General features: G+C 41.9%; 4 protein-coding genes and 2 long non-coding RNA genes across 12 annotated transcripts; 4 read left to right on the top strand and 2 right to left on the bottom strand.

The window, feature by feature from the left end:
* Positions 1-2,155: 2,155 nt before the first annotated feature.
* On the bottom strand, positions 2,156-3,582 carry LOC135523986 (histone H1.0-B-like). Its single transcript, XM_064951058.1, has one exon. The coding sequence runs from the start codon at positions 3,336-3,338 to the stop codon at positions 2,742-2,744; it is 597 nt and encodes a 198-aa protein (XP_064807130.1). The 5' UTR covers positions 3,339-3,582; the 3' UTR covers positions 2,156-2,741.
* A 9,472-nt stretch (positions 3,583-13,054) lies between these two features.
* On the top strand, positions 13,055-77,261 carry LOC135523985 (rhomboid-related protein 1-like). The gene is made up of 8 exons (XM_064951057.1): positions 13,055-13,512; positions 24,563-24,721; positions 37,524-37,748; positions 39,374-39,522; positions 39,838-39,950; positions 65,222-65,322; positions 70,185-70,245; positions 71,347-77,261. Exons 1-8 carry the CDS (start codon positions 13,474-13,476, stop codon positions 71,616-71,618), a joined length of 1,119 nt encoding a protein of 372 aa, XP_064807129.1. The 5' UTR covers positions 13,055-13,473; the 3' UTR covers positions 71,619-77,261.
* Positions 54,436-55,982, top strand: LOC135525203 (uncharacterized). The gene is made up of 3 exons (XR_010453089.1): positions 54,436-54,725; positions 55,084-55,112; positions 55,370-55,982. It is a non-coding gene; the product is annotated as an uncharacterized LOC135525203 (long non-coding RNA).
* Positions 77,262-83,200: 5,939 nt separating the features above from the next.
* LOC135523984 (GATOR2 complex protein WDR24-like) lies at positions 83,201-90,228 on the top strand. 6 transcript variants are annotated; one of them, XM_064951052.1, is made up of 12 exons: positions 83,201-83,277; positions 84,057-84,112; positions 84,621-84,696; positions 85,039-85,522; positions 85,763-85,940; positions 86,134-86,806; positions 87,353-87,462; positions 87,568-87,689; positions 88,342-88,464; positions 88,649-88,989; positions 89,257-89,441; positions 89,594-90,228. In XM_064951052.1, exons 4-12 carry the CDS (start codon positions 85,042-85,044, stop codon positions 89,760-89,762), a joined length of 2,382 nt encoding a protein of 793 aa, XP_064807124.1. In that variant the 5' UTR covers positions 83,201-83,277; positions 84,057-84,112; positions 84,621-84,696; positions 85,039-85,041; the 3' UTR covers positions 89,763-90,228. The 6 variants fall into 6 exon arrangements, with proteins under 6 accessions (XP_064807124.1, XP_064807127.1, XP_064807128.1 ...); XM_064951055.1 differs by having other exon boundaries at positions 84,057-84,158; XM_064951056.1 differs by having other exon boundaries at positions 83,215-83,277; positions 83,990-84,112; positions 88,360-88,464.
* Positions 90,229-106,269: 16,041 nt separating this feature from the next.
* LOC135523983 (uncharacterized) lies at positions 106,270-111,723 on the bottom strand. Its single transcript, XR_010452893.1, has 3 exons — positions 111,546-111,723; positions 107,528-107,636; positions 106,270-106,585 (listed from the first exon to the last, which is right to left on the bottom strand). It is a non-coding gene; the product is annotated as an uncharacterized LOC135523983 (long non-coding RNA).
* Positions 110,881-117,450, top strand: LOC135523982 (histone H3.3A). 2 transcript variants are annotated; one of them, XM_064951049.1, is made up of 4 exons: positions 110,881-111,038; positions 111,872-112,018; positions 112,101-112,254; positions 116,352-117,450. In XM_064951049.1, the coding sequence occupies exons 2-4, from the start codon at positions 111,891-111,893 to the stop codon at positions 116,478-116,480; spliced, it is 411 nt and encodes a 136-aa protein (XP_064807121.1). In that variant the 5' UTR covers positions 110,881-111,038; positions 111,872-111,890; the 3' UTR covers positions 116,481-117,450. The 2 variants fall into 2 exon arrangements, with proteins under 2 accessions (XP_064807121.1, XP_064807120.1); XM_064951048.1 differs by having other exon boundaries at positions 110,882-111,038; positions 111,854-112,018.
* The last annotated feature ends 14,828 nt before the right edge of the window (positions 117,451-132,278 follow it).

Here is a 132,278-nt window from a genome sequence, read left to right as displayed (position 1 = left end):
TTGCTCTGCCTTATGGTGTCAAATTCCAGGCTAAGGCGGTACACTCCCTGTGCTCAATGCAATGATTCCCCCAAGAGCTGCTACAAATATATGGGTGCTTTATCAAATGAGGATATGCAAAATACAAGGAAGGTACCACATTTCAAACCCAAGACATTTCCAAATCAAATCAAATTTTATTTGTCACATACACATGGTTAGCAGATGTTAATGTGAGTGTAGCGAAATGCTTGTGCTTCCAGTTCCGACAATGCAGTAATAACCAACAAGTAATCTAACTAACAATTCCAAAACTAATTTCTTATACACAGTGTAAGGGGATAAAGAATATGTACATAAAGATATGAATGAGTGATGGTGCAGAGCAGCATAGGCAAGATACAGTAGATGGTATCGGGTACAGTATATACATATGAGATGAGTATGTAAACAAAGTGGCATAGTTAAAGTTCTGAGAGGCCCTCTACTTATTATTACATTTTTTGTGCTCTTTTGCACTTGAGCATTCAGCGTCACCTGAATTTAATTAGGGCACTTTGCAGGTATACTATATCGGCATTTCACTATATTGTGACCAAAAAATATTTAACAAAGTGACAAACACAAACCTTTTAAAACATATTTTATAGTTCGAATGGACTTCTGTCTTGACTCCAGTGCATGTTTGACATTTTGGACTGCTGAATGCAAAATAGCTGTTTCTAAAGGTGACAAATGGAACTCATAGGCTCGGTCAACTCTTACCTGTCACCAACCAAAACTGCTTCCCTTTTTTACAAGCAGTAAGTGGAATAACTGAAATATTGATGTTCAAAGTTAAGAAGTAATAGAAATCTTTTGGTGAATTTTCACCGGAGACTTACCCGTGTTTTACCAAAATGGTTCAGACTTTCTGTTTACACCTCCACAGCCCAGCTCCAGTGTCTCACTAGGCCCATGACCTCAGTGGACCTGATCTGACTTGGGGCTAAGGCCAGGTCACTGGTAGTTTTCAGATGTTATTTACAAAAAAATGGCCATATATGAACATGGGTTAACATCTTCTCACAAAGCAACTGTCTTGATGATGCAGTGGATGTTGATTCTGCTTGCCCCAGGTCTTTAGTGTCACATTCCTGATGGAAACGCCATTTCCTGAAAAATTACACTAAAGCTGACATTAACATAATCTCTGTCGACTCAACTAACTAGTGTGGGGTGAGTCTCAGTTGGAAATGCCCATTGGACTACTTTGAAGAAAAGAACATTTGTATATTCCTGTCCTTTTAAGGTTTCTAACTGCTGCCCTGTAAACCGCTTCAACAACATGGTGGGAAAGAAAATACAGAGTGCAACCAGGAGATGGAGGTATCGAGTTTGACTTCAGGAAGGAACATTTGTTTTCTTTAGGGTTGGCTTCCGCTCCTTTTCCAATTCCCATCTGCACTGTATAGTAGGACAGGAAAAAAAGCTGAAAACAAATGCTCAACAAAGAATGTTGCTTCACCTATTACTCAGAGCTATGTCCAGTCATCAGTATAGAGAAAAATGACTGAGCTCCTCAGTTCCTGGCCTTTAGATAGGGTACTTGGGCTTGTTTCAGGATTTAGAAAATGTACATTCTTCAAAGATTGAGAACATAAAGAATTAGAAATTCTAATTTATTAACAACACTACTTAATACTTCATTCTTAATACTGTCATATTTGTTGGTAATTGATCGGTATATGTCTAAAACCTTAATAGCCTAATCAGTTTGTGTAAGTAGTGTTGGTTGATGTCTTAAATGTGATGCCCTATATGTTGTCAATTCAATAAGACAAAAAGCCTTGAAGTGGGCATATTCTAGGACCATCTTATTTAATCATATGGGCTATGGTATATTTAGGGCTAATCTAGACAATAGTTTCAGTCAGGTCACATAAACGGCATATAATCCATTGTTGATATTACCAGTTTGGATATGGGCACATAAAAAAGTCAAAACCGAGAGCATCCTTGCAAATGTCAAAGAAGCTCTCGTTTTGAAAAATTGTATATGCGTGGAAATTAGTTACTCGTTCTTTCTTTCCTCAATAGCCTTCAATTACTTTATCTGTACATTTCATTCAAATTAGGGTTGAGAACTGCATTTGTAGACGTAAAATGCGTAAAATGTGACTAATAAATTGACATATTTAGAAGATGAGAAAAGTTTATTGTATTACAGTATAAACAGTTTCAAAAGTGATGCAATACATAGTCTGCAGTTCATTACAAATAGACTGAATTAATGGAACATGGCATGGTTGGTTTACAAAAAAGTAGCATAGAGTCCACATTTGGAGCCATACCATCACTTGAAAATCTTGCTGAAATCCATGCCTACACAGTTCTATACGTTGTGTAGCTCAACAATGCTCGCTATTGAAACAAGTGTATTTTCAGAATGACCTCGTGCACAGAGAACAAGAACTATTCACTTGTTCCAATAGCCTAATCAATAATAATTCCTGATTAGTGTCACATACATTTTCTAACAGGTCCATATGCCTCAGGTTTCCAAGGTTCAGAGAGGAATAATAAATAGTAGCCTAACAATTAATGCTGTTACAAAAAAAATGCTTTAATTCCAGACCCACTTTTTACAGCATCATATAGTGCAATGGAGTGGAAAACAATCTGTAAAAACGGATCAATTCGCATGAGACCATACAAAAATAATATGACATATACAGAAACATTTCCTCAAAGTATTTACAAGTCTCTCTGTAATGTCCATTTTACTTTTTCTTTGTGGCTTTCTTGGCTGCTGCCTTGGCTTTGGGTTTTGCAGCTTTGGCCTTCTTGGGCTTGGCTGCCCTGGCTGGCTTTGCCACCTTGGCTTTCTTTACTACTTTCTTGGGCTTTGGTGCCGCTTTCTTCGGGGACTTTTTCACTTTCTTCACTGACACTTTCGCTTTCTTGGCTTTTGCTGGTGATTTGGCCACCTTCTTGGGCTTTGCTACCTTCTTGGGCTTGGCGACTTTCACAGGCGACTTCTTTGGTTTCACAACGGTTTTAGCTTTAGGTGCCTTTTTGGTGTCCTCTGCTTTAGCCAGTTTGAAGGAGCCTGAGGCGCCGATGCCTTTAGTGTGGCGCAGGACCCCGCCACTCACCATCCTCTTCAGAGACAGCTTAATCTGGGAATCGGCATTGTCTCCCACCTTGTAGTGGCTCTTGATGTACTTCTGGACAGATTGTCTGGACGCACCTCCACGGCTTTTGTCTGCCTGGACGGCCGCCATAATCATATCCGAGTATTTCGGGTGTGAAGCAGCTTTCTTGGGTGCCTTCGTCTTTTTAGCTTTTGGGGCTGGAGCTGCCACCGTCTCTGCCATTGTTGACTCTTAAATTGTTTGAATAAGCAGATTCAGTTCGAGTATTCCCGGCAAACGTCTGTCACAGAGCGTCACACGTTTCTAAATTAATATTTCCAAACGTATAATATTCCAGAAAAGGTCCTGGTTTGTGAGAACGCAAAGCTTATAATTAAAAAAGTTGTGAGTACTATATGTTTGACACACACGATGGAGCGTCACAGCTGATTGTCTCTTAATGTATATTATTCTACAAGCGCTCCTCTGACTTTATGAAGCCTACGCGCGGACGTGATTGAGAACACCAACGGCCAGCAGCTGATCCAGCAGGCTCCATGGAACTCGCGCAGTCCCGTTTGTGTTTCTTCATCCTCGAACTCTTGCAAAATGTAAAAAGTCTGGCATTGCATATGTGTACAAAACCGCATGGTTTGAAAGTAGACAATTTGGGCTTCACTGTCATATAAATGTTTTTATATAATTCGCTGACCGACAAACTTTTATTTCCCGAAAACCTACCCGAAGCAGAGCGCGTTGTGATCAATTTTGCAGAATTCCTATTAAATTGACCCAAACAGACAGAACCGAATATAAAAATGACAAATGCATAATGAAGACGAATCAATACTTTAACGAATGCACATGGGTTGACCGATGCAAAAGCTAGTTTTTGCTTTTAATACACCGAAATAATTTTCGAACTAACACAGCCCGGCCATTGACTTTGAGTGACGTGGTTGAGATTATTTAGTGTTAAACCTCCTATAAATTAAATGACAGACTATCTGATGTATGGATAAAGCATCTGTTGTTAATATAGATTTATCTGGGATTTGGTGGAATGGTTACGTTTAATTTATTTGATGTTTTAAGGCGGAATTAGAAATAAACAAACGGGCACTATTGCTCCACGCGACTGTGCTCCTTTGTCAGGAAAGTTGCCAACACCTCCAAAGATCTGCTTCTCTGATAATAATTCACGAAATCTGTCAATTTTCATAAAAGAATCATGATTGTCTGATATTTGACAGGGTATTCGCTCAAGTGTGAGTGCGACAAGTATCTATATTAAACCACCCTATCATTTAACATAGGGCGCATTGATGACATTCTTTTGTTCGTTGGCTGGTAGGCAATAGGAGAGCCGACTGAACGACATGACTAATTTACGTGTGGATCAGCACATATTTCCCATGGCTATACACGTATAATGCGCAGTGATATAGGCTACATTTGTTAAAACAGGAAACATCCCAATTGGTTGTTTTTATTTTAGATTTTCATCTGATATATTTCCCCTGTAGCCTAAACGCCATCTTGGATCCCTTAGTCAATCTCCTACTACTTTGTTTGTTCATTTTCTGCTATAAGGGCTTTATGACTGTTTACAATCAATTAATTTTGACCTGTCATTTTCATTATTCTGAATTTCACATCATAGACACTTTGCAGTTAGTCCATAACGTCGCATAACACTGTCAAAAAGGTTTAGGCTAGCAGGTGATGTTTCCAGTATGAACAATTACTCAAATCGTAGAAAATCTAGTTGTGCCAAAATGCTGCTTGTGTAGGCTATGTTTTATGTCATTTGAAAATGTTTTGAAAATATTTTGGAATACCCTGCACAGAGGGGCCTAGGCCATACAGTTTTGCTGTATGCGCTGCCTCCTTCTCACCCCCTTCTGACCCGCTCGTTCTTTCCTTCTCCCTCTCCCTGATGAGTAGCCTATGTATGTGAGAGTATGAGTAAGTGAGTGCTCATGAGGGGACGCGCTAAATGAACGAATGAATGCGCGCGCACTGTCGTTCGGTAATTTGTTGAACATTCCTGTTCACTGTCTTGTTGACGAGTGCCAGCAATTTGAGAGCAGAAGTGGTCGACCTCTTTCATGGCCTTCTTAATCGATATGTGTTTATTTATTTGCATTATGGTCACAGAACACTTAAACGTGTCGGGAGAAAGGCAGTTCTTCAGTCGGTGTTATTGCCTATGTGGTTTCGTCCCTTCACCGACAGAGGGACGTCTTCAACAATGGGCGGCCCGTTGTTGGGTCAACAGAATCGATCGCATTATTTCTGTTGATTATCTTAACACTGTAACGGCGGTACTGAATCAGCAGTCAATGCGCCAACCGTAGGATTTTAGAATCAATTAATTGCCCCATGGCAACTGTAAATATGCCTTTACATGAATCTGTGTAGCTTAACAACAGGAAGTCCATTTGTAACACCTCGCAATCATTGCATAATAGTGCCATACTTTACAATCACAACTGACACAGAAACGGGTCTTTGCTCCCGTTTCTGTGTCAGTTGTGATTGTAAGATAGTTAATTTACAAATATTAATTAATATAGGTGATGATTGTTAGAATTATCGAATTATTAATAATAAGTACATTGTTAGCTATTATGAATTATTATTAGCAATGCTTATTATTGCAGGTGTATGCTTTACTTCCAGACATCAACGACTTTTGCAGACAGTGCAGCCTACTGACAAAACACAATTGACTCGTTATTCAGCACTTCCTGACATGCCCATATACTCTATATACATTGAACAGAAATATAAATGCAACATGCAACAATTTCAAATATTTTACTGTGTTACAGTTCATATAAAGAAATCAGTCAATTTAAATAAATTCATTAGGCCCTAATATATGGATTTAACATGACTGGGAAAACAGATATGCATCAGTTGGTCACATATACCTCAAAAAAGGTAGGGGTGTGGATCAGAAAACCAGTCAGTATCTGGTGTGGATCAGAAAACCTGTCAGTATCTGGTGTGACCACCATTTGCCTCATGCAGCATGACACAGCTCCTTCTCATAGATTTGTGGCCTGTGGAATATTGTCCCACTCCTCTTCAATGGCTGTGCAAAGTTGCTGGATATTGGCAGGAAGTGGAACACGCTGTTGTACACTGCAATCCAGAGCATCCCACACATGCTCAATGTGTGACATGTCTGGTGAGTATGCAGGCCTTGAAAAAACTGGGAATTTTTCAGCTTCCAGGAATTGTGTACAGGTCCTTGTGACATGGGGCTGTTCATTATCATGCTGAAACATGAGGCAAATTCTCTAAAACAACATCGAAGCCAGCTTATGTTAGAGAAATGAACATTCAATTCTCTGGCCACAGCTCTGGTGGACATTCCTGCAGTCAGCATGCCAATTGCACGCGCCCTCAAAACTTGAGACATCTATGGCATTGTGTTGTGTGACAGGAATAGCATTTCAAGAAACTGATTAAACAGCATGATCTTTACACAGGTGCATCTTGTGCTGGGGACAATAAAAGGCCACTCTTAAATGTGCAGTTTTGTCAGGTGGATGGATTATCTTGGCAAATGAGAAATGCTCACTAACAGGGATGTAACACATTTGTGCACACAATTTTAGAGAAATAAGCTTTTTGTACATTTCTGGGATATTTTCTTCAGCTCATGAAACAGGGGACCAACACTTTACATGTTAGCGACATAATGCAGTGCCTGCATGTTCTTAAAATAAAGTTCACACTACTTTAAGAAGTAGGTAAGTGAGGTCTAAATTTGCACATAAAGGCCTACTTCAATATATTTGTAGAGGAGAACCACACATGTCCGAAATACTTTGTCTTAGTTAAGTCTAAATTCATCCCTTTGCCAACTAGTAATTTTAGCTTTTTAAAACCTCTCTGGTCCTGGCATGCAGCATTATAGGAAAAGTTGTTCTCTATGTTGCTCAAAGCTTGTGCGTTTATTCTGGATTGTTGCTATGGAACCATTGTCTTGGGGTCTAAAGCAAATACAGCAAAGGATCTATGTAGAGTACTTCTTTCTCTCTATGAAAAGCTTGCCATCTGAAACCCTCTTAACTGCAGATACTGTGTAGGATTCCTGCAGATTAAATGAGTACAGATGAAAGTGTAGATTCAATTAACCATTTTCTGAATGTTGCTGAAGGTGCAAGGATGTATGAGGGTCTGGTTTGGGTTCAGGGGCTGTATGATGGTTGAGAGTTGATGTTATGGTGTCCTCTTTGTTACATTATTGAGTGTGTTTCAAACCGTATGTATTAGAAGAGGTGTCTATCTTGTTGATCCAGGCAGAGACAGCAACCAATGCTGTTGTGACCCACCCCCATACACTGTGAAACTATTTTGTTGTAATGTTTTGTCCTTAAACAGTTGTAGTGTGTTCACTCACACACATGCCGTTAGTGTGTGTTCCCTTTGACAGTTGAGACAACACATGGTTGTGTGTCTGTATGAGCAGGTGACGGAGAACAAGTGCTCTGCTGACTGCAGCACAACACTCAAACACACACGCAATGCCACACATTGAGGAGAGTGTCCGTCTGAGCCAACAGAAGCACAGTGGTTTGTGGCCCACGCCAAGTCTCTCTTTGAAACGCCCTACCCTCCTTCTCCATAACTTCGCCGTCTCCCTCTGAGCTCAGTGTTTAGATCAGCTAATTATTGCCACTGTGACAGCTGTGACCCCCTCCTCTCCTGACAGCCCCCTCATTGGACATAATCTGAGATGCACCTGTGTGCCTTCAGTCAAGCCAACAGACTTTGTCTGATCAAGGCTATTATAGGCTATGCCTTTGATACATATTAAGGGTATAACTTACTCTTTATTGCATTTGAGTTGATATCGGTCACCAGAAGTATGTTTGTTTAGTTTCAGTTTAATGCTTAAATTGACTGTATTAGGACTGCTTTCAATTTTATCACATTCTGTAGCCATTCTATCATGGTCCTCTGATGGTATCACGATTTGACGAAAGGCCTTTAATCCTTTCATCACTCTACAGGCTTCTTTTTTCTGTCTAGGGCAGCTTACATATTAGCATACATCTTAGCGATAAATCATGGGCATTAAAAACATTTTCTCCAGCTCTCAGTAAATGAATGCAGTATAGTTGTGTGGCTGAATGGTCTATTGTTTCTTTTAGACCAGCAGCAGCTGTCCAATACTTTTTTAAAGCTGATCATGTAGATGAAGCCTACCTCTTTTCTGCTCTGATTCGGTGTCAAGGTTAGATACTTGGGCCATATTTCACTAGAGCGATTATAAAACCATTATAATTATTTTATAAACCTGTAGTTATTTACAGAGCCTAGCAATGTCATGATGTGTGAGCATTTCTTAAGGTTCATACATGAAGCTTGTTTGATGACTGACAGACTCACAACAGGTTTGAAATGGTCATTTATTTGTTTTCTTTCAAATACTTGAGGTGCACTTGATTCCTATACTGTAGCTTCCTGATGTAACGGAACCAATGGGAAAAGTCCAACTCCACCCATGCACCTCAGGTATTTGAAGGAAAACAAATACTGTTTGGTTCTGGACTTTTCTCTACAGTTGGTCCTTGACTTGAACCCTTTTCACCAACAGATGGCAGCATCCCCCTAATAGGGGCACTAGAACAGTAATTTATCCTTAGCCTACATATTGCTTACAGTACAGTCTAGGGTTCCCTTGCCACCTATATTATTTTCACCTGGGCAGTCCGATTTTCAATCTTGTGCCAGAAGGAAGATGTGAGATAAACCAGTGTCTGGTTTTAGATAGGTGGCTCTATTTTCAGCTGGGGGTAAACTAGCCCAATTTTTAAAAACGCGTCCGTTGGCAATTTCAACCTTTTAAAGCCAGCACTCTGCTGTTTTCCAACATGTGCACCAGGATTTGTAATGTAGGCTACCTGTTTTATATGAGCTGGCTTGTGCCGAGCTTTGCACATTCTTGGCAATCTCTCAACCAGCTTCATGAGGTAGTGACCTGGAATGCATTTAAATTCACAGAATGATGCACTCTTTCTGGGCCTTATCAATACTGAATTAAATCTCACTTCTTGACAAGGTTTGGCATGTCCATGGCTCAGGCATAATGCAATTTACAGTAGCCCTAGTCCCTATATCAGTGTGAATGCTATGTTTAACAGTATATTTCCATATTAAAGCCATGCAATTGCTTTCAACTAGTGGACTGAAACATGTTCAACATATTTAGCAAAGATGGGATAGGCCTACATTTTGAAGCAACCACATATTTTGCGATGGGCCATGTTCCTATTGGCCAGTGATAAGTCAATCCTCAACACGCCTACAAATTATTTATTCAGCCTTTTTGTGACAACGGCAGCTACTGCACCCATAATTCTCGCTGTCAAAATATCTAAAATAACATAAATAAAATATCTGTGAAAATATCTCAAAGATTTCTGACACAACCTGGACTATAGCGCTACCACCAACGCTAAGAGGGTTTGTTAAAATAGAACCCAGAAACTAAAATGCATGTGTTATAAAAATACAATTTCAAAAAGATAATAGGTTTCTGCCAGTTGAAAAGGCAGCATCAGTTCTGCAGTCAGTACAAATCAGACACACAGACTGATTCAGTGGTTTTGGTCAAGGTCAACCTGTATAACACCCATTGAGGATAATATTCAACATTCCAAAGCAGTTCTGTGGTTGGACTCCATGGCTGGTTGCCAAGATAATTTGGGTTGGTTGTTGGACTGGAAGTCGCAATTGCGCGTCCAGACTCTAGAGGGCTCTCCACTCCTCTCTCTGAGTTAATTATTCCACTTCCTCGGCTATTCCAGTGCCACCCATATCATTGGAAACTGCTTAAAAGGAGTGAGGCTTGATTCAACTCAATAAACAAACGTCTTTGGCCTGACGCCAAAATGTTGAAATGTGACATGATATTCTTAACAGTTCAGCACGTCATTTGGGACTTGAACATTACAGAGATGTTACAGAGCAACACATATTCCATGTCTAAATCTGGGTGGTGGCAAAACCTCCCAACCATAGGCAATTCTTCATCCTGTAAAGAATTACTTCAATGCATTTTGTGCTGCAAGAATGTGAGCTCAATCTCTCATCTGTTTGTGCTCTTCCTCCCTCTCTCTCACTTTCTTTCCCTTGTTTTCACTTTCTAATCTTCCTCCCCATTCTCATCTCGCTCTCTCCCTTGGTCCTTCTCTCTTTCCCTTGGTTTCACTCTCTACTGCATCCTATCTCTCTCCTAATATCTCTCTCTCCCTCCATATTCATCCCTGGACATTGCATAAAATAGAGCACTTTGGACTAAAACTATGTCACATAGTGACCCGATTCATTTGGCTGTCATTTTCATCATATGGGTGATTCCCCACACTGCCCACTTACCATTGCCGGTAAGAGGGTCAAGCATTATCTACTGTACAGTACCAGTCAAAAGTTCGGACACACCTATTCGTTCAAAGTTTTTTTTATTACTATTTTCTACATTGTAGAATAATAGTGAAGACATCAACACTATGAAATAACATATATGGAATCATGTTGTAACCAAAAAAGTGTTAAACAAATCTAAATATATTTTCTATTTGAGATTCTTCAAAGTAGCCACCCTTTGCCTTCATGACAACTTTGCAAACTCTTGGCATTCTCTCAACCAGATTCACGTGGAATGCTTTTCCAATAGTCTTGAAGGAGTTCCCACATATGCTGAGCACTTATTTGCTGCTTTCCTTCACTTTGCGGTCCAACTCATCCCAAACCATCTCAACTGGGTTGAGGGTCAGGTGATTGTGGAGACCAGGTCATCTGGTGCAGCACTCCATCACTCTCCTTCTTGGTCAAATAGCCCTTAGAAGGCTGGAGGTGTGTTGGGTCATTGTCCTGTTGAAAAACAAATGATAGTCCCACTAAGCGCTAATCAGATGGGATGGCGTAGAGCTGTAGAATGCTGTGGTAGCCATGCTGGTTAAGTGTGCCTTAAATTAAAAATAAATCACTGACAGTGTCACCAGCAAAGCACCATCACACCACCTCCTCCATACTTCACGTTGGGAACCACACATGCAGAGATCATCCGTTCACCTACTCTGCGTCTCACAAAGACACACGGTTGTAAACAAAAATCTCAAATTTGGACTCATCAGACCACAGGACAGATTTCCACCGGTCTAATGTCCATTGCTCATGTTTCTTGGCCCAAGCAAGTCTCTTCTTATTATTGGTGTCCTTTAGTAGTGGTTTGTTTGCAGCAATTCGACCATGAAGGCCTGATTCACACAATCTCCTCTGAACAGTTGATGTTGAGATGTGTCTGTTACTTGCAATCTGAGGTGCAGTTAACTCTAATGAACTTATCCTCATTCAGCAGAGGTAACTCTGGGTCTTCCTTTCCTGTGGCGGTCCTCATGAGAGCCAGTTTCATCATGTGGCTTGATGGTTTCTGCGACTGCACTTGAAGGCACACCTGTTAATTGAAATGCATTCCAGGTGACTACCTCATGAAGCTAGTTCAGGGAATACCAAGAGTGTGCAAAGCTGTCATCAAGGCAAAAGGGTGGCAACTTTGAATAATATAAAATATATATTTGTTTAACACTTTTTTGCTTACTACCTGATTCCATATGTGTTATTTCATAGGTTTGGTGTGTTCACTATTATTCTACAATGTAGAAATGAGTTAAAAATAAAGAAGAACTTGAATGAGTAAGTGTGTCCAAACTTTAGACTGGTACTGTATTCACCAAGACCTGGAGAGTCACAGTGTGTAGTGCAATTATGAGACAGACAGACAGACAGACAGACAGACAGACAGACAGACAGACAGACAGACAGACAGACAGACAGACAGACAGACAGACAGACAGACAGACAGACAGACAGACAGACAGACAGACAGACAGACAGACAGACAGAGAGCCTCTGTCTTGTCACTGGGCAAGAGGCAGAGCATCATAGGACCTGGGAGTTGGCACTGGATCTGAGAGGGGACAGTGGACTGTAGACGGAGAGGGGATCCTGACCTGTTGTCACACACTGATGGCCTCATACACTGTCAGGTCATAGCTGAGCTACAGCAACATTACTACAGCCTTCAATTGGAGCGAATACACCAGCTCACTTTATGAAGCAGGATTTACTGTATCCCCAGCTATCCTCATTGTCCTTAAGAGAAGTGGTTATGATGTATACATGCATATGGAATGATAATGTGTTCCCTTCTAAGGAAATATTTCTGGTAATGGCACTGCTCCTACCAGGGCTGCCCACACAAGGGGTTACGAGTCGCCATTCATCAATCTGATGTTCTGACCTTTATGTTCAGGTCCCCATACACCAGTCTCTTCGTAATTTACATTAATTATGCATGGGATTAACATAAAGGCTTTGTACTGGTTTTACTTAAAATGATCAATTGTACACCAAGGATTTTTGCCCAAATGTTATTGCAGTTGTATTCATTTATGCGATACCATGGAGGTGGAATTGGTATTTCGTCATGGTTCTGTAAGTGTGCTTTAGTGTAATATTTGTGTGGTTCCATGTGTGTATGTGAGTGTGATGTATATTCACGTTTCTGTTACAATGTGTGATAGGCCTGCATGTACTGTACATGTGTGCGTATATTCAGTCTGTTCACAAGGAGCTTAGCTGTTTTTCTCTCTCTCTCTCTCTCTCTCTCTCTCTCTCTCTCTCTCTCTCTCTCTCTCTCTGTCCGTGTGTATGTGTTTTAGATGTGCCTACGTGCATCCCTATCTGAGCCTGTAGTAGGCACACAGCCGCAGTGGAGCTCATCCTCTCTTCCTCTTCAAGACGCTCTCCTTGCAATGTGGAAATGAGCTGCAGCCAGTGGCCCCTCCTGTTCCGGTTCCCATTGGCCGAGAGGAGCCACCTCCCTCCCCTGCATCATTGGTATGCAGGCAGTGCAGTGTCAGTGAGGAGAGAGGGAGCAGTCAGTGCTGCAAGGCAGAGGTTAGCAAGGAGGAGAGTGCGTGAATGAGAGCTGCTGAATCTGCTGTTTGCTTGTTTTGCTGGGCTGCCTCCTTTCCACACAGCACTGGCACCACAGAATACACTGCCACCACTACAGACGCTGCTGATTACCACGCTAGTTAGCCACAGCGCTAACAGGAGAGCAAGGGGCCACCAGGAATCAAGTTATCCGGGTTTCTCCATCCTTTGAGCAGGGGACGTAGCCGTGTCGTGTAGTGGAGGGGGCAGACGCTACGATTTAGTCACCCGCTCCTACCTCCCCCAACCCCACTCCCCGTCCCCTTCTCCCCAAACACCACCAGCAGCCCGCTTGCTCCTCCCTATCTATGCCCTTGTCCTCGGCGGCTCCTCTCAACTCCCTGGCCAGTATATGGATAGAAGCTCCCTGTTTCAGCTCATACAAGAGCAGGTAAGCGAGCAAAGCAGCGGCGGGAGGTTTCTATGGTTACCGTCTCCTGCCAGCAGCCAGCCGCACTCTTTCTATCTAGGGATGAAAGACAAGAGGCAGGTGTAGAACTGCTGCTAGGGGAAGGGGGAAGGGGCATGTGGTATTGTTACTTAAAAAAAAGGTTTACTTTATTTTATTTCGTAATTATTCACTTTATTTATTGAACTGCATTGTTGTGATTAAGGGCTTGTAAGCATTTCACGGTAAGGTCTACCTACACCTGTTGTATTCTGCGCATGTGACAAATAAAATGTGATGTCGGCATCAAATACAATTTTGTCACATGCGCCGAATACAAACCTTACCGTGAAATGCTTACTTACAAGCCCTTAACCAACAATGCAGTTTTAATAAAATAGTCTTAATAAAATATTTACTAAATAAAATATATATTTAAGTAACACAAAATAGCAATATATATAGGGGGTACCGAGTCGATGTGCATCGGTACAGGTTAGTTGAGGTCATTTGTACTTGTAGGTAGGGGTAGCAGCAGTATAAAACAAAGGGGGGGGGGGGGGGCGTCAATGCAAGTAGTTCCTGTGGCCATTTGATTAATTGTACAGCAGTCTTATGGCTTGGGGGGTAGAAGCTGTTAAGGAGCCTTTTGGTCCGAGACTTGATGCTCCGGTAACGCTTGCTGTGCGGTAGCAGAGAGAACAGTTTATGACTTGGGTGACTGAAGTATTGACAATTTTTTGGGCCCTTCCTCTGACACCACCTAGTATGTAGGTCCTGGGGGTCAGGAAGCTTTTTAAAATACTTTTACCCATTTTTCTCCCCAATTTCGTGGTATCCAATTGGTAGTTACAGGCTTGTCTCATAGCTGCAACTCCTGTACGGACTTGAGAGAGACGTAGGTCGAGTGCCTTGTGTCCTCCGAAACACGACCCAACCAAGCGGCACTGCTTCTTGACACAATGCCCATTTAACCCAGAAGCCATCCACACCAATGTGTCAGAGGAAACACTGTACACCTGGCAACTGTGCCAGCCTGCATACGCCCAACCTGCCACAGGAGTCGCTAGAGCGCGATGGGACAAGGACATCCCTGCCGGCCAAACCCTTCCCTAACCCGGACGACGCTGGGCAAATTGTGCGCCACCCCATGGATCTCCCGGTCACGGCCGGCTGCGATAAAGCCTGGACTCTAACCAGTATCTCTAGTGGCACAGCTAGCAACTGCGATCCAGTGCCTTAGACCACTCTGCCACTCGGGAGGCCCTGTCATCAGCAGACTTAGTGATGGTGTTGGTGCCTTGCTTGGCCACACAGTTGTGGGTGAACAGGGAGTACAGGGGAGGACTAAGCACGCACCCCGGAGGTGCCCCCGTGTTCAACATCAGCGTGTCAGATGTGTTGTTGCCTACCCTTACCACCTGGGGAAGCCCGTCTGGAAGTCCAGGATCCAGTTGCATAGGGAGGTGTTTAGTCCCAGGGCACTTAGCTTAGTGATGAGCTTTGTGGGCACTATGGTATTGAACGCTGAGTTGTAGTTAATGAACAGGATTCTCACGCAGAGTACCAGTCAAAAGTTTGAACACACTTACTCATTCAAGGGTTTTTCTTTATTTTGACTCTTTTCTACATTGTAGAATAATAGTGAAGACATCAAACTATGAAATAACACATGGAATAATGGAATAACCAAAAAAGTGTTCAACAAATCAAAATGTGTTTTATATTTGAGATTCTTCAAAGTAGCCACCATTTGCCTTGATGACAGCTTTGCACATTCTCTGCATTCTCTCAACCTGGAAGCAGTGGTCACGGGGTAATTTATCTGGAGATGGTTGGTCCTGACCTGATGATTTTACTGTAGTCAGTAGGGCAATCATCTGGGCACTAGCTATTACCTGTGTTGCTGTGTGCCATAGGTCTGTCTAGGTGTCTGGTCTTTTTCCTATTCCTTGAGTATCTCGGAAATATTGACAGATTTTCCTCTTGGTTACATAACAACCCAGGGGCAATGTTGTGCTTTGCAGTATCAGTGGTGTAAAGTACTTATTAAGTAGTTTTTTGGGGTATCTGTAATTTATTTTACTATTTATATTTGTGACTACTTTTACATAACTACATTCCTAAAGAAAATAATGTACTTTTTACTCCATACATTTCCCTGACACCCAAAAGTTTCATTTTGAATACTTAGCAAGACAAGAAAATGGTCCAATTCACACTTATCAAGAGGAACATCCTTGGTCATCCCCACTGTCTCTGATCTGGCGGACTCACTAAACACACATGTTTCGTTTGTAAAGATGTCTGACTGTTGGAGTGTGCCGCTGGCTATCCATAAATGTAAAATAAACAAGAAAATGGTGCTGTCTGGTTTGCTTTATATAAGGAATTTGATTATTATATATTTTTTTTTACATTTGATACTTAATGATTTGATACTACGCAGAAATCACTCTGCCATTTCCTGGTTACTAAAATTTGAATAGTTCGCCTAATTTCAGTTTGTCACAAAACAAGCACTCATCGTGTAGAAAATCATTGTACCATCTAAACCGCTGTGAAGTATACTTCCCATTAGCAAAAATATTGTATATTCAGCTGTTAGAAGCTAGTGTTAATGACGCAAAAACAACATTTCAGGACGGGAAGCGTTAGAAATAGGAGACATAAAACAGATCTATCGTTTCTTAGACTTGCCTTCAACGGGAATTAAAGATCTATAACTCACATATATGAATTTGGTCAGGTCACTGAAAAAGTTATATATTTTTTAATTTAATGAAAAACATTTTTTTTACCTTTATTTAACCAGGCAAGTCAGTTAAGAACAAATTCTTATTTTCAATGACGGCCTAGGAATAGTGGGTTAATAACTGCCTGTTCAGGGGCAGAACGACAGACTTTTACCTTGTAGCGTCAAGTATATTTTAGCAATTATATTTAATTTTGATACTTAAGTATATTTAAAACCAAATACTTTTACCTTTAGACCTTACGCAAGTAGTATTTGACTTTCACTTTTACTTGAGTAATTTTCTATGAAGGTATCTTCACTTTTACTGAAGTATGACAAGTGGGTACTTTTTTCTTTTTTCCACCATTGTCCAGCACTGAGACAGCTACAGCCTCAAGCACTCTTTTCAGCTCTCTCAGGAAGCATTTATTCAACTTTGAACATTTTTCAATTTTTTTCAGTTTTAGTATTTAAAGCGTTTTGCTATCAAAATCAAAGACTACTTTAATGGTTATTTTTTAATCAATGTCTAATGTGCATCGTGTCAGTCCCCCCCCCCCCCTCATCCCTCCACCAGCTGGGGATTTGACTGATTGACAGATTGGGCACCGAGAGGGACGCATCGATTATCTGCTGCAGGGTCTAAAGGTCACGAGTGGCCCATCAGTAACACATTTATCAACAGACTTAGAGGTGTGTGTGTTTGTGGGTGCCTGAAGTTCTCACAAGGATAGTAAAACAAGGAGAATATGGAAGTTGGTACATTTTGCCGATAACCACAAGGAAAATGTATTTTTTAGGCTTAGGGGGTTAGGTTTAGGGTTTGGGATACAATTAGGGTTAGAATTAAGGTTAGGCCGGGCCTCCCGAGTGGAGCAGCGGTCTCAGGCACTGGATCGTAGTGCTAGATGCGTTACCACACACCCGGGCTGCGCCACAACGGGCTGTGGCCGGGAGTCTCATAGAACAGTTTACAATTGGCCCAGCGTCGTCCGGGTTAGGGGAAAGTTTGGTCAGGGGGCTTTATTTGGTTCATCGCTCTCTTGCGACTTCTTGTGGCGGGCCGGGCGCCTGCAGGCTGACCCCGTCGTCAGTTGAACGGAATTAAGGTTAGGAGTTAGGGTTAGGTATAGTTTTAAAGTTAGGGGTTAGGTTTAGGGAAAATATGATTTTGGATGGGAATCAATTCTTTGGTCGCCACAAGGATAGCAATACAAGCTGTGGTGTGTGTGCGTGCGTGTTTTACCCCACCTTTTTTCAATATTTGTGTGTGTTTATGTATGAGAAGAAGGTGAAATGCAACCAAGGAATATTGTGTGAATATCAATGTGGTAAAAGGATGTGCTGTGGTCATGGTGGTGGTTTTCAAAGTATTCGAGCAGCAGCATGCATATTGAATCATTTATGAGTAATTCATTGAAGGTGCACAGGTAGAGGGAATTCTTTAGCTTTAAAGTGTCTGGTTTCAATGGAGAAAAACTCTCTTTATGTTAGCCCAGGAAAGCAACAAAGGGTGTGCATGTCAACATCTATTTATCCATAATGTGTGGCAGACCTCAACTTGAAAGTAGAGTAGACCAATATTTTCTCCCCTAAGAGATACTTGTTCTTGTCTCCTCAAAATGTCTCTGTAGGCTATATTTTCATAGGCTCAGATGTGTAGACATTCATGTAGGCCTAGATCAGCAGGTTGACTTCATGTTGGTCTAGTCTCCCTTCACTCATATAGGGTTATGAGTGGAGTTGTGCTACATGTAGCTAGTTGCATGTACCTCTCACATTGGGCTGCTACATCAGACTGCAGCATGAGAGAGAGAGTAGCTACAGGAGTGAGTTTTATTAGTCTTTGTCTGCAGGAGGTAGCAGTGCTGAGCTCAGGCTATTTCTGTCCCATGCAGGCACATACACTCACTGACTCACACTCAGACACATACTTGACAAACACAGACGCACTCACACTTCTGTTTGTCTAATGGTTATTCATATAGCCATGTCACTTAATAAGGAAATTGGCAGCCTGAGTTTGAGCTCCACCATCACTGAGCCTTGTAATCATTAGTTGATTAATATCTCCTTTGCAATTCCCCTCTTATCCCCTCTTTATCAGAGCTATTTTCACCTGCTACATAAATGATCTGAGGACAGTGTTATACAGTTTATATATGCCAACCATAGCAAGGATGAGGTTCTTATTTTCTCTTTCATCGAGGTCTGATGCCATCAGCATGGTGCTTTTCATGCATAGCATTTGAGGAATGTCTCCTGCTGCTGTTTGTGTGACTGCGTGTCAAAGGGAGAAAATGTGGTCATGGATTCGACATGAATCAAGGAGTTTTGCTCTGTCTGTGTGGAGCGAGAGTAGAGACTAGAGAGAGAGAGAGAGCTGCTGTCATGGCCTGACTGCCACCATCTTGCAGTCAGTGCCACAGTAGCCTAGAATGCTGCTGATGTATGATAATTAGAGGGCCCAGTTGTCAAAGAACAGCAGTGGGTCCTGGGGGCACTGGAGCTGATTCACTGCTTAGCTCAGACGCTATCGCTGTGTTAATACACTGCCACGCAAATATTACTGCAACACTGATACAACTCTCATACAACAGCAATACTCAGATGCTACAGGTTTATTACTACCCTGCTATACTTGTACTCTGGTATGGAAATTAAGGATTTTGGGCACTGGCATAGCAGGCTAGTAGACCGCAATTTTGACTAGCCCAGTCTGAAAAGTACTAGCCTTGGGCTATCTTATTTTCCAACCCTGCTTAAACTGCAACACTACCACACCACTCTGATACTACTACAGTACTTAAAATATTACTACACTTCTGCTACATTGCTACATTACTACACTCATGCTACTACAGTACTACACTCTTACTAAGTAGGCACACACAGACCCATCCATTTTAGTCTGGATGTGCAATGTGGACAAACACAGCTTCCTTGTTTTTATTTGGGGCCAAGGTCTGTTCCCAGGTCAGGGTTTCCTCCCCCTCCCACTGTAATGCTGGACTCGGTTAAGTGACAACTGCTCTGGGGTTAGCCTCAGTGGCTGGTTGTCTGCTGACGGTAATAGAGGTCTTGAGGGTTAACGACGTGATCTTTCCCCTGCAGTCAGCACAGCCGCCTCCTCCTCCTCCACACTATTTCATCCCCTTATCTTCATCCATCCCCTTCTTCTTGCGCCCACCATATTTTCTTCACCCTATCTTGTTTTTCTCTGTTTTTGTTAACCCTTTCACCCTCTTCATCCGCAGGTCCTGCTGTCACCCCCCCTGACACCTTAGCCCTCACCTCTTTCATCATCCCTTTTTCACCAGCCCATCCTTCTATCCATTCCTCTAATTATCTCTCCATCCATCTATATCCTTCTTTCCCTACTCCAGTGCTCTCTATCCCCCTCCTCTCTCAATTCCCCCTCATACAGGGAAATGTGAAAGCTGTGACACACAGGAAACCCGTAACCATGGCGACGATGTGGCTTGTCAACGCATCATCCTCCCGGTGTTGTATTATTTCAATAACAGTTCTCTCTCTCTCCTCTCTCTCTCTCTCTATCTTTGTCTGTCTCTGTCTCTCTTTCTCTCTCTCTCTCTCTCAAACAGTCATGGACCCCACAAACCTTACTAAGAAAAAAAGGTGACGCTAATAACCTTCGTCTCTGTTTTCCTCACTGAATGTATTGATTGTTAATCGTCATAACTACCAACAAGGACCAATCTTTCACCACCTCTTCACCTTCATTCACAGCTCCCGGTACTTGTGTAACACCCTTCCAGTAGAAGGTTAGGCAAATACTGTCTCTATTTACAGTATAGACTACAGTTCAATTTGCAGTGTAAAACCCCACATGGTAACCGTGGCGATGTGACAATGACATATGGGGCCAGACAGTGATCAGACTTCCTGGCTCCTCTGTGTGCCCGGGTGATGCAGAGCACCGGAGTGTGTCACAGCCTTCTCATAGATTTGGACTGTTGGAGTGTGTTAGAGACGTCTGACTGACTGAATGCTACACAGTGGTTGAGCAGTCTCTGACGTTCTCTCTTTTCCTCTATTTCTCTCGCTCAATTCAATTTTCTTTCTCTCTCTCCTGCTCTCTATATACAGTGGCAAGAATAAGTATGTGAACCCTTTGGAATGACCTGGATTTCTGCATAAATTGGTCATCAAATTTCATCTAATCTTCACAACAATAGACAAACATAGTGTGCTTAAACTAATAACACACACAAATTATTGTATTTTTCTTGTCTATATTGAATACATAATTTAAACATTCACAGTGTAGGTTGGAAAAGGTATATGAACCCCTATGCTAATGACTTCTCCAAAAGCTAATTGGAGTCAGGAGTCAACCCGGAGTCGAATCAATGATACGAGATTGTAGATTTTGGTTAGAGCTGCCATGCCCCATAAAAAACAGTCACAAAATTTGAGTTTGCTATTCACAAGAATCATTGCAGGATGTGAACCATGCCTCAAACAAAAGAGATCTCAGAAGACCTAAGATTAAGAATTGTTGACTTGCATAAAGCTGGAAAGGGTTACAAAAGTATCACTAAAAGCATTGATGTTCATTAGTCCACGGTAAGACATGGTCTATAAATGGAAAAAGTTCAGCACTGTTGCTACTCTCCCTAGGAGTGGCCGTCCTGCAAATATGACAGCAAGAGCACAGCTTGGAATGTTCAATGAGGTTAAGAGGAATCCTAGAGTGTCAGCTAAAGACTTACAGAAATCTCTGGAACATGCTAACATCTCCATTGACGAGTCTACGATATGTAAAACACTAAAACAAGAATGGTGTTCATGGGAGGACACCACGGGAGAAGCCACTGCTGTCAAAAAAAACATTGCTGCGCGTCTGAAGTGCACCTTGATGTTCCACGGCACTACTGGCAAAATACTCTGGAAACAGATGAAACTACAGTTGAGTTGTTTGGAAGGAACACACAATACTATGTGTGGAGAGAAAAAAGGCTCAGCACACCAACAAGCACACCAAGTATGGTGGAGGGAGCATCATAGTTTGGGGCGGCTTTGCTTCCTCAGGCCCTGGACAGCTTGCTATCATCGACGGAAAAAGGAATTCCCAAGTTTTTCAAGCCATTTTGCAGAAGAGTGTTAGGCTATCTGTCCGCCAATTGAAGCTCAACAGATGTTGGGTGACGCAACAGGACAACAACCCAAATCATAGAAGTAAATCAACAACAGAATGGCTTCAACACAAAGAAATATGCCTTTTGGAGTGGCTCAGTCAGTCCTGACCTCAACCCGATTGAGATGCTGTGGCATGACCTCGAGAGCAGTTCACACCAAACATTCCAAGAATATTGCTGAACTGAAACAGTTTTGTAAAAGAGGAATAGTTCAAAATTCCTTCTGACCGTGCAGGTCTGATCCACAACTACAGAAAATGTTTGGTTGAGGCTCCCGTCCTGAGAGTAAGAATAGTAGAATACACAAGGTGCAATTTCAAAATTTGTTTGTGCATCAGCAGTTTTTCTCTTATGTCAGTCACTGACAGTCACTCAATTAGCCATGTCCGCTAACCATTTTTAGATTGGTAGTTAGCTTGCTAGACTATCTAAACTTGTAGTGATTATGGCCGAATACTGACTGGGCACGCAGGGCACGTGCCCAGGGTCGCTGACCTCCAGGGAGCCCCATTTGATTTTGTTAGTCATTCTCACTCGGATATCATATTAACATGGCATAAGTCATTACAAAATGTGTAGAATTGCAGGAAAATAGCTTTTAAAACGGCCAACACTTCTCTCCGCCCAGAGCAAAATGTGTAGAATTGCAGAACATTTTCATGCAACATTTGCATGAAAATTAATTTTCAATCAAAAATATGTCTCCCCATCGTCAAGAGTGGGGGCCACTAAAATGTTTTGCCGCGAGGTGGAGGGCCTCCCAGCCAAATCTCGCTTTGGGCCTCCAAAAGGCTAAAGCCGGCCCTGCAAAAATGCTACCATCTGACTCGAAGCATGATCAAAGCTAACACACTAGTATTTGACTGCTAATACCCCACCCCTGACTAATAAATAAGTAACAAGAGACCTTGGGAGGGTGAGCAGTAGAAATGGAATTAAAGAGCTTTTTGTATTCAATTAAACAGCCATAAACGTTCCTGAAATCAGTCCCGGGGAGGAGGAAAAAAACTCCACAAAGAGAGAGGGATCGACACACACACAAACACACTGTATCAGACACTCCCAGGGATTTTCTGATGAATCTTCCTTGTCCCTGAGTGGAGATGGTGAGCTGTAAACCTTGAGACAGCTATAGTAGAGACTGGCACTAGCAGGCTCAGTGTTTTATAGAACCACTCTACCCGCCTGAGGCAGCCAAGGAATGGCCTCTGCCTACTGAGTCATGGAGCCATCTATATTCAGAACGAGAGGATCTCCTCCTCCTATATTTACACAGACCAACATGATACACACTGTGGGTGACTCCAGAGTGATGCAACAGCTGAAAGACCACTTTTTGGCCCTAGAGCAACAAGGAGCTGTTGGTTTCATCTCTTTTATCATTATATGAAACATAGTAAAAACACAGAAATGTAGTAAAAACACAGACACAGCTCGACAGCCTAAAGAGAAACTAGAACAGGATATTAATGCGCCATTGAAACAAATTAAATCTAATATAAAATAAATAAATAAATAAAGAGGCAGTCGACGATGGATAGATACAGTACAAACACAAAAACACACTAGAATGCGGGCTCACAGACACTGTACACCACACACACATACACACCCTGTACTTTATGGGCCATTTTTAACCAGGCACTATTTCAGACTGCTCAACTCTGGCATTTTTATGACACTCCTGCTTAAATCAATTACGGGGAGGCCGAGGCATGCAAGCATCAGCGGTAATAACCCATGGGGGCCTCACAGTGAGAGTGGTGATTCATGAAAACCACAATGATTTGTCCACAAATGCAAATGCGGTAGAACCCAACTCACTAACTCCAAAATGAAAGAAAAAGAGAATACAATGTCTGTATAATGACATATGGTGTCAGCAGTGGGATTTCAGTCATACAGTCTGTTCAGATCACGGTGTACCATTAGAATGACCTGTTGGCCCATCAGTCCTGCCAATGCCTGTTGTTACCAGTCTGTTATTTTCTTTAGGCCTGCCCATTTAATTAGTAGAAAAAATACAGCTGGCTTGTGTTCTGTTTTTAAGGCTGGTCTGATTCTTCCAATGATGTTCCCACTGACAATATGGTTTAATTAATGCTGCTCTTATTGACATTTTCATCTCTCTTGGCTCTAGTGCTCGCCATTGTCCTGGCATGTCTGTTGTGTCTCTGCTGTCGACTGCTGTCTATGGAATAGTTCAGCCCCACTCAATAGGTGACCTCCTGGACGAAATTGTATATATTTTTAAGATCCTGTCTTGCTTTTAAATTACTGTTGAGAATTGTAATAGTTAAATGCAGAAGGTGCAATTTTGAAATTTGGTGGTACATTAGCAGTTTTTATCATAAATTAGCTTTAAAACTGCAAAATTCTCTCTGCCAACAAGAGAGATGTGAACAGTTTGAACATTTTTTGTCATGGACTGTGTGTGTGTGTGTGTGTGTGTGTGTGTGTGTGTGTGTGTGTGTGTGTGTGTGTGTGTGTGTGTGTGTGTGTGTGTGTGTGTGTGTGTGTGTGTGTGTGTGTGTGTGTGTGTGTGTGTGTGCGTGCGTGTGTGTATGCGTGCGCGCGCGTGCGTGCGTAAAAATAGATGTGATGCAGGTTGCTGAGGGGCTGATCATTACTGAGGGGGTTGCATGGGTGTCAAGGTGGGGGTTTGTTACTACGCTGATAAATGACTATATATCCATCCGGATATGGTACTGGTACCCTGTGTATATAGCCAAGTTATTGATATTGTGTAGTTATTCCATTATCTTTGCATTATCTTTCTATTGTTTAAACATTTTCTCTCACTGTTGGGAGAGACGGTTTACATAGCATATGACAAATAATATTTGACCTGATTCGACCTTTGCCACCTAGGAAATGTGTGTGACCAGGTGATTACTGATGCACTCAGGAAGATTCATTCATTATGATTATGTATAACGGGAGGTAAAGAAAGAGGATCACTCTAATACTCAGGGATGAGGTAAATTCCCGTTTAAATTCGCAAGAATTTAAAAAAATCTTCCATGAAAAGAAATTATGTGAATTTGAATGGAATTGAGCCCATTCTTGCTAATAGGCACTACTACTATCATCATCAACAGCAGCACTGTTCTGGTCAGCCTGTACTGAGTGTTTGTTGTGTTGTGTTTGCCAGCTGGACCCAGACAACACCGGTTTCATCGCAGTGGAGAACTTCACCAGTCTGGTGGAGCACCATGAGCTGCAGCTGGACCCCTCCAAACTGGACATGCTGTTCGCCCTGGTGCAGAGCAACGAGGAGGGACAGGTGTGCTACCAGGAGCTCATTGAGCTGGTAAGTGGCTGAAAGGGTACTCACACAGAAGCACGCGCACACACACAGAGGCACATTCATGCAGAAGAAGGCATAGTACACACACACACTCTACAGAATTATTTGAGAAAGGTTAGAATTGCACATTCAAAATATTGAATGATAATACACACAAACACACAAGTGCGCCTCACACACACACACACACACACACACACACACACACACACACACACACACACACACACACACACACACACACACACACACACGCACACAGACATTCAAACTCATAATTCATAGCATGAGAATATCATGCACCGGTAGCGTAATGTACTGTATTATCTGGTGGTGGAGCAGAGGAGAAAACCTTGCCTCGATGTCTTCTGCTGAGTAGTGTTCTGAGTCTTGTGATGCTGCTAGGTCCGAGACATCATTCTCATTCATTCCTCTCTATTGTAACCTGTCTGTGTTTAGACCTGGTGTTCCTGTTATGAATGAATGCAAAGCCTTTTGAAGGGGCTGAGGTGATTCTCAGCCCTGTGTGGCCACAGACCAGAGCATGTCTCCGCTCCTCCTCACAGCATGTGGTGTAAAGCAGGTTAATTCGACTTCCTTTTTCACTTTGCTAAGCCGGTTCCTTCTTTTCCTCTGTGTGGCTCATGGTTTGTAATGAAAGCTTTCGTTGCAAATTCTCAGGTCTCGCTGCTAGTGTGCGATCAGCGATGCAGATGCTCTCGCTGACATTTGAACCCAGTATTTCCGTGTTAATATTTCAGTCGTACATGTAGTTTCTTCAGCCATTCAAATTTGTAAAAAATCAATTTAGCTCTACAAATTATCACAATACAAAACTGGTGTTAAATTAATAGATAAAACAACAAAATATGTTACATTTTCTCAAATTTGCCCCAGTCTCCCCTACTAGTGGAGCAAGAAAATTCTGACAAGTGCGACAAGGTTTGAGGATATTTTTCAACAAAAGTAAAGGACAGTAACGTTATGAGTAAAGTAGGGAGCACACATTGTAAATGTAGCATGAAAGAAGTGTGTATTTGGCCTGGCGAAGCGGTTTTATGTGTTGACTGAACTGGAGTTGATAATTATGAGTTTTACTGCTCCGCTGGTCTCGTGAAGAAATTATGGTCTTGGAATTATCGTTGCCCGAGACGGAGTCAAAATGTATCCGAGTCCGATACAAGACCAAGACACTCAATATGTGGTCTCGAGACCGGACTCAAGACCAGTCTGTCTCGAGTATTATACCACTGTGACAGTGGTATAAAAAAGTATGAAAATGTATGCACTCACTACTGTAAGTTGTTCTGGTTAAGAGTGTCTGCTAAATGACTAAAATGTAAATGTTAAATGGTATTTTTAGTTGAAAAGTGCACCACTGCCATTATATTATCTCATCAATCAAATTGATTTCAATCAATCAAATGTATTCATAAAGCCCTTTTTCCATCAGCCGATGTTACAAAGTGCTATACAGAAACCCAGCCTAAAACTCCAAACAGCAAGCAATGCACATGTAGAAGCACGGTGGCTAGGAAAAACTCCCTAGAAAGGCCGGAACCTAGGAAGAAACCTAGAGAGGAACCAGGCTCTGAGGGGTGGCCAGTCCTCTTCTGGCTGTGCCGGGTAGAGAGGAACCAGGCTATGAGGGTTGGCCAGTCCTCTTCTGGCTGTGCCGGCTGGAGTTTATAACAGAACATGGCCACAATGTTCAAACATTCATAGATGACCAGCAGGGTCACGTGATAATAATAATCAAAGTGGTTGTAGAGGGTGCAACAGGGCTGCACCTCAGGAGTAAATGTCAGTTGGCTTTTCATAGCCGAACATTCAGAGAAGATGCGGTAGAGAGAGAGTCCAAAACAGCAGGTCCGGGTCAACGTAGCACATCCATTGAACATCTAGCCTGAGTTAAGACTTGACCAGAAAGATAGAACACCCCTGCCTAGGGAGATTGAGCAGTGTGTATTGTGTATGTGTGACTGTGTTTCTTTCGTTCTGTGTGTGTTTTCACATGTTTATTCAATGTACACTCTACATATAGTGCATTCGGAAAGTATTCAGACCCCTTGACTTTTTCTACATTTTGTTCTATTACAGCCTTATTCTAAAATGGATTTAAAAATCCTCATCAATCTACACACAATACACCATAATTACAAAGAAAAAACAGGTGTTTGGAAATGTTAGCAAATATATTAGAAACATTTTACAGAAATAAAGTATTTACATAGGTATTCAGACCGTTTGCAATGAGACTCGAAATTGAGCTCAGGTGCATTCTGTTTCCATTGATCATCCATGAAATGTTTCGACAACTTGATTGGAGGCACACACCTGTCTATATAAGTCCCACAGTTGACATTGCATGTCAGAGCAAAAACCAAGCTATGAGGTCGAAGTAATTGTCCATAGAGCTCCGAGACAGAATTGTGTCGAGGCACAGATCTGGGGAATGGTACCAAAAAATGTCTGCAGCATTGAAGTTCCTCAAGAACACAGTGGCCTCCATCATTCTTAAATGGAAGACGTTTGGAACCACCAATACTTTTGTGAATAAGGTATTTCTGTATATTTTATTTATAATGTCGTGACGTAACTTTCATTAACGTGATGACTGTTATTTATCAAATCAACTATGTTTAATTGCCATCTGATTTCAATTAATCATGTAACAATTAACTCATTAGGAATTTTGGGCACCACGGGAAAAGTTGTTTAACAAGTTACCATCTCCCGAATTAACTCTAGAAGATATGTAGATATCTCTTACATCAATAACAGTCACCTGTTAATCATTACCTCAGTCTCATTCTGAAAGTCGCAGACCTCTTGAATCCACAAGAACCCCAGCCTCTCTGATTATTCAGTACTACACAAATTGATTTAATCATTTATTTACTAACTAACTAAATAATAACACAGAATACACATTCACAATTACTTTAGACAAAAGTCCCTAGTGGACTGACAAGATATGACAGCTTGTTACACACATGGAAAGGGAGGGGTAGATAAAGAGAGGGAGAGACAATGAGAGTCAATTTTAATTTTTTAATTTTACTAGGCAAGTCAGTTAAGTAAAAAATTCTTATTTTCAATGACGGCCAAGGAACAGTGGGTTAACTGCCTGTTCAGGGGCAGAACGACAGATTTATACCTTGTCAACTCAGGTATTTGAACTTACAACCTTTTGATTACTAGTCCAACGCTCTAACCACTAGGCTACCCTGCCACCCCAGGTATACATTTGGAATCTACCCTTAAAGTAATAATAATACTTTGCTCACGAACCATCGTCCATTTGGGGTAAGGAAAGTAATGTATTGACGTGTAGATGTCTTTGTCCTTCGTCTCTCTGAAACCAATCGATCCTTCTATGGAAGTGGCTTGATGAGTGTAAGGCTCTGGTTGTCCACCAGAGGTCACAATGTCCTTCTTAGTTGTTCTGGCTTATAGTGGATGTTTCTTTAGATGCTCAAATGATTGTCTGAGATGGGATCTTCTCCTTCCTTTCTCAGGTAGATAGTCAAGTTCTAGACCACTTTACATGCACAGCTGCAGACTGTCAAATGTTCTGCTCTAGTCTTTATCTTCACTTGTGTTGAGAGTTTCAGAGTTTCTAACCATTTCAACATGTGGCCAACGCTCCACGCTTTTCTGGTCTGATAGATGAGCTTATCTTCTCACCTCGTGTTGAGTCTTAGAGTTTCAACCATTTGTAACATTCAGCTCACACTGTCCATCTGCTGGTCTGATATGTTAATTCTTAGTGAATCCTTTTAACCTTTAGAGTCGAGCAATCCCGTATCCAGGAGCTTAATCATAGCCTCAAGCTCATTAGCATAACGCAACGTTAACTATTCATGAAAATCGCAAATGAAATGAAATAAATATATTGGCTCACAAGCTTAGCCTTTTGTTAACAACACTGTCATCTCAGATTTTCAAAATATGCTTTTCAACCATAGCTACACAAGCATTTGTGTAAGAGTATTGATAGCTAGCATAGCATCAAGCATAGCATTCAGCAGGCAACATTTTCACAAAAACAAGAAAAGCATTCAAATAAAATCATTTACCTTTGAAGAACTTTGGATGTTTTCAATGAGGAGACTCTCAGTTAGATAGCAAATGTTCAGTTTTTCCAAAAAGATTATTTGTGTAGGAGAAATCGCTCCGTTTTGTTCATCACGTTTGGGTAAGAAAAAACCCTGAAAACTTTTTTCCAAATGATACTTTTTTCCATAATATCGACAGAAACATGGCAAACGTTGTTTAGAATCAATCCTCAATGTGTTTTTCACATATCTATTCGATGATAAATCATTCGTGGCAGTTGCCTTTCTCCTCTGAACCAAATGGAAAGTGCACGCAGCTGGAGATTGCGCAATAATTTCGATGGAGGACACCAAGCGGACACCTGGTAAATGTAGTCTCTTATGGTCAATCTTCCAATGATATGCCTACAAATACGTCACAATGCTGCAGACACCTTGGGGAAACGACAGAAAGTGTAGGCCCATTCCTGGCGCATTCACAGCCATATAAGGAGACATTGGAACACAGCGCATTCAAAATCTGGGGCATTTCCTGTATGAAATTTCATCTTGGTTTCGCCTGTAGCATTAGTTCTGTGGCACTCACAGACAATATCTTTGCAGTTTTGGAAATGGCAGAGTGTTTTCTTTCCAAAGCTGTCAATTATATGCATAGCCGAGCATCTTTTCGTGACAAAATATCTTGTTTAAAACGGGAACGTTTTTTTATCCAAAAATTAAAAGAGCGCCCCCTATATCGAAGAAGTTAAGCACTCTGGTTGGAAACGCAGTTCCATCACACTGACACGCTCTTCTGACCTCATTAGGGGTGTCGCTTAGTTAATGTGCAATGGACATGAAAAACCATTATCTTATTAGAAAACCAAAATCACATTAATATGTTAACAAAAATAGTTTAATCATTCTCCATATCATATAAACATCATATTGGATAGAAACTTGAAAGCTTGAATGTGTTTCCTTCCTAAGTTACAGTATTTTCATTATACTGTTTTTAATGACATCACAAAATGAAAAGCAATATGACAGGATTATTCTTTAGATCCCCACGGACCATTCTTAACATTCTTATCTTATACATATTGTTCCAAAGTTCAGTCTTTGGGCTGCAAAATGTCTCTGTAAAAAATACATTCCTTTCCCAATACTAAGGGGCAAAGGGAGAAATTCCCCTCCTGCCTAATTTACGACCAAGTGTCAAAACCGGCCCACCCTCCCTTCCCCTCTTCTGTGGGTAAGAGAGTCTGGTTGTTGTCAGCTATTTACCAAGCTGATCTGAGGCCTTTGATCCTCGACCATGAGAGTCATGACAATAATACATTTGCTAAAATGTTTTTAAAAAACTGTTTTAGCTCTATCATTATAGGATATTGTGTATAGCTTGATGATGGAATAAGGCTTTTAGAATAAGGCTGTAATGTAACAAAATTGGGGAAAAGTTGAGGGGTCTGAATAGTTTCTGAATGCACTGAGGCTCTTTTCGCCTGAGGGGCTGTGACTTTCATTCTGTTAGTCTGCTGAACAGGGATGTTAAACTTTCCTTTGCTTTATTGGTCTTCAGGCTCAATAAATGTATATAAATGTCTTGGAAGCGAACTGTTAGCCCACAGGTTCAGTAGTGTATGGCTGTGTGTATAAACATGTTTCAGGGGTTAGCATAGCTGATCAGTGGAAGGTGAATTGAGGCCACATGCAGCTGGTGTGCATGTGGCTTACTTACAAGCCCTTAACCAACAGTGCAGTTCAAGAAGAGTTAAGAAAATATTTACTAAATAAACTAGTTAAAAATAAATAAAAAGTAACACAATAACAACAATAACGAGGCTCTATGCAGGGGGTACCAGTACCGAGTCAGTGTGCGGGGGTACAGATTAGTTGAGGTAATTTGTACATGTAGGTAGGGGTGAAGTGACTATGCATAGATAATAAACAGCGAGGGGGGGTCAATGTAAATCATCCAGTGGCCATTTGATTAATTGTTCAACAGTCTTATGGCTTGGGGGTAGGAGCCTTTTGTTCCTAGCCTTGGCGCTCCAGTACTGCTTGCAGTGCAGTAGCAGAGAAAACAGTCTACGACTTGGGTGACTGGAGTGCACCTCTACTTGCACCTCCAAGCTTAGAGGTGGCTGGTTTTGTTTGGTGGCCATGAGGTCTGTAGTTTTTGAGTCATTGTTTGGGCATGCCTTTGGTATTTTTTCCTTTTTGTACAAATTTTTAATTTCGTCACCCACTGAGAAAATACTCATCCGCTTAGACTGGCTGAACAAGAAGTCATGAGAGAGAGCTGGCTGTCATGTATTGTGTTAAGTTAAATCAATCTGTCATTCCTCTCCTTCAGGTGGCAGTTTAAATTATGTTCCGAGAACATTCATCAGCTCCCAATCTGTAGGTAGGATCATTGTCAGGTGACTGTGATCATGAAAAACTCCTTGCCTTAGTCATTTTTCCTCCTTAATGGGAGAGATACAGCAATATGGATCCCATCTCTGCCACAATCTGACAATATGCTTCGTGTTGTAGTCATGACACAGAAATATATACAACGTTAGGAAAACTTTACTGAGCATGCTTCAGTTACCTACAGTAAGAATATTTCCGTTTCCTGTGTAACAGAAATATTGCTCCAGGGATTATCTGGGTTTCTGCTCCACTTGATGATGGATGAAGTTGACACCATAAGCCCAGAGAACCGTTTGCCACCTGTGATCTGACTGAAGCTCTCTTGGGGAATATTTGAGTGTCCCCAGCAAGGCCATTTTGGGATATTTAGTGACTCCAGTGTGGTCATTATATTGTTTAGAGGTGTCAATGGGGTCATCTGACCGTGTTTAGTGCCCACAGTCCATCTGTCTTCTGAGTGGAAGAGCAGGGTCTGACTTAAGGGAAAGACAAAAAAAGATGATAGATGCACCCCATCATCCCTGACACACACACACATACTGGCTGTTCGTCGTACACGCTCCACACATACAAACACACCCTCGCAACACACCACAAACCCAGGCAGGCACCATTTTTTTTTTGCTTGGATTGCTGGCTCCAAAGTGGTGCACTTTGCTTAAGTGTCCATAACCGAAGGTTTTTCCAGTTTAGGTCCTGAAGATAAAACCATGAAGGAGGGTTATGGCTATGGGCTTATGGGGAGATAAAGGTGGGCTCTCATTTTAAAAGGATTTTGCGAGAATAAGGGTGGGTGCAAACAGTGCCGAGATCCACAGTGATTTCATTTTTTCTTATCACTGTGTGTTTGCATTTATTTAATAGCTTAATAATGGATTATAAATTACCAGTAAATATGTAGTAAATGGCATGCTGATCCTGTTTAACAGTACTAAGTGATGGTGAGTCATTTACTATATGATAATTCAGGGGCATTCAGATTCCAACCTGGTTCTTCACAGTATGTGGTAGGGCTTGAAAACTATTACAGACTAGAAAGGGAACCCCAGCCGCGAGCTGCCCAGTGATGCGAGCCTACCAGACGAGCTAAATGCTTTTTATGCTCGCTTTAAGGCAAGCAACACTGAAGCATGCATGACAGCACCAGCTGAGCAAGACCTTCAATCATTCACACATTCACAAAACAGCAGGGCCAGATGGATTACCAGGATGTGTACTCAAAGCATGCGCGGACCAACTGGCAAGTGTCTTCACTGACATTTTCAACCTCTCCCTGATCAAGTCTGTAATACCTATATGTTTCAAACAGACCACCATAGTCCCTATGCCCAAGAAAGCGAAGGTAACCTTCCTAAATGAATTCCGCCCCGTAGCACTCACATCTGTAGCCATGAAGTGCTTTGAAAGGCTGGTCATGGCTCACATCAACACCATCATGCCAGAAACCCTAGACCCCCTCCAATTCGCATACTGCCCCAACAGATCCACAGATGACGCAATCTCAATCGCACCCGCACTTCACACTGCCCTTTCCCACCTGGTCAAAAGGAACACCTATGTGAGAATGCTGTTAATTGACTACAGCTCAGCGTTCAACACCATAGTGCTCATAAAGCTCATCACTATGCTAAGGACCCGGGGACTAAATACCTCCCTCTGCAACTGGATCCTGGACTTCCAGACTTGCTGGCCCCAGGTGGTAAGGGTAGGCAACAACACATCTGCCACGCTGATCCTCAACCCTGGGGCCACTCAGGGTTCCTGCTTAGTCCCCTCCTAACAATTGTTTTGACCCCCAAGCATTTGTCTTTACACTGCTGCTACTCGCTGTTTATTATCGATGTGCATAGTCACTTTACATATTACCTTGACTAACCTGTACCCCCGCACATTGACTCTGTACCAGTACCCCCTGTATGTAGCCTCATTATTGTTATGTTATTTTCTTGTATTACTTTTTGATTCTATTTTTTTTTTACTTTAGTTTATTTAGTAAATATTTTCTTAACTCTATTTCTTGAACTGCATTGTTAGTTAAGGGATTGTAATTGATCATTTCACGGTACGGTTTAGACCTGTTGTATTTGGTGCATGTGACAAATAAAATGTGATTTGATTTGGTAAATCATTTAGTAACATTAATTGAATGATTTATTAATTGAGCTAGCAATTGTTTAGCAGCAGGACTCTCTGACTCTATGCCTGGAGGGCTCTGTGTGTAAGAGAGCGAGGGCTGATGCTCTCCCAATCAGCTATTAAATAAATAAATGAGATTAGCTAAATTTATCAAACTTTGTTTGGAAACTATCATGACCAATTTTGGAAATGTAGTGGAATGGCTCGTCTGAATCATTTAGAATGACTTGATACCAAACTCGATACAAAACTCAATACCTCCTAATATACATCTATATAAGGAAAACTATGGAACTGTCACGCCCTGACCATAGAGAGCCTTTTATTCTTTATGTTGGTTAGGTCAGGGTGTGACTAGGGTGGGTTATCTAGGTTGTTTTATGTCTATGTTGGCCTGGTATGGTTCCCAATCAGAGGCAGCTGTTTATCGTTGTCTTTGATTGGGGATCATATTTCGGCAGCCATTTCCCCACTGGGTGTTTGTGGAATCTTGTTTTTGAGTTAGTGCATGTAGCACCTCTTATGTTATGGTTCATTGTTTGTTTCCTTTTGTTTTTTGTAATTTTCACAAAAATAAAGATGTGGAACTCAGAGCACGCTGCGCCTTGGTCCGTCTCTACACAATACCGTGTCAGGAACAAATATCATCTTTGTTATTATATATTCAAACTATATTCGATAAGTACAGTCGTGGCCAAAGGTGTTGAGAATGGCACAAATATTAATTTCCACAAAGTTTGCTGCTTCATTGTCTTTAGATATTTTTGTCAGATATTACTATGGAATACTGAAGTATAATTACAAGCATTTTATAAGTGTCAAAGGCTTTTATTGACAATTACATGAAGTTGATGCAAAGAGTCAATATTTGCAGTGTTGAGCATTCATTTTCAAGACCTCTACAATCCGCCCTGGCATGCTGTCAATTAACTTCTGGGCCACATCCTGACTGATGGCAGCCCATTCTTGCATAATCAATGCTTGGAATTTGTCAGAATTTGTGGGTTTTTGATGGGATTAATGTCTGGGGAGTTTCCTGGCCATGGACACAAAATATCGATGTTTGGTTCCCCGAGCCACTTAGTTATCATTTTACCTTATGGCAAGGTGCTCCATCATGCTGGAAAAGGTTTTGTTCGTCACCAAACTGTTCCTGGATGGTTGGAAGAAGTTGCTCTCGGAGGATGTGTTGGTACTATTCTTTATTCATGGCTGTGTTCTTAGGCAAAATTGTGAGTGAGCCCACTCCCTTGGCTGAGAAGCAACCCCACACATGAATGGTCTCAGGATGCTTTTCTGTTGACATGACACAGGACTGATGGTAACGCTCACCTTGTCTTCTCCGGACAAGCTTTTTTCTGGATGCCCCAAACAATCGGAAAGGGGATTCATCAAAACATTACTTTACCCCAGTCCTCAGCAGTCCAATCCCTGTACCTTTTGTGGAATATCAGTCTGTCCCTGATGTTTTTCCTGGAGAGAAGTGGCTTCTTTGCTGCCCTTCTTGACACCAGGCCCTCTTCCAAAAGTCTTCGCCTCACTGTGCGTGCAGATGCACTCACACCTGCCTGCTGCTAGTTCTGAGCAAGCTCTGTACTGGTGGTGCCCAGATCCCTCAGCTGAATCAAGTTTAGGAGACGGTCCTGGCACTTGCTGGACATTCTTGGGCACCCTGAAGCCTTCTTCACAACAATTGAACCGCTCTCCTTGAAGTTCTTGATGATCCGATAACTGGTTGATTTAGGTGCAATCTTACTGGCAGCAATATCCTTGCCTGTGAAGCCCTTTTTGTGCAAAGCAATGATGACAGCACGTGTTTCCTTGCAGGTAACCATGGTTGACAAAGGAAGAACAATGACTCCAAGCACCACCCTCCTTTTGAAGCTTCCAGTCTGTTATTCGAAGTCAATCATAATGACAGAGTGATCTCCAGCCTTGTCCTTGTCAACGCACTCACCTTTGTTAATGATAGAATCACTGACATGATGTCAGCTGGCCCTTTTGTGCCAGGGCTGAAATGCAGTGGAAATGTTTTTGGGGGATTCGGTCATTTGCATGGCAAAGAGTGACTTGGCAATTAATTGCAATTCATCTGATCTCTCTTCATGATGTTCTGGAGTATATGCAAATTGCCATCATTCGAACTGAGGCAGCAGACGTTGTGAAAATTACTATTTGTGTCATTCTCAACCTTTGGCCACGACTGTACACTATTGAGAAAACACCAGAACTAATTAAGTCATCATGAAGAACAGAGGCTGGAGCTGAGCTGAGACCAGTATGTACTGTAAGCCCACACTGTTCACAAGGAGGGGAGTGTGAGCATCCTGCTGTTCGAAATACACACAAACGGACACACACACACCGGATGTCAATTAGTCCATTCTGGTCTCCCTTAAAGGGAATTCTATCTTCAGCTCCATCCTTAGCCTTTAATGTCAATTATTGTCCCTGGCAGACATCATCTTGCTTCTTGTCAGGGGAATTTTAGCTGCGGACCTTGTTGATGCCAGAGTCTGAGGTTCTCCTGAGTACGGAGTAGTGATGCAATGGGATGTGATACTAGCACACCCTGCTAGAATGCTCCTGCTGTGTTTGTCAGGGCTCACCAGTCAAGTCGTCAGCTCTCGTATTAACATGCCTTATTGTCTGCCTCCCTGTCTCAAACTTCAAAGGCCACTTAATGCTCACTTTAGAAGTGGCAGTCCCACATGTCAGAGGAGAAGGCAAGGCAGAATGACAAGTGTGTCTAATTGGAAACGTCTCCCGGGAACGTTCAGGAGCACAAATCTCAGAGAGGGAGAAGAAACAAATCGCTAAGAGGAAAAGCAGTAGGTGTTTTCGGATAAAAAAAATGTTGGTTTAAACACTGGAAACGCAGGCATCGTTTAGAGAAGAAGGCTCACAGAGAAGAACATTTTTTATTTGTGTATACATCCCCCAACCTCCTTTTCTCCTATTCAGTCTCTTGAAGACATTGGTAAAGACAGGTGGAAACCATTCACCTCCGCAGTTGTGCTTCCCCGGAGCTAGTAGATCCACGAGGGCATATCATTTTCCTTTCCTTCCTTCCGAATGTGCGTTCCTCTCCCTCCTAAAGCATGTACACTATAATTGCATTTCCTGGGCCTGATCTACATGCTAAAATATGCGGTAGTGCAGCCACGGGAGGGCCGGCGGCCCCTCTCGTCTTCACGCTGCTTATCGGTGTGCCACAGGCCCACACTCGTTCATTGTTCAACCCTGGCATCATAATTACCTAATATGTGTCTCACGGCATCCCACTCGACTATACTTCACCACAATCCACTACCGCTCTACAGACTAACTATATATTTCTGTTATTCCTAAAAAATAAAATAAAAAGGTTAATAGCCTCAGACGACTAGGACTCATTTGTATGTGATTTCTTTGTTTCTATATTTATTTGTCTCCTTGTTTTGTTTCTTTCATTAGCACCATGTAGATATTACACCCGATATTACTTTCATTATTATGCTCCCCACAGTGTCCGGATGTAATGAGCCTGCACACAACAGCACCTAATGAAATATGGTTGGTTTGCTTGAGCGGCCTCCTTGGTGGGGTCTGTGGGCACTCTGACGACTGTTGCAGTATAAATAGATACAGTATGAATATGGCTTGACATATTGTCTATGTATCATCTTGGATTTAAGCATCATTCTCTCTATGGCATAGGCATGCACAGATCCATATACGCTGAGATGTGATGTTCTTATCTCCTTCCCTTGTAGGACCTTTCAGATGTATTGTCATCATATGAGAAAGTTCATTTTCTTCCAGATTCATTGTACAATCTGTCCCTTATCCTTGTCAGTTGTGGTTGCACCAGGGAGTTTCATCAAGACGTCCTACTAAAGCAGCAGACATCAGGGATTCCATGTATCAAGTCATGCTAGCCCTGCCTGTGCCGTTCCTGCTCACTAAGCAAACCTGGAGTCTCAATGATAACAGAAGGCTGTCACCGGTCTCCCCACCGCATTCCCCCCCCCCGCCCTCTGTTTTAAGTTGAGTGCAGTTGAAAAGTCAACTTCTAAAAGCTGTTGCAGGCATTTAGCATGCCAGTTCATCTATAAAGTGCTATATTTCTTCACTCTGTCAGTCAAAGGAATACTAACTTTGTTCTCGTTCTCTCTCTTTCTCCTTTCTTTTTCTATATGTCATCCATCTCCCGCCCTTCTCTTCAGATGAGCAGCAAGCGTTCCAGCAGTTTCCGACGGGCCATCGCCAATGGCCGCCGTACGCTGCAGCGAGAGATCCTATTGGATGAGACGGGCCTTGGTGTGTACAAGCGCTTTGTGCGCTACGTGGCCTATGAGATCCTGCCCTGCGAGACAGACCGGCGCTGGTACTTCCACCAGAACCGCCTTTGTCCCCCGCCCATATTCATGGCCATCATTACCATTGTCCAGGTGAGAAGGAAGAGAGAAAGAAGACCCTTCAGAACGATGTTTATGGCATAAAAAGTCTTTAGCTTTGTCATATGTGACCAACTATTTGGTAAACAATGGTTAAGGAGGTGCAATCGATGCCTGTCCTCGAAGGCGACACTGTATTGGCTTTCATGATTGAATTTCATGATTGAATGTAGAACTGGGAAACCAAGCCAGTGGACTAGTCTCTGGCCAAGTCATTGACATTATTGGAACAATTTAGTGAGAGGAAAGAAAATAACCACCAGACAGCTTTAGCCCCAGAGGCCTTGGCTTGAACAGGCAATGCTATAAAACCTGCTGCTCCTCAGCGAAGCAACAGCACTTTCTGTTCTAACTCACTGCCATTCTGAAGAAAGCGAATGAAGTGCTCTTACACTGAACTAAAATATAAATGCAACATGCAACAATTTCAAATATTTTTACTGAGTTACAGTTCATATTAGGAAATCAGTCAATTGAAATATACTTAACAAAAATATAAATGCAACATGTAAAGTCTTGGGCTCATGTTTCATGAACTGAAATAAAACATTTTCCAAAAGCAGAAAAAGCTTATTTCTCTCATTTTGTGCGCAAATTAGTTTACATCCCTGTTAGTGTGTATTTCTCATTTGCCAAGATAATCCATCCACTTGACAGGTGTGGCGTATCAAGAAACTGATAAAACAACATGATCATTACACAGGTGCACCTTGTGCTGGGGGGCAATAAAAGGCCACTCTAAAATGTGCAGTTTTGTCACAACACAATACCCCAGATGTCCCCAGTTTTGAGGGAGCGTGCAATTTGCATGCTGACTGCAGGAATATCCACCAGAGCTGTTGCCAGAGAATTTTATGATAATTTCTCTACCATAAGCCGCCTCCAACGTCATTGGACGTACTAACAAATTCTCTAAAACGACGTTGGAGGCGGTTTATGCCACACCTGTCAGGTGGATGATTAGGGCTCCCTAGTGGCGCAGGCTGTATCACATCCGGCGGTGATTGGGAGTCCCATAGGGTGGCGTACAACTGGTCCAGCATCGTAATTTGTTCCTAACTAACTTGCCTAGTTAAATAAAGGTTAAATTCAACAACAACAAAAATCTAAAATCTTGGCAAGGGAGAAATTCTCACTGACAGGGATCTAAACAAATTTGTGCACAAAATTTGAGAGAAATAAGCTTTTTTGCATATGGAACATTTCTGGAATCTTTTACTTCAGCTCATGAAACATGGGACCAACACTACGTTTATATCTAAATGCTTCACAATGGCGGTGAATGGTCTGAAATGACAATGAGGCTATGATAATTACTATTTCCTTTCATTACATTTCATGGAGATAATGATTTATGAAAGGAGCAAATGGAATCGGTCCAGCTCTGTGTCTCTCTGTATTTGCATCTCTTGTTGGTGCCAATGGAAGTCACCAACCGACGCAAGGCATACGGCGTTCGAAAAAAGACAACATTCATGGCATTTATTAGCAAAATCACAATATGTTTTGGCACTGCAATTTCTTGGCTCTCATAACAGAAATCTGTATTATATGATATCAATGAGTGTCTGAATGAAGAGACGTGGGTGTGAACCGGCGTGTGTCATCTCTCCCGTCAGATCATCGTGTTCATGTGTTATGGCATCATGCTGAATAAGTGGGTGCTGCAGACATACCAGCCAGACTTCATGAAGAGCCCCCTGGTGTACCACCCCAGACACCGCCACCAGGTCTGGCGCTTCTTCAGCTACATGTTCATGCACGTTGGGTAAGAGACCACCCCACCTGATTCACATACACACGTGCACCTACTGTATACACACACACACACACACACACACACACACACACACACACACACACACACACACACACACACACACACACACACTCAGTGTGAAGCAACATTAATTGATACTGGAAGGCATTGACCGATAATGCATTAGATAGGATTGACGGTGATAGATGACTACTGTAGTTAACATTGATGAAGTGTCTAGACTAAAGGAGCTGATTAAAATTATATGCATAATTAATCTGTTATTGAGACCAGAATCATCCTACTGTTCACTGCGTCTCTCAGGTTGGAGCAGCTGGGGTTCAACGCTCTGCTCCAGCTGATGATCGGAGTTCCCTTGGAGATGGTCCACGGCATCCTACGCATCAGTCTGCTGTACATGGCCGGTGTTGTGGCAGGTGAGTGTCAGTGTATTAGCAACGTTGGTTGATGTGATAGTATTGTTGTTAATTGTGTTAGTAACCCTGTATTTTAGTGCTGATTGTACTGTATCTTGGTGCTTTGGTGTTTTAGTATATGAATCTGTTGGTGTAGTAATATTTAAGTTCCTTGGTGTGTTAGTCTGTTCCACATGGCTGGTACGTTGGCCCTCTTAGAAATGTCCTTGTTTTTGAAAGAAAAGCACATTTTTGTCCATTTAAAATAACATAAAATTGATCAGAAATACAGTGTAGACATGGTTAATGTTGAAAAAGACTATTCTAGCTGGAAATGGCTGATTTCTTATGGAATACCTGCGTAGGTGTACAGAGACCCATTGTCAGCAACCATCCATCCTATGTCCAATGGCACATTGTGTTAGCTAATCCAAGTTTATCATTTTAAAAGGCTAAATGATCATTAACATTTTTTTTGCAATTGTTAGCACAGCTGAAAACTGTTGTTCTGATTAAACAAGCAATAAAACTGGCCTTCTTTAGACTAGTTGAGTATCTGGAGCATCAGAATTTGTGGGTTCGATTACAGGCTCAAAATGTCCAGAATCAAATAACTTTGTTCTGAAACTCGTCAGTCTATTCTTGTTCTGAGAAATTAAGTCTATTCCATGCGAGAAATTGCCAAGAAACTGAAGATCTCGTTCAACGCTGTGTACTACTCCCTTCACAGAACAGAGCAAACTGGCTCTAAGTAGAATAGAAAGCGGAGTGGGAGGCACCGATGCACAACTGATTAAGAGGACATGTACATTAGCGTGTCTATTTTGAGAAACAGACGCCTCACAAGTCCTCAACTGGCTTCATTAAATAGTACCCGCAAAATACCAGTCTCAACTTCAACCGTGAAGAGGCGACTCCGAGATGCCGGCCTTCTGACGCGTAAAACCCTTGTTTCCTAGTACTGTATCTCTTTTATGTCCACTCTGCATGATTTTGTTTTCTGGCGTTGTAAATCACTTTCTCTCTGACTTGTACTTGTATCAGAAGCTGAAGCCTAATTCCAATTGAGCGATATTCATTCATTTTGTACTGTTTTTCTATTGTCTACTAAAAACATTGATTATTTCACTACCCTTATTTCCCTCCTAGCATAAGATGGTGTAAATGTCGTTCAAATCCTCGTGCTCCCTGAAATTTACACACACCTGCACGTGATACTGCCCACACAAACACACACACACAGTACATGCTCATGCTTTTATTTATTTTTGTGATGATGACAGACCTGGGCCAGGTCGCAGTTATAAATGAGAACTTGTTCTTAACTTGCCTACCTGGTACAATAAAGGTGAAATAAAATAAATTTAACAAATAATCGGAGAAAGGCGGAAAAAGAAAAGTGAAGCAGAGGATTTTAGGCCTCCTCTCTTCGGGTATTAGCCTAAGTGCAGACAAAACTGAAGTAGGAGGAAAAGCAGAGGAAGATCTGTTTTCAAGCAGGTAGATCAGCGCCTGGGGAGCTTGGGGTCTACAGACACAGCCGGGGGTCAAACTCACAGGTTCAGGCAGGGTTTTAGGGCAGCTAATGATGAGGCACACGTAATAAAGGGAGTTATGAGAGACCGAGGATTCACGTCCAGGTGCAAGGTCAGTGGGGCCAAACGCCCTGGCTCTAGGCACAGTGGGAGAGTAATAAAGACCCGGATCCCCGAGCCCTCCTGCCTTCAGCTAACAGTTTTACATGAAAAGAACAGGCAGACATAAAACAGAGGAAAAGAGGGGGGACAAGTAAGTGAGCAAGTGGTGCTGACTCTTCCACTGGAGTTTTAGTGTGGCTCATTTAATGCCAAACGCCATATAGCAAGGTTTATAGCGTTATGCTGTTGGAATTAATTGTCTGTTTGAGTTAAGGCCGAGTAGCAACCTCCATTAACATATTGTGAGCAATCGTAACAATAAATTCTCTACTGTGCTTTATATGGTTTATTCCAAGTGTGTGTGTGTGTGTGTGTGTGTGTGTGTGTGTGTGTGTGTGTGTGTGTGTGTGTGTGTGTGTGTGTGTGTGTGTGTGTGTGTGTGTGTGTGTGTGTGTGTGTGTGTGTGTGTGTGTGTGTGTGTGAGTGAGGGGGGGGGTCTGTCCGAATGTATGTATGTATGTATTTGTAAAGTATGTATGTCTGCCCTTGTAAAGTTACTGCATAGCTCGGTGAGAACGACCGTGTCTGTTTCCCAGAAATCTCCTGTCTGATTGTTCGTGGACGACGTAAGCCTTGTGTTACCAGACTGATTACCGCTGTGCTAGACTTACCGTTGTTCTAGCAAAACAGAATGTAATCTTGCAAGACTTCTGGATGGTTGTACCAGGTTAATAAACATTTCCCAGGGAATAAGATGACTTGGGATAACTTTTTTATTTCTCTTCCCATTCTGTAGCCTTTGTCTATCTCATGTTAATATTCATGTTCTGTTCAATCATGTCAGGATTTATTTGTTCTTGTAAAACAGTAGAGCTCACCGGGTTTAGTTGTGCTTCGACATTACATCTCGAGTTAAAGGGATTAGATTATACACAGTAGACATCTCCGACCTATGCATAGTAGTTATTTTCTGGTTTTTGAGTAACTATACCATCAGTTCTTCGTGACATAATGTGGAGGATGAGGAATCCTAGCTAGGTCATGAGCTGCTCTGCGTGGTGCTGATTTTCAGTGTTCATGAATTCATTAATGTAATAGTCGGTTACTGGACATGACCTAGTATTTGCAAGTGTAGATATGCTTATACTTGCATTAGTGTGTGGGTGTTGACTGAAAAGCAGTTGATCCTGTAGGCTTATAGGGACCCTAGTCAGTTTCAGTCATTGTGTACTGCTACTGTATCCCACTGTAAACCCCCAAAACCTGTGAAGATATGTGAAAAAATCCATACTGTTGCTCCCATATCAAGACATTAATTCAAACAAGAATAAGAAATATGGATGGCTTTGCGCTGATGCTGATTCTCAATTCTAATAATGGTGTCAGTCCATCATTGAGATCTCTCTTAATGGGATCGATTCAGGAGCATTCAGTTGGTCATCAAGTTGTCAATGTGATAAAAAATAAAGCCTGTAAGAATGATTCAGACCTGAGACTGGGCTAAATCGATTTTTTGTTATCTCTGTTCCTCGGTTTTGGTGAAATGGCTATAATATTTTTTTTAATTGCCTTGTATTTTTTTTAATAAAAAATGATCACTTGTTTTGTAAGCCCAGGAGGTGTGAGTGTTTCACTGCAGTCCCAGTCAAGGGAATGCTGTAGGTAGGCAAGTCTTTTTACATTTGTCTCGGTTTCATCAGGTCGCGGAGACCCAATAAATCTGTATTAAGGAGTCCACATTGTATTTCTCTAATGGGAATTTTAAGACATGGGAATTTGATGCACCGTTATGTGAGATGGATTAGTTATACTTTGTATTTTAGATATTTTTATCTGAATAAAATGTTAGAGTCCTCTACCCTCTTTAATCTCTTCCCAGGAAGTTGATTTGAATGCGTGCCATCGTGAATATCTGGTATGGCTGTGATGGAGTAGAGGGGTCCGATCAGACAACAAGTTGACAGTTATTTTCCCTTCATGCTGTGCCATGTAGAACAACTTTGAGCCAGCCTATAGGGAAAGAGAGAATGAGAGCAGAGGAAAGTAGAAGGGGGGGTGTTAGAGGAGGACAGAAGAGGGTGCAGAGAACACAAGGCTAGATAAATCACCTCAGGTGCCAGGGAGAGGTGACTCTAACACCCTGACCCTAACTCAGGCTCTGACTCCTGGTGGAAGGATATTTATTATTCACTGTGGCCCTGAGGGAGGAAGAGAGAAAGATAGATAGAGAGTGAGAGATGGAGGAAACATGAACCACTCTTCTAGCTTATGTACTTGTCAATTTGGCTTTGCTTCAGCCAGTTGAGTCACTTGCTTCATTATACTTCTTGTTCTTTTGGTTCTTTGAATGCATTAATGGTGTTGTGTGGGCTCAGTTGTCACTAACACTACCCAGTACATTAGCAGTATAGCCTGTATGAACTGAGTTCTGTTTGAGTGCATGTAACCCTTTAATATTAGCCATGGAGCCCTGTATTGTGTATAGATCCTGGTGTTGCATAAAGCCCCTGCCTTGTGTGCGGTTCTATGGCTGTAAGCCCCTCTGATGTAGTCTCTTGGCGGTGGGGTAGTGTGATTGTGCATTGAGGAGGCAGGCAGGGTGACCTTGGCGCAGTGCAGCTGGCTCATTGGCTGCCGGTGTGATTATGGTAATCCCCCAGCCCTCCTCCATGGGGCCCTCCTCACCGTCAACCTCACCACACAATGTGGCACCATCCAGGCTCACTTCCTCTCCTAGCCTTTTTTCCCCTCATCAATCTACACACAATACCCCGTACTGACAAAACAAAAAGAGGTTTTTCAACATTTTTGCAAATGAATAAAAACATATCACCTATTCAGACCCTTTACTTAGTACTTTGTTGAAGCACCTTTGGTAGCGATTACAGCCTCGAGTCTTCTTGGGTATGACGGTACAAGCTTGGTACACCTGCAGATCCTCTCAAGCTCTGTCAGGTTGGATGGGGAGCTCTGGCGGGGCCACTCAAGGACATTCAGAGACCTGAAGCCACTCCTGCGTGGTCTTGGCTCTGTGCTTATGGTCGTTGTTCTGTTGGAAGGCCATCCTTCACTCCAGTCTGAGGTCCTGAGCACTCACTCTGAAGCAGGTTTTCATCAAGGATCTCTCTGTACTTTGCTCCGTTCATCTTTCCCTCGATCCTGACTAATCTCCCAGTCACTGCTGCTGAAAAACATCCCCACAGCATGATGTTGCCACCAGCATGCTTCACCGTAGGGATGGTGCCAGGTTTCCTCAAGACGTAACACTTGGCATTCAGGCCAAAGAGTTCAATCTTGGTTTCATCAGACCAGAGAATTTTGTTTCTTATGGTCTAAGAGTTCTTTAGGTACCTTTTGGCAAACTCCAAGTGGGCTGTCATGTGCCTTTTTACTGAGGAGTGGCTTCTATCTGGCCACTCTAACATAAAGGCCTGATTGATGGAGTTCTACAGAGATGGTTGTCCTTCTGGAAGGTTCTCACATCTCCACAGAGCTCTGTCAGAGTGACCATCAGGTTCTTGGTCGACTCCCTGACCAAGGCCCTTCTCACCCAATTGTTCAGTTTGACCGGGCAGCCAGCTCTGGGAATAGTCTTGGAGGTTCCAAACGTATTCCATTTAAGAATGATGGAGGCCACTGTGTTCTTGGGGACCTTCAATGCTGCAGAAATGTTTTGGTATCATTCCCCAGATCTGTGTCTTGACACAATCCATTCTCTGAGCTCTATGGACAATTACTTGACCCCATGGCTTGGGTTTTGCTCTGACATGCACTGTCAACTGTGAGACCTTATATAAACAGGTATGTGCCTTTCCAAATCATGACCAATCAATTGAATGTACCACAGGTGGACTCCAATCAAGTTGTAGAAACATCTCATGGATGATCAATGGTAACAGGATGCACCTGAGCTCAATTTTGAGTCGCATAGCAAAGTGTCTGAATACTTATGTAAATAAGGTATTTGTTTTAATTTTTATAAATTAGCAAACATTTCTAGAAACCTGTTTTCGCTTTGTAATGATGGTGTATTGTGTGTAGATTAATGAGGGAAACAAACAATTTAATACATTTTAGAATAAGGCTGTAACGTAACAAAATGTGGAAAAAGGGAAGGGGTCTGAATACTTTCTGAATGCACGGTATATTCTATTTCTGTGGGTTATCCTGTCCAGTCTAGTCCAGGTGCGTTCTGTTTGCTTTCTAGAGCACAGGAATGTATTTCATTAGTTAGTTTTTTTTAAACAATTAATAATTTTCTCCCAAGTGTCTTTTGTATCTGTTTGCTGAAAAGCTGTTGTGACTGAGGACGAGATCGGTCGTGACCAGAGTCTATTCGGACACATATCAGCAAACACTGGTATGCATTCGCACACACAGAGACACAAACAGTACACACACACACTATAATATACACCACACTTACTCTCATTTACGCTAAACACACACACGTGCACACCCAGGTGTCAGATGTGATTATATCTGGCCTCTGATGCCTGGTGCTGTGTTGAATGGTCTCTCCTCTCAGCAGCTCTGAGGATGTGACTGCGGGAAACTATAGATTTTTCTTGGTGGCCCCTCCGAGGAGACCGAGGGCAATGTGTCTTTGGACCGGGTGTTTTAGCACAGTGCAAAATGTACGAGTCTTATATGCCTGTGTGATTAAGCGCTGCTCTCACGGCCCTGATGTTGATATTACTGCTTTTGTTTTGACACAGTGTTTTGGAAACCCATTGATTCTATGGAACTCAGCTGTGTGTTTAGAATAGGCTCTTGTGTTGTGTATAGACCCTAAATGTTGTGTGTCTGGCGTATAGGGACTCTGGTGGTTTGTTTTGACTGGATATACAGGTGGGAGTGTTGTTTATCGTGTGCACCCCCCCGCTCAACTCAAAAAGTGCTGCACAGAATTCAAAAATATTCTTAGAAATATGAAATATTTAACCTCCACACATTAACAAGTCCAATAGCTCAAATGAAAGATAAACACCTTGTTCATCTACCCAGCGAGTCAGATTTCTAAAATGTTTTACGGCAAAAACATAGCACATATGTATGTCAAACCACCACAAAGACACAGACGATATGTAGCCATTTTGTCGAACAAAAGATGCAATCACAAACACAGGATTAAAAGAAAAATAATTCACTAACCTTTTGAAAATCTTCATCAGATGACAGTAATTGGACATTTTTCACAGTACATTTATGTTTTTTTCAATAATATGCAATTTATATCCACAAATCTCCGTTTACATTGACGCCATGTTCAGAAAATGCTAAAAAATGTCAGGAGAAATTATAGATAGCTCCGCCAGATAACGCCAGATAACAGCAATACACATCATAAACTTTGACTAAATATACATGTTCTTCATATAGTTAGAAAGATACACTGCTTCTTAATGCAATCGCTTTGTCACATTTATTTTTAACGTTACAGAAATCATTCACTATTCAATAATCTGAGACGGCGCTCAGGCATAAGCAATATTTCTCCGCTATGTTGGAGTCAACATAAACACAAAAATACAACATAAATATTCCCTTACCTTTGATGGTCTTCGATCAGAATGTAGTGGAAGGAGTCATACTTACCCAATACATCGTTTGGTTTCAAGTCGTGTGTCTTTGTATTAGAATATGCGACAAGTTCCAGCTGAAATGCATCCAAAATGACTTCTGGTCCCGAACAGTTGCGCATCAAAACTTCAAAATTACATATTATATGTTGACTAAACTGGTCAAACTAAGTGCAGAATCAAGCTTTAGGATGTTATTAACGTACAAAACAATTCTCAATTCAACCGGACAATCTGACTTCTTCTCATGCAAGTTGGAACAAAGGGAGCTCTGTGCCCAACGCGTGCCGAAAGCGCATGTATTTTCTCGAGACACTCACTATTTTGCCTACCAAAGGGTCAAAGCTTGCGGGATTTGCACAATTAAACGCTCTACTGATAAAGGACATCTCGCGGAAGACATAGAAACTGTTCCCAGATCCCTGGTTGGGAAGGGTGGGGGCGATGATGTCAAAGTTGCCACAACTTTCTGGATGACAAAACTAGTTTGGGAGATTGGCTGCCCTGTGAGTTCTGCTATACTTACAGACATAATTCAAACGGTTTTAGAAGCTTTAGAGTGTTTTCTATTCAATAATAATTATTATATGCATATATTAGCAATTTTGGACAGATTTTATTTTCAGTTTACTATGGGCACGCAATTCATCCAAAGGGGGCAGTAATTGTCCCGAGCCTTAACAGGATAATTATCTTTGATTTCTATGGGAATTAGCGTTTGTATCCCGTTGCTGGCCTTGTGAACTGTGGATGATGATTAAAAGGCCTCAGTCTCCTCTTTCCATTAAGGTCATTCTAAGGTTGAATATTTTCCTCTGTACTCGTACACCAAGCCAGAGAAATGGATAGTGGTGGCAGATTGGATGTGGACTGATTGTAGATTGTGCGGCTCCCCTTTGAAGGAAAGCCACAGATAGTAGAATGAGGATATATCCCTTATGTCTCCGTGCCGTCAGGGAGAGGAAGCGTTCATCTCTATCCCTGTTGTACCATCATATTTTAAACAAACTTCCTCAGACTGACAGGATCATTATAGTTCAAATGGGACTAGAAAATGGGCGCCCATTCGAGTAATGACCTTTAGAGTTATGAGCATGTCAAATAGAGGATAGGATAGACAAAAACCCATGTGACAGATGGCTAGCCTCCAGTCATGTCACCCCCGCCACCCTTTCTACCTCTCAACATCAGCAGAGTTCCTAGATGCCCTTGTCTTGATGTGTATGACTCTTGTTGTGTAATTACTGCAGACACCACTCAAACACAAATCTTTTTGATAAAGGAACAAAAGCACATGTCTTTACAGATCTAGGCTATGGAAGCTTGAAAAGAAAATACTACTCCAAAACTATATTTTAGCATTGGTTTCATTAGTTCTATATCTTGGAAACTTGATTGCTGACATCCAAAACATTTTGGGACTTTATCAACAGTTGAATAATGAAACAGATACCAAATGATTGTTTTGGAGTGGTATTTTCCTTTAAAGTTAGGCTTGGGATACAGGCGTTCCATATGTGCTCATCCCGGTGTAACAGAACAATGTGTTGTTGACCTCCTGACCCAAGCTCAGTCCTCTCATGTGCACCGCTTGTGATCCTTCCCCATTGCAGTCAACTTGTGTTAATTTGACATTGTCAAGGTTGCTGATTAAGATCTCCTACTCGTGTTTAATGTGGCTGCCTCCTCGGCTGCACTGTGAAAAGCACACTAATTAATCTGTGTCTCGTTAGAGGCTGTCAGTTTCACTTTACCTGAGGAACATTAGATACTCCTCCTACTGTGGGTAAACCCCCACCCCTTTGAGAAAACACCATAGAAAGGCCTCTCCGGTCTTTTAAGTTTCTTGCCCTCTCTGCATTAACACTATTTGTTCCTGTGGGCCTACTCTCTCACGCCTTCTTTCTCTCTTGCTCTTTCTCTCACTCTCTCCCTCCCTCCATTTCTGATTGGTAAATAAATCTGATCAGGCATTTCCCCAGTTTATTAGTAAGCCGAGGCAGCCTTTGGACAGGGACAGTGCTGACTACAGCACATCTTGCTTAGATGACCAGGAGATTGAATACATACAGGATAGATCTCCCAGCTAGCACATAATGGTCTGAACACCATTCCCACAACTTTCTGGGAATGGTGCAGGGTAGTTGCTTGGCATCGGAACATTGTCACATTTAATGAACTTGACAAAAAAAAAGTTATTTTCTTTCATAGAACGTTTCCTAAAAGTGCAAACATGATTTAATTTCAATTTTGCTAATGTTCTAAATCTTCAACTGGTTTAACGTTGGGAATATTCTCAATTAGCTCAGAGAACATTAAGAAACAATATTATTCTGTGGGAATTTCAATACTTCATCATAATGTTTCTTACGGGTTTCCTCATGGTCGTATTTATCAAATAGTTCAGAGAATGTTAAGAAAACCTTGAACCTTTTCAAAAGTGCCAGAACACGGGTGTGATCATTATACAGTGATCCTTGTAGCATACGATCAGAATGCTTATTTAGAACGTCCAGTTTCGGTATGATGCAACAATCAGCATTTGAGCTGGCCACACTGTTTTTTTTCAGAAACATTTTGCACAAACACAGTCATTACAAAGTTGTGCCCAGAATGTGAGCAGTTTATTTTTGGATGCAATGTTCAGACATTCACAGAAGTAGCTACAGGATAACACAATCATCCAAACCGGGAAAAATGTAGGCTACATTTGTCCTAGCACTAACAGGAGAGATTGATATAACACAAGCGGTCGAATTTGTATAACTCTCGGCTGACAGAAACTACAATATGAATTAGCGAATAGCAATTACTATTTATAATTAATCACATCACGTGTGAGCTCACCATTGATCAAAATAATTGAGTAAAACACTTTCTAGAAATCAAAAGTAGACCGCCGATGGGTAGTTTCTGCACGCTGTCATGTTTGTTTTTTCCATAGAAACCAAAGAAGAGGAGACGAGATGAGTTTGAATTACTCACCTAATTTTGTTATACCATCTTTGGTCCCACAGACGATTACATGAAACCCAGAATGCGCTGTATGTCAACAAACATGGCTCCACACACAGCTGGAATTAGCTTAGCTCATCATAATCAGTACAAACTTCAAAAAGTATTTTACACATGTGTCATTACAATCTATTTATTTTATTTTTTTTTTTCCTACTTCCGGCACCGACAGGGATGGCCACCTCGCTTCGTGTTCCTAGGAAACTATGCAGTTTTTTTTTTTTTAAGTGTTATTTCTTACATTAGTACCCCAGGTCATCTTAGGTTTCATTACATACAGTCGAGAAGAACTACTGAATATAAGAGCAGCGTCAACTCACCATCAGTACGACCAAGAATATGACTTTCGCGAAGCGGATCCTGTGTTTTGCCTTTCACCCAGGACAACGGAATGGATCCCAGCCAGCGACCCAAAAAAACGACTTTGTAAAAGAGGAAACGAAGCGGTCTTCTGGTCAGACTCCAGAGACGGGCACATCGTGCACCACTCCCTAGTATACTTCTCGCCAATGTCTAGTCTCTTGACAACAAAGTTGATGAAATCCGAGCAAGGGTAACATTCCAGAGGGACATCAGAGACTGTAACGTTCTTTGCTTCACGGAAACATGGCTCACTGGAGAGACGCTATCGGAGTCGGTGCTGCCAGCTGGTTTCTCCACGCATCGCGCCGACAGAAACAAACATCTTTCTGGTAAGAAGAGGGGCGGGGGCGTATGCCTTATGGCTAACGAGACGTGGTGTGATCACAAAAACATACAGGAACTCAAATCCTTCTGTTCACCTGATTTAGAATTCCTCACAATCAAATGTCGACCGCATTATCTACCAAGGGAATTCTCTTTGATTATAATCACAGCCGTATATATTCCCCCCCAAGCAGACACATCAATGGCTCTGAACAAACTTTATTTGACTCTTTGCAAACTGGAATCCATACATCCTGAGGCTGCATTCATTGTAGCTGGGGATATTAACAAGGCTAATCTGAAAACAAGACTCCCTAAATTGTATCAGCATATCGATTGCGCAACCAGGGCTTGCAAAACCTTGGATCATTGCTATTCTAACTTCCGTGACGCATATAAGGCCCTGCCCCGCCCTCCTTTCAGAAAAGCTGACCAAGACTCCATTTTGTTGATCACTGCCGACAGACAGAAACTAAAACAAGAAGCTCCCACGCTGAGGTCTGTCCAACGCTGGTCCGACCAATCTGATTCCACACTCCAAGACTGCTTCCATCACGTGGACTGGGATATGTTTCGTATTGCGTCAGACAACAACATTGACGAATACGCTGATTTGGTGTGCGAGTTCATTAGAACGTGCGTTGAAGATGTCGAATCGATAACAATGATTAAAACATTCCCAAACCAGAAACCGTGGATTGATGGCAGCATTCGCGTGAAACTGAAAGTGCGAACCACTGCTTTTAATCAGGGTAAGGTGACCGGAAACATGACCGAATACAAACAGTGTAGCTATTCCCTCCGCAAGGCAATCAAACAAGCTAAGCGTCAGTATAGAGACAAAGTAGAATCTCAATTCAACGGCTCAGACACAAGAGGTATGTGGCAGGGTCTACAGTCAATCACGGATTACAAAAAGAAAACCAGCCCCGTCACGGACCAGGATGTCTTGCTCCCAGGCAGACTAAATAACGTTTTTGCCAGCTTTGAGGACAATACAGTGCCACTGACACGGCTTGCAACGAAAACATGCGGACTCTCCTTCACTGCAGCCGAGGTGAGTAAAACATTTAAAGTGTTAACCCTCGCAAGGCTGCAGGCCCAGACGGCATCCCCAGCCGCGCCCTCAGAGCATGCGCAGACCAGCTGGCTGGTGTGTTTACGGACATATTCAATCAATCCCTATCCAGTCTGCTGTTCCCACATGCTTCAAGAGGGCCACCATTGTTCCTGTTCCCAAGAAAGCTAAGGTAACTGAGCTAAACGACTACCGCCCCGTAGCACACACTTCCGTCATCATGAAGTGCTTTGAGAGACTAGTCAAGGACCATATCACCTCCACCCTACCTGACACCCTAGACCCACTCCAATTTGCATACCGCCCAAATAGGTCCACAGACGATGCAATCTCAACCACACTGCCCTAACCCATCTGGACAAGAGGAATACCTATGTGAGAATGCTGTTCATCGACTACAACTCGGCATTTAACACCATAGTACCCTCCAAGCTCGTCATCAAGCTCGAGACCCTGGGTCTCGACCCCGCCCTGTGCAACTGGGTACTGGACTTCCTGACGGGCCGCCCCCAGGTGGTGAGGGTAGGCAACAACATCTCCACCCCGCTGATCCTCAACACTGGGGCCCCACAAGGGTGCGTTCTGAGCCCTCTCCTGTACTCCCTGTTCGCCCACGACTGCGTGGCCACACACGCCTCCAACTCAATCATTAAGTTTGAGGACGACACAACAGTGGTAGGCTTGATTACCAACAACGACGAGACGGCCTACAGGGAGGAGGTGAGGGCCCTCGAAGTGTGGTGTCAGGAAAATAACCTCACACTCAACGTCAACAAAACTAAGGAGATGATTGTGGACTTCAGGAAACAGCAGAGGGAACACCCCCCTATCCACATCTATGGAACAGTAGTGGAGAGGGTAGTAAGTTTTAAGGTCCTCGGCATACACATCACAGACAAACTGTATTGGTCCACCCACACAGACAGCATCGTGAAGAAGGCGCAGCAGCGCCTCTTCAACCTCAGGAGGCTGAAGAAATTTGGCTTGTCACCAAAAGCACTCACAAACTTCTACAGATGCACAATCGAGAGCATCCTGGAGGGCTGTATCACCGCCTGGTACGGCAACTGCTCCGCCCACAACCGTAAGGCACTCCAGAGGGTAGTGAGGTCTGCACAACGCATCACCGGGGGCAAACTACCTGCCCTCCAGGACACCTACACCACCCGATGTTACAGGAAGGCCATAAAGATCATCAAGGACAACAACCACCCGAGCCACTGCCTGTTCACCCCCCTATCATCCAGAAGGCGAGGTCAGTATAGCTGCATCAAAGCTGGGACCGAGAGACTGAAAAACAGCTTCTATCTCAAGGCCATCAGACTGTTAAACAGCCACCACTGCTGTTGCCAACACACTGACTCAACTCCAGCCACTTTAATAATAGGAATTGATGGGAAATGATGTAAAATATATCACTAGCCACTTTAAACAATGCTACCTAATATAATGTTTACATACCCTACATTATTCATCTCATAAGTATACGTATATTAACTATGCCACTTTGTTTACATACTCATCTCATATGTATATACTGTACTCGATACCATCTACTGTATCTTGCCTATGCTGCTCTGTACCATCACTCATTCATATATCTTTATGTACATATTCTTTATCCCCTAAGACAGTAGTTTTGGAATTGTTAGTTAGATTACTTGTTGGTTATTACTGCATTGTTGGAACTCGAAGCACAAGCATTTCGCTACACTCGCATTAACATCTGCTAACCATGTGTATGTGACAAATAAAATTTGATTTGATTTGAATGCATGTTTTGTCACCAGTACTTGAAAACATGTGAATAAAACAGTAAATATATAAGTAATTACCACACAAAACATTTTCTGATAGTGATTTATTGATACAAGTGTCACGTGCAGGCAGACAATCACATAACCTCCCACTCTGAGCCATTCAGTGTTGTTGTTTATATAGTGAGCTAAGCTGTAGCATTAGCAATGTCTTTTAAAAGTAGAAGACTCATAAATGCGGAAATTCTGGAGATTTTTTAAATTCTGACAATGAGTCTGAGTATGAAAGTCAGGATTCAGATTCTGACAGTGACAGTGAGGAGCTGCCCCCAAACCCTGTAGCCAACTTGTTGAGGATAGGGGGCAGTATTTTCACTTTGGATGAATTGCGTGCCCATAGTGAACTGCATCCTACTCTGTCCTAAATTGCTAATATATGCATATTATTATTACTATTGGATAGAAAACACTCTGAATTTTATAAAACTGTTTGAATTATGTCTGTGAGTATAACAGAACTCATAGGGCAGGCAATCTTCCAAACAAGAAGTGAAATTCTGAATGTGGGGCAACTTTGACGTCATCGCCCCCTTCTTTCCCAAAACGATATGGATCTGGTAGCACTTCCTACGCCTTCCACTAGATGTCCTCATTCAGTAGAAAGTGGAATGGAGCATTTGCTGTGAACTTTGACCGAATGGGAGGGAAAAAGTAAGTGTCCCGACATTTCTTTGTGGGTGCTACGGCTGTTCCATTTGGCTCCAGCTGAAAACGTATGATCCGGTTGGAACGTTATTGGATATATATCATAATAACATCCTGAAGATTGATTCTCTACTTAGTTTATTCGACCTGGAATATATCTTTTGGAAGTTTTCATGCGAGTTATGCTGGACCAGCAGTCAGTTTTTGGGCACGTGAGCTGAAAGTGATAGCAAATGCAGCTACTTGGACACTAGTATTGAACATTATGGAACAAAACAACAATTTATTGTGAACTAGGACTCCTTGCACTACATTCTGATGAAAGATCATCAAAGGTAAGGGAATATTTATGTTGTAATTTCGTATTTCCGTTGACTCCAACATGGCGGAGAAATACTTTTATGTCTGAGCGCTGTCTCAGATTATTGCAATTCTAGGCTTTTTCCGTAACGTTTTTAAAAAATCTGACACAGCGGTTGCATTAAGAACCAGTGTATCTTTAATTATATGTAGAACATGTATCTTTAGTCAAAGTTTATGATGAGTATTTCTGTTATCTGGCATAGCTTTCTATAATTCCTCCGGATATTTTGGAGGCAGTTCTGAACTTGGTGTCAATGTAAACCGAGATTTGTGGATATAAATATGCATATTATCGAACAAAACATAAATGTATTGTGTAACATGTTATAGGAGTGTTATCTGATGAAGATTTTCTAAAGGTTAGTGATTCATTTTATCTCTAATCCTGCTTTTGTGTCTATCTTTGGCTGGAAAAAATGCCTGCGTTTTCCCTTTGATTTGGTGGTGGTCTAACATAAATATCTGTTTTGTTTTCGCTGTGAAACATTTTAAAAATCGGACATGATGGGTAGATGAACAAGATGGTTATCTTTCATTTGAGGTATTGGACTTGTTAATGTGTGAAAGTTAAATATTTCTAAAGAATATTTTTGAATTCCCTGCTCCACCTATTCAGCTGAACGGGGGGGTGGAGTTCCTTGAGGGGAACAACTTGCCCCAACAGGATTAAGAACCCTGAATCTGAGGACCTCTTGTCCACTGACGAAGTCCCAGGTCCCTTTGAAGATGCTGGTGGTGATGGAGGCAGACCGACAATGGATGAAGTACAGGAGTTCTGTGGTAGCTGGAAGGCTGCCAGCCATTTCACCCCTCCTGGCCCTGCTGTTTGCTTTGATGAGTCCCAGTCTGGAGTGCAAAGCCTCTTGCCATTTCCATCTCAGGCAGAGTGCTTCAAGCTGTTTCTGACAGAGGAGCTGGTGGAATACATAGTGGAGGAGACCAATCGCTATGCCTTGGATCTACAGGAGAAGAGAGAGCCAGGAGTGAGAGGGAAACTCGCTAAATGGGTGACCACGAGGGTTGCAACGAGGGTTGCACATTTTGAGGTGGAAACCTTCCGTGGGAATTAACGGAAATATATGGGAATTAACGGGAATATATGCAAATTAATTACAATTATTTAATTAAATGTAGATGTTTTTTTGCATTGGATATATTTACCATATCATATGGAGACAGAAACATAAACCTTGTCATAAGTAGACATAATTGCAAATGATTAATTCAATCCTTCCATTAGAAATAAAAACATCTATTTAGTTATTTAACTTTAATTAAATGAGTTGACTCTTCACATGGGATGATTTCACTGAACAACAAAAGGGAATATTGAATGATCCCCAATGATCACTATCACATGTCCCAAAAACTGTTTCAACATACATCTGTGAAATGAAAGTCAAGAAACTAAAGCTTTGGTTGTATTCCTCTCAGGCTTCCATGTCTTCTCCCTGGACCTCCTCAATGTCCACCTCTTGAACATCAGACTCTGAGGCCTCATCTTCACTGTCACTTTCCAACCTTGCTGAGGATGTCTCGTTATCAGGCTCAAAAAGCCATCAATTTCTCAGTTGGTCAGCCTGTTGCGTGCTTTGGTGTGTGTGTTCTCAAACAAAGACAAGTTGCACTCTGAGGCGGCTGATGTTAGTGACATTTGGAGGATGATGGAGGCAACAGGAGAACGAGCCACAACGTCCCTTTCACCGGGTGGCTGATGAGATATGTTGGCACGACTGCCAACGCTTAGATGTGCACTTCACCAGACTGCCAAGAACCTTGCCCTCATCCAGGCCAAGGTGGCGAGACACGGTAGTGATGACACCATAGGCCTTGTTGATCTCTGCACCAGACAGGATGCTCTTGCCAGCATACTTGGGGTCCAACATGTACGCTGTGGCATGTATTGGCTTCAGGCAGAAGTCTTCACGCTTTTGATGCATTTCAGAACTGCAGTTTCCTCTGCATGGAGCAACAGTGAATTGGGCAGGGCAGCACGGATTTCTTCTCTTACATCTGCAAGCAGTCTGAACATCAGACAGGATGGCATTGTCTCCCGCAATCTGTGCAATGGCTACTGCTATAGGTTTCAGGCTGCTTACCACTCTCTCCCAAAATACTTAATCCAGGAGGATCCTCTTGATGGGGCTGTCCATATCGGTAGACTGTGATATAGCTATTTCTTGGAGAGACTCCTTCCCCTCCAGGAGACTGTCAAAATGATGACAACACCACCCCTATGGGTGTTGCTGGGCAGCTTCAATGTGGTGCTCTTATTCTTCTCACTTTGCTTGGTGAGGTAGATTACTGCTATTGCCTGATGACCCTTCACATACCTAACCATTTCCTTGGCTCTCTTGTAGTGTATGCATTATTTTCAGTGCCATGTCCTTGAGGAGCAGATTCAATGCATGAGCAGCACAGAGAATGGGTGTGATGTGAGGGTAGGACTCCTCCACTTTAAACCAAGCAGCCTTCATGTTCGCAGCATTGTCTGTCACCAGTACATATACCTTCTGCAGTCCAAGGTCATTGATGACTGCCTTCAGCTCAACTGCAATGTAGAGACCGGTGTGTCTGTTGTCCCTTATGTCTGTGCTCTTGTCGAATACTGGTTGAGGGGTGGAGATGTAGTTAATTATTCCTTGCCCACGAACATTCGACCACCCATCAGAGATAATTGCAATACAGTCTGCTTTCTCTCTAATTTGCTTGACCTTCACTTGAGCTCTGTGGAGCTCTGTATCCAGCAAATGAGTAGATAAAACATGTCTGGTTGGAGGAGTGTATGCTGGGCGAAGAACATTCAGAAATCTCTAACAATACACATTCCCTGTGAGCATCAGAGGTGAACCAGTTGCATACACAGCTCGAGCAAGACATTCATCAGATTTTCTCTGACTACGTTCCTCCATTGAGTCAAAAAAACTTCTGATTCTAGGAAGACTATGAGCTGTTGCTATCGATAAGGTGTCGTCTTCATCATTTTCACCTCAAATAGAAGTAGAGAGACTTTTGTCAGAGGTTGCTTGTTGTGAGCGCTAAGGGAACTTTATGCACTCTGCCAGATGATTTTGCATCTTTGTTGCATTCTTCATATATGATTTGGTACAGTATTTGCAAATATACCACCAATACTGCAATAAAATAGACAGCTATTACATATTGGCCTATGTGTTTTCTTGCTGTGTTTTCATCCAGTAAAACTGTTAAGGAGTGTACGCTAGCACACAAAAACTGGCCTCTATCTTCAGCTCCAAAGATGTCCAGCTCCAGTTATGATATTGTCAAATGCTGTTTGTGTGTTTTGGTTTCTGAAAGTACATAATAAAGAGGAATTATTAGTAATTAGAATATAGTATCAGGATATAGCAATAAAACAATATTAAAAAGAAGTAACATAATAAACACTGCTATAAAAATAATATATTGCATTGGCAAAATCACAAATTTGTGTTATAACTGTAAGAAACAGTAACTGTTGATCACATGGGGGCAGAGCAGGGCAGAACAGAGCTATGCTAAATAGGCCAAACAAAAACAAACCATGGTCATAAATGTTGTATTTATTTAACTAGGAAAGTCATTTAAGAACAAATTATTATTTACAATGACGACCTTCACCAGCCAAACTCGGGCGACGCTAGGCCAATTGTGCGCTGCCCTGTGGGACTCCCAATCACAGCCGGTTGTGATACAGCTTGAATTCGAACCAGGGGTCTGTAGTGACGCCTTTAGCACTGAGATGCAGTGCCTTAGACCGCTACGCCACTTGGGAGTCATAAGGCCAGGGTAGCTTCAAAATACAACACAAGCGAATACTTCACTAACACAATTAGCATTGTTTTACAGAACTAATAGAAGAATGTAGCTAGCTACATAAGCACGATTGAATATAACACCATAAAGGTTATGAAATGGGTAACGTTACCTCGCGTGTCCGCGGTTATAAGGAATATGCACAAATATATTATGCTCCGTACATACATGCATACATACAGTGAGCTACAGGAGAAACAACATAACACGACTTACATAATCTATTATAACGTAATAAGGCACTTACTTGATTCAAATGCACACATTTCCAAAGTTATTATTAGTAATGAAAACAACAATGACTGCGATGTGGGCACCAGATGGAAAATGTGAACACTTGTGTTCAGATCTTGTTCTGACGGGAGATGCGCAAATGTCTGCAGACTTGAACTGCACAAAGAATTGGGAAGTGCTTGGGGAATTTTGTCTGGATCAGAAATCCCCCCCCCCCCCCAAAAAAAAAAAAAAAAAAAAAAATGTGTCCGCAAATGTAAAACGTCCTACATTTATGTGAATTAACGAGGAGGCTGAACACACTGCAATTCAAAATGTTCTTTAGAAAATAAAAACTTGTTAGAAAATCATTTTAAATTGACAAGTTGGAACAGCCAAAAATAAAAACAGTGTATTGGTTTGAGGGAGGGCAGCGTGGATGAATAAAAACTACAACTTTAATAACGTTCAGAGAACATTCTAAGAATATTAATTTAAACATACATTCCATTTTCAGAACATTAAAACTTTCCAGAAAAAAACATGTGTAACATTTAAAGAAAGTTTTAAGAATGTTATTAAAAACAGTGTTAACAAAACTCTCTCTCTCCTATCTTGTCAAGTGTGTTCAGGTGTGTTAGCCCACTAATTGTGCACACCTGATCTTAATGAGTGCTTGTTTCCTTTCTAAATGAGGTCTATTTGAATCGATTGATATGAACAGCTTTGTATGAGTAAAAAAACAAACATGAGATGCTAGCTCCGTATAAAAACGTTTGTAGAGTTTTACCAGTCGGGAAACTTATGGTTTCTTTCCCAGAACCAATGGGAAACCAAAAACGTACATTCACACAACTTACAATGATCCACATGTGTTAGATGGGCATGTACAAATAGGGCAACAAGAACTCAAACTAAGCAATTCTCTGATAGGATTGAAATAACCTCTATTGAAAAGAGATCTGAGTTTGGTTTAAAGCACCTGAATTTGGTTTAAAGCTGAGGCAAAGTACAGTGTAGTACATTTGAACTGTTGGTATTGATTTAATGTATGCAACTAGTGTAATTTCACAGAAGTAGACAGACACAATGTAATGTAGGATTATCAAAAAATATTCAAAAAATATGCAGTCTGGTTAATGGCAAATTATGTGGAATCAGATATCAGACACGGTCATCTCTTTTCTGTGACTTGAGAGCACTAGCAAAATAAAAAGCCTATCCTTCCTTTCACAGTGGGCTATCAACCTAGAAGGAATGGAAGCACTGAGCACTGTCTCATGAAGTGTGTGAATCACATTAATAAATCACCACTAATTGTCCTTGCAGAGTCCCTTCCTGATTCACTTATTGACTCACCAATCAGGAAATGCTGCTCAGTGCATGTTAGTGCTCTGGGTCAATCAGTCCATTGGTGTCCTTGGCTGTCCTAACCGTTTGGGTCATATAATATAAAATAGGTTGAAAATCCTACATCTGTTAGCCAAATGATCTGTCCAAAATCACCTCAAATGTGTAACGAGACAACAATACTTAAGCCTGTTGTGCTATAGAACTACTCTATAAGGCAGCTATCCTTTTGAAAACACTAAACATGTTTGCTCTGAAAGCACTGAGGTGGATGCAGAGGCAGCTAGATTTGCCATGTTTTTCTCCCCTCTTAAGAGTAGAATGATTTTTATTGTATCATCTTTTGTTCTCTTCTGTAGCTGCCAGTTGGAGTGACTCAAGAGAAATGTAGCCTTAGGCAGTCAGCACTGGTCTTGAATCAGTGTCCCCTTCCCACATCAGAACCTTATCCATGATAACTCAAATGTGCATGACTAGCCATTGCTTAGGGGCATAATCTGCCAACATCACTGCTGTGCTGCTTGGTTTAGTTTGACAGGCAGAACCAGAGACAGTTCAGTATATATATATATATATATATATATATATATATATATATATATATATATATATATATATATATATATATATATATATATATATATATATATATATGGTAAAAATGCCCTTTCTAAACATAACAAGATGGTTCGTTAGCGGGAGGGGTAAACTTGATGATGCTTAGAAAATCATCCCAACAAATAAATCTGTGCTTGAACGGTAAACTGCCATCTCCACACAGAAAAAAATGATCTGAGACCTCACCTCTGGGCTCCTGCTGAGTGAGATATCCCTACGTCTCCAATTCCCTGTAAGCAGGAGAGCCCAGATGACAGGCCCTGGTTCATATATCCGAAGCCTTTTAACCAGAGCTGTGCAGAAAGAGGGAGCCGTGTGAAACACTTCTGTCATCCCCACGGACTCCTTTGCTTCCCCTTTCTCCCTGCTCCCCCCACTTAACTACAGATGGAGTGTCTCACCAGCGACTAGTGTCAGGTGGCAGCTTACTGGGATGTAGCCATGGCGTTGTAACTGCTCTGGCCGCTATAAACACTTATGTTATGACAGCATGCCAGTTTAGCTGCAGTACAACGTCAGGACTGCTCTCTGTGCTGTGTTTCATGGAAACTCATGCATTTGCTCTGTGAATTCACTTTTTCAGTTCAAATAAACATCAAAGCTTCACATCCAGCTAGTCTCAACTTGAAAAAGTGTGTGGGGGGGGGGGTGTCTATGGAGAAATCTCCACATTCGATAAATGCTGTATTGGAGATATAATTGAACCGCTGAGGAAGACCTAAAAACATCTGTGAGTAGTCGTTGTTAGGGTGACCTACGTCCCCGATTTGTATTGAGGAGCCTTCTCTGGAAATGTCCCTGATTCAGCAATCAGAAAGAAAAAAGTAACTCTGAAGTTAAATCGCAGCTGATATTTCAATTGTCAAACGGATTTAAAGTTAATTTGGAAAGTATTCAGACCCCCTGACTTTTATCACATTTTGTTCTATTACAGCCTTATTCTAAAATGGATTCAATGTTTTTCCCCCCTCATCTACGCACAAGACCCATAATGACAAAGCGAAAACGTTTTTTTAGAAATGTTTGCAAATGTATAAAAAATGTAAAACAAATAACTTATTAAGACCATTTGCTATGAGACTCGAAATTGAGCCGAGTTGCATCCTGTTTCCATTGATCATAATTGAGATGTTTTTACACCTGTGGTAAATTTAAAATGATTGGACATGATTTGGAAAGGCACATACCTGTCTATATATGGTCCCACAGTTGACAGTGCATGTCAGACCAAAAACCAAGCCATGAGGTTGAAGGAATTGTCCATGGAGCTCTGATTACAGGATTGTGTCGAGGCACAGATCTGGGGAAAGGTACCAAAAGAATGATGTAGCATTGAAGGTCCCCAAGAACACAGTGGCCTTGGTTAGGGACCTCCCTAACCAAGACCAAGCCGATGGTCACTCTGACAGAGTTCCTCTTTGGAGATGGGAGAACCTTCCAAAAGGACAACTATCTCTGCAGCACGCCACCAATCAGGTCTCTATGGTAGAGTGGCCAAACGGAAGCCACTTCTCAGTAACAGGCACTGACAGCCTGCTTGGACTCTCAGACCATGAAAAACAAGATTATCTGGTCTGATGAAACCAAGCTAGAACTCTTTGGCCTGAAAGCAAAGTGTCACATCTGGAAGAAAACTGGCACCATCTCTACGGTGATGCATGGTGGTGGCAGCATCATGCTGTGGGGATGTTTTTCAGCATCAAGGACTGGGATACTAGTCAGGATAAAGGGAAAGATGAAAGGAGGAAAGTACAGCAATCCTTGATGAAATCCTGCTCCAGAGCGCTCAGAACCTCAGACTGGTGCGAAGGTTCTATTGACTTCCAACAGGACAATGACCCTAAGCACGCAGCAAAGACAGAAGGAGTGGCTTCGGGACAAGTCTCTGAATGTCCTTGAGTGGCCCAGCCAGAACCCAGACTTGAACCCGATGGAACATCTCTGGAGAGACCTGAAAATAGCTGTGCAGCAACGCTCCCCATCCAACCTGATAGAGCTTGAGAGGATCTGCAGAGAAGAATGGGAGAAACTCCCCAAATACAGGTGTGCCAAGGTTGTAGCATCATACCCAAGAAAACTTGAGGCTGTAATCGATGGCGAAGGTGCTTCAATAAAGTACTGCGTAAAGGCTCTGAATCCTTACGTAAATGTGATATTTCAGTTATTAAAAAAAAAAAAAAATCTCATTACGGGGTATTGCATAGATTGAGGTGAGGAAAAAATATTTTCATAAATTTTAGAATAAAGCTCTATGTTGAAAAAGTCAAGGGGTCTGAATACTTTCTGATTTCACTGTACATGTACACATTTTGTCTATCCCTGTTCCAAACTCATTTGAAGCTGCAAACCTTTTATGAGGACATTTGATCATTAATACATTGTAACCAGAACATGAACCACTGCCAGAAACTGTTTCAGCATAGGGTACAAACTTGGGGGATTCAGAGATTATTAAATGTAGGCTAAGAAAAATGTGGAGGGGGAATCCATTTCTGTATAATAATTAATAACACTGTTTGAAAGGACAAAAGCAAAAATGTATAGTTTGTAGTTTCACACCATAGAATTAGAATTTTCCCGCAGCCCAATGTTTTTCCCCAGATTTTCATTTTAAACATCTGGTCAACGTAGTCTGTGTGAAAGTTGCTCCAATTCTGTTTTTTCTTGACTTTAAAGAGATCAGAGAGCACATATGCCACTCCGTGTGTAATTGCAATTTCCTGGAACCACTAAAAATGAGGCCCCATGGATCTGTACAAGTCTTGAGCTGCTGCACCCACTTCATCAAGCCTTGTATCTTCCATAAATCTATGTAAAATGGATGTGTGAGTGTCGGGGGGATAAATGACTCAGGAAACGCACTCCGATTACCATTTGTCATCAGATGATGATCACCACCACAGGCTTGACATGGCACTCTTTAAGGAGCTGTTCTAACTCTCTGTGGTCTCTCTGCGCGCACACACAGAATACCAATGGAACATGTGTTATAGATCTGAGATCAGAATGCCGGCACACCCCTGCTTTAATTTAAAAAGTTACTTTTGATTAATCAGCCCTTTTCAATTTCTGTTATCTGCTCATTTGCATACTTAACGATGGCTGATGGTGCCCTTGTGAGCAACTGCCACTGTAATTTACTTCTTAAGATTATTTTCTACTTCATAGCGAGTATCACTAAAACTATATATTACATGGTGATTGTCGGTAGATTGTCAGTAGAACAACAGTGTGACACGTTGTAGAATGATTGCTATATCTTTATGACTTGCACAGTTTCAGACTTGAAAACACATTTTTCGACAAAGCACTTAAGTTTCACTGCGTGATTTGAGACAATAATTAGAGTGAAGGGAGGTTTTCATAAAAATTCCTGCTGTAAGTGCTGTGACAATTTGTTTCCTGCACAACTAGACAGTACCTGCTACCCATATAATTACATATAAATATAGTTCAACTGTAGAGGTGCTTCATTGTACTACATTTTTCCACTCCAGTCTTTGTCTGGTCACATTAGCTGTTTGCCCCATCATTTAGTTTGCCAGTGTCTGAACCACCTTAAATTAACCAATTGTTTTAAGTTCAGTCTTGCAAAGGAATTGGCCCATAGCCATGCTATGCATATTTCTGATTAGACTTTTCTCATGAATACAGCCAGTCTTATACAGAATTGATGAAATCATCCAGCTGACTGGTCTGAGTAGCATGTCTATTTTGGGAACCCAATTACATTTATCTTCCAGAGTAGTCATACTAGGCTTTTGTTGTCATATTAAATGTTGTACAAGGTCATTCATTGGTGTTGGGCATTCATTGACAGTTTTCTTTAGCATCCGAAAGAAATCACAAATCTAATTCAATTCTACTCTGCTTCTTTCTATAACACTTTCAGTCATTTGTGACAGAGAATGTATCAAAAGCAAATGCTCAAAGTTTCAGTATAATCTGCACGGGATCAAGAGGACTTCATGGTATCGAGGCATTATAGCACGACAACATCATAAAGAAACCCTCTTATGGGCTCCGTGTAATGTGTAGATTATGGTCTTTGTAGCTGCCCATGAGGTTAATATGTGTCCAAGTATATAAAATGACATTTTATGACTATGTTCTGTTCTGTTTAACATGACTGTTCTATTTTATGGGCCGGGTGGTGGTGCTGGGACCTGCACTACAGTGTAAGCATGTGCACCGTATGTGGGCGTAAAGAGGGCAAGTCGACTCATGCCAGACAGACAGACGGGATGTTTTATTTTGGTTTCTGGGTGATGTTGGAAGAAAGGTGACTGAAACGGCTGTTTGATGAGTAACCTAACCCTCTCTTCTTCTTTTTCCCTCCCTCCCCCCAACATGTTCCTCTTTCACTCACGCTTTCTCTCTTTCTGAACGTCTTCTCGCTCTCCCGACATCTTTCTCTGCCTCCTTCTCTCCCTCCCCTCTTTCTCTCTCCATCTCTCCCTCTCTCTCCCAGGGTCCTTGACGGTGTCCATCACAGACATGCGTGCTCCAGTGGTGGGGGGCTCCGGCGGGGTCTATGCTCTGTGCTCGGCGCATCTGGCCAACGTCGTCATGGTAACTGCCGTCATTATTGCCCCCGTTGTTACGCTTGAGAACAGTATCAATGGAGACAAAATGTCAGAGCCATCCCCTTGGAGAGAGCTCCTCCACACAACATCCTCCTGTTTTTACGTGTTCAGATAGACCGCTGTGCTTGCCGTCATCCTGAAGCTCTGCGGGGGTGAGTGGGATCTTCAATGGAACCGATGAGTTTTACTAAGTGTTCCATGCCCACAAGTGCAGATAGAGAGGGGGTACCTATCACAGGAGGTTGATGGCACCTTAACTGGGGAGCACAGGCTCGCAGTAATAGCTGGAGTGGAATGGTATAAAACACATGGTTTCCATTCTGTTTGCGCAGTTTCAGCCAAAATAATGCGCTGTGCTCCCCATCCTGTGGTCCCTGTCAATATGATGAGTTAAGGACTTTTTAAAACTGACTAAGAAGTGCTTTTTTGGATAAGCGCCATTAAATATTCCAGAATTTTCAGAAAGGCCCTCTGCAGTGGGTGCATAAACTATTGACTTGACTTGAATACACCTTATCTACTCTCCACTCCTTTTCCAGCAAAGGATGTTTTTTTTCCACCCTTAATCTGTTATTTATTGTTTTCCTTTGTAATGTATTCTTATTTCCTCTCTATTTAGAGCCAAATCCGATGCATATGGGAATATTAAAGTCAATCTGTTCCTCACTACTCTCTGGATGACTGCTCTGCCAAATGTCCCTGCAACAGAAAACATCAAATGTGTGATCACAGTGTTTGTGTGTGTGTGTGTGTGTGTGTGTGAATGTCAGGATCAGTGGGACAGGATGTGTGATGTCTCATCACATTCTGTCAGTGGACTCAAGGCTGTGTAAGAGCTGATGAATCACTCTTAAGTAGAGTAGGCCTTTACTACGGGCAAAAGACACGCCAACAAAAGTCTAACTCAAAATACATCAGCAGCCCCAGAGCAAAGAGTTTAAACTTTGGTCCCTGCTCCCGGCAACTAACCCACTGGTCACACAATAGTTGACTCATTATTACGTCTTGTACTCTTGATTATTATTTTTTTCTGATGTTTTCAAAATGAAAATGAGATTTGACTCATTTGTGTCACAGGTCTTTTTACCCCAGTAGACCTCATTTGTCTGAAGGCTTGTATCATTGGTTATGTGGATGAGACGATTAAACTGAGGTTTTGACTCACTGCTGTCAAGGCCATCAAAATTATCTAGGTAATTTCCTGTTAAATCGTCCGAATGCCTCTTCATTAAAGTTCAGACTGAACAAGATGTCTGCACCTGCCCAGCATTTACTTTTTATGTATGTTGCTCTTATATTTTATAGAAAACTTTTTTCATCTACTCATCCAAAGTTAAGTGAGAAAAATACTATAGTAAACTGGTCTAAATACTGCAGCATTGCTTTATTTATATACTAGTGTTTACTGTAGTGTTTTTGCGGACATGACTGTAGTATACTATAGAATTCACTGTGGAGTTTTTGCAGACATGACTGTAGTATACTATAGAATTCACTGTGAAGTTTTTGCAGACAGGCAGTGCTTGACTTGGGCCGGAACTCTCCAGAGCGCCTTACCGGCATACCGGCTCCACTATAAAGTACCCTATCACCGGCCCAGATTCACACATGGAGGCAAAAAAGGTTGCTCAAAGGCGGGATCTGCATTGACTAGCAATGGAGAGTGGGCATTGATTTTATGATTCCGCTTTGCCGCTAGTCTGTGAATCTGCGTGATAGTATGCTGTTCGATTGAAAATGCACCAAAATGAATGTGCATAATGCGCTGTTCCAAGTTGTGAAATGAGGGTTTGTAAGGTCATGGAAATTAGCTTCATCATTTTTGTTAATGTAATTCATGAAAGCACACTTTTAAAGACTAACAGTCACTTACAAATCACCATATCGGCCATTATCAGAATGACCTGTGTGTGTGTGTGTGCGTTGTGCGTGTGCACGTGCGTGTGGGGTGCCATTGCCCGAGGAGAGATAATGCGACATGTCAGCAGCAGGTATTAAATACTGACAGACAACAGACTAACTAAATGGCTAAGTGGAAACAGGTTCTCTGGAGTGATGAATCACGCTTCACCATCTGCCAGTCGAATCTGGGTTTGGCAGATGGCAGGAGAATGCTACCTGCCCCAATGCATAGTGCCAACTGTAAAGTTTGGTGGATGATAAATAATGGTCTGGGGCTGTTTTTCCTGGTTCGGGCTAGGCCCCTTAGTTCTAGTGACGGGAAATCTTAACGCGACAGCGATGATTCTGTGCTTCCAACTTTGTGGCAACAGTTGTCCATACAGAGGTCCATACAGAAATGGTTTGTCGAGATCAGTGTGGTAGAACATTCTAGATGATTCTGTGCTTCCAACTTTGTGGCAACAGTTGTCCATACAGAGGTCCATACAGAAATGGTTTGTCGAGATCAGTGTGGTAGAACTTGACTGGACTGCACAGAGCCCTGACCTCAACCCCATCGAACACCTTTGGGATGAATTGGAAGGCCTAATCGCCCAACATCAGTGCCCGATCTCACTAGTGCTCTTGTGGCTGAATGGAAGCAAGTCCTCGCAGCAATTTTGATTTTATTTATTTATTTAAACTTTATTTAACTAGGCAAGTCAGTTAAGAACAAATTCTTATTTACAATGATGGCCTACACTGGCAAAACCCTAACCAGGACGACGCTGGGCAAACTGTGCACTGCCTTATGGGACCCCACGGCCGGTTGTGGTACAGCCCGGGATCGATCCAGGGCCTGTAGTGACACCTCTTGCACTGCAATGCAGTGCTTTAGACCGCTGCGCCACTCGGGAGCCTAAATGCAATGTTCCAACATCTATTGGAAAGCCTTTCCAGAAGGGTGGAGGCTGTTATAGCAGCAAAGGGGGGACCAACTGCATATTAATGCCTATGATTTTGTAGTGAGATGTTAGACAAGACGGTATCCACATACTTTTGGTAATGTAGTGTACCTCACTTTGAAGTAGCCAACCTTATTCATTTGATCCCTGATTCATTAAATGAGGGAATAATTTTACAAAGAAAACCAAATACTCTTATGTCGCAATATTTTATATCAACGGTGGCAACCATCCTCCATTCCATAAAAAATCTGCCGTTTCCAGCTACAATAGTCATTTACAACATTAACCATGTCTACACTGTATTTCTGATCAATTTGATGTTATTTTAGTTACTGTTAAATTAGGGGAACACCTCGACCGGAACATAAGACACACATGTTCGTAGCAGGCCACCCATCGAATAGGGTCAACAGTTCTGAGCAGTGCAACGGACCAGACAACACCTAAGCAAAAGTATAACATGTTTATTAAAATTGTAACACCTAAACTTTAGACACAGATTCTAGGCCCATTAAAGGGAAACAGTACAGAGGCAGATATAAAGAACAAGCTAAGTTCATTAAAGAGGATTAGGTTTGTTTGACAGATAACACACATTAACAAGAGTACACCAAAATGACTTCTTAGATTTGTTCCTTCCACTAGTATCCCCACAATCGAGGGATACTACAGTGTGTAGTATATGTTTTCCAGTATACTACAAAAATCTATAGTAAGCACTACACGATCGAGGGATACTACAGTGTGGAGTATAGGATTCTACAGTTTACTACAGAATTCTATAGTAGGTACTATAGAATTATATAGTAAACTGTAGTATTTGTTGTGGCGGTGTGTGCGTGCATTATCATTAAATGATGTTTGTGTGCAATTCTCTAACTTAAATCGTTCTGCGTTTGTGTATATGTCGCTCATGTTTTTATGTTTGTGGTGCTCATCAGATTCCTCTCCCTGAATGACAGAGCTCACACAAGTACAGTTACTGTGCGTTCCCGAGATGTCTCTGACTCTAAAAGCTAGTGATGGAAGTTTGCTCGTGTATGAATGTGGAATATAAGTCTTTCAAGGAGAGCATATAGAAATAATGTCGAACTGTCTTTACCTATAGTGTAAAAAAAATATAAAAATCTTGAGCTAAAGACAATAATAGGATGAGATTAGCGTTGCACATAAGAATGAAGACATCTAAAAACAGACACTTCTTTTCGGAGCGGACAGCGTCTTTTGACGCTGAAATGCAAAGAAAAATATTCAGCTTTCAGAATATTGTGCTACAAGCACCCTATTATCCTCTTGTCTCTGTGGAGGTACAGCTTCAATCAAATCCCTAAGCTTGGTGTTGAGACAGTCAAAATGGAGGACACACTTCTCTCCGCCGAGAGCACAGTCATGTAAAACAAACCCTACTTCAGTAAGGAAAACACTCATCCTTTATTTGTGATATTATTGCACTTTTATGAGGCCCTGCCGTCCCACAGGCATATCAATCATATGAGCATGTTTATAGGACTCCACTTTATTGACTTTCTTTAGTATCTTTAATTTTGCCTGCCTGGCTTCCTCTGCATGGAGAAAAACACTGCTGCTCCTTCCGGTTCTCCCAGGACCCAGAGGACGTGAAGAGGGATGTGATTGGTGCAATTCTTCATCCTGTGGAATAAATACGTTATTGTGAGGCAAAAGGATTTTGTTTTATCCCAGGAGGAACACGTGCTTTTTATTGGGCCGTTCTCATCCTCCGTTAAGGTATCTTAACCCTGATTAATAGATCGTTAGCGAGGTGAGACCACCAAATGGAGACCAGCCAGGTGTATAATTATTTCTCTGTCTAGTAGGCCTATTCTCATCCTGCCTGTATTGAAATGGATTTCTGATCGCTCTGTGGTCTACACACATTCCTTACAGAATGCAGAGATGGTGGAGATACTGTGTAAGCTGTAAATATGCAGGTCTTTGGAACTGACTGTGTTTGACTTCCCTCTTTCGCTCTGTGTTGCAGAACTGGGCCGGCATGCGTTGTCCATACAAGCTCCTCCGCATGATTCTAGCGCTGGTGTGCAGTAAGTTTCATACTATATCCATATATCCATTCCATAGCCACACTATATTCATTCTCGAGAGCCATTGGTGTTATGGTCATAGATGCATCCAGACATAATTGGTGTGCGTATAACACCCCTTACCTTTAAGCCTTCCTCATGTCCACACAACTGCAGACAGTATAATTTAATTGCGAGGTAATTATAACTTGAGTGGGATTTATCGGCCTCCTGAAATGGAGATATTGTTCTCGTGCAGTCGTTAATTGGGAGGAATGAGTGGTCCTCGGGTTACATGTTGGTTATGTTGTATTTTGTTCAGATGATATTACTCATCCTGTATGGCAGTGACTTTTCCCCACATGGGGGCCAATTCACTACGACTTTCATTACTGTTCTATATGTCCCCTCAATCTGTCCCTCGTCTGATTCTAAACCTCAACCAAGCCTATCCTTAGCCAGAACCCTATCTGTTAACATAGCCTTAGCCTTATCATAGCCCTATCCTTAGCCAGAACCCTATCCGTTAACATAGCCTTAGCCTTATCATAGCCCTATCCTTAGCCAGAACCCTATCCGTTATCATAGCCTTAGCCTTATCATAGCCCTATCCTTAGCCAGAACCCTATCCATTAACACAGCCATAGCCTTATCATAGCCCTATCCTTAGCCAGAACCCTATCCGTTAACATAGCCTTAGCCTTATCATAGCCCTATCCTTAGCCAGAACCCTATCCGCTAACATAGCCTTAGCCTTATCATAGCCCTAGTCTTGGCCAGAAGTGTAACTCTTATGTTATCTGCACCCTGGCTTTTGCTTCCAACTGAACTGTACTCAAAACCATAAATCTATCTGCCAAATCCCACATTTCAACTGATATTGATGACTTACGATACAATATACTTTATTGTCCATTTACATGGAAATTCATTTTGTGATGTCAGCACACAAATACACAAACACAATACAATATATTACATGCAGTAAGGAAAACTGGAAAGTTAGTACACAAGCCACAAATGTACATTTTCACATATCAAATCTGAATCTGAATCTCTTATGTCCCACTGTTCAGTAGCCTAATGGGGGAGGAGATAAACTTCCTCTCCTTTCCATTGCAGTGAGTTCGGAGGTGGGCCGTGCAGTGTGGCTGCGCTTCTCCCCGCCTTTGCCCTCCTCAGGGCCCCAGCCCAGCTTCATGGCCCACCTTTCGGGGGCGGTGGTAGGCATCAGCATGGGCCTGCTCATCCTGCGCAGCTATGAAGAGAGCCTGCAGAAGCAGTGCTCCTGGTGGGTCATCGTCTTCTCCTTCATCACGTTCCTTCTCTTTGCGATTTTCTGGAACATCTTCGCCTACGAGCTGCTGGGGGTGCAGCTCCCGCCTGCTCCCTGACACCAAGAAGCTCCCCCCCACTCCATTACATTGTCCCTCCCATTGTCATATGTCAAGACCCGTCCACTTTACCATATCCTTTTCCTGTCCCCTCAGCCAACCTCCCAACAACACCATTCAAAACACCATACGTTTTTTCACTTAAAACTGTACAGGGCAGGAATTGTTCTTTCCCTTTACCCATATCATCAAAAAATCATATCTGTTTTGTGGTGGGAGGGAATTTGGTAGCAACATATGCAGGTGAAACCTGTGTAGCTCTCTTCATATCCTCATTGTGGAGCAGCTATGTGAAAAGGTCATCCCTTTTGTCTTTTGTGTTAAAGCTTTACCCACCTCAAGGTTGAACCTGTCAGCGAGCCATTTTGATTAATACCCATGCAGCTTCAGTTCTCCTGTGTTCAGAGTGGGTTTATGACCCTCTAGGTGCTTCTTACTGGACAGGTGTGCGTTCTGTCAGTATCCCTCACTGCCCATTTTAAAGCCATGAGGCAGCAGGGCACCATTGTTCTATTGCTCAACATGCACCTAAACACAAGATCTACACTGTGGAATAATGATAGGAATTCACAGGAATAGGCATTACATGTAACAAGGCATACAGCTAGGAAGTATAGAGGTTGGAAAGACAAGAGGGGAGAGGGAAAAAAAAAATGCTGAAACTGTGACATCCTTTCTCCTCGCCGTCACCACCGTGGTGCTCATGTCTGTAGCCATTGTCACTCTCCTTTTCCACCCAACCTAAATGCTTCAGCAGGTTAGCATAATCTCTACCACTACCATATGCTAACCTGCTAAGCACCAGCATCTCATCTAGCTAATGCTATAAGGTCGTAACTAAAACGCTTGCTCTGTGCACCTTGGACACACCAGCCCTCACCCTTCTGTGTTGCCATCTCCAAGAACATCCACTGCCTGATGCTGTCGGTGTGGGAACGCAAAGAGAGAGATGCACACACTGTCAATTCTCACTCTAACACACTGAACTGGGGAGGGCAACGGACATTTTATCATCGCCTGACCTCTGACCTCTGTGTCCCAGCGGGCATTGGGGTCGGTCTGTCGAGGCCCAGTCTATACCTCAGTGTCTCATTCTTAGGGACTGTACACTTTTGTAAAGGAATGTAAGCATAAAAAAGTGTTAATAATTTATTTCTGTTTTTCCTTTGATAGTGGATGTGGATATTATATGTTCATAATTAAGAGTATATTTACTTGTATTTTTTCCTTGTTTGGGAAAACAAAAGAAGAAAAAGTTTCAAACGGTGCAGACTTAATGCTACGATTGTTCTTATCATTACTCTTACAATACAGCTTTGTTCCTCTGAAAATAATCAGCGAGCAGAAATCCCTGGTTATTATGACGAATGAACACCAATGACGCAAGTTACGCTCGTCTTTATAAATCTTAGTGCTTTAAAGAATAAGCCATAGAAGAACCAATTCAACATAGACATGGAAAACAAAGGATGAGTAAAAACAGTCGATGCCTGATTTCTGGTATATGCTTTGGTGAATGTTTCTGCCGTGTAGTCGTCATTATTAAGGTCAAAGCTGATCAAATATTTCATATGTTATGTGGTAAATGAAAGACAGGATGACAAAGCCAAACTATTTGTGCAAGAACATGCTTGAGAAATGCTGGACTGTTAAACATGAAATATTTGTTGTTAAACACATCTTAAATCAAATTGTATTTGTCACATACACATGGTTAGCAGATGTTAATGCGAGTGTAGCGAAATGCTTGTAGTAACAACTTTAACAACTTGGTTGACCGATAGAATATTCAGACACAGCATTACTGTATGATTGACAGATTCCAAATCAAATGCCTGACTAGTCTTTTTTGGTTAATGACAAATTTTGGATAGAGGAACATGCCCCAAATCAGCTCATTGTCTGAACCAAGCATTTGCTAAACTTGAAATTAAATTTACTTATATGCATTCTTTTTTTTCAGTTTGTAAGCTAATTCATGTGAAAGGTTTCTTCTGACTGCTTTAGAGAAGTTTCCAATGTTGACAGTTGGTCTCAGACATAATCCTCAGCATACATGATTGTCACTGACAGATGATACTCATAAATCATAGAATCCATAGGACATTAACACAGAAAAGACAATGGGGCCTACATAGGGCTAGAAACTAAATATTGGTAAAACTGTTAATAGGAGTAGGAACCTTCCCGAAATGAAATGAAAACTAAAGGGGATGATAAAAGCTGAAGTACAAGGTACAAGCTTCTATTTTCCCACCCTTAAAAACACACCCAGGTCTCAGTTAAGTTATTTGTCAACCGGTTGTTCAGTCTCAAATAAGACTCCAATTCTGTATTCATAGACATGTTCATTTTTTCTCTCTTTTCACCATGGCGTATGAGACAGCCGTCAGAGGAATTAAGAAGTGCGTATATCTTCATTAAGCAGGCAGAGAAGAGGTCGACAGGAGTAGTTTATTACCCGTCTGCAAGCCAAATGACTTCACCTTGGGCTGCATCCAAACACAGCAGCATTAACAACACATCTTCTACAAAAGCCCATCCAATCCCACTCTCCTTTTGGCTGAGATGCCCCTGCTTTGTCCAGACATCCGAGGATCTGGAGGGAGAGGTATAAAGGCTGTGACAAAGGAGCAAGTGTCAATCTACAGGCTGACATATGTCACCGTTTTAGATGGTGCCAATGTGTGTCCATGAGCGATGGCGGGAGAGGGGGAACAGAGGAAGAGGATTGGAGATGGCACCATTCATAAAACACCATTGGGGTCAAAGCAACTGTGTGTGCCTTCATATCTTGTCTTCTACCCATCACAACCCCTCGGGCGTCAGAAATGATGTATGGCTGTTACGTGGGGCTCTGTTCTACCAGGAACCGGGGCTCCACCACTGTAAACAGGATCTACATGTGATCTATTATATAAATTATGCTCTATTGATTAGAACCCCACCACCACCATCTCTTTAGTGAGTGGTCTACTGGTCCCCTCCCCTTCACATTCACTATGTAAACAAAGCTATGCGGACACCCCTTCAAATTAGTGGATTCAGCTATTTCAGCCACATCCGTTGATGACAGGTGTATAAAATTGAGCATACAATCTTCATAGACAAACATTGTCAGTAGAATGGCCTTACTGAAGAGCTCAGTGACTTTCAACGTGGCACCGTCATAGGATGCCACCTTTCCAACAAGTCAGTTCCTCAAATTTCTGCCTTGCTTGAGCTGCCCTGGTCAACTGCCAGTGCTGTTATTGTGAAATGGAAACATCTAGGAGAAACAACGGCTCAGCCGTGAAGTGGTAGGCCTCACAAGCTCACAGAATGGGACCGCCAAGTGCTGAAGGGCACAGTGCTTAAAAATCGCCTGTCCTTGGTTGCAACACTCACTACAGAGTTCCAAACTGCCTCTGGAAGCAACATCAGCACAATAACTGTTGGTCAGGAGCTTCATGAAATGGATTTCTATGGCAGAGTAGCCGTACACAAGCCTAAGATCACCATGCGCAATGCAAAGTGTCGGCTGGAGTGGTGTAAAGCTCGCCGCCATTGGACTCTGGAGCAGTGGAAACGCATTCTCTGGAGTGATGAATCCGGCTTCACCATCTGGCAGTCTGACGGACTAATCTTTGTTTGGCAGATACCAGGATAAAGTTTCCTGCCCCAATACATAGTGCCAACTCTAAAGCTTGGCTGAGAAGGAATAATGGTCTAGGGCTGTTGTTTATGGTTCAGGCTTAGTTCCAGTTCCAGTGAATGGAAATCTTCCATACAGACATGGTTGGTGTAGATCGGTGTGGAAGAACTTGACTGGCCTGCACAGAGCCCTGACCTCAACCCCACCAAATACTTTTGGGATGAATTGGAACACTGACTGTGAGCCAGGCCGAATCGCCCAACATCAGTGCCCGACCTCACTAATGCTCTTGTGGCTGAATGGAAGCAAGTCCTCACAGCAATGTTACAATAATCTCGTGGAAAGCCTTCCCAGAAGAGTGGAGGCTGTAATAGCAGCAAAGAGGAGACAAACTCCATATTAATGCCCATGATTTAGAATGAGATGTTCAACAAGCAGGTGTCCACATACTTTTGGTTATGTAGTGTATTTGTCAGTGTCCATGAATAGCCTAACATTTTGAAGGAAGGAGGGATCGGTATTGAACCACATCACCATTAAAGGACGTCACTGTTAAAACCAATGATATATATAAAGCCTTGATTGCTGATGCTAATGTATGTATTGGCCATTGACAGGCTTTGAAGCCACTGGTCGGCCATATTGGCACTCCTCAGAAAATCATTCCACAATAAGAATTAATGGAATTCTAAATCTTCTCTAGTGTGTATATATAAATGATTGGTTAAAACAAAAAGTGGGACCAACATACCACCTTGCCATGTGCCCTCCATTTTCCTTGGATGCATCAACCCCATAGTTGACATCATCTATGGGGCCGTTCTCAAAGCCCTTTCCCTGTTTATCCTTTCTGTGTTCATGTCTAAATGCAACAACTTTTGTAGCAAGCATATTTGAGATTTATACTGTTATTAGATACTCCAGACTCTTGTGTTTTGACATCATTGAGCTTTTTTGCACTTGTTGTAATGTGGTAAACTGACATGTCCTCGTGCCAATATGTTATAGTGCCATTTTGTTCTTTATGCTTTCATTGGTATTACCTCTTTACCCCAATTTTTTGTGCTCTTATGGATAATGCCTTGTTACAACTAGTGCGTCTACATCCTAAACATAGCAATGGGAGAGGGGGCTTGGCTTTTGCGTTTGTGTGTTATTAAAGGCATCAGGCTATGAGGGTCACTGCACTGCGTCACTGTCCTGATCTTTATATAGTATGGATATGTAGATCAACCAACCTTAATTATATCGATACCTGCTCTAAGCTGATGCTTGTGAACAAGCAGGTTGCCTTCTCCCAGTACGTGTCGGTGGTGTACTACTTGAACATGGGGTACTTTAATGCTGTACTGTATGAGGCAGGCTACTGTAGCTCATTCGACAGATAAACTGTTATTTTAAATAAAAATCAAAGCAAGCAAACCAGCGCATTATTTTTTCAGTATCAACTTCTAATATTAATTCATTTGAGCGCAGTGGAATCCACACATGGTTTGACCAACATACAACAATCACCAGTGCTGAATAGTTATCCAATTTGTTTTCATCTATCTCTAGACCATTAGAATACCAGTATATATAGGTTTTGAATGCAGCATATGGTACAGTAGTTATGGATAACTGAGGCAGTTTGGTTTATGGTCATATGTGTGCTGCTGTGGTAGTTTACACTGGCTGTTCTCTTGCATTGATAAAAATGTTGCCAAGCTTAGGAGGTTAAACCTCCAAATCCAGACCAGAAGTTGTGCCAAAACAGCGTTTACAAAAGAATAAATAAAAAATTAATAGAGAGGCTATTTTTCTCTGGGTCACAAAATGTATGTAAATATGGATAGTTTATATTAAATTCCTCATTAATTATTTAATGATGTATTGTACTTTTTAAATGTTCTGAATTGAACCCTTTTATATTGTATATATTTATGTTTTATTTTGTACTGTTCATTGTACTTGCTTTAATTTCGGAACAATACGAATAAAGAACAATACTGTGGAAATGTCTCATCTTCCCACTGCTATATTACTAGCCTCCTTGTTCTTGTACATATCATCAAGTGGGCACTGGGCACTACACATTGGGGGTACATGGGGTGAGTTAACCATGCACAGTGCCAGATGCAAAACCATCCTGTCTAATATCAAAGATTTATTTGCAAGTTACACTATACAAATCTACTGGAGACATAAAGACAAAATACTATATTGTCATGATGTTGAGGTAGCCTTCTTTCATCAGTCATATTCTCCAACGTTAAAGGCTTAACAAGGTTGGTTGTTGAAGTTAAACAGGGTTTACTTTGTCCTCTGTCTCTTAGCTGGCCTGTAATTGGTCTCTGGGTCTGTCTTATTGCTAAGGCTGCTCTCTAGATTTGACGTCCTTCATCAGGGGAAGCTGTAGCTGATTGGCTACAGCCCATGCCCACAAACACAGCTCCACCCTATGGGGCGTCCATTCCTGTTCGCTGTTCACTGAGCGAGATGGAGGCGGCGGGTCAACAAACAACAGCATAGACTACAGCACAGGTTTTTCACATCCCCCTCCTGTCTCTCAAACAAACAAACCAGGAGCAATGGACATGGAGCAATACTACAATGTTGCAGATAGATCATATTTTGACCAACTCAATATTTTTCCAAAAAAGTGCATTCCAGAGCACAGGTTAACACTCTAACCAAGTTGCTATCCCACCTTTGTTAAGTGTTTAACTTAAGTGTTTTACTTTTAAACTCGGACAAAACAGAGATGCTTGTTCTAGGTCCCAAGAACAAAGAGATCTTCTGTTGAATCTGACAATTAATATTGATGGTCGTACAGTCGTCTCAAATAAAACTGTGAAGGACCTCGGCAGGACTCTGGACCCTGATCTCTCTTTTGACGAACATATCAAGACTGTTTCAAGGACAGCTTTTTTCCATCTATGTAACGTTGCAAAAAGCAGAAACATTCTGTCCAAAAATGATTCAGAAAAATTCATCCATCCTTTTGTCACTTCTAGGTTAGACTACTGCAATGCTCTACTTTCCGGCTACACGGATAAAGCACTAAATAAACTTCAGTTAGTGCGAAACACGGCTGATAGAATCCTGACTAGAACCAACAAATGTGATCCTCTTACTCCAGTGCTAGCCTCTCTAAACTGGTTTCCTGTTAAGGCAAGGGGCTGATTTCAAGGTTTTACTGCTAACCTACAAAGCATTACATGGGCTTGCTCCTACCTATCTTTCCGATTTGGTTCTGCCGTACATACCTACACGTACGCTACGGAGTCACTTTCTGACCTTAGTTCTTTTATTATGTCTTTGTTTTAGTATGGTCAGGGCGTGAGTTGGCTGGGTTGTCTATGTTCCTTTTTCTATGTTTTGGGATTTCTGTGTTTGGCCTGGTATGGTTCTCAATCAGAGGCAGCTGTTTATTGTTGTCCCTGATTAAGAACCATATTTAGGTAGCCTGGTTTCACTTTTGAGTTGTGGGTGATTATTTTCCGTGTTAGTTACCACACGAGACCGGTTTGTTTGTTTGTTTGTTTGTTTGTTTGTTTGTTTGTTTGTTTGTTTGTTTGTTTGTTTGTTTGTTTGTTTGTTTGTTTGTTTGTTTGTTTTGTTTTGTTTGTTTGACGGTGTTATTTTGTATTTTTGTAGTGTTCAGTTTGTCTTATTAAAATGGACACTTACCACCCTGAAAATTGGTCCGACCTCTCTTACTCCTCATCAGAGGAAGACGACGAACGTTACATACAGTCACAAGACGCAGGCCTCCTTAGTGTCCCTAGAATTTCTAAGCAAACAGCTGGAGGCAGGGCTTTCTATAGAGCTCCATTTTTATGGAATGGTCTGCCTACCCATGTGAGAGACGCAGACTCGGTCTCAACCTTTAGGTCTTTATTGAAGTCTCATCTCTTCAGTAGGTTCTATGATTGAGTGTAGTCTGGCCCAGGAGTGTGAAGGTGAACTGAAAGGCACTGGAACATCGAACCACCCTTGCTGTCTCTGCTTGGCCGGTTCCCCTCTCTCCACTGGGATTCTCTGCTTCTAACCCTTTTACAGGGGCTGAGTCACTGGCTTACTGGTGCTCTTCCATGCCATTGCTAGGAGGGGTGTGTCACTACGTGCTACCGGTTCCAGACCTGCTGTTTTCAACTCTCTAGAGACAGAAGGAGCAGTAGAGATACTCTGAATGATTGGCTATGAAAAACGAACTGCCATTTACTCCTAAGGTGCTGACCTGTTGCACCCTTGACAACCACTGTGATAATTATTATTTTACCCTGCTGGTCATCTATGAACATTTGACCAACTTGGCCATGTTCTGTTATAATCTCCACCCAGCACAGCCAGAAGAGGATTGGCCACCCCTCATAGCCTGGTTCCTCGCTAGGTTTCTTTCTAGGTTCTGCCCTTTCTAGGGAGTTTTTCCAAGCCACCGTGCTTCTACACCTACATTGCTTGTTGTTTGGTGTTTTAGGCTGGGTTTCTGTACAGCACTTTGAGATATCAGCTGGTGTACGAAGGGCTTTATAAATACATCTGAATGATTGATTGATTTGTGTGTGTGAAGCCATCTTGTTCAGATAGAGTGCATAGTGTCTGGCTGTGTACTAGAAGGGCCTCAGTCCAGGGACACTTTCAACAGCTTTGTTGGCCATGAACGCTGCCTGCTCCTGGTGCCAAAACAGCTGGAACAAAACGGACTGTCAGCAATAGGCCAAATCAATGTGAACCCTAGCCAGATTTCTGATATTTCCTGATTATTAACTAGGGAACTCTGTCTATTAAGGCTGCAGTGTGAGCTTTGTTCAGCTTGCGTAATCTGATTGAGAGCGCCACTGAACCAACTTTGTCTAGGTTACTTTTTTCTGCTCTTGATAAGAAGAAAAAATATCTGCCTTATTTGTCGGTTTTAGATAGTGCCTAAAGAAGCATTTTCCACTCCAGACCCCTGCCCTGGCCCCTAGTTGCTGCTGACCTGAGGCGGTGTCTGGGCCCAGGGCTTTGAGAGAGCCGAGTTCTGTGATAGCTGCCTGTATGTCAGGGAGGAAACTGAAGGCCTGTCTGTAGCAGTTCTCCATATCTCCTCACTGTTAGTGGCCACCAGCTGCTGCAGCCACGGGCGGAACTTCCCCCTCTGCAGGGGATAAAGTGCCAAGACATTTCAGAACCAGTCAGGGAGCAGGGAGTTTAAAGAGATTCCTCTGCTCATGGAAAGTAAATAAAGCACAGCTTTATTTATCTTAGTAGGAGATGTTTTCATTTCACATTATTACCTTGAATTTCAGAAACATCGAAAAAATGGCATGCACCACTTACTATTGAGTCAATAAGGCTCTGCATCTGTTTGCACTTCAGTGAAAATCCACTCCATCAGTTTCACCAGCTCTCGTTGGGTGATATTTGTAAGGACACACAGCGATGGCTGCATGCAGCTCCTTTTGATACTTGGCTGGAGTCTCAGACTCAATATCCCATGTTAACTTACATCAATCAAAAAGCATGGAAAATAGTGCTCCATTTATTGCTGTACAGGGTTAATGGTGGGCTGAAACTACCTCAGACCTGAGGAGACAGCACACACAAGGGAATGTTGTTATTTCCCAAAACTCCTGAGGAGGTGCTTTTTCCCCTGACACACACTGCGAGGACTGCCGCTATCTAAACCTTCATGAACTGGAGAACAGAAACCATAGTTGACAAGCCTCATTCTCAGTTCAGTACTCTCTGTATTGATATTCATTTTGGCCAAAAATAGCATTTTCAATGGATGCCCATGAACTGAAACTGTATGGAAGAACACGAAAAATGTATTCAGCTGCAACTTCAAAGACAGTCATGATGCCGGAATAATAAACGTTAGACAAACACTTACCATGTGTGCCTGCAACCTGGTCTCAGAGCATTTCGTATTATTCTGTATATAAATCCGAGACACTCCATTTAGTACGATATGTTGCATTCGCATCATTCGCCCACCCACCCTACTTTCTTTAAGTAACCATCTGTCTTGTGTATGGAGGAGAGATTTGGAAATCGTGGCGAGTAGTGCTGGCGAATTGGAGGAAATTGAGAAAAAGTTGGTGAAGCAACAGCTGTGCTGGAATGCGACCAATATTGGTGTCAGTTCGCATAGTATGGAGTGGGAGGATGAGGGTCAAGGACCGTAATGGTCAGTAGTGGAAAGACACAGGAAAAAGAGAGATCGTGATACAGTAAGCAGTGGAGCATCTGTAAGGAAAGCATAAAGACGGCCAAGGTAGGAAGCAAGAGTAATGATGTGTTAGGGTGGAAAGTGGTGATAGTGTTTGATGAGACCACGGGGCCTCATTTACACCCTATCTGACTAACTATTGCCATAGAGAAAGAGGTAGGTGAAGTCAAATTAGTTTGGTTCATTGGAAATGGTAAATTGTTAACATGTTGTGGTAGCAAGGCTCAGCAAGAGAAGATTCTGAAAAAGGAAAACGCTTAATGGGATGAAATTAAAGGTTGATCAGTAGGAAAGAAGGTCAAAGAAGTGAAAGCCTATCAGTGCTGCTGAGGTTTGAGAAGGTTATACCTGGAAACGTACAGAGAGGATTCCTTAGTTTCAATGTCAGAGAATTTGTCCCATCTGTAGTGCGGTGTTTTAAATGCCAAAGAATGGGACATGTAGCTGTTCAATGTAAAGGAAAGAAAAGATGTGCCGCGTGTGGAGGGGAACATGATTACGGTGAATGTGGGAGCAAAGTGAAGGTTAAGTGTTGTAATTGTGTGGGGGAACATTATGCATCATTTGGTGGATGCAAGGTGCAGAGAGGCTCAGAGATATATAATTAGCCATGCTGTATCATATGTAGAGCCTGTAAAACAGATTGGTGGAACTACAGTGTGGAATGATGGAGCTTCCACGGCTACTCCTGTACTAAGTGAACCTAATGTCGGTGCTGGGTCATTCCTAGTAAGCGGTGCCTTTTCTGTCCCCAGGAAATATCAGCTCTTATTTAGTGTAAAATGTAGATTCCAAAAGTTTTTAAATATGTCAGGTGTTTAAAAACACCAAATATGGATCCTGAAAGGGAATTTTATGCATTTAAACACTTTTTTTTCAGTGGATGTAGATGTTTTTGCCATGTCTCCAGGTGTTATTTTTATTTTTATTTTTTATTTCACCTTTATTTAACCAGGTAGGCCAGTTGAGAACAAGTTCTCATTTACAACTGCGACCTGACCAAGATAGAGCAAAGCAGCGCGACACAAACAACACAGAGTTACACATGGGATAAACAAAGTACATTCAATAACACAATAGAAAAGTCTATATACAGTGTGTGTAAATGTAGTAAGATTAGGGAGCAACATGTAGACTTTGGTATAAGCCTTAAAAGAATAAAATGTTTAAAATGTTTCTTCATTATTTTATAGTGCTAGTTAAAGTAGCTTTCATCAATAACATTTTTTAAGATTTTCTGTTTGTCCCTGATACCACTTTCCACCCTGTTAGTTTGTTGTAATTCTCAAATGAAGAAAACAACCACTTACTACAATGATACCATATTCAGGAAGTGTCATAATTTCTTTGGTGGGAAAACAATGGTGCGAAGCTAAATAAATATAAACACTCAGTTGTATCTATTTGTCATGTTTAATGTTATTTGGCTGTATGTCCCACTCATACATTTCCAACCTGCTATTCTAAATTATAGAGAAAAACATAATTTAAAAAAAATGTAAATATGTTTGATAGCGAAGTTAAAATCCGGTTCAAGTGTTCACCACTATGCTAGCTCAATCTTGCTCACTCACAGAGCGATGGCTAATTTATTGATTGATCTTACATTCCAGCACAGTACGTGGCGGCATGCACTTAAACGATTGTTTGCGGACCGCCATGATATCGAAGAAGAAGAAGAAAATGAAAACGTGATGATGAGTGAATTCCTTTTAGAGCATGTACTTCCGTTTTGTAATGCTTGTTTTTGTTAAATTCATGTGAATGACACTTACAACTTCCGGTTCTCTAGTGCCGTGAATTATTTGTTGTTGTTTAGAAGCAAGGTAAGTCCTACAAAATGAGGGCCAATTATTGTGTACTGAAAACATTTATGTAGAGAAATAACAGTAAATATCTCGTCACGCTAATGTTCTGAACCTGTTCGTGAAAGATTTCGCAACATTGGTCATCTGACTGTGACGTTGCAACTAGCTACTTTAACAAGCCAGCTACCTAGCTGTGTATCTGGCTCCCAGGTGATTTCTACCTCCAAATTAGAAGACAAATGTTCGATATTGATTTGCACTCATTGGCTGTGTGTCTCAGTCATGTTGTGTTTGGTGTAAGGTAATTCTGAGAACATAAACATCAAAATGTGCATGACAGCCACCCTAGCCAGATGCTAGCTAGCTTAGCTCTATTTATGTTAATACTTCAAATGACAACCAACGTCCCTAAACATTGCATAGTTTAGTGGCTACATTGTTTTAAGCTATTTATGTAGATCTCAGGTTTATGCATCTTGATTTAGGTAGAACTGGAATTATCACAAGGTTAACAGGCCATATTTGTTTGTTTATGTTGTTAAACTCACCCCTATACCAGACCTGACCATAGGTCGTGGACTGTGGTCATGCTAATGTCATCAACAATTACTCTAGGTTTTGGGACCCAAATTACAAAGTATAGTGTGTGTTTCCACAGACTGCAGCATAATTCGCTTTAGTATGAAGTAAAGCTGCGTAAACCATAACAAGGCTCTCCCTCCTCTTTCAGCACCTTAGTGTGTCATTCTTTGCTGTGGTCCAACCTCAACCAGGGTCCCTTTGTTATAATCACACAGGCCTCTGGAGAGCTGGGAACATTAAGCAGTCTGCCATGCACCTCCGGAAAATGGAGGTGAATATTCTCTTAAGCCATTTTATAGAAGACTATTGGGTTGTAGGTAAGCTGTTTTGGTATAACTTAATGTGAATGTTCAATCTGGTTGTAATATTTGTCTCCGCACCAGTGATGTATCCTTGTAGCTATTCTTGAGAGAACTTTGATCTTGAAGAGTTGCTATGACAGTCAGGCTTTTTCCTCCAGCTTAGACATCGCCACCTGAACAGGAAGGAACATTGTCTTAGTAGAGATTGTTTAGGCCTTGGTTCTATCAGGTCGTGCCTGGCTGGTTGGAGCAAAAACCTACAGACACTATTATTAAGTGGGTTACCTTTCTCAGCTCTCCAACATGAACATAAGTGTGGATTTATTAATTACATTTTTGTACTTTTTACATTTGTGTATATTGTTAGATATTACTACACTGTTGGAGCTAGGAACACAAGCATTTTGCTACACCCGCAATAACATCTGCTAAATGTGTGTGACCAATACAAAGTGATGTTAATGTGCCTTTTCTCAGGTAACCTCTGACAGGACTGTATGAGGAAGCCTCTGTGTTTCTTTAGAAGCAGAGAAGACCACCGCTGCTATTTGAAGTAAGTCCATAGGATTTATTTGTGCGAGATTAGAGGGTCATATAAATATGTGACAGACCACTGCCAGCAGCACAGCTCAAGTACCAAACTGATCTCACCTCAATGTGTAGTGCCATCCTCTGGCGGAACTAGGGGCATTCTTTTAGCATTTCCCAATAAGCTAGAATGGCTTTGTCCATGAATTAGAAATGTGGTGGTTGTTGAATGCTGTTCTGACTGTGCCAATGAAAAACAGTTATTTGCAATGTGCAAAAGCCATTTTTGTTTTCTTGTTGTGTACCTCTGCTGCTTTGAGTCTCGCACCTTCCCTGAACCAAACCACCCTTCTATGTCCCCAACCAGGCCATGGAGAAGATGTCTCGGGTCACTACGGCCCTAGGCAGCAGCACCATCAGCGGGCGCACCATGTTCTGCCACCTGGACGCGCCCGCCAACGCCATCAGTGTGTGCCGCGATGCCACGCAGGTGGTGGTGGCCGGCCGCAATATCTTCAAGATCTACGGCCTGGAGGAGGAGCAGTTTGTGGAGAAGCTCAACCTGCGCGTGGGCCGCAAGCCCTCGCTCAACTTCAGCTGCGCCGACGTCATGTGGCACCAGATGGAGGAGAACCTGCTGGCCACGGCTGCCACCAACGGGGCAGTAGTCACCTGGAACCTGGGCAAACCGTCGCGCAACAAGCAGGACCAGCTGTTCACCGAGCACAAGCGCACAGTCAATAAGGTGTGCTTCCACCCCACCGAAGTCTACATGCTGCTTAGTGGCTCCCAGGACGGCTACATGAAGTGCTTCGACCTGCGCAAGAAAGAGTCTGTCAGCACCTTCTCAGGTATGTGTGTGTGGGGACTCTTTGCACTCTTTGAGGTTGAACACAGGAGAAACACCTTCAAAATACCTACCTGCTTATGTCCAGGAATGCCTCTGGGCTACAAAACAAACAGCATCTTATTTGTTTACCACTGTCTTAGATTAAATTTCAGACCATATGTTAAACCGCACTTTTTGACATATGACATAAGGAATAAACCTGGCCTGAGGACATAATTTTTTTCTATTTTATTTCTCTCAGGTCAGTCAGAGAGTGTAAGAGATGTTCAGTTCAGCATGAAGGATTACTTCACTTTTGCTGCTTCCTTTGAGAATGGTAATGTCCAGCTGTGGGACATACGGAGGCCAGACCGGTATGAGAGGATGTTCACAGCCCACACCGGACCTGTGTTTTGCTGTGACTGGCACCCCGATGACAGGTAGGGAGAGGCTTTAGAGAAACTTTAGTGAAAGACATGTCGATGCATGTTGAAAAAACATTGATGTTTGCATTGGTTGACCATTAATCTAAAGTGAACTTGCTTTAGATACAGTAATCATTCTTGCTCACAGTGTGACTGTTAATTGACTTAAATTATTGTGCATTGCTAATGTATTGGTCTCTGTCTGCAGGGGCTGGCTGGCCACTGGTGGCCGGGACAAGATGGTGAAGGTGTGGGACATGACCACCAACCGGGCCAAGGAGATCTATTGCGTCCAGACTATTGCCTCGGTGGCCCGGGTCAAGTGGCGTCCTGAGAGGAAGTGGCACCTGGCCACCTGCTCCATGATGGTGGACCACAACATCTATGTGTGGGACATCCGGAGGCCCTTCATCCCCTTTGCCACCTTTGAGGAGCACAAGGACGTGACCACAGGTATTGTGTGGCGCCACCAGCACGACCCCTACTTCCTATTGTCAGGTTCCAAGGACAGTACGCTCTACCAGCACATGTTCAAGGATGCCAGCCGGCCTGTGGACCGGGCCAACCCTGAGGGACTGTGCTTCGGCCTGTTTGGCGACCTTGCCTTCGCTGCCAAGGAGAGCCTCATCAGTGGCGACGCCAACAGGAAGCCGTACCCGGGTGGTGACCGCCGCTACCCCATCTTCTTCTTCAAAAAGCCCGACCTGACGGAGCAGTTTGCCCACGTGTCCAGCGCCCTCAGCGTGTTTGAGTCGTCTTTGGAGAGCAAGCGCATGGACTGGTTTGTCAAGACGGCACGCCTCTACCTCCTCAGCGGCAAACCCTTTGCCGAGCTGTGTGACCACAATGCCAAGGTGGCCAAGGAGCTCAACAGACCTCAGGTCAGTCAGTCTGCCCTTAAGAGATGAGCTGCAGTCATTTACATACACTACCATTCAAATGTTTTGGGTCACTTAGAAATGTCCTTGTTTTTGAAAGAAAAGCAAAAAAATTGTCCATTAAAATAACATCAAATTTATCAGAAATACAGTGTAAACATTGTTAATGTTGTAAATGACTATTGTAGCTGGAAACGGCAGATTTTTAATGGAATATCTGCGTAGACGTACAGAGGCCCATTATGAGCAACCATCACTCCTGTGTTCCAATGGCACGTTGTTAGCTAATCCAAATTTATCATTTTAAAAGGCTAACACAACATGCTACAATAGTTATTTACAACATTAACAATGTCTACATTGTGTTTGATCAATTTTATGTTATTTTAAAGGACAGAAAAAATTAGCTTATCTTTCAAAAACAAGGAGATTTCTAAGTGACCCCACACTTTTGAACGGTAGTGTATATCTAATTCAACATTTTTAAGGAACTAAGTTGGGTTTTGCTGCTCCAAAAGCAAACCTCTTTCATATTTTCCCCACTTGAAGGTTTCCACTACATGGACGATGCTTCGGATCATGTTCTCAGACCCAGCGAACCTCTCAACGCCGGGTCCAAATCACATTGGCAAATTGGGCACCCTTCCTTTAATGAACAGGTACTTCCCACATGCTTCACATAAACGCATAGGCTGTAAAATTGTGTGGACAAACTAAAGACTTTTAAAAGTAAAATCTTTAATCCTTTATTTTGTCTGCCCTAGTTTCAGTATGAAGGAGATGGGCATGGGGACGGAGAGCAGGCTGGACCGCAGTAAAGGAGAGAGCAGACAGGACAATATTCACCTAGAGCTTGGGAACTCGCTAATCAACAGCAACAATGACGGTGAGAGTGGACTCTAAAAACACTCAAGCTGCTCCCACTTCACTAAAGAAATTAAGAAACATAAACGCTGAGTGTACAAAACATTAGGAACACTTGCCTAATATTGAGTTGCACCCCTTTTTTGCCCCCAGAACAGCCTCAATTTGTCAGGGCATGGACTCTTCAAGGTGTTGAAAGTGTTCCACAAGAATGCTGGCCCATGTTGTTTCCAATGCTTCTCACAGTTGTCAAGTGGGCTGGATATCCTTTGGGTGGTGGACCATTTCTTTTTTTTTTCCACACAGGAAACTGTTGAGTGTGAAACCCAGCAGTGTTGCAGTTCTTGACACACACAAACCGGTGCACCTGGCACCTCCTACCATACCCCATTCAAAGGCTCTTAAATATGTTGTCTTGCCCATTCACCCTCTGAATGGCACACATACACAATCCATGTCTCAATTGTCTCAAGGCTTAAAAAAAACCTGTCTCCTACCCTTCATCGACACTGATTTGAAGTGGATTTAACAAGTGACGTCAATAGCATTCCCCTGGTCAGTCTATCATGGAAAGAGCAGGTGTACCTAATGTTTTGTACACTCAGTGTAAGTGGTTCTTGTGAACTACATTTAGTAGTATGTGACTTACTATGCTAGATGAGTAAAAAATATAGATATTTGTCCCACTGCAGAGAATGAAGAGACCGAGGGAAGTGAGGGCCAGGCGGAGTACATGTTTGGTGATGCTGAGCTGGACGACGATGACCTCTACTCAATGGAGCATGACAACCAGGCCGGTGAGTCTCTGACCCCTATATAGGTCGTATACATTCAACACTGACAACTTGGATGTAACCACTAGCCACCACTAACCTTACATGTCTATTGCCATAAACATTTAAGTTACAGCCATGATTGAGGGCTGGTCTATGATCTACCCCAAGTACTTTCCGAGCGTGTTCTTCTCTCTGGTGTTTTCAGTGGAGGAGCAGGAGTACACGCTCCCCCAGGAGGCCTTCCCACTGCGCCACGAGATCATGGACAACCCGTTGGCGCCGGAGCACCTGCAGCAGGACAAGGCCGACTCGCCGCAAGCCAGCGGCAACGAGGCAGAGGTCATGTGCTTGACGCCCATCGAGTCCTTCTCCCTGATCTCAATCTCCCAGCCACTGTTCAGCCCCCATCTTCCTGCCCCCTTCTTCTGCCCTGTGGTCAGGGAGATGCTGAGCCATTATGCTGAGCAGGGCGACGTGCAGATGGCTGTCTCCGTGCTCATTGTCCTGGGAGACCGCATCCGCAAGGAGATCGACGACCTCACTCAGGTCAGAGCTAGGGATATAACAGTTGTCATAGTGTTCTATAACACTATAATAATGTTAAAAATCTATGGTCGGTTCCTGAAGTAGAATCTATCATATGATTGTGTTGCATAAACTTTATTGGGATGCTCTTGAGATTTAACATGGCTGATTGCTTGACAGAAAAAGTTATGATGGAGATTAGAGTCTTGGTAATCTGATTATTCTCCAAGCTGGCAAATATGTTGTTCATTTCAGCATGTTCTAATAATATATGTGACCCTATTTCAGGAGCACTGGTACATGTCCTACATTGACTTGCTGCAGCGTTTCGAGCTGTGGAACGTGTCCAACGAGGTCATCAAGCTGAGCACTTGCAGCGCCATCACCTGTCTGAACCAGACATCCACCACTCTGCATGTCAACTGCAGCAACTGCAAACGGCCCATGAACAACAGGGGCTGGATCTGTGACAGGTATAACTTAAAACCATAACGTATAACTTTGGCCCACCTGACACAGGGAAGGGTTAATAACCCATTAGAAACAATATAGAGCTCAAAGTCAGAGAACATTTGAAAGTTAGACCAATATGTCTTAACACTCGACCTCTTTGCCCATTCCCCAGATGCCACCAGTGTGCCAGCGTTTGTGCCGTGTGCCACCACGTGGTGAAGGGGCTGTTCGTGTGGTGCCAGGGTTGCAGTCACGGCGGGCACTTGGAGCACGTGAAAAACTGGCTAAAGAGCAGTTCCCACTGCCCGGCCGGCTGCGGTCACCTGTGTGAGTACACCTGACCCTCCGCTCCACCCCTGCCCAGCTTGCTCTCTGTGTGAGGGGGAGCACCACACCTCAGTGCCTGGCTCACCATGGCCTGGGTCTCACACTCCAGGCTGGCGTCTCCTGAGACTGGGGTCCACAAGGGTCTGGCCATGGTAGCAAGATGGCTACTATTGGAAGACAGGTGGGTAAGACTGGAGACCAATCCACAGAACCAGTCTGAGAGGAGGACATGTATGTACCGTATGGAGCACTGTTAAAAGTTTGATGGGCCCCTGCCCTACTCAGTGCTCACCTTGGCAATGACCGAAAACTTGAAGTTAAGTGAAAACAATCATTTGTGAATATATATATATATATATATGCTGAGATGGCCTTTATTTTTAATTTCTTCAATGGCTTGATCAGGTGGCTCTCACACAGTTGGGCAGACCTCTATGTTCAGCACAGTGTTTTCTATGGCAATAAAACATTTAGACAGAAGCTCAGCTGTCTCTGTACCATAAACCATGTGAACTCGTATTACCGCTGTCAGTGACCTTTTGAATGGGACACATTGCCATAACAATTATTATGGAACTAATATTTTAAAAGGAATAAGTTACACGATATTAGACAGGTTAACTTGTGTTTACATCTTATTCATTACAATGTAAAATGAGTCATTAATAATCAGACTTGTGTAACTTTCAAACTAAAATGTTTAGGGATGAAAAATAGCCTGGAAAGTTAAAATGTGCATTAGATTTGATCATTGAATAGGTTCACTGACATGATGCAAAACATGTATTTATTCACTACATTCACTGTGGTGAATGCTTAAAGAAAGATATAAACAATCAAAATAAAATGGGAAGTTTGTGTGGTTCAGAGAGAAATATCCCAGAAAAACATTACAGAAGAGACTACTAACATGGGCGTAGTGAAAGATTAACACTGGAGGTTACGGACATTGTTTTCGTCTATAGGGATTTTTTGTTCCAGACATTACATTCAGAAGGATGACACTTCCTAACATGAATCGGAATACATTTTAAGATATCTTAATGAATTTAAAAACCACAACCAATTTTAGGGGATATCCAACACATTTTCAAAAATGAATTTACATTTTGCTTCCTGTTGAAGATAAGATTTGTTAGAAACATAAGTGATCTTTAATTTGTTTGGCTGCATCACTGATCACAGCATGTGTATTCAGACAGACCCCTTCCCTTTTTCCACATTTTGTTACGTTATAGCTTAAGTCTAAAATTGATCAAATATGTTTTTCCTCCCTCAAATCTACACACAATACCCCATAATGACAAAGCGAAAACAGGTTTTTAGAAATTTATGAAAATGTATTACAAAAAAAAAAACTTAAGTATTCAGATCCTTTGCTATGAGACTCGAAATTGAGCTCCGGTGTATCCTGTTTCCATTCATCTTTGAGATGATTCAAGAACTTGACTGGAGTCAATTCAATTGTTTGGACATGATTTGGAAAGGCACACCCCTGTCCTACAGTACCAGTCAAAAGTTTGGACACACCTACTCATTCAAGGGTTTTTCTTTATTTTTTACTATTTTCTACATAGTTTGTCTTGTATTATTATACAATGAAATAACACACATGGAATCATGCAGTAACCAAAAAAGTGTTAAACAGCGTAGCCAATCTTGGCATTCTCTCAACCAGCTTCATGAGGTAGTGAAGCCAGACCCTGGCTCTCTGCAGGTGAGAAACGTGTCATTACACACCTCATGATTAAGTAGTTGGACATAGATTGTTGTATTCATTAACTGAAGATACTCACTTTACATTGGCATTCTGGGCCAACAGGAACTTAACCATCTGCTGGTGCAGTGGAGCAGGGCTGTCCAGCCTTGAGTCCTTCAGGTCAAACTCAGCACCTTGTTTTTGGGAGAACTCTTTCCATAATGTACAACACCACCACCCATTACACTAATGTTCAACCTAAACTTGAGGTTCATTTGCGTTACAAATTAAAACAGTATTTGATTCAGAGAAGTACATCTGACCTGCATTAGGAAGTATGCAGGGTTTTTATTCCTACAGCTCGCTGCCAGCGTAAGGGGTGTCAGGCCTTTGCCAGTGGCCATTGATATTCACTTCAGCCTCCAGCAAGAGATTAGCAATGTTGACATGCCCAATCTATGAAGCATACATCAGCGGAGTCCAGCCACCAATGTTCTTTCTATCCACGTTCGCCTCCCCTCTAAAAGGCCATAGTATCACATTACTATCAATGAATGTTGTGAGAATCATCTCTCACACCAAATTCAACATTGATGAGGTACTCACTTTTTAATACACTGATGCTACATCATACAGGCCAATGTAGCAGGCAGTGTGGCGGTGGAGTGGTACATCCAATTCCTCAGGTCGTACTAAAGTGTTAATGTCCCCTAGCCACAGGGAGAGGCTGACACCAAACTGCTCCGATTCGCATCATCGCTCAACTCCGACATTCCTACCCCAGCACAGAGCTGCAATCTGCACACAGGTGCCCAACTGAGAAAGATAGCAGTGGTGAAATTGTTTCTAGCTAGCCAACTTTAGCCTGGTCCCATACTGTATGTGCTGTAACCAACGCTTCTCTAGCTAGCTTACAAAACAGGCCAAGCTAAATTGTTGCGCCCTTTTTGGGGGATGGGACTAAAAGCTACCAACTAGCTGGCTATTTGCCATAAGATACCGACCCCACCGTTAACGCTTGTTTAAAGTGAGCTGCACTGGGGTCTGAACACAATCATGGTTACATTGAGCCAGTGCGAGATATTGCTCGGAAAACATACCTCAATGCAGGGATGGGATATGCCAATGTACTCCAAATTGTACCTTTATCCACACTGCTCCATCGAGAAGATTAAAATACTGCTAGTTTTCCCAGAAAACGGCCCTTTTCTTCTAGCTAGCTAGCAGTAGTCACCGCAGCCATTTTTGGAATGGCACGTCTCATTGGGACTGAGGAACTGATCCAGGGCGAGGGATCCTAAGAGGCTCCCTGTGAGTAGGCAGAGGCAATAGAGTGATTAAAAATAAACATGTATTTCAGTAAGGTTGGCTTCTGCTTAATCAGTGGCCCGCCCCTGTGAAGGGACTTGGGCTTTAAAACTTTTAAAACACACCTTCCTCTCCCTTCCTATATAAGCCCTTGACGACAATATAACCTCCTGTTCCGAGGACGTGAGGTCGACGTCAGAATGGTTCAGATAATAACTACAGAACGAAGCCAACATCAGCGTGAGCTTTGGTTGCGAATGGTATGAACTTTGAACTCTTATTCACTACAGAAGTGATACCTCCTAGCCGTTGAGTTAGCAACAGCCAACCGCTGCAAACGAGGGTTAGGAAGGAACAGAGTATCCCATCTACCACACAACGACGTTACTACAACGTATTCAATTTACCAGCAGAGACATTCTTCAAAGGACTCGGTTGGGCAACACGGCCTTCCATCTACAACCAACCTACCGAAGCGCAGCTCAGAGTAAATATTTATTGCATTTTCCTTTTTCCAAATGGGCGGTAATTTAGAATGCATAAGATACTGTATTTACGATAGCACAGCTTCGCCCTTTGTTCATCAGTCTTCCCGCTCTTTCACTCAAACCCAGCCCCTTTTCTTTTGTGTAACCAGCTGTCATATCTGTTCCGCCCACCAGGGACGTTTTCCTTTATGACGTAATCAAGTTATGATTTAAATATGTGTATGTGTAATTCTGTGTGACTAGTTAGGTATTTAGTAAATAAATAATTAAACCCAATGTTGTATTGCTGATTCAACTTGTTAGCCAGGGTTAGTGCAAATAATCCAATAATTTACAGCTTTCAGATGAGACTGAATTAAGATGACGATTAATATTGACTGTTATTGATGTAAAATATTACTAGGTCTTTAAGAGTTTATTCGGAAGATAACAGCTCTATAAATATTATTTTGTGGTGCCCGACTTTCTCTAGTTAATTACATTTACATGATTAGCTCAATCAGGTAATATTAATTACGGAGAAATTATTTTATAGAATAGCATGTCATATCACTTAATCCGGCATAACCAAAGACACGACATGATGCACACCTTGATAGGATTAGTGTTCCCACAGGGCCATATCTCCATGTTACAGCACTTGTTTATGGAAGACAAGAGGCAGCCACCTGTAATATTTAACTATTTAGCATGCTCCAAACACCTGTGTGTAATTTGGAAAGTGTAACGGAAGTGTAGCTTCGTCGGATGGTGGTACCCATAGCAGTATGGATCTATATAGAACTGCTACAGTAAGTATAATTTTTTGCTGATTAAAGATAAGTGCCCTATATTTCGAAAGCCATATCACAAGCAATGCTTTATTGAAGTTTCTAAACTTTAAAACACAGCGTTGGGATTGAAGTTCACATGAGGTTGTCGTGGGCGAAGATAGTGGCTGAAAACGGTAATTATTGGATTTGGCAGGTGTGTTCCTTGGAGCACGAGGCTTGTACCGATGGTCAGGATAAAGATGAGTCTGTGACATTTTTGAAGAAGGAGGGCCACTGCCTTTTGGCTGATCCATTTGTGATTTCAGGGTGGGTGAAAACGGAGTCGGGTGCTGTGGAATCAGTGAAGGTAACCCAAAGTGGTCTTGTGATGATTGTTTGTGCTTCTGCTGGTCAGCGGGAGTAGGTGCTTCGCGACAAACAAATTGGAACAAGAGATGTGACTTGTTTTGCTCTCAAGAAAAGGGCACCATTACTGGGTTAGCGGTAAATGTGAAAGTGCTGTTTCCTAGATTCCTGGTGTTTGTGATGCTCATTGTTTGGTGCAGCGCAGACAGGGTGGCGTGAATGGTGAAACAGAAAAGTCATTGTCTGTTCTTTTGATTTTACCTTTTGAGCCTTTATTAGAGCTAGGAAAAAAATGGATTGAGGGGGGGGAACAGAATTCATCCTATTTCTTTAGACTTGAGAAATTTCACTCTAAAAATAACACTATCCATAAGTTAAACATTGATGGTGTTTATTACAGATGACCAAAAACGAATCGCTAAATACTGTAGCAATTTGTACAGAAAAGTGTATAGCTCTACTTACTGTCAGGAATCCACAGATATGTTTTTTAACTCACTGAATAATGTTAACTCTATCAGTCATATAGAATCTTAAATAGTGTAATTAACCCATCAAAGTTGAAGAGATTATAGTCTATCAAACATCTAAAGAACAATAAATCACCAGGTGTTGATGGAATTGCATCAGTATTTTACAAATTATTTTCTGAACAAAAGAAAATCCTTATTTGAAGTATTTTTAGAGAGTATTAAAAACAATGTTCTCCCTCCTACAATGAGTCAGGGATTAATAACACTGATACCTAAGCCTAAAAAATAAGTGCTGCTAATCGATAACTGGCATCCAATTTGTCTTCTTAATAATGACTATAAGATATTAGCCTTACTACTTGAAAAAATAATTAAAGAAGTCCTGGATGCAATCATTGATGAAACACAGTCTGGCTTCATGAGGAACAGACATATTTCTAACAATGTCAGACTAGTATTAGACATACTTGACTACTCAGACCTAATAACTGAGGAAAGCTTCATATTGTTTTAAGATTTCTATAAAGCATTTGACACTGTAGAGCATCAGTTTCTCTTCCACTCTCTTGAGAGACTTGGCTTTGGGATTTTTTTCTGTAAGGCTATTAAGACTCTCTATGCAAATGGTAACAGCTCTATCAAATTGAAATATGGCACCTCACCTAGATTTGAGTTAAAGAGGGGAATTAGGCAAGGTTATCCTATCTCTCCGTACCTGTTTTTATTAATCACCCAACTTCTTGCAAATTCTTTAAATAATAGTCCTGTACAAGGTATTTCCATAGCTGGTAAAGAAATTATTATAAGCCAGCTGGCTGATGATACTACACTTTTTCTGAAAGACGCTAACCAAATTCCCATATCGATCAATGTGATGCAATCCTTTCCAAAGCGTCTAGTTGTCAAAGATTGTGTGGCACCTTCATATTATGGTATTCCAGTAAAAGAAGAACTTACATATTTAGGCATAACCATTACAAAGGATCAAAAGTTTAGAGGCTTACTAAATTTGAACCCTCTTATTAAAAATACCCAGAAGAAGCTAAATCAATGGATATAGAGGGACTTATCTTTAAAAGGTAGAGTCCTAATAACCAAGGCCGAAGGTATCTCTAGAATAACATATGGCGCTCTATCTTTATATCTTGACAGTAAAATAAGCAAGGAGATAGACCAGATGCTTTTCAACTTTCTTTGGAGAAACCGTACCCGTTACATTATGAAAACTGTTGTAATGAACACTTATGAGAATGGTGGACTGAATTTTCTGGACTTTACTACTTTAAATAATACCTTTAAGATCAATTGGATAAAACAATTCCTAAGAAGACCCACTTTTATCTGGAATTTTATTCCTCATCATGTTTTCTCTACATTTTACTTAACTTCATGTTGTTTTGCAATAATAATATTGACAAAATTCCAGTGAAACTTTCTGCTTTTCATCAGCAGGTTTTCTTGTCATGGTCCTTAATTTATACACACAATTTTTCTCCACACAGATATTATATATGGAATAATCGGGATATATTGTATGAAAATACTTCTTTGTTTTTAGAATATTTGTTCCGAAATAATATCCTATTGGTGAGCCAACTGGTAAATGCAGAGGGTATTTTACTCTGTTATAAGGAATTCTTAGCACTTTACAAGGTCCCTGTAACAACTAAATATTTTGCAATTGTTTGAGATGCCATTCCCTCAGGTGTTGCTCTGTTATTCAGGAACGTGTCAAGACCTGACCCTCAGAGCCTACCTTCTATTGACCCTGTTGACTCATCAGTAGGAAAGATTTGTTTCTCTTTTGGTCCATTCAACAACAGAGCGATATGAACCTTGTTTCAGCAGGATGTTGTGTCATGTCTTTATTGGAATGGATTTATTGATAATATCTGTTGGAAAAAAGTGTGGATGTTGCCACACACATACCTACTTGTTAACAAAATTAAGGAAGTTTACTTTAAAATTATTCATAAATATTATCCTGCCAACCACTATATTAACTCAAATTGCTCCTTTTGTAATGACCACCCAGAAACAGTGTTGCATCTTGCAAACTGTGGCAAGACATCAGTAGATTTATAATTGAACACATTTATGAAGATTTTACACTATTGTGGAGATATGTACTGCTTGGATTCTTTACATACGATAGAAATAAGCTGAATCATTTTTATGTAATTAATTAATTTATTCTTTTGGCCAAATTTCATATACACAAATGTACATTTCCATACAAAAAAACACAATTTTCTTACCCTACAAAAAGAAATTGAACTGTATTTTAAGACAGTTAAATACTCTACTAACAAAAAATGCTGTTAGAATTGTATGTCCCTTAAGGTCCTTGTGTAATTGTAATGTGATATTGTACCCCCCTAGATCGATTGTCCATTGTATATCATCTATATATACTTGTGTTCCCTCATGTACTTTCTGTATTGATTTGTTGTTAATAAAAAAAATAACTTAAAAAACAACATGCGGTCATCCTGGACACAGCTTCCAGTTCATATTACCTAGATGACCTGAATGGCACCAAAACATTTCTACGGATCATGGGGAAAGTGGTCATAACTAGCCAAGCATCATGGTCGATGTAGTCGTTTTCATTCTGCCTGAAGAGAATCAACCGGGAACCCTGCTGGCCCGTGATTTGTCTGTGTCAGCACGCTGTCCTATGTGATGGCAAATGTAGTAGTTCGAATGGATCACTATTTAATTAAATATCTCGATTTTCAGCAAACTTCTAAATAATTCACTGTGGGGGTTGAACTAATTTAAGAGACCAAATATATATTTTTTTTGTTTGGCCGTTCTGGCGATCGTAATTTACATTGGATTTCTAGGGCAAACCAGACACTGGGGGGCCTGCATTATTTACACCGGGCTGCATAGCAGTAATCCCCAGCTTTACAGCCTGTCTGATCTGGCGACCAACGGTGACACAACAATGAGAATTGGGTTGTCGATCCGTACCATTTTCTTGACTACCAGCAGAGCTAGCTGGGAAAACATGCTCTTGACGAACCCAGTCGGGAGAAGAATGAAAACCTCTTCTCCCCTAGGAAAAGCTTTGCAGTTATTTGCTGTTTCAATTGAGTTATGCCTTCCAGTTCTGATATAACTGCTCCTATAGCAGCATCAACACCAACAACCTCAAGAACAGCCATTGTTATTGCAACTTCTTTAAATTTGCATTGGCGGATCGTAACCGACTGAAAGGTGCATACACCGCCACCTACTACACTGGAGTGTGAAGGCTCCCCATCACAGGAGGTTGGTGGCACTTTAATTGGAGAGAACGGGCTCGTGGTAAAGACTGGAGCAGAGTAAGTGGAACGGTATCAAAAACATGGTTTCTATGTATTTGGTGCCATTCCATTTGCTTCGTTCCTGCCATTATTATATGCCGTCCTACACTCAGCAGCCTCCACTGCTCCCAATTCATCTATTTATTTCAGCTAGCCCCATTGTTCTGGAGTGTGAATTAATTACACTTTTGTGACAAAAAAGGGAGGGGACAAAGGACAGGGAAAAGGGAAGACAAATTGCCCTACCAACTAACCACACCTATTAAAACCTCACCACTATCACACTACTTGGCTCTGTCTGATCCTACACCAGGCCGGTTGCCTGGGAGGACGGGACACTATCGTTCAACACACCTTGTAACTCCTCTGCAGCAAAAGTACTTCTCTACATCTGACACCACAAATATGTTCTGTGGTTTACATTCCATTTCTGCTGTACAGTTGATAACCAGGGCTATGAATGCTAAGAAGCCAACCTTACTGAAGCACATGTTATTCCTATCATTCTTTATTGGCCTCGGCCTACTCACAGGGAGCCTCTTAGGATCTCCGCCCTGGAAACATCTTCCTCTGCTACTACTCTTCACTGCCCCAGCATACTATACCTTCTGTAGTACTCTGATCCTGGCAACCTTAACCTGCCTTTCTCTCACTGGAAACGTCTGATCTCCAGCACCATGGGTCCCCACAATGGACAATAGCGTGTATTCATGAATGGCAACGAAGCCAGACTTCGGCCAAAAATGTACCAAAAGAAAACGTAATAATTAATAATCGTTTGTGTCTCTGTGTTTCATCATTTTTCTTTAGTTCACAAGAGGCTGAATGTATCTCACAGGAGAAGGCATCCAAGTGAGGTGAAACAGCTCCCCTCTGTTTCTCTATGTGTAGGCCATCTATCTGATGATGTCTGGTCCAAATGAGTATGAAATTATTGCCACCCATAGCATTGAATGCAAGGGAAGCCAGTGAGCATTTGGCCTCCATTGATTAAGAAAAAGTATAAAAAATGAGCCAATTTGTTCGACGCACCAAAAAAAAGTGTCAAGGGAAGCCAGCTTAGATTTTGGCCTCACTCCTATCAAATCCCATTGAGCGCATACGTCATTGACAGAAACACTTGAATTTTTGCGTCTCATTGTGTTGTTGTCCTCCGGTGGCTAGCTAGCTAAAATTGGCCCTTTCCTAAATTAGCCATGGATGGAGATAGGGATTTGGACTTAATAAGCTTAATAAGCGTGTACTGTATGACAGAGTGATAGACCGTTTTGTCAACATGAAAGAGAGGAGGATGCCATTGGTGTTTCTCTGCAAGTAGGGTGAGTCAATATGTTTTTCAACTTGCACAGATGCTCACGTACACACATACACACACAAACACAGAAATCAGAACCATGGACAGCCATATGATGTTTAGTTTACGTTGATAGGACAATTGTTTCCAGTATCATTTAGTTGTCACTGTATTAGACTGAGCAGAGCTGATTTGGTGATGTTGAAATGGTGCTGGAATAGTGGAGGCAGCATTTTATTTCTTTGCGACTTACGGTAACTCTCTGTGGTTCTAAATCAATAGTTGTTTAGTGGTCCAAAAATGGCGGAAACGTTAACTTGCTTAACCATGCTATAGGTCATGTTAGTGTACATGAAATATGCTTTGTGGACTTCACTGTACAGGACAGAGGTTGCTACCTGGTTTTGTGATAATTTATAATTTATTCTTCCACTGTGTCTTGGCTTCCCCAGTGATTTTACCCACACACCGCTACTGGGTTCCCCTACAGTTAACACAGACATCCTTTTCCACCGATATTACACATTCCTTTGTCTCAAACCTCCTGCACACTCATGACATTTAGTAAGTGAGGGGCTCAAACGGTTTGAATCTGGTCGTTGCCACTTGTATCCGTGTAGCGAAACTGTAAAAAAAAAAGCCCTTCGGCCAATCAGCAGGTTTGACTGGACATTTGAACTCACTCTAGCTCAGTGTTTTTAGACATTGACAGAAGAAGATGCAAGTTTGGCTGGCGACCGAGTTTACAGTGTTTATTTTAGAAGTGTTGTGCATGCATCAGCAATAACCACAAAGATCACTTTAATGTGTGTGTGTGCTAATGTGTGGTGAACTTGAGAATAAAACTCTTGATACAGAGACACCTGCCTGGTTCTTGCAGGACCGCCTCTATTAGGGTCAGACCAAAGTAGAGTCAGAATTAATTCACTAGCAGGTGAGGGCATCTACAGCCAACCGTTCAGACAGTTCCAGATGGACGTTTTTACATGGTCCTTCGAGCAGGATTCTGACCTGGCTACAGTGAAGATGTTCCAGTACCCAAAAGAGAAGTTGTTTCTGCGCCATATGGGGCTGCTGTCACCACCCACAACACACACACACGAAGCCTTCACTTTCCAGAGGAAGATGAGCTGCTAGGTCTTACCCACGTCTCTCATCCTACAGTCGACCAGCCCGACTCCAGGCCTCCTCAGTGGTCAGCTCACCAGTGAGGAGCTGCTGAGGGAATATGAGGATCTGAGTCATGAGCAGCAAGAGATCAGGAGGGCGTACTCTGCGGGAGCACCGGTACCGCCACTACTCTCCTGGAGTACCACCACAGCCAATACTCCCCAAACAGACACCACTCCAGGCCTCCCCGGCCAGAGTATTCACCACCTCCACAGGTGGCCCGGTTATTCACCAGCTCGTCGTCGCTCCAGCCCCCCCGGCTGGAGTCTATGCCATTTCTACCAGAGCTTCGAGAGCGTCACATAGTTAACGAGACACCCACTTCAGTTGTGGAGCCACAGCTAGCTGATGCCTTAGGGCTTGTACTTGCTGCCATTGTAGAGTGGTCCTCTCCTCCCAGTGGGGACCACCTGCTGGTCAAGGCAGACACTTGGGTGCCCAATCGGATGCCGGCCCGAGAGGGTGCCTGCTCTCTCAGGAGCCCCGCCCTGCTCCTGGCCAAGAGCCTAAGCATGTGGTGGATTATTTGCCCTTTCCTAGGATGGAGCCCAGACGGTGGGGCCCCTCCAGTCACGGCCTGGTGGGGTCAGACTCTTCCGGTCTTTCAAGCCTGTGGCCACGAGGACTCAGCCCTTCCTCCTGGCTCTGTCAGCCCCTGCCTGGTCCCAGACTTGGGGTTCTTGTTTTCCCCGCCTGCTAGCACCTTGCTAGTTCCAGCTTCAAGGACTCTGGTACTTCCAGATCTCCCAGACCTTGCCTCAGGGGGCGCTCCAGTCCTCTCTTTGGGGCACCCACCAGATGTCACCCCTATTGTTTCCCATGACCTAGCTGTCCAGTTCCTTGTCCCCAGGGTAGGGTTAGAGTCCCCTTCTTCCATGGTAGGGTAAGAGTTATTTTCCTTCCCAATAGATTCAGAGCTCCCTTCCTTCCCAGTGGGTTCAGAGTTCCCTTCCTTCCTGTAGGTTCAGAGTTTCCTTTCTTCCTGGTAGGATCAGAGTTCCCCGCCACCACGATAGGGTCAGAGTTCCCTTCCTTCCTGGTAGGGTCAGGTTTAGAGTTCCGTGCCTCTCTGCTAGGCCTTCAGCGCTGTGCCTCACAGGGAGGCTTTGAGTGTCCTGCCCCTCAGATAGGCTTTGAGTATCCTGCCCCCATGGTAGGATCTAGAGTTCCCTGCCTTCCCGTTAGGTCCAGTCTATCTTGTCCCCTCTGTAGGTTTTCAGTTTACATTCATACCTGAACTTTAGTCTCTGGCCGTAGTTACAGGTTCATACTGTTCTGACTTAGGTTGCTGGACTCCTGCCATACTGCTAGGCCCCCAGTCATTTGCCATTCTAGGTTTACAGTTCCCTGCACTAGTAGACCCTAGGTATCCTACCCAGCTAGGACCCACGTTCACATCGTTGTCAGGGATCGAAGACCCCCACCTTATTGGGTACACAGCGCCCTAGCCTGTCAGCCTTAGAGCCCCCTGCCCTACCAGGCTCTAAGTTAGGTGCCCTGTCTGTATGTTTGCAGTCTCTCTCCCTGCTCAGACAAATACTTCCGGCGCCGACAGAGATGGCCGCCTCGCTTCGCGTTCCTAGGAAACTATGCAGTTTTTTGTTTTTTTTACGTGTTATTTCTTACATTAGTACCCCAGGTCATCTTAGGTTTCATTACATACAGTCGAGAAGAACTACTGTATATAAGATCAGCGTCAACTCACCATCAGTACGACCAAGAATATGTTTTTCGCGACGCGGATCCTGTGTTCTGCCTTACAAACAGGACAACGGAATGGATCGCATGCAGCGACCCAAAAAAACGACTCCGAAAAAGAGGGAAACGTGGCGGTCTTCTGGTCAGACTACGGAGACGGGCACATCGTGCCCCACTTCCTAGCATTCTTCTTGCCAATGTCCAGTCTCTTGACAACAAGGTTGATGAAATCCGAGCAAGGGTAGCATTCCTGAGGGACATCAGAGACTGTAACGTTCTGTGCTTCACGGAAACATGGCTCACTGGAGAGACGCTCTCGGATGCGGTGCAGCCAGCGGGTTTCTCCACACATCGCGCCGACAGAAACAAACACCTTTCTGGTAAGAAGAGGGGTGGGGGTGTATGCCTTATGGCTAACGAGGCATGGTGCGATGACAGAAACATACAGGAACTCAAATCCTTCTGTTCACCTGATTTAGAATTCCTCACAATCAAATGTAGACCGCATTATCTACCAAGAGAATTCTCTTCGATTATAATCACAGCCGTATATATCCCCCCCAAGCAGACACATCGATGGCTCTGAACAAACTTTATTTAACTCTTTGCAAACTGGAAACCATTTATCCGGAGGCTGCATTCATTGTTGTTGGGGATTTTAACAAGGCTAATCTGAAAACAAGACTCCCTAAATTTTATCAGCATATCGATTGCGCAACCAGGGGCGGAAAAACCTTGGATCACTGTTACTCTAACTTCCGCGACGCATATAAGGCCCTGCCCCGCCCCCCTTTCGGAAAAGCTGACCACGACTCCATTTTGCTGATACCTGCCTACAGACAAAAGCTAAAAAAAGAAGCTCCCACGCTGAGGTCTGTCCAACGCTGGTCTGACCAAGCTGACTCCACACTCCAAGACTGCTTCCATCACGTGGACTGGGACATGTTTCGTATTGCGTCAGGCAACAACATTGACGAATACGCTGATTCGGTGTGCGAGTTCATTAGAACGTGCGTTGAAGATGTCGTTCCCATAGCAACGATTAAAACATTCCCTAACCAGAAACCTTGGATTGATGGCAGCATTCGCGAGAAACTGAAAGCGCGAACCACTGCTTTCAATCAGGGCAAGGTGTCTGGTAACATGACTGAATATAAACAATGCAGCTATTCCCTCCGTAAGGCTATCAAACAAGCTAAGCGTCAGTACAGAGACAAAGTAGAATCCCAATTCAATGGCTCAGACACAAGAGGCATGTGGCAGGGTCTACAGTCAATCACGGACTACAGGAAGAAATCCAGCCCAGTCACGGACCAGGATGTCTTGCTCCCAGGCAGACTAAATAACTTTTTTGCCCGCTTTGAGGACAATACAGTGCCACTGACACTGCCTGCAACGGAAAAATGCGGTCTCTCCTTCACTGCAGCCGAGGTGAGTAAAACATTTAAACGTGTTAACCCTCGCAAGGCTGCAGGCCCAGATGGCATCCCCAGCCGCGCCCTCAGAGCATGCGCAGACCAGCTGGCTGGTGTGTTTACGGACATATTCAATCAATCCCTATACCAGTCTGCTGTTCCCACATGCTTCAAGAGGGCCACCATTGTTCCTGTTCCCAAGAAAGCTAAGGTAACTGAGCTAAACGACTACCGCCCCGTAGCACTCACTTCCGTCATCATGAAGTGCTTTGAGAGACTAGTCAAGGACCATATCACCTCCACCCTACCTGACACCCTAGACCCACTCCAATTTGCTTACCGCTCAAATAGGTCCACAGACGATGCAATCTCAACCACACTGCACACTGCCCTAACCCATCTGGACAAGAGGAATACCTATGTGAGAATGCTGTTCATCGACTACAGCTCGGCATTCAACACCATAGTACCCTCCAAGCTCGTCATCAAGCTCGAGACCCTGGGTCTCGACCCCGCCCTGTGCAACTGGGTACTGGACTTCCTGACGGGCCGCCCCCAGGTGGTGAGTGTAGGTAACAACATCTCCTCCCCGCTGATCCTCAACACTGAGGCCCCACAAGGGTGCGTTCTGAGCCCTCTCCTGTACTCCCTGTTCACCCACGACTGCGTGGCCACGCACGCCTCCAACTCAATTATCAAGTTTGCGGACGACACAACAGTGGTAGGCTTGATTACCAACAACGACGAGACGGCCTACAGGGAGGAGGTGAGGGCCCTCGGAGTGTGGTGTCAGGAAAATAACCTCACACTCAACGTCAACAAAACTAAGGAGATGATTGTGGACTTCAGGAAACAGCAGAGGGAACACCCCCCTATCCACTGGAACAGTAGTGTAGAGAGTAGCAAGTTTTAAGTTCCTCGGCATACACATCACAGACAAACTGAATTGGTCCACTCACACAGACAGCACCGTGAAGAAGGCGCAGCAGCGCCTCTTCAACCTCAGGAGGCTGAAAAAATTTGGCTTGTCACCAAAAGCACTCACAAACTTCTACAGATGCACAATCGAGAGCATCCTGGCGGGCTGTATCACCGCCTGGTACGGCAACTGCTCCGCGCTCAACCGTAAGGCTCTCCAGAGGGTAGTGAGGTCTGCACAACGCATCACCGGGGGCAAACTACCTGCCCTCCAGGACACCTACACCACCCGATGTTACAGGAAGGCCATAAAGATCATCAAGGACATCAACCACCCGAGCCACTGCCTGTTCACCCCGCTATCATCCAGAAGGCGAGGTCAGTACAGGTGCATCAAAGCTGGGACCGAGAGACTGAAAAACAGCTTCTATCTCAAGGCCATCAGACTGTTATACAGCCACCACTAACATTGAGTGGCTGCTGCCAACACACTGACACTGACTCAACTCCAGCCACTTTAATAATGGGAATTGATGGGAAATTATGTAAATATATCACTAGCCACTTTAAACAATGCATACGTATATACTGTACTCTATATCATCGACTGCATCCTTATGTAATACATGTATCACTAGCCACTTTAACTATGCCACTTTGTTTACATACTCATCTCATATGTATATACTGTACTCGATACCATCTACTGTATCTTGCCTATGCTGCTCTGTACCATCACTCATTCATATATCCTTATGTACATATTCTTTATCCCCTTACACTGTGTATAAGACAGTAGTTTAGGAATTGTTAGTTAGATTACTTGTTGGTTATTACTGCATTGTCGGAACTAGAAGCACAAGCATTTCGCTACAATCGCATTAACATCTGCTAACCATGTGTGTGAGACAAATAAATTTGATTTGATTTGATTGCAGCCCCTTGCCTTAGTTGGTAGGTAGTTGCCTATCCCATCAGGTTAAGAGCCTCCTGCCTTACTAGGCCCCAAATTAGCTGCACTAGGATCACAGTCTCCAGACACACAGTCCACAGCTCTCTAGCCCACCAGGCTTTGAGCCTCCTGCACTGCTAGGCCACAAGTAACCTGCGCTAGGTTCTCAGTCCTCAGCCCTTGTCTGCTCTCAGTCCCTAGTACTAGGTCCTCAGTCTCCAGCATTAGTCGGCCCACAGTCCGTAGCCCAGGTGGGTCATCAGGCTCCTGCCCCTATAGGCTCAAAGGTACCAGTTTCTCCATTAGGCCCAGCGCTCTACTGCTGTTCTAGGCCTCTTTCAGTTTCCCTGTCAGGTCCAGAGTCAGTTTCCCTGGCAGGCCCAGATTTGCTGTCCTAGTCAGGCCCAAAGTTATTAACACTTGGCTCCCAGCCCTCAGCCGTTCTAATTTCGCTGTCTCCAGCTCTCGTCGGCCATCAGTCCACTGCTCCACTAGGCTATAGGTTCTCTGCCCCACTAAGTCGGCAGCCTCTGCCCTCAGTTGGTCCGCAGCCTTGACAAAACCCCCTGGTCTGCCACAAAAAGTAGAGATGGTCGTAGATTGATGCAACTTCAGTGAATTCATGCGAAGTGAGGATATTTATGCAAATACATTTTATTAATCAAAAGGTTTACAATACATAGTCAAACCATGACCAGTAGCATTATCATTACCAAAGCAAATAACTTTATTAAGACTCTCAAAATAGTTTCTCAGAGCAAATCAGAGGAAGTTGAAGCAGAACTCTTCATTAGCAGAGGTGAAGACCAAAGTTGAGTTCTCCTGGTTCTACACACTTGTGTTTGGAGTCTGTGCCTGAAAAGTATCTTGTTGACTCCTTGCATCGGAATTTATGGGTATTTAAAGTGTCTGTCTTATTGTCTGCTTTCCTGTGGAAAACGGACATCTTAGCAGGGTCTGCCACTGCTTTGACATGAGCTGATGTCATTGCTGAAAGAGAAAAAGAGAATGCTTAGTTGCCACATTTCTATGCCACATATTTCGATCTATCATTGGTCGTATTTCTAGTCTACTGAATTTAGTGTTTGTTTTTCACCTAAGCCTGGTTAAATTTGAACTTTTATTTGTCTTGCTGTAGGGGAGAGTGGGGTAAGTTCACAATCAGAATTACTCTAACAAGGGAAATATAATCTTTCAACAACAAAAAGTTGTGTACAAAACATTAAGACTGATCTGGTGAATCAAGGTGAAAGCTATGATCCAATAATGAGGTTAAATCCACTTTAATCAGTGTAGATGATGGGGAGGAGAAAGGTTAAATAAGGATTTTTAAGCCTTGAGACAATTGAGACATGGTTTGTGTATGTATGCCATTCAGAGGGTGAATGGGCAAGACAGACTTAAGTGCCTTTGAACAGGGTATGGTAGTAGGGGCAAGGCAAACGGTTTGAGTGTGTCAAGAATTGCAACGCTGCTGGGTTTTTCACGCTCAACAGTTTTCCGTGTGTAACTCAATATTAGGAAGGTGCTCTTAATGTTTTGTACAATCAGTATATTTGAGGACGGTGTGTATCCCTGGAAATAATCAGAATTCATGTTAACATTACAGTTTTGAAACAGAGCTTGTCCAACAGAGTGGCATCTTGGCACAACTTACCCCCTGGGTATGGGGTATGCTGAATCGTGGGACACAGTAAATTAAGCTGCCTGCCTACAAATGTCTGTACTGAATTAAATATTACCACTACCTTTTTAAAACCATGTCTATCTTTATTTCCCAAACACAATTCAACACAATCACTTTTTTTTGTCATTTTAAGCATATTTTAACACAGGCTTAAAATCTAACAAACACTTTGTTTTTTTAAACACTTAACATATGCCATTGCCCTTTTGTTTCCTCATATCCCAGCAATAATGCCTTGCCATTACCCTCTGCTGCTGTTGCCCCCTCAGGGAAGAAGTAGAAAGTGAAAGAGATATTTCTCTGCTCTGCTTTGTTGGTTCTTTTGGGCAGTGTCATTCACCCGAGGCTCAACGTCTGCTCCAAAACAATAACAGACACAAACACATGCAGAGACACAGTATTAAATCACACTACAATGCATAAGTATGTCAAGGAATTTCTTGTAATTACTTTTTGTGTCCTAACTATGACCAGTGTCTTATACTCTGTCATGATTCCCTCAGCCCCAGCCATTTCCAGATGACAACTCTGAAGACACTCCTGCTGTTAGCTCAAATGACATGTAAATTGCTGCAGAAAGATTTTTATCAAAGCTTAACACCAGGTGCATAAAGTGTCACTAGCTACAGTGACTGCAATGAATGCATTACAGGACTTTCATGAATGATCAAAGCACTGTGTTTGCACCTTTATGGAAGTGTAGGACAGTCCCTTCAGAAAGTATTCACACGGCTTGACTTTTTCCACATTTGTATGTCTTACAGTGGAATTAACATGGATTGAATTGTCATTTTTTTGTGAATGATCTACATAAAACACTCTAATTTCAAAGCGGTAGATAAATTCTAACATTTGTAAAAAAAAAGTATAAGTATTCAACTTCCTGACTCAATACATGTTAGAATCCCCATTGGCGGAAATTACAGCAGTGAGACTTTCTGGGTAAGTCTGTAATAGCTTTCCACACCTGAAATGTGCAACATTTGCCCTTTAGTCATTAAAAAATTATTCTAGCTCTGTTAAATTGGTTGTTGATCATTGCTTGACAACCATTTTCAAGTCTTGCCATAGATTTTCAAGCAGATTTAAGTCAAAACTCTTACTCGGCCTCTCAGAATCATTCACTGTCTTCTGGTTAAGCAACTCCAGTGTAGATTTGGGCTTGTGTTTTAGGTTATTGTCCTGCTTAAGGGTGAATTAATCTCCAAGTATCTGGTGGAAAGCAGACTGAACAAGGTTTTACTCTAGGATTTTCCCTGTTCTTAGTTCCATTCAATTATTTTTACCTAAAAAAACCTCCACAGTCCTTAAGGATTAAAAGCATACCCATAACATATTGCAGCCACCACTATGCTTGAACATATGGAGAACGACACTAATGTGTTGTATTGGATTTGCCCCAAACATAACGCTTTGTATTCTGGACAAAAAGTTAGTTGCTTTGACATATTTTTTGCAGTATTACTTTAGTGCCTAGTTGCAAACAGGATGCATGTTTTGGATTTTTTACAATTCTGTACAGGCTTCCTTCTTTGCACTGTCAATTAGGTTAGTATTGCGGTGTAACTACAATGTTGTTGATCCATCCTCAGGTTCTCCTATCACAGCCATTAAACTCTTAACTGTTTTAAAGTCACTATTGCCCTCATGGTGAAATCTCTGAGCGGTTTCCTTCTTCTCTGGCAACTGAGTTAGGAAGAACGCCTGTTTCTTTGTAGTGACTGGGTGTATTGATATTCCATCCAACGTGTAGTTAATAACTTCACCATGCTCAAAGGGATATTCAATATCTGATTTTTATTTTATTTTACTCAATGTCTGCATTGAAAAACCTCCCTGGTCTTTGTGGTTGAATCTGTTTGTAATTCACTGCTCGACTGAAGGACCTTACAATTAAATCAAATGAAATGTTATTGTCATGGTTAGCAGATGTTAATGCAGATGTAGCATAATGCAATTATCTGTATGTGTGGGGTACTGAGATGAGATTCATTCAAAAATCACGTTAAACTGTCAAGGTATGTATAAAGGGGAAGTCGGGTGCAGGAAAGCAGAGTATAATAAATAAAGCGCACTTTATTATAGTTCCAAACCGGGAGCACAGAACAATAAAGTACAACGCGAAAGAACATCGCTTGACAAGAAAACAATTACACACAAAACATGGGAAACAGAGGGTTAAATACAATTAGATTGATTGGGGAAATGAAAACCAGGTGTGTATGAAAACAAGACAAGACAAATGGATATATGAAAAATGGAGCGGCTTCGGCTAAAAAGCCGGTGACGTCGATCGCCGCCCGAACAAGGAGAGGAGCCGACTTTGGTGGAAGTTGTGGCATAAACACTATTATTGCACACAGAATGAGTCCATGCAATTAAGTGACTTGCAAATGTTAACTCCTGAATTTATTTAGTTTTGCCATAACAAAGGGGTTGAATACGTATTGATATTTCAGCTATTCATTTAAAAAAAAAATCAAACATTTCGAAAAACATAATTCCAAATAGACATTATGGGGTACAGTGTGTACGCATGTGGAAAAAGTCCAGAGGTGTGAATACTTTCTGAAGGCTTTGAAAAATGCACAATGCTATTTCAAGCAGCCAAATTACTAACGTAAACTCACCCCATTCAGTACAAATGTGCGCAAACGCAATATTCATTCGAGGCTACAAAGAAAACTAATCGGACTGTAGCGACTGTGTTGACGTCAAAATCGGGGGTGTGAACTAGATTTCTATTCAAGCGTTGATCGACATGATAATGGCTCTATAGTATTGGAGAAAAGTTGAAAAAACTGAACCTCCGTTACATCTTTCCGTGTCATGTCGTAACGTACAGCACGCATAAAGCAACTATTTCTGTCTTACAATCTCTCTCCACCAGGTGTAGCACTTATATCATCTTTTAAAAACAAGAAATGGACAGTGACGGGGTAAGGGGGGGATACCTAGTCATTTTTTGCGTCATCATTGCATGCGATCATCATTCTCAAAGATGCTGTTTACTTCTAAGATGACTTTAGCACCGCCCTAAAAACCCGATTGAAATTCAACACAAACCTTCAAATTATAAACTCTTTATAGAGTTGTATTTACATTTTAGAGGCGATAAGGTGATAAATTAGACAGATTGAGTGAAAAAAAAGCAATTTTCCCACACAACATCTCTCCTTCTCACTATCACTCAAATAGCTTCGTTTCCCACCCGACGGGGCTCAAAGGGGAGAAATTGTGCTTTACAATGATATTGACATAACAGTTGATCTGGAAGTAGTACGTTTTTGGGGCGCTAAAAATAAGGGCAATTGTACGGACCAAGGCGATGTACGAGTTTACGTGTACTATGTGTCAGTCTTTCTTCGATAGGAATGCATCAACCTTTTTTTTTTTTACATGTTTTCGTTATTTCGACCAGTAAAAGTTTCCAAATAATTTTGTTTGCACTATTCAGATTTTTGTTGCTAGATGCCAGTTTCTATATAGGAAATGAACCACAAAGTATTATATTTATTAAACTACGCCTTTTAGAAATGCCTCGGCGTCGTAGTGCGTCATTTTGGTTTGACCAATACATATGCGTTTTGCTGGTGCTTGTGGGCAGGTCTACAAATTAGACGTCAAGAAAAGTATAAATACAAATACCATTTCGTGTTCAAAATTCTACGAAACTGTAAAAGGAACGGTGTTTCTGGCGTCTAAAAACATTGTAGTAGTTGTTTTGTTCGCAGTTAAGCAAGCTAAATGCACTAGGTAAGTGTTTTGTGATTGTTCATATTGAAATATAGTTAGCCCAAACTATTTGTATCTGTTGTTGGTAGCTAATTAACGTCACGCGTTAGCTAAAAACAGGTGGTTTGTGTGGGTACTAACGTTAGCTTGTCAACCTGGCTTATTTAGCTATCCGAGTTAACTAGGTACTGTATGTAACTTAAATAAACCAGGCCTTGCAGGCAACTTTGAAATACTACATGGCTAGCTAAGGTGGCTAACGTTACATTGAAGATAACGTTATTCAAGCCATCATAACGAAGTTGCAACCTCTAACGGCGTTAGTGTAGACATTTTAACTATTGTTAACGTTTGGCATTTCTCAATTTTAGTGTTTAGCTTGATACTTGTTTGGATGTTAATACTAACAGTACCTAGCTGATTTTAGAACCAAGATGGGGCTTACAATCGGACGTAGCTAGCTACCTAACGTTAAATTGTCTGCTAGTGCGTGATAGAATAATGCTACTTTCAGTTGAACTGCCATACCGGTTTAGAAAGATGTCGTTCTGCGTCCAATGTGTTTAAACATCCTGTGTTGCTAGCTAGCCGACTGGGTGGGTGGGGTCTCGGTTAACTTCTTGGCGCCTTTAGCCTTATGAAGCTAGTAGTAGCCTTTTGGCTTTTTTTTATGGTGTAACGTTAGTTGCATGCCTGCTGATATATGGATCACCATTTAGTTGGCTGTCTAATGCAACCACTACGATTGGTTTCAAAACTCGAGATATTAAATGTGCTGGCCATCAGTAACCATGTTTATTGAGTATTGACGCCACGTGGTTTCTTGTGCATTTTAGAATTTCACCTGTTTTCAGATAAGTCTACAAGTGAGCTATGGCACGTACCAAGCAGACCGCCCGTAAATCCACTGGTGGAAAAGCACCCAGGAAACAACTGGCCACCAAGGCTGCAAGGAAAAGTGCGCCATCTACTGGCGGTGTGAAGAAACCTCACCGATACAGGTAACGCTTCTCACCTGGACCGTTCTCAATTTGCTGCAACAGGACACTTCTTGGCATGCTTACTGTGTGTGTGTGTGTGTAGGCCGGGTACAGTGGCTCTGAGAGAAATTCGTCGGTACCAGAAATCCACTGAGCTGCTGATCAGAAAACTGCCTTTTCAGCGGCTGGTCCGTGAGATTGCCCAGGACTTCAAGACAGACCTCCGCTTCCAGAGTGCTGCCATTGGTGCTCTGCAGGCAAGTTAACCATAGGCTCTGGGTTGATTTTGGATAGGTGTAGTCGAGAGTTTCTGTTTTTGCCCAAAAAGCCTGTTGCAGCTGGAAAAAGAAAAAAACAAATAGCTAAATAGTGGTTTTATGCATTACTGGCAATTCCAGTCGATTTAAATACATTAGACATATGCTTATTGGTCTATTGTTACTATAGGTTAATTTGCATAATTCTTTGCGATTAAATTGACCTGTATTTTCTTTAGTTATTGACCTAAAGAACTGTATAAAGAGCCTATTTTTGCACTGATTTCTTGCATGTCCTAAGCTGGTTGCTGCTGGAGTGAAATATAATTTAAAAACTAGTCGTTGCACAATTCTAAGTGCTATTGTGCGTTGAACAGTTTTGTGCGCAACTAAAGAATATATTTCTCAACTGCCAACTGAAGCGTGCCTCCCATTCAAGTAAATGCTATCAGCCCATCACCCACCACCATTTCTCAAGACACTTATCTTGCTTCAAAGTAGCCTATAGGCATAAGATGACCATGGCAAAGTGGATGCAATAATTTTATCAGTTTTAAGGTTGGGGAAAGTTAGCAATTTATCTTAACATTTCCTACTCTAAGTGCAGTTAGGATTTTCATATGTGTAGTTTAGTTTTCTTTCTCAATCAGTCATGTTAATCATAAACCTGAGTTCAAATGACAGTAGTCAGTTTGCTTAACTTTCAGATATCACCAACCTCTGCCATATGGACACAGTGGCGTGCCGTGGGCCTGGGGGCTCGGCCTTCAGTGAGGTCCTACACAGTCCCACCCGAATTAATCCACCTCTTATTACCATCATTATGATGCCATGGCTCTAGACACTATACATTTAGACAGAAACGCAGTATAAAACTAGGCGTTGCGTCACCTTGAAATTGACATTTTTATTCATAGAATTGCAGGGGAAGAGTACAATACCTTTTCATTGTGCAGCTCCCGTTGCCCTGTGCGCTTGTTCGTTGAGCTGTAGATCCACTCGGGTGTCCCCAAAAGTTTTCAAAAGCACCATTGCTTGTAAGTGCCCAGCCGTGTCTCATTGCTGCCTTGGTTAGACAACTCAAGTTTGCAAAGCCAGTGTGGCTCCAAACACCAAATCTATCACTTGCAAATAATAGGCATTCCCAGCCTGTGAGCCATTGATAGCGCTCGTAGTTGGAACTTTGAAAGTGGCGAACGAACCCCTTTCCCGCCTGTGACAGGCTTTGTAGCGTCGGCATTGGGCGACCTCTCCTGACAATGTCTAACTTTTCTTGAAAAGTTTGTCTTGAGAATGGCGTTATAATTATATCCTTGACCAAATCGATATCTTCTCCTCCCGCCATTGTGGGTTAAAGAAACAGCTTAGTAGTACACAAATGAGTTAGTTTATCAAATTCAGTTTCCTAGTTCTGAGGTTTGTATAGGACCTGCCTCTCAATATTGGTAATCCAATCCAAAAGACGTGCATGCACTACGCCTGCTAGCTGGCTCCTGTGTAACACTGGAGCCAGCCAGCAGGCGTACAATAGCCAACTCTAAAGCTGATTGGTTGACACTAAATTTTCATTTCCATTCACTTTAAGCCTCAAGCGCCCGCACTGTTGATTCTGAAGGCCTGAGGGCAGATTTTAGACCCCTGGCAACACATGATGGCTGAATATGATTGGATGAAATCAACCTGGGGCTGGAAGCAGTGCAACCAAGAGGAAGGCTATGAAATGAAGAGTATAACTCTAACTCTGGGGAATAATTTAATACATATTTGTGGGAAAATATATAAATAAATAAAAATTATATTCTGATGTTTAGGCCAGCAGAGAAGGCCTTGCTGGCCCTGACGGCCCACCACTGTATGGACACAGATACTAGAGGTCGACTGATTATTGGACCAAAAAAGCAGACGCAGACATTCATTTGTAATAATGATCATTTCAACAGTACTGAATTAACACTATTTTAACTTAGTATAATACATCAATGAAATCAATATAGTCTCAAATAAATAATTAAACGTGTTCAATTTGGTTTAAATAATGCAAAAAGTGTTGGAGAAAGTAAGTGCAATATGTGCCATGTAAAACAAAAAAAGCTAACGTTTAAATTCCTTGCTCAGAACTTGAGAACATATGAAAGCTGATGGTTCCTTTTAACATGAGTCTTCAGTATTCCCAGTTAAGAAGTTTTAGGTTGTAGTTATTATAGGACAATTTCTCTCTATACCGTTTGTATTTCATATACCTTTTGACTATTGGCTGTTCTTATAGGCACTATAGTATTGCCAGCCTAATCTCGGGAGTTGATAGGCTTGAAGTCATGAACAGCGCTGTGCTTCAAGCATTGCTTAGAGCTGTTGGTAAACGCAGGAAAGTGCTGTTTGAATGCTTACGATTCCGGCTGCTGCCTACCACCGCCCAGACTGGTCTATCAAATCATAGCCTTAATTATAATATGATAAACACACAAATACGAGCCTTCGGTCATTTAATATGGTCAAATCCGGAAACTATAGTTTCAAAAACAAAACGTTTATTCTTTCAGTGAAATACGGAACCGTTCTGTATTTTATCGAACGGGTGGCATCCCTAAGTCTAAATATTGCTGTTACATTGCACAACCTTCAATTTTATGTCATAATTATGTAAAGTTGTGGCAAATTAATTACTGCGTTTGTTAGGAAGAAATGGTTTTCACACAGTTCGCAACGAGCCAGGCGGCCCAAACTGCTGCATATATCCTGACTGCTTGCACAGAACGCAAGAGAAGTGACACAATTTCCCTAGTTAATATTGCCTGCTAACATGAATTTCTTAACTAAATATGCAGGTTTAAAACAATATGTACTTGTGTATTGATTATAAGACGGGTATTGATATTTAAGTACATTTTTGCAACTGCAATGCTTTTTTTTCATGACTACGCTTGTTAAATCATCACCCTTTTGGTGAAGTACGCTGTGATTCGATGATAAATTAACAGGCATTTCATTGATTATTTGCAACGCAGGACAATCTAGTTCAACTAGTAATCTCATCAAATCATTGATCCATTGGCAGCTAAATAAATGAGTGCACGGAACTCGTAGCCTCTAACTTCTATTGCGCTTTCATGCTGAGGACTGATTATTGATGGCGGTTGTTGGAAATATTTTTCTGTGAGGAACAAGTTTTAACTGTAAAATGACTAATGCATACATTAACAGAAATTGTAACCAAATGACAGCTTAACGGTACATTTACTAAAGTCAAAGGGCAAACAATTTACACTGAATTGGTGGGAGGCAGCTGAGCAATTCTGTAGAGACTTGACCATCTTCGCCACACACCCCTCCCCTTCTCCCAACATTTTAAAATTCTACTCCAGACAGCTTCACACATTGAAGATTTTCACGACAGCTGTAACACAATCAGCTAGGTCTTATTGCCCTGCGTTTACCAAATTGCAGATGTTCCAAATAGGCATCGGCCTATGTGCTTGTGATTTTGAAACGATCCACAGCAACAACAAAACATTTAAGATGCCAATGATCCTCAGTTCCTCTGTGGCCAAGTCATGCTTCCTGGTGACGTGTCGAATGGTCTTATTCCTCTAAGTACCATTGCCATTTATTACCATTCCCTATTGGGCCCAACCCTATGCCATTAATCCTGTTCTATTGGTTTTCATATTTACTTCCATTGTCCAGAAGCAAAAGGTACAATCCTAGTCATATTAGCAACCCATCCAAGTTGAATCTTTAGATTCCCCTGCTTTCTAACTTGACAATGCAGTTTTATTGGTTGCTGTGATAAATTAGTTGGTTTTCTGTTAAGATGCATTGCTATATTCTGAGCACTGTGGGTGGATGCCCTAATGGGTTATGAATACGTGTCCGGTAAATTTCTCTTTCCCGAACACGTTGTCGGGGAAACGTAGTTTAGTCCCATTGGCTGTTGATCTAACATGGGTAGACAACCCAGGCAGTGGTGTGCCAGAGTAGCCTTAGTCCTAATTATGCAACAGGTAAATGATGACTTGGTTAGCTGCTGCTGCTGCACTTAAGTTAATATGTACTGATGCCAATAGATTCTGATTATGGGCTTTTCTCTCCCCATACAGGAAGCCAGTGAGGCATACCTTGTTGGCCTGTTTGAGGACACCAACCTATGTGCCATCCATGCCAAGAGGGTCACCATCATGCCCAAAGACATCCAGCTGGCCAGGCGAATCCGAGGCGAGCGTGCATAATATGAACTCTTGAAGGGAAGGTGGGTGGGATTGGCTGGGGTGTTCAACCATAAATTACTATGCTGGACAAAAAAATGTGTAAATGCAACAATTTCATTGCTTTTACTGAGTTCTTAAGGCAATCAGTCAATTTAAATAAATTCATTGGGCCCTAATCTATAGATTTCACATGACTGGGTACAGGTATGCATCTGTTGGTCACAAATACCTTAGAATGGGACTCAGGATCTCATCAGTTGAGCATTCAAATTGCCATCAATAAAATGCAATTGTTTCTGTTGTCTGTAGCTTATGCCTGCCCATACATAACCCCACCATGGCGCACTCTGTTCTCAACATGGACATCAGCAATGGTTGAGGCCGGTTGGATGTTCTGCCAAATTCTCTTAAATAATGTTGGATGGGGCTTAGCGTAGAGAAATCAACATTCAATTCTCCGGCAATAGCTCTGGTTGACTTTCCTGCAGTCAGAATGCCATTTTCATGCTCGCCCATCTTGCAACATCTGGCATTGACAACTGCGTATTTTAGATTGGCCTTTATCCCCAGCACAAGGTGCCCCTGTGTAATGATCATGCTGTTTAATCAGCTTCTTGAGATGCCACACCTGTCAGGTGCATGGATTACCTTGGAAGATGAGAAATGCTCACTAATGGGGATGTAAAACAATTTGTGCACAAAGTTTAAGATTTTAGTGTAAAATATCTGGGTCATTTTATTTCAGCTCAAACTTGGGACCAAATTGTTATTTTTGTTCAGTGTATGTAGTTTTTGTATGGTTTCATTAGTAGAATAATAGCTTGGTTTATAGTACATGAGTAGCAAGTTTCATGCAAAAACATTTCTAATCTTTTCTCTCAGGTTTTGAAACTTTTTTTAAATTGTTAGTTTATACTTTTAGGTCATAATGTAGTATGCATATCACATTATGGCCATTTGTTGTAAATAAACTTTCCACTACCTCACTTGACTACCTTGTTTTTGGTTTATAACCCTCATTTATGCAAATTCTGTGCTGAGCTATACTTTCTTAGCCATGGCTGAGGCAAAATTGACTATGCCCAGGATTGGCATTTTGTTGATTAGTGAGATGTTAAGTACAAGGCTCTGCATTAACATTTTTAAAACTAAGAGTCTACAAGGCATTGCTTCAAATACACATCCAAAGACTACATCTTCTGCAAAATTACATCTATAATTCATATTGTACACATTGGTTTCCATCCTCTAGGTACATTGACTTTAATACAAAACCTAGTAGGCTCATGGTTCTCACCCCTTCCCAGACTTGCACAGTAATTATGATGGGTTGGAGGACATCTTCCAACCTAACAGAGCAGATTGTCTACCCAATCAAAGGATCAGAGAATGAATCTAGTACTGAAAGCTTAAGCTACAGCTAGCTAGCACTTCAGTACATAAAATGTGAGTAGTTGACTCGGAGGGACAATTTTTGAAATGTATTTCTTCAAAAATGAAGGATGAGAGGGACCGTTGGCTAGCTAAATTTCTTGGTACAGTGCCTTCGGAAAGTATTCAGACATCTTGACTTTTTCCACATTTTGTTACGTTACAGCCTTATTTGAATATTTATTACCGCAATGTATTTTTTACAAATGTATTGTAAACAAGGTAAGTATTACGACCTCTTGCAACTCGAAATTGAGCTCCGGTGCATCCTGATTTTATTGATCATCCACCTGTGGTCAATTCAATTGATTGAACATGATTTGGAAAGGCGCACACCTGTTTAAGGTCCCACAGTTGACAGTGCATGTCAGAGCAAAAACCAAGCCATGAAGACGAAGGAATTGTCTGTAGAGCTCCGAGACAGGACTGTCGAGGCACAGATCTGGGGAAGGGTACCAAAAAATGTCGGCAACACTGAAGGTCCTGAAGAACACAGTGGTCTCCATCATTCTTAAATGGAAGAAGTTTGGAACAACCAAGACTCTTCCTAAAGCTGTCCGTCTGGCCAAACTAAGCAATCGGGGGAGAAGGGCCTTGGTCAGGGAGGTGACCAAGAACCCGATGGTCACTCAGAGAGCTCAAGTTCCTCTGTGGAGATGGTTGTCCTTCTGGAAGGTTCTCCCATCTCTGCAGCACTCCACTATTCAGGCTCCAGAGTGCTCAGGTCCCCCGACTGTAGTGAAGGTTTACCTTCCCACAGGGCAAGGACCCTAAGCAAGCAGCCAAGTCAACGCAGGCGTGGCTTCGGGACAAGTCTCAATGTCCTTGAGTCGCCCGGACTTGAACCCGATCGAACTCTGGAGAGACCTGAAAATATCTGTGCAGCAACGCTCCCCATCCAACCTGACAGCGTGAGAGGATCTGCAAAGAAGAATGGGAGGAACTCTGTGCCAAGCTGTAATCGCTGCCAAAGTGCTTCAACAAAGTACTGCATAAAGGGTCTGAATACTTATGTATATCAGTTTTCTATTTAATACGTTCGCAAAAATATCTAAACCTGTTTTTGCTTTACAATTATGGGATATTGTGTCTATTGAGATTTAATAATACATTTAAAAAAAAAAATGCATATTAGAATAAGGCTAATGTAAAACATTTGAAAAAAGTCAAGGGGTCTGAATACTTTGAATTTACTGTATGTAAATATTTGCACATTGTTTCCACCAACACTTCAATAATTAATTTTACTGACACAAGATCCCACCTTGTCCAGCATATTGTGTTTTCAACATTTCGAAAGGTTGAACGAAAAATGTTTCCATCAGTCCTGTCATGACATTTTTATCTGACATGTACTTTAGGGACATATCAACATTTTACTGGGTTCGAGGGGCTGGTCCAACTCAAGGTGGCATAAAAAATGCACTGCCCTTCCAAAGTAAAACATTTTGACATGACACTCCCCTTATACTGTAAAAGAATTTGAACAAATTGCAATTTTTTTCATAACCATCGTTGTAGGCCAATTTTGAACGAAGAGCCATTTGGGAGCCAAATATCCAGTCTATTCCAGTGTTTCTCAATTCTGCTCCTGTGGATCCAAAGTGCACATTTTTGTTTTTTGCCCAAGCAATCACACATTCCACTCAACTAATCAACTCCTATTTTACATACTTTGGGAAAGGTGTGGAGAATCTGGACCAATGGAGTCTGCTGAGGGGAGGACTGCTCATAAATGGCTGGAACGGAGCGAATGGAATCAAACTCATGGAAACCATGTATTTGATACCATTCCATTTATTCTGCTCCAGGCATTACGACAAGCCTGTCTTCGTCAACTTAGGTGCCACCAACCACCTGTGATCCGGACATATCCTACGATTGCAACTCTGTAGTTAAGTAGCCCTGCTTATGGCATTATAAAATATACACCTACATTTTACAATATCACTGATTTCCAGTGGAAGAACTCAAGAGGTGGGACTCTCTTCAAACTCAATATACAAATAATACATAATCTGAAGAAAAGACTAAGAGACAAAAATGGTCAAGCTGCAGTTTTTATACCCCCACACAAAACACAGTATCAAGGTACAGTAATTGGCTACAGTTTACACAAATATATTAGCTAAAAATGCCAACATCGGTATCGGCCCGATGTCTAGTTTAACGGCGATGTGCAAAACCAATGTGCATACTTATATAAGGTCATGATGATTGTAATGACACCACGTGTAACACAGCATCCCTAACCTAGCCCACAATGTGCTGTGTGGATTGAGCAGTCAACAAGTCATGCAGTCATTTGAAAGAGAAAGAGATTTTCAGCGAGACAACTAAAAGGCGTAATCCATTAACACCAAAATAATGGAATTCACTGCCCTTGACAATCAACCGTTCTCTGTCGTGGGTGATGTTGTACAAAGTGCGCTAGTTTTCAAACGTTGCCCTACCGGAGTTACACAATACAGTCACTGCTATTAGCTTCACCACTGACATTTGGACCAGTGATATCAGCCCCACGAGCAGCTGAGTCTGACAACACAGTGGGTCGTTGAGGATTTCGTACTGAGCAAAGTCGTATTGCATGCTCATGAATATGATGGTTGTCATACCGCTGCTGCCATTTCAATGGCATTTGAGAACATGTTAGAAGCTTGAACATACTACCAAGCTCCATTCGAACAACTGACTCGAGAAATAAGCTCATCAGCTGTGCCTGCAGCAGACGTGATACCCTTTGTCATGGCATTGAAACGCCTGCTCAACAAAACTGCCGACACAGGCTGTGAACAAGTGATTCGGTGGCATTCTCTCTTTACTGTGTTGCCACCATGCTCGATGCTAGGTACAAGGATCACTACTTTGATGCAGTCAAGAAACAGGGTTTATGTGAAATATTACATACACAGCTAGACAAGATGGAAACGTACACAGTGACTGTGCGCACCGAGGAAGAGAGACCACAGACGGAGCTGTAACTTCACTACTTGACATGTATGATGAAATCCTAGTTGAGGATGAAACGACTGAACAAATGAACAATGAAACAGCACAGCAAGTAAGTGAAAGAAATAGGGTTTGATTATGTTTGACTGGTAATGGGGACATACGTAAATGCCAACATATTAACTTTTTGGTCAGTGTGTGTGTGTCTGCGTGAGTGCAATCTTTATTTAATTAGGCAAGTCAGTTAGAACAAATTATTATTTACAATGACGGCCTACCCCGGTCAAACATAGACGACTGGGCCAATTGTGAGCCACCCTATGGGACTCCCAATCATGGCTGGATACGATACAGCCTGGATTCGAACCAGGGACTGTAGTGATGCCTCCTGCACTGTGTTAACTATTTAACTGCACTAGAATTCTTAAAACGTTGCTAAATTTTTAAAGATCTGTTATTGGTATCATTTTTTGGGGCAAGGAACAATAATTTGATATTGGTATCGGCCAAAAATGTAATATCGGTGCTCCACTAGTTGAGATGCTATCAGCAGTGGTGTAAACTAAAGTACCAGTACTTAAAGACGCACTCCAGGATCTTAAGCACAACAAATGTGTAACATAGTACGAATTGGATTCGTAACATATCATAGGAATTGCACACAAAAAAATGGATGACGTAGTACACAAGTTTATGACCTGGTACACAAAAAAATGAAAATGGTCCAATTCACACATTTATCAAGACAACATCCCTGGTCATACCTATTGCCTCTGTCCTGGCGGACTCACTAAACGCAAATGCTTTGTTTGAAAATGATGTCTGAGTGTTGGAGAGTGCCCCTGACTATCCATAATAATTAAAAAATAATATTATTGTGCTGTCTAGTTTGCTTAATATAAGTAATGTGAAAGGATTTCTATTTTTACTGTTGATACTTAAGCATATTTAAAACCAAATACTGTCAGACTTTTACTCAATGAGTATTTTACTGGGTGACTTTCATTTTTACTTCAGTCATTTTCTATTAAGATATCTTTACTACTATTCAAGTATGAGAATTGGGTAGTTTTTCCACCACTGGCTATTGGTGCACTATAATTACAAGTACCCCTCAATATAAACTTCATTATAACTAGCCAAGTTCTATGTAACACCTAGTAATTACATTGTACTTATGCAGATATTACATGTACTGGGGTGTACTCTTGTATTTATTCTCCCACTTGGCATCGTGCTTCCACAAGCTTTTAAATTGAGGGACAGGTTCTCAGTATGGGTAATGTACTGTATAGGTACACAAGTTTAGTTACAAGTTAGTATTCCTCAAGATACACTTAATTTTAACTAGCTAAATCCTGTGTAACAATTAGTAATTACATTGTACTTAGGCAATGTCACGACTTCTGCCGAAGTTGATCCCTCTCCTTGTTCAGGTGGCGTTCGGCGGTCGACGTCACCGGCTTTCTAGTCACCACCGATCCATGTTCCATTTTTGTTTTGTCTTTATCATACACACCTGGTTTCCATTCCATTAATTATGTTCCTTATTTAACCCTCAGGCTTCCCTCTCTGTTTTGTGCATTATTGTTGGTCATATGGGTTTGTGTTTTTTGTGCTCTGGATTATTGTGTTTTCCTTGTTGGAATATTGCTTATATTTTGAGTACATTTCAGACTATTACTCATATCTGTGTCCTGCGCCTGACTTCGCATTTTCCCACTCACCAACACCCTCACAGGCAAACATTACATCTGCTTTGAAATAGTGTCCTATTCCTCATCTGGGATGAAAACTTGTATTAAACCTGTTTTCGTTAGCTCAACCAAGTTAACCCAGATGGTATGTTTTTTGGGGTGGGAAAAGTGCTAGCAACAACGTTGACGAGATATATTTTGAACAGTGCACATTCATGATTAATTAGAGCCTATTGAACATAAACTATAATCTCTCAGACACCCAGCACACCCACAAGGGATCCCAACAATTGTCATAGTTGTTAATGACTCTGATGCATCTGAGAAGACGCAAAAGACTAAGTAGGTGAATTTAGTGGAAACCTGACTATTTGCAATAAGCATGGTAACAAGCATTCATTGTTATACTTCTGTAATTACAGACCACAATTACTACCAGGTAGTTATTACATTGTAACTATACGTCGTTACAGTTAACTACAGTATTGTTAGTGTAATTACAATAAGGACCCTTTAAAAGGAAGTGTTACCATGTTTTGCATTTACTTTACCGAACCTAAATATGCTGCACTTTCAGCAAATTCTAAAACATTGTCTTCTCTGAATTTTTTTAAAACTACAGTATGTATGCCTGCTTACAGTTGTAGCCTACACACTTCAATGTGAAATATCAACTGTCTGTTCACGTGTTAAGTTCTACTGTATGTTATAAACTGCGCTGCCTTTCAGATGCATAAAGCAAAAACTTGAAGTTATAATAGGTTATCTAATAGGCCCAATGAAATGAGATATGTGCATGGTAATTTGTTTTTTGGCTACTTCGGAAATATTGTGCATGGGAGAAACCAGCACTGTATAAGCAATTTGGAAGTACGCACAGTACGCACAGAACATTGCTCTGGGAACCGAAAGGGGTATCAGTTTCAAGGTCTCAGCTTTGAGAGAAGAAGCCCCATCAGTCACATGCAGGAACCAACTATTAATAATGAATAATGTAAATCGTGCTTATATGACTTGTTTTGTATAGCAGTATATAAGGACAAAGGGAACGCCCATTTCAGAGTTTTCATCAAACTTGGATTGAATTTGTGAACCTCTCTGACCGTGATAATAAAGGTTGATTCATTTACATTGAGTTTGACTCCTTAGTGGTGAATTTTCACAACATTTAACATTACAGTATTCAGACGTAGCCTACAAATGTCAATGGCAATGGTGAACCGTCTGTTCTATTGTTAAACTGCACGTCGAATGAGATCACATAAAGCAAAATACTTTAAATAGCTTATCTAGTGACCACTGTGAAGTGGGTCCAATTAGATGATAGATACAGTGGGGGAAAAAAGTATTTAGTCAGCCACCAATTGTGCAAGTTCTCCCACTTAAAAAGATGAGAGCCTGTAATTTTCATCATAGGTACACTTCAACTATGACAGACAAAATGAGAAAAAAAAATCCAGAAAATCACATTGTAGGATTTTTAATGAATTTATTTGCAAATTATGGTGGAAAAAAAGTATTTGGTCAATAACAAAAGTTTATCTCAATACTTTGTTATATACCCTTTGTTGGCAATGACAGAGGTCAAACGTTTTCCGTAAGTCTTCACAAGGTTTTCACACACTGTTGCTGGTATTTTGACCCATTCCTCCATGCAGATCTACTCTAGAGCAGTGATGTTTTGGGACTGTTGCTGGACAACACGGACTTTCAACTCCCTCAAATATTTTCTATGGGGTTGAGATCTGGAGAATGGCTAGGCCACTCCAGGACCTTGAAATGCTTCGTATGAAGCCACTCCTTCATTGCCCGGGCGGTGTGTTTGGGATCATTGTCATGCTGAAAGACCCAGCCACGTTTCATCTTCAATGCCCTTGCTGATGGAAGGAGGTTTTCACTCAAAATCTCACGATACATGGCCCCATTCATTCTTTCCTTTACACGGATCAGTCATCCTGGTCCCTTTGCAGAAAAACAGCCCCAAAGCATGATGTTTCCACCCCCGGGCTTCACAGTAGGTATGGTGTTCTTTGGATGTAACTCAGCATTCTTTGTCCTCCAAACACGACGAGTTGAGTTTTTACCAAAAAGTTCTATTTTGGTTTCATCTGACCATATGACATTCTCCCAATCTTCTTCTGGATCATCCAAATGCTCTCTAGCAAACTTCAGACGGGCCTGGACATGTACTGGCTTAAGCAGGGGGACACGTCTGGCACTGCAGGATTTGAGTCCCTGGCGGCGTAGTGTGTTACTGATGGTAGGCTTTGGTACTTTGGTCCCAGCTCTCTGCAGGTCATTCACTGGGTCCCTCCGTGTGGTTCTGGGATTTTTGCTCACCGTTCTTGTGATCATTTTGACCTCACGGGGTGAGCTCTTGTGTGGAGACCCAGATCGAGCGAGATTATCAGTGGTCTTGTATGTCTTCCATTTCCTAATAATTGCTCCCACCGTTGATTTCTTCTAACCAAGCTGCTTACCTATTGCAGATTCAGTCTTCCCAGCCTGGTGCAGGTCTACAATTTTGTTTCTGGTGTTCTTTGACAGCTCTTTGGTCTTGGCCATAGTGGAGTTTGGAGTGTGACTGATTGAGGTTGTGGACAGGTGTCTTTTATACTGATAACAAGTTCAAACAGGTGCCATTAATATAGGTAATGGGTGGAGGACAGAGGAGCCTCTTAAAGAAGAAGTTACAGGTCTGTGAGAGCCAGAAATCTTGTTTGTTTGTATGTGACCAAATACGTATTTTCCACCATAATTTGCAAATAAATTCATTAAAAATCCTACAATGTGATTTTCTGGATTTATGTTATCATTTTGTCTGTCATAGTTGAAATGTACCTATGATGAAAATTACAGGCCTCTCTCATCTTTTTAAGAGGGAGAACATGCACAATTGGTGGCTGACGAAATACTTTTTTGCCCCACTGTAGATCGGACGAATGGTAGCCTATCCTAACTTGCTGTATACCTACAGGCTATTTCGAGAGTATGAAACCATCACAGTCAGAAAAGGTGAGGAATTTATTCTGCGATGATCATGGAAATTAAATAATCTGAGAAAAATAAATAAACTTTTTCTATAATGTAAATATTTAAAAAATGATTTTCGCTCTTCTCACAAATGATAGCATCTGTTATTATATATAGCTACTTGTTATTTTGTTTTGAATAAGTCATTATATATTCCCCATTTGCGCAAGGCAACTTTTGTCTTCTTGCAATGCAATACTTCAGCCAGTAGAAATTGTGCGTACGCATGGTTTGAAGTTTGCAGTAGAATAAGCACATTCTCATGTCAAGTTCAGTTGTTTATAAATGCCAACTTCTGCCAAAAAAAACTGATGCACGTGTCAGGGGTTCGCCTAGGGGTCATGATAGGGGGTGTACCAAATGTTTGATGTATTATAATAATTGATTATGTTTATGTGGTATTAATAAAAGGGGAGGTGTTATAAGACCCCAGACTACAGATTATAACAATATATATACATTATGAGGTTTATTGTTCCACAGTACTTTTCTCGTCTCTCTGCCTCCTATAAAGAAACTATCTGTGAAATCTGTGACTGTGAAGACAGACCTCTGCAGGGGAGTGTACAAGATAAGAGATTAGTTAGACATTCCACTATAAATCAACTTGGACATTTACTGCTAAGCTTTTAGATAACACTAAAAGTATTGTTTATATAGCTGTGTCTGCATGGTTTTGGTCTCATGAGTAGAAGGTAATGACTTAGACAGTGACATCACTAAGGCTGGACTTCGGGTTTAATAAAATAACTTGGACCCTTGACTATTTTGCAGAATTTACTCGGAAACATGCGTGTTATGTTCCTGTTGTCAACTTCTGTCTGTAATTGCATTAAAGGTTTTTGAATGATTTAACTAAAGATATTGTCAGAATGATAATTTCACCAATGAGCCAATGATTGACAATGAACAAGAAAATTAACCCCAACACACGCATGTTTTGTGCGTATGTGTTACGGATACAAGTATCCTGTGTGTGTGTGTATCCTGCGTGTTTCTTTTCTCTCCTTCTCCCCTCACAGGTGAAAATCATCACTCCCCAATCAGTCACCAATCATCAATCAGAAGACACACCTCCTCCTGTTTCCTACCCAATCACCGTTCCTTTCCCTTTGTTTAAAAACCCTGTCAGTTGTTTGCTCTAGAGCTCAATCTCTCTGTAAATGCCATGTCTGTAGGTCTCTCTGTTTCACGCTCTCTTTGTGTATTGACCTCTCTTTTGTTTGAGCACCTCCATAGCACTTTGTCATCACCTGTGAGTATTGTTTTTGGTTATGGTGTTTGCAGGTGGGAAAAGGGGGAACCAAGACAAGTCGCCCATGGGCATACACTACCCGTAGGTAAACTTTGTTAAATACACTAGTTAGAACTGGGTGGACCACCCACTGTATTTTTGGTTAGTTAGTTAGCTGTTGTTAAAGTAGGCTAGTCTAGCTTCGGGGTGTTTTTGAATACTTATTATTTCTTTCCTTGGGTCCAGCTCAGCCCCTTTCCCTGCTCCCCCCATTACCGTGTGTTTATTAATAAACCCTGAGTTTGACGGTAGATTTCAGTTGTCGTAGTTATTTCGTCATCACTTTTACTTTGTCACTATTAGAATTTGTATGCGTAATGTTAAGGGTCTCATTACCCCCCCTAGACTGTCGGGCCAAAAGGGATTCGTAACAGTATGCAATGCTTATAAATGAGGCCCCAGGTGAAGTTGCCCTACCTCTTGTGAAGTGTAGCTTATTAAGATTATTGGAGCATCTCTCAATAGTATATATGACAGGAAACTAAGTGTATGTCGCGCATCACTACTTCACAGGAGAGGCATTTGAACATTAAACAAATGCCTTCAGGATGTGCCTTAATAAGAAATGTGTATACTATCTGTAAATACAATTAAAATAATACAATTATGAGCCGAATTGGTTTAGCCATGGAAAAAGCCAGGAACATTCCCACTAGCCATGATTGGATGAGATAATGGTTGGGCTGGAGAGGGTGTTGAAAAGAGAACCCACACAGAAGGTTGTTGTATAAAACACCTGTCTCCAGATTACATCTTCAAACTAAGGGCAACCATAGCATCCATGGCAGAGAGGGAGAAGCGTTCATCCATGTATACGAGTAAGAGTCTTGCTAGCTACATTTTCAGATATTAAATGTTTCTAATTTTGTCAGAAAGTTGTTTTTATTACAAGTTAAAGCATACCGTTAGCTGGCTAACGCTAGCTGGTCGTTAGCTAATGTTACATGTATGATCTGTGTAGTAATATTATTTGTGTCTCAGAGCCATTTGTATTGCTAGTTATAGCCTAATGTTAGCTAACTAGTTAATATTGAACCTAGCTAGTTGGTTAGCTTTAGCTACCTGTAGATTCATGCAGGGTAGTAACATTATGAGTCGGGATGATGGTTCATTGTTTAGCTAGCTAGCTACATGTCGAAACAAGACTCCACTATGCAAGTAACCATTTCACTGTACCTTTTACACCTTCTGTATCCTTTGCATGTGACAAATAAACTTTGATTTTATTTGATATGTGTGTTTACCAGAGACGGTAATGTGAAGTGTTAGAGTTGTGTAAATTCGAATCTGGTATCAGGATAAATATAACAATGAGTCACAGATTTTATACTATGTATTTTTTATTAGCTAAGTAATAAATGGCAAATGCAACTTTCGTATATATGGGCTCTCTGTAATACCACGCAGGGCAGAACAGAGAACTGACAGGATGTATGTAAACTGTATTCTTTATACTGTGATAGACAGTACCAACCCGTCTGTTGGCCTATCACAGTAGAGACTGGGCGTGGTTTAAACTTGCTCAGCCTATTGCAGGCACACAGGCGGGTCCCCGCCTCTTGGCGCTTCTGTTGATAGATGTAACTGTTGCTCTTGAAGAACATCCAGGCTCTCATGCTCCATACCGTTATCTCGCACCTGGCTCCTGTTATCTAACAAAAGACCGCTTTTTCTCGCAACACCCCGCTCTGAATGTGCCCCCCTCTCAACTAATTTGAACAGTTCCTGTCTTCATGCTTCTCTGTATTTTTCCATCATGAGAAAGTCCCATGGCCCTGATACTTTTAACAATGTTTCAAGTCAGCTATGTTGCATAACACATACATACATCCACACAAGCCAACAGCAGATAATATTCAATCATATATATGGTAATGGCTATAATGTAAAATACAGGATCCAACCGAAGAACAACATGACCTGCACCAGAGTCAAATTTAGGATATAACGTTGGGCCTACGAGACAGTGTCCAAATTCTAAAATTCTCAGGTCGAATGCCCTGCTTTTATTTTGTCACACTCAGAACCGTAAGCTATATTCTGTAATTAGCTCGCCATTTACTTGTAAATAATGATATTTTTGTGGATTTATTTTCCTGTAATAACTAATAAAAAATGTACTAAAGTTAACTACGACGTTGCCAGCTATATGATATGGTCATTGTTTGATTTGACTAGCCAGCTAACTTAACGTTAGCTAGCTAGCTAACAAGCTAGAAATGAACCAAAACATTGTTTAGAAAGTTGCTTTTAGTTGCCCGGTTTGCTAGATTGACATATACTAAATCCATTTTTAAACAGATGGTTTATTGGTGTTAAAATACACCAGTTATACTATTTTGGACCAGCAGGCTGCTGAAGTCATGCAGCCTGTTATTTTTATGTTTATACGTCTTCATAATGACAACGACAAGTTTGATATCAGACAACAATAAAAATGTTCATGTCGTCACTGGGACAACTGTATACGGCCATGTATGATATGCCATTTTCTAACTCCGAGTCCCTACTTTTATCCAATGTAAAAATGCATTTTATCCAAATGCTTCTACATAACACTGAATTGAGCCGGTTGGTCACATTGGTAAGTGTTTGAATTGTTGGAAATCAGAGTCCTGTGCTGTTTTTATTTTTATGGGACATTGTTGCTCTGAATCAACTGCCTGTCATTGACTGCGCTTGGGCTAAACTCGATGAGACGCCCTTCAATAAGATGATAGGCAGTCATCCTCAGTTGCAGGCAACCCAGTGAACTATGTCAAGCCCTGCAAGCTGTCTTGTGTGGAGGCTTTTGCTGCACATTCTGCATTGTAGGCAAGGCTTGAGTTATTCTGCAGTTAATTCATAACCCGTGGTATCGTATCGCATGATCCATTACATTTACCTGGATAGAAGATTTTACGTAAAATGCTCATCTATACAAATGAATTGGTTTTACCATCAGATTTGTAGTGATAAGTGTTGGCAGTGTCATGATCAATCGGGAATTAGCATGTCTGAAATGCAGGCTTTTGGGACCTGGCCATGATTCTGCTGAGGAAGTTTAAGTGGGGGACAATGCTGGAGCACTATGCAACTTGCCAGTCAGAGGAGCTGCTGGCTGTGGAGAAAGCATACCTCAATATCCCTTCTGAAGAAGTGGAGTTCGGTAATTTACTGTAAGGTATGTTTTGGGCCAAATCCTAGGAAATCTCTTGTCCTCATTTGCACCTGTTGACTCGTCTTAGGTTGAGAGGTGATCGGTTAGCCATACAAGGGTTTAAGAAAACCGTGATACGCATTTAGAGCAAAGAGCAATATAGATATGGAAAGCTTTAACATATTTTACTTTAAGTGGAAATATTTAATGTTTGTGTATTTCTTCAGACTCTTTTGAACCAAAAAGTAATAATCCATTGTCTTTGCAGAGCCATTCGATGCTGACTGCATGAATCTCAACAGACCCCTTCGTTAATAAGACATGGTGCTTTGTATTGCATTGAAAATCATAATATGTTTAATTGTCTCACATTTGTTGTGAGAACTACACTACCGGTCAAAAAATTTAGAATACCTACTCATTGAAGGGTTTTTACTAAATATTACTGTTTTATACATTGTAGAATAATAGTGAAAACATCAAAACTATGAAATAACAAATATGGAAGTATTTAGTAACCAAAAAAGTGTTAAATCAAAATAGATGTTATATTTGAGATTCTTCAAATAGCCACCCTTTGCCTTGATGACAGCTTTGCACACTCTTGGCATTCTCTCAACCAGCTTCACCTGGAATGCTTTTCCAACAGTCTTGAAGGAGTTCCCACATATGCTGAGCACTTGTTGACAGCTTTTTTTCACTCTGCTGTCAAACTCATCGCAAACCATCTCAAATTGGTTGAGGTCAGGGGATTGGAAAAGCCAGGTCATCTGATGCAGCACTCCATCACGCTCCTTCTTGGTAAAATAGCCCTTACACAGCCTGGAGGTGTGTTGGGTCATTGTCCTGTTAAAAAAAAAAAAATTATAGTCTCACTAAGCCCAAACCAGATGAGATGGCGTATCGCTGCAGAATGCTGTGGGAGCCATGCTGGTTAAGCGTGCCTTGAATTCTAAATAAATCAGTGTCACACGAAAGCACCCCACACAATAACACCTCCTCCTCCAGGCTTTATGTTGGGAACCACACATGCAGAGATCATCCGTTCACCCACACCGTGTCTCACAAAGACACGGTGGTTGGAACCAAAAATTTGGACTCCAGACCAAAGGACAAATTTCCACCAATCCATTGCTCGTGTTTCTTGGCCCAAGCAAGTCTCTTTTTATTGGTGTCCTTCAGTAGTGGTTTCTTTGCAGCAATTCGACCATAAATGCCTGATTTACAGTCTCCTCTTAACAGTTGATGTTGAGATATGTCTGTTACTTGAACTCTGTGAAGCATTTATTTGGGCTGCAATTTCTGAGGCTCGTAAGTTTAACCTTTCTGGCGCAGGCTTTCCGCTAGCGACCCACCTCGACAACATCCGATGAAACTGCAGAGTGCGAAATTCAAATGACAGAAATAGACATTTTTAACATTCATGAAAATGCAAGTGTCATACATCAAAATAAAGCTTAACTTCTTGTTAATCCAGCTGCTGTGTCAGATTTCAAAAAGGATTTATGGCAAAAGCACACCGTGCGATTATCTGAGGACAGCAGCCCGCATACAAAAGCATGAAAAACATTTTTCAACCAGGCAGGTGCGCCACGAAAGTCAGAAATAAAGATATAATAAAAGCCTTAACTTTGAAGATCTTCTTCTGTTGGCACTCCAAAAGGTCCCAGCTACATCACAAATGGTCCTTTTATTTGATAAAGTCCTTCTTTATAACCCCCAAAACTCAGTTTAGCTGGCATGCTTCATTCAATAATCCACCGGTTTCCCTCCTTCAAAATAAATAAAAAATGAATCCCAAACGTTACCAATAAACTTCTCCAAACAACGTTTATAATCTAACCTCAGGTATCCTAATACGTAAATGATAACATTTAAGACAGAGAATCATTTTTGTCTTTACTGGAGATAAACAACAAAGAACGCGCTCTCATCCATTATATTCATGAAATCACAAGTGCAATATAGGGAAACACAGCTTAGCCTTTTGTTAATCCACCTGTCGTGGATGCTTTACAGCGAAAGCAATCCAAGCGTTTGTATAAGTTTATCGATCGCACGATAAAACATTAAGTACACTTAGCATCAGGTAGCTCGGTCACGAAAATCAGAAAAGCAATCAAATTAATCGTTTACCTTTGATCTTCGGATTTTTTCACTCACGAGACTCCCAGTTACTCAACAAATGTTCCGTTTGTTCCATAAAGATGATTTTTATATCCAAAATATCCAAAATTTGTTTGCTGCGTTATGTTCAGAAATCCACAGGAAAGAGT

The sequence above is a fragment of the Oncorhynchus masou genome, chromosome 31 (assembly GCF_036934945.1).
Source record: "Oncorhynchus masou masou isolate Uvic2021 chromosome 31, UVic_Omas_1.1, whole genome shotgun sequence".
NCBI lineage: Eukaryota > Metazoa > Chordata > Actinopteri > Salmoniformes > Salmonidae > Oncorhynchus > Oncorhynchus masou.
Note: the sequence above shows the minus strand (reverse complement) of the source record. Positions and strands in the feature narration are given on the sequence as shown.

Coding starts and splice junctions, on each gene's coding strand:
- LOC135523986 (XM_064951058.1), bottom strand. CDS start 3,338: ATGGCAGAGACGGTGGCAGCTCCAGCCCCAAAAGCTAAAAAGACGAAG.
- LOC135523985 (XM_064951057.1), top strand. CDS start 13,474: ATGGATAGAAGCTCCCTGTTTCAGCTCATACAAGAGCAG. Junction 24,722..37,523: donor ACCAGGAGCTCATTGAGCTG/GTAAGTGGCTGA, acceptor CCTTCTCTTCAG/ATGAGCAGCAAGCGTTCCAG. Junction 70,246..71,346: donor GATTCTAGCGCTGGTGTGCA/GTAAGTTTCATA, acceptor TTTCCATTGCAG/TGAGTTCGGAGGTGGGCCGT.
- LOC135523984 (XM_064951052.1), top strand. CDS start 85,042: ATGGAGAAGATGTCTCGGGTCACTACGGCCCTAGGCAGCAGCACCATC. Junction 87,463..87,567: donor ACCCTTCCTTTAATGAACAG/GTACTTCCCACA, acceptor TGTCTGCCCTAG/TTTCAGTATGAAGGAGATGG. Junction 88,465..88,648: donor GGAGCATGACAACCAGGCCG/GTGAGTCTCTGA, acceptor TGGTGTTTTCAG/TGGAGGAGCAGGAGTACACG.
- LOC135523982 (XM_064951049.1), top strand. CDS start 111,891: ATGGCACGTACCAAGCAGACCGCCCGTAAATCCACTGGTGGAAAAGCA. Junction 112,019..112,100: donor AAGAAACCTCACCGATACAG/GTAACGCTTCTC, acceptor GTGTGTGTGTAG/GCCGGGTACAGTGGCTCTGA. Junction 112,255..116,351: donor CTGCCATTGGTGCTCTGCAG/GCAAGTTAACCA, acceptor CTCCCCATACAG/GAAGCCAGTGAGGCATACCT.